Here is a 144,179-nt window from a genome sequence, read left to right on the forward strand (position 1 = left end):
GTGTAGAAACATCAAAGTATGTTTCCCATCCTATTCTCCACTATCTTTTTCTCTCTTCTTGCTATGGAGCCAGGAAGTGCTCATCTCACTCCAGTACTTGGGGACTGTATGAATTTGCCTACTAGAAGACTATGTAGACTAATCTAGAAAATTTAGATAATGGAGGTGATGTAAAGCTGGAATCCATGGAAAAAACCTGCTATTTTCTCCTCCATTAACTCAAACTAATTCAGCATTTAGTGGGTTTTGTATAAATTAAATTTTTTAAAGTGATTAATTTTAAATGTATGCGATAAAATATTATCAGCAGATAATTTCTGTAAATAAACAGTGTCATACTTTGGTATCAAACTTCCTGACCTTGCATTTCAAGGCATGAATTCAGTAAAAATTCAGTAGTCTTTGAATATTTATGGTGCATAAGAGCTAAAGGTGTCTATAAAAAGTTGCTTATAGAGGGCGAAGGTCTCTGGACTCTTTAGTGCACAAGCTGTGCATTACTGAGGTGTTTTGCTTTTGTTACTAAGAGAATTCCCAGGTGATGGGGAATGCCATTTTGGTTAGGACTTTCCTAACTTTTGGTCAGGACTTTCTGCCAAGGCCCAGCATTACAGCAATAACCAATTTTTCATATTGACTTTCCTGCCTTTAAAAGTCATCTTCTGCATAGCAATGCAGTGACAGGAGTATTGCCATAGGCTGTTTGAATGATTCTCAGCTGACTTGGTTTTGTAGGCATCATAAATATACGTCCCAAGAAGGATGGGAGAGAACAAGGAAAACAAGGGTTTACATCATTATGACATCACAATGTCACTGAAGTGCTCACCAGCCTCAGCTCAAAATACATATGGGGAAAGGGGGAAGGGAGAGGGAAGACATCTAAGATAAAAAAGGAACTGTAATCTGTATTATAACAGCTCACAGAGTAGCCAAAAACAAAAAATAGTTATATTTACTGTCTCAGAAATATTGGATTCAATAGTTGTTCTCTATATAAACCTTCTGTTCATAAGTAAATAAGTTTTTATGGATATAGTAATGATCAAGTTGAAGCACTTGGTCTAAACACACTTCAGGTGCCATTTCATGGCAAACAGGCAAAACTATTTCTGTTGTGTTGCATTAAACCTACGACACTCAAGGAATGGCAGCAGCAAGGTATCAGTTCCAGGAATATATAAAGTCTTATCCACCCAAGTAATTCTGTGTTTTTAGTACATACTAGTATGTCTGTGATGTTTTTCAGAATGTAAACTTTTGTTTTAATGTAAGTAATTTATACTCCTTATGCTTAATAATGATATAGACCAGTCTTCTCTAGGAACTGAGTTTGCAAGAGATATCATTTAGAATTGGATGGAGAGACAGCAAGGAAACAGAAGAGCTAATAATTATTTATAGAAAAGACTTTTTACATTACTTTGGTGATATAAGGGTCTTTAAGAAGCTCTAATGTTGATGAAAGGCAGTTTGGAAGCTAGAATAAGTTATGGTGCAAAAAATTCTTCCTGTTAATGACAACTAAAGCACCATGTGTTTTCAAGTGCATAAATGCCAGGACTCCCATGAGATATGACACTACCACATTGTGTAAGAAGAGTATAGTTTGAAATGAAAGAACAAATGAAAACTTCAGAGACAAGGGGACATGTTAAAGAGCAAGAAGTGGAGGGGTCAGTCAGTGCATGGAGAACAAAGAGAGAGAGTTCTCATGTGTGGGAGAAAAAGAGAGGGACGCTGGCCTTCTCATCTGTGCATTTATACTGTAACACTGACTTTCCCATGTTTGATCCTTTCTCCCTGTGCAAATTTGAATCTGTGGCAAGGTTATTAACAAACATGTCTTTTATTCAGTCATTCATAACTTTTCTGTTATGTACCACTACAGTGACCCAAATTCAGCATAAAAAGGAGGAATCAAAGAAAAGGATGACCAATTCCATTACAAAATTCCTTGACTATATGAAGAACAGGATGCAGCTCAAACACCCACAATTCATTCTAGCCTGGAGGTCACTTGAGCAGCAAACAAGATTTTTAGTTTCTACCCAAACTGAGGTTGTTTTCCTATGGGTACAAAAGGAGGCCCAAGAATCTGAAATTTTCTGGAAGTGAAAAGCTCTTATTGAATGAGAAACAGCACGCTATCCAAAGGGATAATCTCCAAAAATTCTGTATGTAGGTGGGTGAACGTTTCCACCCATCTCTCCAAAGCATATGAACAAATGTCTGAGATTTAAGAGTTTGAATTTCAAACAGATATTTGAAACTCCTATTGTTGTTTGAGACTCCAGTGATGTTTAAGACTCCCATTTCATAATTTGCTCTGTGTTAGGACAAGTAGGCTTTCACTAGCGTCATGATGAAATAACAATTTAGCATTTTATCCAGTGTGTCACTGGGTGCAGATTTCTAACACTTAAACTCAGGCCTTGCAAAGTCTTAGAGCTGGTGTATTGGTCTTTCGGTCTATATTTCCTCTCTGACTGCTTACCATAAATTTTGTGAAGAGTGGAAAGGTTGTATCCAGGCCTATGATATCATCATGTGTTCTTTGCCGGGTACACTGTGATATGTGCAGCTTGCTGACCTGGGATAGGGCTTATTTGGCAGAATGATTGCTCTTGCAGTCTGATGAATCTCTGATGTGTTTTCAGTTTTTTGCAGTGCTAGATTACTTTGGAGGATATTGTTGCTCAGAATTGAGCAGCTAATCTTGCAAAGCAGAGGTACACCTCCAAGGAGATGATGAGACAAAATGTATTTTTTGTGGCAGTCAAAGGCACATTTTTCATTTTCACAAAGTATTTTTGTAGTCAAATTACTATAGTAATAACATACTAGTTATTCCAGTTCTCTTAATTTCCTGATTTTTTTTATTACTACAGACCTCCTGAGACAGGAGAAGGCTTGATATAAAGCAGTTTGTAGCTATTTTGTCTTGGGGAATCTCAGTATTTTCCACAGGGCAGAGCAAAGTCTTTTTTAGGGAACATATATACCTGTTGGGAATAGCATGGGTATAATTTCACCTTAATCACAGATTTTTCTTCAGAGTCTAACTAAATCCCACTTTTCTCTAGCTCTATTTCCTACTGTTTGGGTGGTTTTGGGTTTTCTGGGTTTTTTTTGTTTGGTTGGTTGGGTTTGGTTTTTCTGTTTTGGTTTTTGGTTTTGGGGTTTTTTTTTGGTTGGTTGGTTGGGGTTTTTGTTGTTTTTTGGGGGGGGTTGTTTGTTTTTGTTGTTTTTTTTGTCGTGGGTTTTATTTGTTTGCTTTTGGTTTTGTTTTGGTTTGGTTTTTGTAGTCACATACAGAAGTTGTTTCCATTGGAAAGTTAATTTTCTTGCCAGGTGGGAAAGGGAGCTGAACTGACTTTCCTTACAGCTCCCCAGTTGCTTGTCTGCTCTGGCACCTGAAAGGCAGCAGAGCTCACAGAGGGGACAGTCAGGAAGCTCATTGCAGTAATTGCTTTGGAATTGTATTGGTTTGGTGTAATATGAGATGTTCCCACAGCTGGCCTTTCCAAATTCTTTAGAAGTAGATCCTTGCTCCTCAGGGATCTGTAAACCACAGAGGAAAACCACTGTTTAACTAATCGGATTATCAACTAGCTCACTTGCATGTAATACATATCTAAACACTGCTTAATTTGGGATATTAATTACAGCCTGCACTGACTGAATATGCATAAGTCTTTAATTACATGGAAAGATCTTCAAATTGGTGGCTGGAACTCTCATTTAAAGTGTTTAAGAAGCTGATAATTACTTGTGATAACCATTTTACTCTGTAAATAGGTTTTGGCAATATATTGGCAAAGTACTGACTGATCTGAGTTATGCTGCCAAACGCCACCCAGATGGAACCCAAAACAGCCTGCAACTTTGTAAATACAGTATTTCCTCATAAAGCTTCAACATTGTCCCATTTGCTGTCACATATCTGACTGACCATGAGTGAGCTCAGGCTAACAGGTTTTTTTCATTCTTAACTGTCGTTATCGTAACTGCTTGTTGTGCAGTGTAAAATGTGAATCCCTTTATGCTCTGGGCTGAACCAATGAGGGGCTGTGCACACCAGTGTTTAGTGCATAGAAAGCAAATACTGTACATCCCACGACTGACTTCTTATTAAAACAGCACTGATGTATTTACAGCACTGATGTATTTACTGATCCTCTTTGTAACCCCATTATGTGTGAAAGGATGACAATCACATTCTTAGACATGGAAGAGCATTATCTTCAGAACAAATACTGGTGGTTTCTGCCATAAGGTAGAAAATGGTTCTTTTAATGCTTCTTGAGCTAAATTGACATGTGGAGAACTTTCACATTTAGCAAGGATAAGGATAGGGATTGAGAGATACTTTTTGAAATTCAGTTTTCTGTGCAGGATTGATACCACTTTAATAATCCACAGATATCCTTAGAAATTCTTTGAAGAATACCATTTGGAGGGTAAGAAACAATGAAAATTTTTCTTGACATAAAATAGTTCAAACAAGATTAAATCTTGTATCTTGACCTTTCAGAAGACTTCTTTGGCAGTTTGTTATATTAATTTGGGGGAAAAAAATTAAATACCCTTAAATTACTTGACACAAAATTCGGATAAAGATCCAATAGGGAGCACATAAATACACAGAGCAGAGAGACAATCACAAGCCTTGCTGAAACCCATAGCAGGATGCATATTCTAAAATGAATAAGGTGAAGCTCATGGTGGAGGGAGAGGGCCTACATAATTGCATTTTTCACATAACTTTTCACAAAGGCTTTGCAGGAGGGACTTTTGTAGCAGGTTTCTTCACAAAAGAAGGTAATTCTGAACTATATCTGATGCACTGGTGATAGCTTTCCTGTGGAGATGATTCAATTCTGCAAGTTTGTTCATGGAATTAGTAGAGTATCTGTAATATATACAATGAAATTTACCTCTCAGTTGCTAGCTAAAAAATACCAAACTGTATTGCTTGCAGACTTGTGAATGTTCTCATTTCAGTAGTATATTGGATGAATTCAGTGCTAATTAATGAAATTAATAAAAAATTAATTATGGATCTGGTAATCAGTAATAGATTCAAACCTCCTGTCATAGTCTATGAGTGTAAGAAAAATTGCAATGTTCACAGATCAGCAACCTAGCTATTTTGTCTCCCTGCAGTTGTCCAGCCTTCACCAAATTAATACAGTCATCAAATGAGTCCATCTATTTATAAGTATTTCATTGTTTACTGTTGTACTTCCCTGTACTGCTCCAGGATGCAACAAACTTCTCTCAGCTGAGGAAAATCTGACAGTAAATATCACACAAATGACATTAAGATTTCTGTCTGATACCTAATACCTAGACAATGTGAAAGTCATAGTGAAAATAAATAAATTATAACCAATTTAAGATACATACATAATTTTCTGACATAAAAACCTTCCTAAATACAAAAATATAATTGAGAAAATCTAATTAGTGCAAATACATTTCTTGACTTATCAGCCCAGCAATTATACACAGAAACTCTTCTCTCAGTTCTGCTCTGGCCCAGCCCTGCCCCTCTGTTTTGAATTCAGTAATAAACTAACAAATCTGCTGTGTCTATTCTTGCTATAGGTGGAATTTTCAGGGCTATTTACTTTTACCTTCCAATGAAGGTAATGGCAATATTTATCTTCTAATCAATTTAAATAAACCAGGCCAGCATGGATTATCCTCAGAAATCTGACTGTGCTTGTTATTTGAAGAAACCACACTTAAACAATGAGAACTAGAAAGAACCCTATATAGACTAATTTGTTATTGCTTCCCTCTCTAATTTTTACTTTGACACTTGGCAGTAAAGAAATGCAAGCACTGCTGGAGCTGTAAAATAACTGGCTGTTTGACACCTGGCAGTGATAAACTCATAGAGAAATCTCTCTAATGGCTTCTTCAAAGCAGTGAGCTCCTCCTGTGATTCTCAGGTAGCCTTGCTTGAGGCCAGGGGTGGCAAACTCAGCAGAGGAGGTGGAATGAAATGAGCTTCTAACAATGATCATAGACATTTTTCAGCTAATTCAAAATCTACAAAGAACTGATGTTGTCTCTGAGGCAAGAAACAACTGGTTTCAGTCTTGTCATAAATACAGCACCTTTTCAAAAAGCAGGAGAGCTTAAATTGACTAGCCTACAAGTTCTACATTTACTTCTAAGCCTTTTATCAGTAATGCCTGGTCATTTTAAAGTAGTTGACTTCACATTGTAAACCGCTCTGTACTGGTATAGTTTGTACTTGCTGCCAGAAGGGAAAAAAAGAGGTCCCAGCTGAACTACAGCTTTGAGAAAGAAGCAATTCAAATTAGCCTGTGTTACAGTCCCACAATTAAATGGTTCCTGGTATCTGGTGTGGCTTCTGAGCACTTAATGTGAAGGCATCTGTTCTACGCTGTCTGCATAACATGGATACTCCCACAACCTCTGGAAATTCTTGTTGAGATTCTTCTGGGAAGCTCTCCTCCTGTAGGGACTATATGAACAGGAGTATTTCTAAAAAATCAGGAAAGCTGAAAATGACCTCTGGAACATCTGGAGGTCCATAACCCAGCCTCCTGCCTGAAGCATCTCCCATGAAAACAGGATATTCAGTGCCTTGTCCTGTCAGCTTTTGAAAGTCTTCAAACATGGAGGTTCTGCCACTTCTGTGCAACCCAAATCCTCATAAAAAACACCTTTTTCTCTATATTGAGTCAGAATTTCTCATGCTACATGTTGTATCCATTTCTTTTGCTTCTGCTGTGCACATCTGAGAATAATCTGGCTCTGTCTTTTCTGCAGTCTTCCATAGGTAGCTGAAGACAGTACTAATTATCCTTTGTAGCTGTACCACATGAAATAGAAAGGGAACCTCTTCAGAACTTCTGCCCAGTTCTGGCACAGTGTAGAAAAGACTGAAGACTTCAGAAATCCTGAGAAAAGGAAGAAAAAGTGGAGAACCTGGCTCTGGGATTCCTTTCCATTACAAATTTTGCATAGAAAAATCATTGACTAAAAATGTATCAGTGGTACTGTGAGCAGAGGCTTGGAAGCTGTAGAATCTTTAAGATGTGCAGTCAGACTTCTTCCTTTTGCTCTCTCTCTTTTCCTTTTGCTCTGCCATGAATCTTTCCATCACTGCATCTCTCTGCAATGGCCCGGCCAGGGAGAGAGGTAGCTAACCACCATCAGGACTAGTGGGTTGAAGTGTTTGCAAAAGTGCTTTGAAAAAAAGGAAGTCTAGTTAATGGTTCACAGACTGCTGTGTAACAGAAGTGTGTTATTAAGCATGTTTGTCATTAGAATGATGAAATGGTAAACTTGAAGGATTCTTCTACTCTGGGCATACAAACTGAGAATGGCAGACAGCCCTGCTCAGCCTCATGGGCTTAGAAAACCAAAGGCAGCTAGATGTCTGCTAGACATAATAAAAAATAATTTCTTCCTAGAAATGTCTTTTTCTCCCTACTGACAGGGAATATCAGATGCTACCTGAAATGAAGCCCATGCCATGAGCAAGGGAGTCAGTACTAAAGGGTGCAGATCACAATGAATTTGCAGCAAAAAACCACCCATGTTACCTTACTTAGGGGAAATAAAACAACTAGAGAGGTAAGTGAAGAAGGAATAATATGGAGGGGGCCAGTACAGAGTGAGCAGCTCTAGGAGACGTAATGAGGGGGAGGCTGTGATGGTGTGAAGAGAGAGAGGAAGAAAGGGACTCACTGGTCTATGAAGATGTACAGAGCTCTCTGGCTGTTCAGACATTTCTCTTTGGGATCTTTGACAGCTGTCCCTCCTGTCTGAAGACAAATCTTCCCAGCAGGCTGTGACCATGTCTGGAAGGGATAACTCCAGCTTCCGGTGTCCCGCAGTGGGCCCCTCTTCCTGCATACTTCTTGGCCATGTGGTGGCACCTTTGTCTGTGTCCATTTCTTTTTCTTTCTGTCTCCACAAGCTGTTACATTATGCACCTGTTGAGCACTTGTGACTCCATCAGATATCTGGTATCAGGTTTTTTCCATCCACTGTGTTTTGATAACAGCCTGCCTTCTGCGTGAAAAGGAGGTGGAGGCGTCTCTAGTTTTAGATGTTGCTCCTCACATTTGGGTGCTGTAGTGCTGGCAGCAGGGGGAATTTCTCTCCTTACAACTATTGTATCTCCAGCCAGGTAGACTTCAGACAGGGATATCTGGTTCACCCAGAGATATCATTAAATGACTCCTTGTTTAACGCACACATGACTTAAGGTGATAGGATGTCTTACTTCAATATACAAAAATAACAATTGCTTTGAGCTGCCTGGAGCCACACACCTTTCCCAAACTACCATTTAAATCTTACCCAAGGAGGGAATTTAAAAACACCTGTCAGTATACTGCATTTTAAATTAATGCCTGTGAAACAAACTTGGAACACAGAGCTCAGTACTTAACTCCTGATACAGACTCAATGACTCAATAAACCAGAAAACTGTTCTGAAGACACAAGGAAAGAAGCTGACAGGCAAGATTTAGGGTAGTAAAAGCCAGGTGTAAAGGGGCAGCACTGACCAATCTTCCATCCCTGCAGAAGATGAAGAACTGGGCTTCACCAGAGCTTCAGTAGCCCCTAGTTAACCCTGGAGAGCATCGTGGTTGCTTTAGAGCTGGTCCTGAGTACTTCAAATATCCCAGAGATAAATCTCATACAGCTGTGTGCCATGCAGAGTCCATATCATTTAGATTCCTAGAATCCCAAAGAAAGTTCTCAGCTGCCTATTCTGTACTGTCTAATGCCTAGGGGAACTCTCTAAGATCTCAAAAAAAATTGTAAGTGCATAAAGTCAGCCTGGAAAAATCAAACTTCATTAACTGTGTGTGTATATATATATATACATATATATATATATATATATACAGTTGATGAAAAAAACAAATTGAAAAAAACCAAAATTTCCTACAGGCAAATGTGCACTTAATATGTTGGTTGTGTTTAGAAAGTGCATAAAGTCAGCCTGGAAAAATCAAACTTCATTAACTGTGTGTGTATATATATATATACAGTTGATGAAAAAACCAAATTGAAAAAAAACAAATTTTCCTACAGACAAATGTGCACTTAATATGTTGGTTGTTTTTAGAGTAGCTGATTTGAGAATGCTGGATTTCATATTTTTTTCTTCTCCAAGCTTTTGACAGTTCATTGTAAGCTTTGATGTCTGCACTCCATAACCATAAGATGTCTCAATAAAAGCCAGGTAATTTCAGAAATAAAGATTCACTGATGGGACAAAGAAGAATCACTCAAGAGACAGAGTTAAGTTGCAAAGATAGTGGTCCTTCAGAGACCCTCACATCAGGACATTTAACTCTTTCTCCTTGACTTCTGCACTATGGGTTTGTGTTTTTCTCAGAGGGCCAGAATGCACTTGCTCTTTGCACTGGTGTACAGGGAGGTTTCCCTTCCACACCTATATAGTCCCACTTCTGGTCAAGTAAGCATCCTTTGGAGTAGCAGTCCCAATCTCTTGGTATGTTTTTCATCAAGCAGTTTGCATAACACATTTTACCATCACATTTTTTCTATTATGTCTCTTATTGTGGACTTACAGGACTACAAACCACCTCAGAGGATTAGCTGAATATAATGTGCTGTGAGGCTCACATGATTGTCTCTGGTTTCCCACTGCTGGATCCATACATTTGTAGCTCCACTGGAGCCTCTCTTACCCTCTGCTCTTGTATGCAGGATGCAGATGATCTGTGGTTCAGCAACCTGCTTCCTCTTTGGTAAGAGGCAGTGAGCAGCAGAGGAGCTGCTGAGCTCTGCCACACTTCGGGCTCTGCCCCTGAGCCAGGTGCCATGGTTAATGGGCTGCAACTTGAAGACAAGCCACAGGCTCCAGGCTGTTCCGTGAGCAGCCTCCCATGCTCCCACCTTTAGAGCTTTAGCAGGGAGCTAATACTGCTGTGTTCTGACTTTCTTAGGCCACAATTATTTTTTGCACTCGCTTGAGAAACATGGAAAGACAAACTGCATTGATGAGGCTCAGCAAGAGTAAGATACAAGTTTTACATTTTGTTTTCACTTGCAATTATAGTAATTATGTAGTCCATGTCACACTGCAGTCTTGGAAGGCAGTTCAGAAGACCTGAACTGCAGAGATGTCTGCATTTGAAATATTCCTGCATATATAATAGACTACCTCCTGAAACAAAATGCCAACCGTATTGCTACCCATGCCTGCTACAAAAAGGCAAGCTTTTTGCAGCATGCTAATCTCTCATCCTGCACAGCTTGTTCTGAGGAGGGCTAGGGCACAGGGGTGCAAAGCTCTCATTATTGTCTATTACCTAATGCTAAGCATGCAAGGGGGGAATCTGCTCCTCTGTAATCAAGACCAGATGAAAAGCTGTCTGACCTGTGGATGTCTGAACAGTTTGTTCTCATTCCACAACATACCTTGCAGGCAGTTGTAACGATTTGCCCAGAAGTCTGCTGCTGCACTGTGTATAATAAGGTAATTTCACTCAATTTGGAATTAGACGTCTAGAATATCATCCTCCCTGAGCAGAGGCAAGAATAGCTTTGCTACTTTTGATATCTGAGCCACTATGTCTAACCAAAATATCTTTAATTGATTACTCAATTTAAATCATCTTCAATTCAGAGCAAGAAAGCCAACTCTACATATGTTGGCTTTCTACAGCCCCTAGGACTTTGATGTTGTGTTTTTTCTGTGGCCAAATTCCCTCTGAAAATGTGGGATGTAATAAAAACCATTTTAAGGAGAGGAAGAAGAAGGTATATTTATGTTTCCTCATATATCTTCACATCTAACAGATGTTGCAGTTCCAGACTGAAGCAGTGTCTGAGAGCCACCATGGTTTTGGAGTGTCACAAATAGCTGTGGTGCATTATCATTAGGTGTCAATATTAAGTTGGATCATGATTTGCCAGTAGATGTGAGGAATGGAAGCATGGAAGTATGTTTGGCTCTTGGCTATTAGGAAGAGGACATGTGTGGTTTGTATCTATCCTGGCCCGGGAAGGGCTGTTCCTCATATGAATGTTTTCTGCCTGGTTTACTCAGCTGGGGCTCTTGGTCCCCTCTGGCAGCTCCCAGTTCACTTCTGGGACAGCTTGTTCTGCCTGACATGTTGCAGGTGTTCACCAAAATTTGTGGCTCCAGGGACTGAGAATAAGACAGACTGTATTACAGAGAGTGCCTTCACCCTTTCTCCAAAATTTCCTACATCAACGAGAGTAATAAGACTGTCAAATCTAAAACAATCCACAAAGAATTTGATAATTAAAATAACTCAGTGCTATGGAACTGGCTGGCTCAAGCCACAGCAGTCTGAGCAACAACCCATTTCATACCTTCACCTGGCTCTAGGGCAAAGGAAAAGACAAGAGAATGCCTTTCAGTCCTTCCCTTTAATCTTTTTCCAATTGTTGCTGGATTTTGCATGGGTTTCTTGGAGTGTTTGCTCAAGGTGAAACAAGATGAGTGTCACGTCCCTGGGGTGTAGGTTTGCAGTGTGCAATGGCCGGTTGCACTCAGCAGATGAGGTGGAAATGTGAGTAGAGGGTCACTGCAGAAAGATGTCCACAGGCCAATGACCATATCAGCATGTCCTCTCAGTGTCACTGAGCTTCGAAGGGGCCTTTCCATGCCTGGCTGCCACTCTGAGGCAGCAGGGGTGTATTTGAGTTGCCACTACTGGTATTATCTTTGCTTTCTAAGATAAAGAATTTGATTTTGTGGCACAGTTAACTCTGATACTTGTCACAAGTGCTTCATTCAATCATTACTTATTGTTGTTGATTATTATTTGTGAAAAGCTGACTTTGTGCACAGCATTTTGATGAATTCTGACTCCTGTCTTTATTGTTTCTATAAGAAATAAGACAAAATGGAAAGCAAATTTTTTGTTAGTGAGGATTAAAAGATGTTTTGAAGCAAAGATAAAAGGACTGTTGTCACTCACCATTTCCATTTATAACATGAACTGTTTGTATTTATAATGGGATACCAAAGAACTATGCCATTAGTAACTATTAGGCAGGAAGATGCTATAGTGACACATTTACTTCATCTCTATTAACTTCTTTTGGATGAGAAAATCATATGTAAATTGGCAATGAAGCAGTAAATAACTATCTACACTTATTTAACTAATGCTAAAGCTAATTTCTTCCTAGCTCCAGACCCTGAAGAAGGCTGCAAGCAACTGTGGATTTTGATTCTGATCTCCCAGGTGATTTCCAGCTCAAAGCCCTCTCCTGAGTCAGTCATGGTACTTTCAGCATGTCATCATCTAGATTCAAGTTTTTTACCTTTAATCTCTTACAGCATAATTAGGCAGGCCTGGATTTATCAGAAATGTCAGAGTTGTTAATCCTTACTCACCCTGCCCTCTGCCCTCTTCTGACTGCCATTCCAGTCAGGACTGAGGGCACAAGTGACACCCAGGCAGGAATGGGTGTGACCCAAGAGTTCATGAGGAAGCCCAAAGCCTTCCCTGTCCAAGGCAGTTTTGAACAGCTCTTCTACCTCCAGGACCATAGCAGAGAACCAGAGACCCAAAGACAAGTGAGGTGTTTCTCCTGACCCTATGGCCAGAGTGGCTCAGTTTGCTGTGGTTTGGAGTTCTGCTAAATTGCAAAGGAAAACTGGGATTCAGCTGATGGAGTCCTTGTTATGTCCGGGTCTTGAACGTGATTTGTCCCTTTCATAGCATCTACAGATTCAGGGCTGCATCTGACACTTCCTATTGACCTGGCTGCTTTTCCTTTGTCTTCAGTAGATTTTTAGGTTCTGCCTCATTACACATTAAAAGACCTATATCCTCCTTTCACTGACCCAGGCTCGACCTCATTTGTACAGGGCCTTCTCCCAGCATTTGGGGAAGGAAACCTGTGTTTGGGAATTGATGTCTCCCTGTGGCTGAGGGTGGCACTGGTGTTTGTGCCTGTCTGAGGCAAGCCTTGTTTTTCTTCCCTATTACTTTCTCTCCAGCTTAGTTGACTGTGTGCTCCTGAAGACTTTGAGGATGCTTTTTGCATAGAGGTGACTATATGCATGCATAAAGAAGAGAAAGGGCAAACACAGCTGTACTCTGAGCCCCAAGCACTCCCTGTCCCACTGTGCAAATGGTGCCGGCAGCACTGATGGAGGCAGGGGGAAGAAGTGTGACTTCTGCTCCCTGCAAGTGCTCCCCATCCGCCTGCAACACTGCAGAGGGAGCACACTAAGGAACACATGAAGCAAGTTAGGTAATAGGATAGAAACAAAGTTTCAGTGTGCTTTTCCTGTTATTCCCTAGGGAACTGCTGCTGAAGTTCAGTTTCCAGAAATGCAGCTGCAATTGCAAAAGTGTATTCCAATGTACATCACTGTGTTTCTGTCATTTGTTGGTGTACATAACCAGAACTGAAACACACATCTGTGCACTGATGTGAGATAATGGGAAAGAGTCTTATATGAAATTATGTACAAAAGTAAATTACTCCATGACTGTCCTTTCTTCAAGCTGTTGTATGCTTTGACCAACTACACTGCCCTGTGAGTAAGGGTAGGTGAGGAAAAAACACATTTCAAGAAAGGGTTACTCTGTGCCTGAAGAATAGTTTTCCTGGGTCTGAAAGGTAGGCATTGTCAGAAATCCTTCATCCCACAGAAAATCCTAAAGGTCCAGTACAACTCAGAGAACTGGAGTTTGTACAAACAGGAAGGATGTTAGATGGCAAACTCTTCATCTTTTTATTTTCGAGGTATAAGCAAATGCTATGTTTTCTGAAATCAGCAAATATTAGCAAGAAATTCAGGCTATTTTTGTCCAAAGTAATAAAATATTATTTTGAAATGGGCCATTTGGCCTAGTTCAAAAGAGGCAGAAGTATATTTATTTTAAAAACAAATTATTTTTATTGTAAGAATCCATGGAGTTTCAGAGGGTGATAATTTGAACTATCCTTTTTAAAGTATCAGAGGAATCTTAAGCATATTTAATGTTTGCTATATATAACAGGTCTGTGTGATTTTATCTGAGTCATCCTCCTCCTACTTGGATGGCTACTTGTTTACTTAAAACCAAAAGCAAGTCTCTGGGGAAGTCATTGCTGTAATCACACTTTGGGTGGTTTGATTAGTGCAGTCACTTCTCTGAGGCATCTGAACAGTGTAAATTCTTGTCCCCACTGGTAAACACCCTAGGGTGTGCCAAGAAAGCCAAAGTAAATGGCACTAAGTTGAGGGGTTTAAAAAATTTTATTTCATAAAAAGATGATGGTCTCCCTCTGACAGTAACATACTTCTCTATAAAACCACTATTTTCTGTGTAACTTCCTGTGACTTTATAAAAAGTACATGCAGAGCTCTTTGCCCTTCTACAAATAGAGAAAATCATGTTTGTAGGAGGCTGAAGTCTTGTGTCAAGTGACATTTGGCTGCTGGTTGTAGCACCAGTGGGATTATGATCCAACATCCACTGTATTTGACTCACTGACAGCTAAACTTGTGGCCCAGTGTGACCTACTGTAGGAGCCATGACTGCTACTTAGCAAAACAGGGTGCAAATGTCACTGGGGGCCCTGCAGCTCACAGAACTATTCCAGCAAAAGTCTGGAGTGAGCTTTGTGAAGGCTAGGTTGAGCCATGTTTTTGTGAGCAGGGATAAACAGGCAGTGTCAGCCACTCACAGAAGGGCAGAAGATAAAACCCTGATGGGATATGCTCCACAGATCACAGTGGCTTTGCTGACCTTAAGGAGTTACAGAGGGTGAATTTCCAGAGGACCAGAAGGACAGCAACAGTGTCTTCACACTGGTGAAGTTACCAAACTTTGCGGGGTCAAACCCTGTACTAAACTTTTATGATCTGTAAGTGGTTCTGCTTCACCTTCCTTAATAGACTAACATTTCCACAGCACTTGTCAACAAAGTAATTAAGTACCTCCACATAGGAGTAAATGTCTTCTAAATAGCACAGTCCATTTAATTTGATTTTGGACTTGCTGAATGCACTTACACACTGGGATGTCAGTACAGGTGCAAATGGTAAATACAACACCCACAGTGTGTCACCCATGTCAGAGTAAACACATTTCTGCTCTGAACAAGGAATCACTTTGTTCTCATTACCTGCTCCTGCCCTCAAGTGCCAGCAGATGAGTTGTGGTCTTAATCTGGGCTATCTGGTCACAGATATTGCCTTGCCTTGCCAAGCTCCAGGAGCAGAAAACTCAGGAAGCCAGCTTCTCACCTCCAACTAACAGCTGAGGCTGGAAAAGAAAACATGGCTCTAACTCCTTAATAGCCATCAGTGAACAAGAGTATGTTCAGAATAATATTGTCCTGGCAATAAAAAAAAAAAGAAAAAAAAAATCAAACAAACAAAAAACCCCCCACAAACAAACAAACAAAAAACAACAAAAAACCCCCAAAAAACAAAAACAAACAAAAAACAAAAAACCCCAAACCAAACAAAAAAAACCCCAAAACAAACAAACAAACAAAAAAACCCCAAACAAACAAACAAAAAACATCCCCCCCAAAAAAACCAACAACAAAAAACAAACAAAAAAAACCCCAAAACAAACAAACAAACAAAAAAAAACAAAAAAACCAACCAAACAAACAAACAAACAAAACCCAAAACAAACCAAAACAAAAAAAAAACCCCAAACCAAACAAAAAAAACCCCAAAAATTGGCATCCTGGCAGTGCAGTGGCTGGATTGGATGGTGGCTGTACCCTGCTGTTGTACTGAAGTTTTCCTGCAGTCCTGAGGTTCAAAGATGTCTTTGCTACTTCCAAACAACTCTTCTCCTTTGGTCCTAATAAGCTTCCAACCATCTGGGCTGCAGATTAGCTGTGCAAAAAGCTCTGTGTTTCTTGCCCTGGTGAACAGAAAAGAGTAAAGGTCAACAAATTCAGATTCAGATGTAGCAAGGAAGAGTGAATTCTAAGGACTCTCCACTCTGTGCCATAGCTTCAGCTGCCAGACATTTAAACCCACAGGGTGTGAGCAAGAGATGGCATGTAAAATATGACAGGTGGCCAAGTTTATTTAATATGTTGGCTTTTCCACTGCTCTTAGCACTGTTATCAGAACACTTAATTTAGTTACATGGAGCAACATGGAAAAACACTGGCAAACATAAAAGAAAAAGCTGCTTCCAGGTAGCTTCCAAATTAACTATTAGTCCCTTTGCATTGCTGGAAATCTAATAAGGCACTGATTACATATAGGAGTGATGAGTTTTAAAACATGCTCAGCTTCAGCTTTTACATACATATTGCTCAAAAAGCCTTGGGGCAGGAAATATGAAGTCATCTCGTCAGGATCTCAGCTCAGATACCACAAGGTCTTTTGAGCTTGCTCCTCAAAGGCTTTCTGTATATTCCCACATGGCAGCTGGGAGGGCCAACCCTCTGTGCTTGGGAGTCACTTTCCTCAGTCACTCTTTTGGGATGGGATCACTGTAGCAAGAATATGAGTTAATCAACCCTCCAGTATGAGATAGTCCAGCTAACTGGAAATCCCAAATAAGGCAGGTCATGTGGCAAGTCCTGGGAAGCGTGACAGTAGCCACCAGTTGAGGTCCACAGGAGCTGCAGGTTCTGTGAAGGTTTGCTGTCCTGACTGGTATTCCCAGGGGCCTGAGAAGCCAGGCTTATCCATGTGCTTTGCCAAAGAGTGAGATTTGCTTTGAAGAAGAGAAGAATTATTTAAGGGGACTTAAATGGACAAATTAGATATGCTTCTCACAGCTACACGCCACCCTTTCCTCCTGTGTTTGTTTGAACATTCAGTGCAGCATGACTGGAAAGTGCTGGAGTTCACACCAAAACTGCCTAGAGCATGGAAGTGGATGATGGTCAGCTCTTTGCTCTCATATTGTTTTGAAGCTGTATATAACCAGGATGGGAAAGCAGCAACTCTCTGAGAGCACCTCAGACTGCAGCATCTTCTGCAGACACAGGCACAGCACAATTTGCTACCTTCACTGGAACTCTGGCTTTTAGAACCTTCATGCCTTGCCCTGCCTTCTGGATCTTGATTAGGTTGATTTTGTGCAAGAGTGAAATCCAGCTTCTTCACCCATTCTTCCTCTCACTTCTTTTCACCATGTATCTCTGCTGCTTGCCTTGGTGCCAGCTCTGGCACTGCTCCAATGACTGAATAAAAATAAGCCAATTCAACTCAAAAGAATGGCAGAAAATTAAGTCAGAACAAGGAAATAGGGAGAGGGAGGAATGTAGAAATGGGTATGGAGGGAAAAGGAAATTGGTGAGGAGGATAGCAAAGGCCTTCTTTCCGTGGCAGCCAGATTTTAACTTCATTCAATGGTCAGAGGTTACTGGTGGAGTTGGTATCACAGCTTGGGCTACATGCAGATACATTACCTATTTAAAAAACAAAAAACCAGTATTGATTGATTGATTGATTGATTGATTGGTGCTGTATCACAAGAAGGCTGTTCTTGGGAAAGCATACAGTTTCCAACTCCTGCCTCTCTGAGCACTTCTCATCCAGAAGATTCATGGCTAGAAGAGGAAATCCAAAACTGTCAGTCAAGGCAGGATGCAGGTCTTTCAACTTGCTGTGTCAGCTGAGCAAGAGGTTTGAAAACTAATGTTGGGAGACCTTTGAAAGGATTTTCCTTTTTAGAAGGCAAACTACCTTTTCAGAATGTCATGCCTTCCTATAAGCAGATATTTAAAAAGTAATTTGAAATCACTCCCACAAGTGTTCAGCCCTGTTTGAAACATGACCAGCTACAGCAACCTGAACAGCACAGGGAGCAGGAGAGCCAGCAGGGAGGAGGCAGAATGTCACCCTATAAGTATTTGCTACAAAATATAATACAAAAAATAAGTGACATTCCCCAACTCCTTCTGAAGAAAAGCCAGGGATGACTGCACCAGCCTGCTATGGTATGCTGGCACTGAGGCTGGCATTTGACACTCCCTGAATTTCCTTCCTCCTCGGTGCAGTTGTGTTTCATTAGCAGGCAAGTGCCAGCGGGAGGGGGAAGATGATGTCAGCATCTGTACCTGGGCTGGAGTGGAGCTGGTGTAGGCTTGCAAGCAAAGCAGTCAAGAATCACCAAGGTAACTTGGTAAATCAGAAGGCACGAACTCAAATTAATGTAGCATGGCCCGATGGAAAGAGAGTAATTAATCTTCCACTGGTTTTCCTGATTTTTCTCCTACTGTCCTCTGGCAGTGTATCCAGGGACAAGTATTGCATCATCTGAATTGATGCCTTGGTGATTTGAAGCTCCCAGGTCCCTGAAGGGCAAAGGAGCTGCACAGCAGCTTTAAACAAATTAACACTTTCCTGGGACTTGCTCCCGTCTATGTCAAGAAAGAGCTTTTCCTTGAGAGGAGATGAAAGGTCTCCAGCATTGTGCAAACATCCATCTATCCTCACCACGGCTTGTAAAGTATGTGTTGGGACAGATCTCAGGCTCAGCTAGGAAATAGCAATAACAGCTATTGTTCAGGGGAGGCTGCAGCTGACCCATATTAAGATGTTGTTGTGCACTGAGCCCTTCTTCCCCTTTTTTCCCATCACAATGCACTCCAGGCCAAGCATGGTCCTGGTTCCTGACTACATGTTCTGAATGCTCCATCACTCCTGTGTGAGCTGGTTTATCTCACAGGCTACAAAAAAACAGGGAAAATAAAAGTGTTTTCTGTCAGTTAAGTGAGCTCACTTCATCCAATTTTCAGAGGAACAGTGGAGTTGGCATGAGGTGGGGGCAAAGACAACTGTCCAGGAGGGAGAGAGGAGACTGCCCTGTTTCAGTGGTAATAAGGCATTAACTAAGGCACGCACCTGGTGAAACCTTACCCTCTGATGCAGTGATATAATTGCTCATTTCGTCACCCCCTGGCACAGTTCTGTGAAAATGATCTGTACTAGCCACAGGGATTTTCACAGGAGATTTTTGTTTTCCAGATCATTTTGAGACTGAGGGGATACAAAAGGTGCCACTCTGTTGGCAGGTTTGAGGAGACAGTAATCTTCATGGAAGTGTGAGAGGGATAAAGAAATAACCTCTTAACCCTGTTAATCTGTGGCCTGGACAACATCTCTAGCTGTGTCCCAAGGGTACAGTCAGGCAGTATATCAGAACTAGGCTAGAAGATAACTGCTGGCAAAACGTGCCAGGCAGCCCGTCTTCCCTTTCCACTCGGGTGCACTCCTGCTGTTTCCCTTGGAGCATCACTGATCTTGTCTTGAATCTGTGGTGAGCTGGTAAAGCAATTAATACAGGGCAAAACAATCACACAGGAAGAAAATGAAGATTCTTCTACTCATTGAGTGGGATAGATCAAGTAATAGTAAAGTCAGACCAACTCCAGCTTCAGCATAAAGAGGATAGCTGTTTCATCACCAGCTACTGCTCTGAGTGGCACAGTGTCATCATCAAGAGCTGTAGGCAGCAAACACATAGCACTTGCACCCCCATTTGAATATAGGATGCCTACCTCATCAGTCATGGTCTATTTGCTGTAGCTGATATATCCACAAGTGTTTTATTTAGGGGCCACAATCAATAAAGATCAAAATTAAGATAATGCTTAGATACTTTCCAGAACACCATACTGAACAGTGGTATGTGCACAAAGTTTAGAAAGCTTGAGCAAGTGAAACAGACACAAAATTATCTTAATTCATTGCTGTGCTTTGGGTAAGGGGCATTCCTTCAAAAACCAGGAATTTCTTCTTTAGCTTTTTAAAGAGTGGACCACAAACCTTGTTTGTTTCCCGCATGCTTTTATTGTGGGGTTTGCCTTTTCAGTTTGCCTCAGTATTTTGTGGCTTTTTGTGAGCTGTGTCTTGCTGGACTGAGTAGGACCCCAAGGAAATGATTCTGTGAAACTCTGTTTATGATCGGAGCACCGGGGAGGTCAATCCTAAAATGGGAAAGAGTTCTCAGCCCTGCTCTGACAATCTGCTAATCCCTCCAGACACTGTTGAAAGGATATTTGAGACTTCCATTGCTGGACATAAATCAGTATCACATTCTATAGGAGAGTTCAAGAATGCCTATAGAAAGTTTATGATTTGCATTAAGGGCTTTGTGGGTTCCTGTGCTTTCCTTGTATTGTTTTGTTCCCTATGGCTAAGGCAGTACCCAAAACTCCCACCCCACCATGCATCCCCCAGCAAATAGGTCTTAGGCACACATTGCAATGTAAATAGATGCCGAATACGTGGCCAGAATAATTAAGCTTTAAAATTCTAGCTGAAAATCCATTGTCACACAAAACGGACCATACAGATAAGAAGGAGGTAATGAGAACAGCCTTTTACTGTCTGCACTTAGCCATAAATGCTGGCCAGAATTCAGGAAGGATTAGGTGTTTCTACAGGAACCAGAGCATTTGCAAACATAGCACTAAGCGGCTGCTAATGGCTCTGGGCCAGAGCCCATTTCTTGAGTTCATTCACTCCTCTGCTTTCCGAAACCCCGTTACTGAAGGCCCTAGGACTCTTCTGCCATCTCATCAGTGTAGAGGTTCGTCTTCAATAGCAGGTCTAGTAAGTGTGCTTGTGCAACTTTCTGTTATCTTATGAAATCCTGTGGATGATGTTGTCAAATTACTACAATTCTTAGTTATCTATGTAGCATTAAGACAATCTAATTATTATATAATTTTTAAGTAAACAGTGCAAGTAGGTTATTTTCACATTTTGGTTAAAAGTTTTCAGAAAAACAAAGGTAAACGGACTTAGCACAAACAATATTGAAAAATAATATAGAACATATGCGACTTCACATGCTACCCTTACCCCCAATTAATAGTTTATTTCACGGATTTGGGCTCAATTTATAAAAAGAAAAGTGACTTTAGTACTTACAATTTTGCTAACATTGGAATATTTGTTTGGTATGCGCAATGTTCATAAATAAATCAGTTTAACTTCTTGTATATTTTATCATTTTTTGCTAGATGATGAAATATTATTCGAAGTTGAGTTTTTGAGTTGGTAAAAACTCTGATTTTCTATACCCAGTGGTTTACAATCTGTAGGACAAGGAAAGAGTGTTATTCCATTTGACTGGGAGAGCTCAGGCACAAACAAGATTAGATGGAAATTTAATAATACAAATAACCTAGAGCAATTGGGGGCTGCTGTTCTGCTGCCCCACTGCACTGCCCACTCATCTGCCTGGACTGCATCCAGCAGTTACACATCTGTAGCCAGGTCAGCTTAACAAGCTGATGAAATGGAAAATGGTGGCTTTTGGGTGCATTGGTTTTCAACTGGATCAGCCCACTGAAGTGGCTGCCTCAGTTGCCCCAGCACAGTTGCAGTGCAAGGCAAACACAAACTGGGTCAAGGGATGCAAGGAAAAGATGAGGCTGACCCTCACTTTGAGCCTTGCAACTCACAGTCACCAGCTGCTCAGGTGTAGTGTTGAACTGAGCTCAACAGCAAGTCCAAAGAAGATCTGGCCTGATGCGTAGCTCCCTCACACCACCTTGGAGCCACCAGAGCTACAAACACTTCCAGTAGTTCCATGGGTTTCACTGAATCATCCATGGAGCCAGAGTACAGAACTAGTGGTCTACCCTTTTAGACCTGCTTTGAAATATATACAAAACTGTACCAAACCTTGTCTACTGAAAAATATTTTATCTTCATATGAATAGTGAAATATACAGCAGAGCCAGAGCTTTACAACAGAGCTTTACAAACTTCATAATACCTACCAGTTTCTTAAAACATATAAAACATTTAAAATAGCACCTATATAGTAGGTATGGTGTCAGGATATGAGCTGGTAATAATTTGAGAAACATGTCCTGATGCTGGGACTATATTTGAGAATCTATCCTTAAAAAGTGTAATGAAGCATCATCAAAGAGTGTGACTTCCAAAGCTGTGAATGCACATTTAAGCTTCTCCTTTCTTTATCTCTTGTCTTTTCTCATTTAAATTACAGCTCTGGAAATTATTCTCAGCTATAGCCCAGTAAAAAGATGTGGATTAAGAATTTACCTGATTTTTTTGTTTAATTTTGTTTATGTTTTGTTTGTTTTGTTTTGTTTTTGGAGGGGAGGGGGAAGAAGAGAATCAGCATAATGTGAAGAAAATGAAGCTGCCTGGGTGTTGAGGGGAAGGTTATGGTCAATTGTAATGAATTTCAAGGCTGGAGGAAAATGCTAGATCTCACTCTATGTGCTCTGCTGCTTCCGAGCTTAAGCACACATTTAACCCTGATCAGAGAGAGAGTTGTCTGTAGTAAATAATCCACAATTAGACCCTGAAAGATATTTGTAAATCAAGTAGCTTATAAGGCAACATTAAGTTAAAACCCTGAAACGTTGCTTGTAAGACTCTTTTCAACTCGAAATACCAAGGTTCGGGTTTTGTTATTTTACCCCCCACCCCCATCCTTTTGCAGCTGGGGTCAAAAAAGCCCTGCAGGGTAGCATGGTTTGCACAAGCCTGCCAGGCTGCTCCCATAGCCTAAATTACCAGTAAAAGGGCTAGAAATCTGCATGCAGGTCTGTGTAGGGTGGCAGCAGTTTGGATGAGGGGATGCATTAAAACCCATTAAACCCCACGTGATCCCTGCAGCACAATTCTCTTTTATCTTTCTTCTCTTCACTGCCCGGAGACTAAAGAACTCATCTCCATAGGGCTCATCTCCATAGAATTGGGAAAGCAAAGTCTTCCACAGGCTTTACTTGTTCCTGACCCTCTGCTCTTTCTCACAGTATCTGCTGTAGATTTACAAATTTAGTTGGGAACTTTAAAAATGTTTTAACCATCTTTGAGAAATCGGGTAAACATATGTGAATAAGTTAGAGGGAAAACACAAAACATTTTGTGACCTCCTGAAAAGTTCCTAAAATTTTACTTCGCTTAGGTATTAGAAATGGGTTGTTTATCTGAATATTTTTTTCCTCTTTTACTTGGTGTTACATTTCCTTCAAAGACTCGTGGAAGACCTTAATGTTATCTGCTGCAATGAAGCAACCCCTTGGTCTGGGTGGGAAATCTCGTGTATAAACGTCCAGTATCTTTATTTCTCCTTTGGACAAATAAAACCACACAAACCAGCCGGCTGCACGCTGGATAAATCTTTTACATAATGAATTGTTTTATGCAGAGGGCTTCTGAAGGGGGCAAAAACTTAAACGTGGTTACTATGTCAACAAACTCCGCGATTTAGGCATTTTTCTCAAGGACTTACGTCTGCAGAAGACTGGGGGAGAATTTATGGAGCGTGTTGTGCTGACACCCCCGAGCTCCGAGCTGTTCCTCCCCCAGAGCGGAGCAGGCAGGGGAGCGGCTCCGGGAGCGGCGGCGCCTCCGGGGACCCCCGGGCGCTTGGAGGGCTGGGAATCCTCACGGAGGGAAACCCGGCTGCCCGCAGGGGCCGTTCGGGGAGGACCAGAGCGCCCCTGCTTTTCTCCCTGCTGAGCGGAGATCCTTACGTGTTTTTTGGGAAAGCTTTGCGCATGCAAGCGTCTGCTGCGCTTTCTGAGGAGTCGGCAGAGCGGCAAGGCAGGTATTTTCTCTCACGAGTTTCCTTTCGTGCTCTTTCCCCGCTCCCTCGCCAAGTTAGGAGCGCCCACCAGCATCCCGCTCCTCCAGCGTGACCGCCGCTGCCTGAGGGGGCTCTGGGGACACCCAGGCGGGAGCGGGGGCTCTGCGGGCTGCCAGGCGCACCCCTCGGAGCTGCCGTGTCCCGCACGGCTCTGGGGACGGCTCTGGGGACACCCAGGGGACACCCAGGCGGGAGCGGGGCTCTGCCCGTCATGGGAGAGCCTCGGCCGCAGCCGCGGGGCTGGGCGGCTCTGCCTTCCCCTGGGGCTGCGGCCCGCGCAGGAGTCTGAAAGGGAATCCACGCTCGAGTGATGCTGTCCCCAGTTTGGGGTTACTCGGGGGTCGTGAGCGCTTGTGGTTTTTGTTATTGCATGTGTCGGGTCTTGTATGTGCATGTGGTCCTTCCTGTTCATGTCTTATCTGTCAATATTAGAAATTAGGATGCCTGAGGAATAGTATAAGTTGCTGAGGGGGATTCAAGTTTTGTCTGGGACATGAGGAGATGTGCTGGAAGCCGCACATGTGGAGCTGGAGTTGTTTCGTGTAGATGCTCCACCGTCCTTCTCCTGTAGAGCTATCCATGGCTCTTACCTCCTTCTCCAGCACAGATCTCTGGCAATCCCCCCACCTTATCCTTATCTATCACATCTAGTCTCCTTTGGATAGTTAGCTCACGGGATTTTGAAATTCATCACACAAGCACATTTTTTACTGTGAAAGTGAAGCCAGTGTGTAGCATTTTCTGCTTTCTTTACACCCACAAACTCAGAGTCTTAAAAAGCTTCTGCCTCCTCAACTCCCTGAAACAGAAAATGGGGCCTCATGTATCAGACCAAAGAATGACCATCACAGTGCTCCTGTAGGAAAAGAACAGCTGTGTGGAAAGATCAATAAACACCACCAGTTGCTTCAAAAGTCGTAAAATGGAAAGACTCCACAAAATAAAATGTGTGGCAGGAGACCCTGGCTCCAGACACTGCAGGAGAACTCATGGGAAATGCAGTAATTAGTGGGAAGTCTCAGACTTGTTTTCTTTTGGTGGTTCCATGCATAAAAATATTTGGTTTAGGAGATGAAATCACAGTGGCAGGAAGAAATACCTGTGTGAAATGAAAGCTTGTTTATGCTTAATGCATTGGAGAAATGGTTCACGAATGGTTTATGTCAGTGAAGAAAATAAAACACTCACAATGCTGCCGAGGCCACAGACCTCAGGTGAGCTGGGTAGGTGCTGGCTGGTCCTAAAAGTGTCTGGGGCTGCTTTGTTTTTTTTCACTCTTAAAAAAAAAAAAAGAAAAGAAAAGAAAAAAAAGTGATAACCTGTTCCAGTGAAATTTTCTTTTTTCTACCTGCCTTTTCACATTATTGTAGCTCTTTGTTACTGTAGTTCTTCACTCCTTTGCTTAATGTGCATATTTCCCTAAGTTTTCCTTCATTGCTAAGAGAGAAGAATCATTTGGGAAGGCCTAGCTCCTCCTCTTGCCTCTCCAGGTCACCACTTGGAGGCCTCTCTGTCATCTTCACAGATCTCTCCTCCCCACCCCTCGCTCTCCTCAGCTTCTTCGGATGTGATGGTCCTTCCTCATTGCTTTCACATGTCCTCCAACCCCGTCCACTCCTGCTCTTCTTCATGGATCTTCATGGATCCTGCTGCTGCTTTCACACTCCCATTGGCCAGCCTGTGACACCTCCTTCCAGCTCTGTCACCACTTTGGGGACTGTTGTTTTCCCCAAGCCTTACCTGAGAGCACCCTGTCACAACTAGTTTCCTTTGGAATGCCACAGGTTCCACAATGATCTTTGTCCTGTAAAGAAGAAAGAGCTGCCTGGGATTCTAGATTTGCTGCCAGGCATGGTGTGCAGAATTCTGAGTATATTTACTCCATGCAAGTGGCTGTAGAAGTACCCAGTGATTCCCCTGCTTGTACAGAGCTTAACAGCAGAAAGGCTGCTTTTTTTCCCTTTCACATTTCCTCTTGAAGATTTCTGACAGTTGTGTGCCCCTGAGCTTGGGCCTTGAGGTGTGATTGAGAGACAAATCAAAGTTTTCTAAATGGTTATAAAGCTAAATCCTAAAATTAGAATAATTGGTGTTGTGTAGGGGTTTGAATACATGTGAAAACTTAATAGTAGAATAATGGCAGTAACTTGAAGCTCTTCAACTCACGTTGTAGGGATTTGCAAGGGGATTGGAAGGAGTGGGTGAGACCCTATATTCCCCCCAGACGCAGTGCTTGCTCCATGCTGTGTGCCAGGGCAGTCAGAATGGCAGTCACTCCTGCCATTTCCTTCCCCAACTGTTTCCTGCCCCATAATCATCACATGGAAGCTTGCAATCCAGCAAAGATGTACAGCAGTGTGTTGTGTCACTACAACAGTATTAGTAGTAGAGTGAGCCTGGCTGACTTTACTGTAATGGCCAGTGGTCTGCTTTGAGTCTCACTTTGGCAACCTTTTGCTCCTACGGGATATCATTCAAAGCTCTCTGAATTCCCATTCACCTTGGCGCCCTTCCACTCTGCCTCACTGCAACTAATATCATAGATAAGAACTCCAGTTCTTTGATTCTGCCTGAAATTAGTATAAAGTTCTTCTAAGATAAACCCTGAGTATCCCTTGGCTATCCAGATAGCCAAGATATTAAAGATATTAAACAGGGCTGGCCCAAATAGCGAACCCTTGGAAACACCACTGTTGATACCTGCCAGATGGATGTACATTCACCACCACACTCTGGCCTCAGAGCTTTTACCCAGTAAACAGGGCACCATGAACAACCAGTTTCTCCAGGAGAACTATCTGGTAGACATAAAATTGTGATTGCACTGTGTGGTGTGGACACTTGTCACGCTCTGAAGTAAATTCGTTGTTGGAGATACAGGAATCCTGAGAAACTCTAGAAGAGCCACATGTTTCTCAGGAGAGCCTATGGACAGGGATTTTGTCTCATGGACATGATGGGCTATGCCCCACATCCCATGTGCAGGATGTGCACATGCATGGCAGCAGCATGCCTGAGGGTCTCATTGGCTCGCTGCAGCCTCTGGTAGGCTCAGTCAGGGGGTATGTAGAAATCCTTGGCAAGTGGTCTCATTCCTCCTTTTCTAATAGGACTACATTTCTGAATGCAAGAAGGTACTGTTTGAGCAGGTGAGGCTCATAAGGGAATGTAAAACCAAGTTAATTTTTCCTGCCCTTTTCTTTCATGCCCTTAGGTGAAGCAAATTGATGGGCAAAATTCCTAAAGACATGGAGCACCAAATATGCACTTCTCAGTGAAATGAGGATTTCCTTGTAGACATTAGAAATCCTTTCCAAAGGCTTTTTCCTTTTTGTTGATTAGCATCATCAGCAATCAAATCTCAAATGAATAACAACCAAATATGTCCAGGTTGTGAGTAGCTAATTGATACTTGTTGCCTTTCTTCCAGTTTGCAATGTCATTCCTGATAGTGGCATTATATGTCATCTGTTCTCAGAAGGGCTCTAAATCTTCCCAGAGAATCACATATTTAATTACAAATTTTTATTTTTTCTCTCACAAAACACCAACATGTTGTCCCATGAGGTTTGAAAATAACATTGTCTATTTACTGTATCTGTTTCAGCCCCTGTTTCTCCTGCAGTTTGTCTTCTAAATATAACTGTCCTTTGGATTCCAACACAAAAGGAACACAGTGACTTGCCAGTCCTTGATGCCCTCTCTCTGCATATTCTGTTTTCAGAGTCCTAGAAGTGCGTAAGCAGAACTCATTTCCAAGAATTTATGAACCAGCTTTGATAAACTAAGGCTGTTACTCAGAAAAAAGTTGGGGCCTCTTACTGTGTTGCATTATTGTTTTTTGTATGCAATACTTAAAGGGAAGGGGATAAAGAGAAATTATTTATGATAACTTGAACCATTTCATGTGACTGTATCAGAAGTATTTGTGGTTTGTGATGCTTCAAAAATTTTATGAGCAAATGAAGATGCACTATTTTTGTCTATTCCTTGCCCAATTAATAATTCCAAATATTGGAACTTTTTCCCTTTTTTAAAAAAAGAAAATGATAGCCATGTAAAAGTAGATCAGCAGATAGGTGATCCAGAAGTTTTACATTTCATGACATAATGTCACTGTAGTCTATTCAACACAATAGCAAGTGTGAAAGACATAAGTATTTATGGGGAAATCTAGGAGCTGACCACAATAATGCTTTTCCTGCCTGCTGTGATACAGCAGACTGCCATACCTGTATGTGTCCCAGCTGAGGGGAAAAGGTCAAGGGCTGTGAGAAGGACTTGAATAAGGCCATGGAGGGTTTTAATTAGAGGATTTTAACAAGCTTCCCAACCAGATGAGAACTACATCTGTGGCTGAGCTCCTGTGGCAGTACTGAGCAGCAGCAGCAATCCTCATATGCTTCATGAAGCGTGGACAGCTTTTGAATGGCAGTTGTGTAATGAATTGATTTAGTAGGGGGCAGGCTCAAGACCCTTTTCTGCACCTGTCAAAAGCAAACTCGTCTTCAAGGAAATCAGTGGCTATATTGTACTGCTGGGGCAGCAGACAGATCATTTGCTTACAGAGAGACCTTAGTTTTAGGAGCCAATATTCAAAGACTAGCAATAAAAAATCCCCACCATGTAAAACTAACAACTCAGATTGCACAGCCTAACCATTGAAATGTTATTTTAAGGCTTTCTGGTCTGTTTTAGACTTAAGCAAATTATCTGGCACAACTGACCAATTAGTAAAGTGAAGCAAAAAGAAAAATCACACAAATTTGAATCTGGTGATGAAGAGTTTTTATTTCTAGTTGTGACAGGTTTACCACTCTATTTAGAGGTTTAGTGGCTGGCAGTACTTATTAAAAGAAAATAATTTTTTTTCCTGTATGAAGTTGTTCTTCCCTAGCATATTGTAGAATTGTGAAATGCTGAGACAAGCATGTAGTCAGGGAGTGAACCTGGCTCATGTCATGGCCTTACAGTGTATTAACCTAAGAATGCTCTGATGGATTACTGTATTCACACAAGTGCAAACACACACATAGGATCTCCATGACAAAACACCAGTACCAGATGTGGTAGGTAGGTAATGAGAACATGAAAGGTATTATGTTATATTGGTTTTAAGTCTTCCCTTTGACCTTCCTGGAAGAGTTTAAATAGCTCCTACGTGTTAAACCCTATGTGCCTGAGGAGAGCTATGACTTTGGATCTCAGGGCTTTAAGACTGCCCATTTGAAGGGCTCTGTGCTGGGTGAGGCAGAGACTGGAAGAGCTGTGCAGATGTATTTGTATGCTTTGCCTATGAATTTTGGGGAAAAAAGCAAGCCAAATAGATTCTTTGGGCCATCAACTGAGCCATACTGACCTTCTGAAAAAAAGCCATGAGAAAAAAACCCAAATACGTTTTGCTCTCTTCCTAAAAACAAAAAATTACGCAGAATTCATTATCTGCACAAGGTTTATCTCTATAAAAACATGTTACTCTGCAACAGCTGTGTTTTCTGTCACTGATTCCTGGTCTGTAGCTCCATAGAGAACAGACCTGATAAACTTCAGGACAGGGAGAAGCGGTCATTGTTGATCAGGGAACTACAGCCCTGCATCCCTGTAGAGGCAAAGGCCTTAATTACACGCTCAGTGAGTGGTCTCTTTGGGCCTCGGTGTTTGCCCTGATTGCCACATTCATAGGGATCATCACATCACTTTTTCCTCTTCCTGGTTCTCTGATTGATCCCTGAAATTGCCTAACCTTCTTCTTTTCACTGTGCACAGATACCACTCCTCTCTACTGTTTTCAATTTCTTTATGGTACATGATTCCTCTTCCCTTGGAACAGAGCTCCCCACATCTCAGCCAATCCTACCTTCAGATTTGACTGTAAAATCTTATGAAGTTCAGATTCAGACTAAAGAGTCAGTTAATTTCCCAGGCAAACCTCCTCCTTTACAAATACAAGCATAACATTTTCTGTTCTGTAGTCACATGGTTATCACTCTGTATTTAACTGTCCTTGCTAATGCACATGAAATGTCTTATTTTGGTTAGTGTTCTGTTCTGGGAGAGACAGTCCTATGTATTATTTGGTCTTTTGAGAATTTGATTTTGATGTTATTCTTGAAGTATTAACATTGTATGTAGGTATGCAGTTCCAGAGAAGTTGTTTCATTTGTATTAACTGGATTATTTTAAACAGAAGGAAAATTGTTTATTTGGTCTGAACCCCCAATTCATATTAGTCAAATACAATGGTGATTCAATAGGAACAGAAAACACGGCTTACTTTTGCCACTCGAAGTGTCATTACTTGAAGCCATGACAACAGATTATAATAAACATTATTGTGATAAGAAGAGTTACTTGTCACACAGTTTTAATTGAGTTCCAAGTGCAGTACAAATTTCAGCAGCCATCTGTTGAACAGACAGGGCCTCCTAAACCTCTATGTACTTAACACTGTTGGCACAGGGTGCCCAGTTAACAAAGAAAGCATCTATATCATTAAGATGAATTATATGTCTGAGGTATTACATCATTTAATATTCCTCTGTCTCTTTCCCTTCTTTGTCTTCCTGGAGGCAAAATGGAAGAGAAGAAGAATGTTATGCCTCTTGTTAATGAAAAGCATCAGAATTTTTTTCAAAATCCATCTTTGTTCTAAGATCTCTGTTCGGGACACTTAATCCTTGAAACAGTCAATTTTCTCAGTACTGCTCTCACCACATGTTCCATAGCAACTTTTGATTTTGAACTTGACGAAATTTTGTGCATGTTTTATGAGAATATTTTGAGTCTTAAGTAGGCTGACCATAAATGGATACAACAGTAATGAAGAGCTTGGTTTGATTAGTTCTTTGATCTAACAGTTCCATTGAGCCTGAGGTTCAGCAGGAGAGCTGAGGGGTCCTGAGCACACAAGAACTGCAGAGAATGGCTGGTATCTACAGTGTCAGCAGCTCATTTATCCTGGGTCCAACCAGGAGCAAATTCAATCCCTGCTAATACACACAACTTCCTTCAAGCTGTGTGTTGGCTTGGAGCAGGGGGAGGTTAACACTTGGACAGTATCACTTACGTCTGAGATGTTTGTCTCTGTGTCACATCTGTCCTCTCTACCTGACTCAGCTGGACAGTGCCTGACCTGCAGTTACAGTGCAGTCTGTGGGACCATTGCTTGGCTTCAAGGCAAGGCTCATTGATCTCACCTGGTGTTTTTGTTACACAGGCAGAATGCCATATTAGGCATTTCTGTATTTTTTTCATATTTTTATTTTGTGTTATGGAAACGCTTTGTGGTCTCTGAAAAACACACTGGATTTGGTTAATTTCATTAAACAAATTCAAGAGCAGTTTAACTGCACTGTAACCTGGCTTTCCAACAGCGGGCTTACCTTACATACACTCCTGGCTACCAGCATTGCTATTGGGAGGCCAACTTCCCACTGCACATAGAGTAAGTAAGAGTTAATTGGTGTGGAAGAACCACCTCTTATTTAAAGCCAACTCATGTCTTTCATTCACCCAAACCATCCTATTGGACTCACCCACTGAACTCCAGCTAAAAGTGACTTTGACTTATCTACTAGGCCCTATCAGCTGCACCCTGTTAGCTTTAATAAGTAATTGATCATTTATATTGGTCACATTTATAATTTGTTTTCTGATTAAATTAAGGAGTAGAGATTTGCACAAATTAATCATCCCAATGATTTCTGTTTCATTTGTATTCTATGGCTCTAGATTAAACTTACCAGCACTGCTTACGTATTCTGAAGGTGTTGTCTTTCATATGGCTTCCGTTTCCTGGGATGAGAAAATAAAGGAGGCTTTCATGCACGTGTGGCAGTAGAAAGTAAGAGTCTGTTGTAATGTTCAAAGTTCAGATGTTCAGCAACTCACCCAGGTACCCTCTTGAGGCAGCAGTGCAGAAGCTGCTCAGCTTAGCCCACATTTTGTCAGGTGTTTTCTTCTTTCTAAGGAAGGAAACTTCTCTACAAAAGCTTCTGGATTCATTTTTACCATGCTTAACATTGCTATGATGAAGAGTGTACTTCCTTATTCTCTTGTATTTTCAACTAGGTCCTAATTATGGTAATTTCATGTTTTACTTCCATGTGGAAGAAATGCAGCTAAGAGCTTCAAATAAAGGATCTGTCCTTGCATTAATACAATTGCAGAGGCTGAATTACAACCAGAATGTTTTTTCTAAGAAACAGATAATGCTGCCTCTGGGCAGAATGTGTGAGTAAAATGCTTCAGTCAGTTAACAGACTAAATAAACTGGATTTAAATAATAATGACAATGATAATAATAAGGAGGAGGAGAAAGAGGGAAAGTTATGCTAGGTTGCACCAAGTAAAAATAATAAATACAAGATTTAAAAAGGAAAGTCCTGTAAAGAAACCTTGTTTAAAAATAAGTTTCTGAATTATACCATCAGTTTGAGATTTAGACTACTAATGGGAACAGTTTGGCTGTTAATGGTACTACAAAATTAGTGTTTGAAAGCTGGCTTTTATAGATTACTGGGTTTCTGCAAAGTTCTGTTGTGGAACTTGGAATTCACTCAGAGCCAAAACAGTTTTCTTTTGTTTTTGTCACTTGTCCTTGCTTATGACAAGGGTCAGCATTTTTAAGTACAATGATTAGGAACTGTTTGAAGTAAGCTATTGCCTTGTTCCAGTGTGTTAATCAGGACCTTGTAATTAAAAGTAACCTCCCAACAATGAACTTGGCACACTGCAAGGTTTGTTGCTGTGTTGTTTAAACATTTTTATGTTGCTGATGGAACAGCTTAGCTATCCAGGAAGAAAATACCCAAGTTTGCTAAATACCTCACTGTCACACACTTGCAGAACACACTGGAGAAAAGGTTAACATGGAATTTATACTTCCTGGTGCACTGGCTGCTGAGAGAGAACAAGTGCATTTTGGGGAACTGGTGGTATTCATCAGTAGGGCTTTGACTTTTCAACTTGTAAGAAAAGAGTTAAATATGTTACTTTAAAGCCTGAATGATGGCATAAAATACAAGAAGCACGTAGTGAAGCTAGAAAATAAAAGATTGAGAACATCATGCTTCTAAGGAATTCATTATTTATTTATCATTTATGAATTACAGTCACTGAGATTTTAAAAACCAGGAATCCCCTCCTAATGGTACAAGAAGCAAGTACAACCATCATTTAAATATTTAGGCAATAGTCCAGAAACCTAACTTGCATGTCTGCCTATATGTTTTCTTACCAGCTGTGCTTCCTTTTCTCATTTTCTCCTGGCAATCCATCCTTCCTGTTTGTTCAACACCCATATTAGGGAGGCTGGAGGCACCCAGCTCTCAGTACTCTGATGCAGCTAGGTTTTCAAATAGACATGGCATCATCTGGGCAGGAGATTAAAATCAAACCAAAGGAATATATTTCACTTGGGGTACCAGTTAACTATGGGAAATAATTATGGGAAATTCAGTGAAATATGAGGATATAGAATCCAAAGAATTAATGCAAACAGAGAGGAAGCAGAAAAATTTGTGGAAAACTGCCCCAAGAGGATTAGAAAAAAGTATATTCTGAATGTTGCCTGTGATTTAGGAAGACTCTAAATTGTAGACTTCCAGAAAATGGGAGAATAAAATAAAGAGAAATTTTTCTGTGTTCATCTTGTTCCTCCTTAAGCCATTCAGCTAGTTAGATGGCCTTTTGTCCATTTTATTTGGACAGCAGGTCCTTCCTAATAATTTCCTCTCGAGAACAAGATTCAGAAATATGGTTAAAGATTTTTTGAATGATGGCATAAAATACAAGAAGCACGTAGTGAAGCTAGAAAATAAAAGATTGAGAACATCATGCTTCTAAGGAATTCATTATTTATTTATCATTTATGAATTACAGTCACTGAGATTTTAAAAACCAGGAATCCCCTCCTAATGGTACAAGAAGCAAGTACAACCATCATTTAAATATTTAGGCAATAGTCCAGAAACCTAACTTGCATGTCTGCCTATATGTTTTCTTACCGGCTGTGCTCCCTTTTCTCATTTTCTCCTGGCAATCCATCATTCCTGTTTGTTCAACACCCATATTAGGGAGGCTGGAGGCACCCAGCTCTCAGTACTCTGATGCAGCTAGGTTTTCAAATAGACATGGCATCATCTGGGCAGGAGATTAAAATCAAACCAAAGGAATATATTTCACTTGGGGTACCAGTTAACTATGGGAAATAATTATGGGAAATTCAGTGAAATATGAGGATATAGAATCCAAAGAATTAATGCAAACAGAGAGGAAGCAGAAAAATTTGTGGAAAACTGCCCCAACAGGATTAGAAAAAAGTATATTCTGAATGCAGCCTGTGATTTTGGAAGACTCTAAATTGTAGGCTCCCAGAAAATGGGAGAATAAAATACAGGGGATTTTTTTCTGTGTTCATCTTGTTTCTTGTTCCCCCTTAAGCCACTTGGATAGTTAGATGGCCTTTTGTCCAATTTAATTGGACAGCAGGTCCTTCCTAACAATTTCCTCTTGAGAACAAGATTCAGAAATATGGCTAAAGATTTTGTACTGGATATTTCACTATTTATTTCCAGTGTGCCTTTTTATTGACATCTTATCTGCTGTGTTTCACAATAGATATATTTATTGTATTTTATTCTATCAGCTGCATTTTATCTTCAGTGTAAGAAACTGTCTCATTTATCCCGTTAATACTGTATTTGTATATAATGTACTAGTTGAAGGTTTTACAATCTTCCCTATGAAACAGGGTCCCATGATTGAAGAACACACATTAGCAGGTGTTGCTTTTATGGATGTAATCTACTGTGTCTTTTCCTCATGAGGGCATGAAAAAGAGAATAAGGAAGAGAGAAAATTGTAGGAACCTTTTCATCTTGTTGCAAAGAAATAAAACTTTTAGGGTGGAGGAAAGTGGTGTTTTTTGTGCACTGACATTAGCAGCATCAAAACAGTCACTCCCAAGTCTTAAAAAGAAAATTCTTGTGCTGAGAACTCAATTAGTACATCATTTTACCTTGGCAGGAGCAAGGGAATGCTGAGGCTTGGGCTGAGGAATTAATCTTCTCAGAGGCTTTAAAATATTGTTAAAAATAAACCAGGATCACTTAAAACATCTTGGTGGTTGTTAATCTGCTCCCCTCTGCCTCTAGTGTCCAGGCCTAATTGCCTTGTATGACCTGGTGATGAATTGTTCTTATGAATAGTGTTGTGCCTGGATTACTTTGCAGTTGCTAACCTAAATATTTGCAGGGGGAATTGCCCTTCTTTCAGAGCCTGCTTTGTATTATGTTGTGTGGGGTTGTTAAGACTGAGAAGCCTAAAGGTAATTGATACAGCAACATGCAGACATGCTGACTTTTATATTTTTTTTCAATTTATTTTATTGCTGTTTTGCTGTGTTCTGACCATAGTAGAAGATTTGCCATGAACTGTTGGCAGGTGGACAGTGTATACCATGTTTCCACAGTTTTCAACTGAGCTTTGAGATAGCAAAAGGTAGTGGATGAAAGGTCTGAAAGACAACTCTTATACTTGTGGAGCATATACAGCATGGGGAAGATATGTTGGCTTGTTAACATATCCAAACTCAGGTCACCAGTATGGAAATATTACTGTGTGTTTAGTGTCCAAGCCTTCTTAAGGCTTGGCTTTGGTTGAGACTGCTGGCAGTGGTTGCAAAATGTGGAGTTGATGGAGAGGGGATAGTCCTCTGAAAATGTAACAGATTTCCAACCAGGAGCAATCAAAGACAGAAATTCTGCAGCTACATTAATATTACCAGATGTTAAACCACCTCATGATGGAAATCCTGGTTGTCAAGGGCAACTTAAACCATTCCCATATTCACCAGAAAGACAACACTGCAGGGCACAAGCAATCCGGGAGGTTTCAGGGGTGTATTGAGGATAACTTCCTAACCCTGGCAACTGAGGGGCCAATGAGAAACAGCACTCTGCTGGACTTCCCTGGGCTTACAAACAAGAATACATGGCTGAGCATGTGAAGGCTGGGAGCAGCTTTGGCTGCAGTGACCCATAGTGATGGAGTACAAGATTTTTACAGGAGGAAACAGGACAAATAGCAGGATCACAGCCATGGGCTTCAAGACAGTAGGCTTTGGCCTCTTCAGGAATGTCCTTGGAAGATTTCTGTGGTATAATTTCTTAGAGTGAAGATAGGTAGTTAACTGGCAAGAATCACCTCTTGAATGCTCCAGCCCTACAAGCAAGGATGGCAGGGAGCCTGTGTGGGTGAACAAGGAGCACATCACATCTTAAACATCAAATGGAAGAATACAAGAGTGTAGTGGGTTTACATGGCAGGGTTTGGTCTGTGGGGGTTACAAGGTGGTCTTTGTGAATAGGAATGAAGAGCTGGGAAAGTATAGGTTAATCAGCTTCAGCTCAGTCCCCAGGAAGGTGGAGGATCAAATCTTCATGGAAGGCATTTCCAAATGTATGAAGGACAAGAAAGTGGTTTGGAGTAGTCAGTGTGGATTTGCAAAAGGGAAATCATGCCTAGGCAAGCTGATAGCCTCCCAACAACAAAATGACCAGCTCCAAGGACAAGGAGAGAACAGTGGGTCTTAGCAAAACTTTTGACACTGTTTCTGATAACATGTTTCCAGGCAAACTGAAGAAGCCTGGACACGGCAAGTGGATAGTCAGGGGATGTAAAAGCGTGCGAACCTCTGCGTTCTAAGACATATGATCAATGGCATGAAGTCCATCTGGAAGTCAGGCACTAGTGCTGTACCTCAGACACCAACGCTGAGGCCAGTACTGGTTAACATTCTTGATGGGACAGTGCACCCTCAGCACATTTGCAGGGGATATAAAACTAGGAGTATCTGTTACACCAGCTACAGCATCTGACATGATGAGAGGCTGAAACAGCTGGGATCATTAATCCTGGAGAAAAGGATGCTGAGGGGATCTTATTAATGTGCATAAATACCTGATGGGACCGAATCAGTAAAGAGGATAATGAGAACAGAGCAGACTCTCAGTGGTGTCTAGTAAATGGGCAAGAGACAATCTGAACAAACTGAAATACAGGACATTACTGAAATTGCTGAAATACTGGAACAGACTGCCCACACATGTTCTGGAATTTCCATCCTTGTGCACTTCAAAATATTATTAAAAACTTGACAGGACACAGCTCTGCTTGCCTGCTGTAGCTGACTCTGCTTTGAGCTGGGGAGCTAAACCAGGTGACCTCCACAGATTCTTCCAACCTCCACCCTTCGGTGATGGGGGCTGGACTGGATGGTATCCAGATGTGTCTTCCAACCTCAACTTAACCTGCTACTCTGTGAGTTGCAGATTGACTGGAGATCAATTTGTGCATTGTAGTATTATTTGCATTTCAGTTTCTCCTAAAATTTCAAACAACAAAGATATATTTAGTATTTTCTTCATTTTCCCCCCTCCCAGCACCATAATCAAAATCAGTATTTACATGGCAACACTCTAGATGCGCACCTTGGTGAGTGACCTGAGACCAAGAAAATTGTTCAGACTTAGCTTTTTTTATAATCTTTACTTACATATTTATAGAAGCAGGGGAAAGTCCCCTCAACTTTTGTGGACCTTGTGTCTGACTCAGAAACGTTAATGTTGTAAAAGCCCAGTCTTGCATGAGAAGAGCATGGCTCTGAGGAGTTTGCTTCCTCCTTTTTAGTGAGGGTCTTGAGCATAAGTCAGACATTGTGGAGTTGTAGTTCTGTCTTTATCCTCTCATACATTTAACTTTCTTGGTACTGGGATCCCAGCAGACCATTCAGCTGAAATGAATTTAACTAGAAATAGGGAATTCCATAATGTATGAGTTTCAAATTATTGCAAGAGACATAATATGAAGCCTTGTACTTCATTATAAATTATTAATTAGGTTTTGAAAATTATCTTGGATATGTAAACCTATTATTAAGGAAATCTGCTGGCATTTCCACTTTTAAGAAATTAATATAGTATTGCCATTAAAGATTCTCATTTTGATTATTTGTGGAATAACTATGAGACCTGCAAGACAGAAATTAATTTCTCTTTGAATTAATGTTCTCTTGCATTCACAATTGCAGTTATTCTTCACATCTTTCTAACTCGAAAAAAAATGCAAGTGAAAGTCGAATATATCTTCTGTGGAGAAAAAGAGAAGATTCAATCCCATTCCAGCAGAACTTCTGTAATATAGAACTGTGTCTTCTATAGAGGGATGTACAGAAGAGAGCTATACAGGTCCTTCTGACTGGAGAGCATAAAGCCAGGGGCACTCCATATTTCTGTATGTGATGCCCAGCTCTCGGGATTCATATGGGTTTCTGGGAGAGTGTAGCTGGATCCACACTGAACACCAGGCAGGAAAAGCAGGGAGGTTCATGTCCCTGGCACATTTCTGGCAGGCGTCTATCTGGTGTTCCACACTGTTCTGCCACTGGGATAACTCCACTCCCCACCAGCAGTGTCTGCTGCACACCCCGCTGCCTTCCTGTGCCACTCCACAGCTCTCAAAGACATAATTGTACTTTTGAGTTCTGCCTCTTCCATCTGCTTCGGTATCACCAGGTATGATTTTGGCATTTGGTTCTGCTGCTGACACCTGTCAGTACTAGAGCTGGGTGATAAAGTTTTGATGTTCCTTGTTATTTTCACTTTCACGGATGTGTATTCAGTGTGTACCATTCTGGGTCATCCATTTTGTCCTCGCTGTCAGGTGCAGCTTGCTCAGGGTAGATTCCAGCTGATAATAACCAGATCACAGTCTGCACCGTATTTAACTAGAAGGCTTTGGTTGCAACTTTAGATTTTCTGCCTTGGCTACTTAATTTTACTTTCACCAGCACACTCCCAAACCTTACCTTTCGATTGGAAACTATTTAGGAATGCTGCATACAAGACTCTTCAAGACAAAGATTTTAATGAAATAGTCCTGTAAATATTCTTCCTTCTGTGTTACAGTTATTCCAAGTGTATGTTTAACTTGCTGATTTCACACACTGCTGTGCAGCCGTTTGTTATACATTAACTTAAGGCTCAATTCCACAAGGCACTGACTGTGGATCATGCTGAGTCCCTTTTCCTCCCAGAGGTGTTTAAGGGCTTACAGGGGACTAAACAGAACTGAGCCCAGAACCCAAGCAACAACAGGCTCTTTCAAAAAGCCAAGCAGGTTTTCTGGAACAAGGTTTGTACTGTAACTGGACAATATTTTGTGCAATGGATTTTCATACATGCAGATTAAATATTATCCAGAAGAGCCGACATTGTAGTTAGTGGCTGCTGGAAGGCATAAACATTTAGGTATATATGGTGGTAATTAATTTAATTTTATAATTACGGTTTTATTAGTTTTTCCAGTTAAGTGCAAAAGCATGACTGAGACTAATATCAAAATATCTAAAGTTTTGTGTGTTGGCTGCAGTGTGGTTTGTCCCTCTGTTAATGTGTATTTGGTTTTCAGAGTTGCAGATAATCTGTGCAGTTCATCGAGCAAAGCCATTTGGGCATTATTCTGTGGAGCTCACACACTATGCAACTGACTGCTTGTACTCTGTGACTTCAAGGGGATCCCAATGGCAGTGGCATTGGGGGCAAATTCCCTGGCATTACCCCAGCTTCCTGGACCCACCTTCCTTGGGCAGAAGCCCATCCAGCCATAGAGCTGAGCCACTGGTGGTTGTGTGTACTGGTATGTCATCATTGATGGCACTGGGTGGAGCGCTGTCCTCCACTGTCACTCAGAAATTTTGAAAGGCAGACTTTGCCAAAGGCTATTAAGCTGGTCTGTTGCTTACATTTTGGGAAGCCAGGAGAAATATGGAGTGACCAAATGTATCTTGATGTGATCATGCTATGGTGTAGCCTGTGCAAACTACAATATTATTTATTGCTCTTTCTATGAAACGTTTTTCAGGAGAGGACGGTACCATTGGTCTGTGTTGTAATGCATTTGACATTGAAAAAGTGTTGCAACATACTGTTTCTAAAAAGCTGTTCTCACTGTTTTGTATGCAGATGAAAACAATAATCTCCCATTGTTTGCAAGGAAAGAGACCGAACCTGAAAACTTTAAGTAATGTGGTTTAATTCCATCCACAAACAAGGAAAATTACTTCCAAAATGCAGCTCCTGCCTTTCCTGCTAGGCAGGGAAGGAGATACTCTTTGATTTCACCTGCAAACAGTAGTAATTCAGAAATACAAATGAAACCTGAATTTTGTTTTCAGGCTTATACTTAAGGCTGGCCAAAGGCAAAGGCACAGTTCTTCCCTAAGAACTGTTGGAGCAGTCTCACTTTAATTCAAATACACCTGTGTGTTAATAAACGTATCTTTTTTAAAATAAACAATCACACTGTTGGCCTTTGCCCTTACTCCCCCAGTTTAACTATTAGGTGTACACACATTTATTGTAGATTATCTCTTGAGATCAGTGCGATTTTAAGCATGCAACAGCAGAGAATCACCTACTTAAACCATTCGCAAGGTCACAGCTCTAGCAATGTACTCTAACTGAACTTGTGGTATGAAATCAGCAAGTAAACTGAGGATTGAGCAATTTGCTGATGGCCAGTTTTCTTGGAGTAATGGCTGTCAAGTTGGCTGTTGTGCTTTTCTAGGGAATAAGCAAAAAACCCAAACAAAACTGAGCTTTTAGGAGTCTTTGGTAAATTAGAGAGGTTTCTCTGTAACTTTAAGCATAATTAGCTAAGCTAACAACTTAAAAGTTACAAGTTGTTTACCCATTAAGGGAAATCAGGAAATAGGTAGAAGTTTATGGGAACAAAAGTGGGTTGATGCCAGTGAAGTATTTTCCAAAACTCTCAGCATAGGATGAAAGCATCACATGATTCCATGTAAGAATACTGCAGCAGAAAGTAGTCACAAGTACTCAATAGCCTCCCTGGGAAAACAGCTCCTGGTTTAAGTGAAATGAGCCTGGACTTGGTCATATGCTAATTGCTTTTCATTACTATGTGTTAGCAAAGCTGTTTAATACTCACTATAAAGCCTGGATTTCACTCTCTCTCATTTAATACCAGGTTAAATCTGAACTAATAAGCTCTCAAAAGCTTAGACGTTCCAGTAAAATGAGATTTGGCTAAAAATTGCTTGTTGGTTTCTACTAGTAACAGTGCTGTAGCTTTGGGGCTCTAGGCAATGAGAGGAGCAAGACTTGGAAGAGAGAAAAGAGGATATACTTCATTGGGATGCTGAATTATTTAGCAGAAGTCTTACTGTAAACCGTAGGAAGGGTTTCCTAGCCTTTGGAACAATGAAAGATGTAAAATTTTGAATAATTTCCAAGTTTTTATTTGCATGATGTATTTTGATTAAGTGTTGGAAAATCAAGCCATAGAATATTGTGCATGGAGCAGCATGATTGTTATTTCAGTATTTCTCAGGCAACAGTATCTGCAACTCTGAGGGCTGAGCACTGAACAGGAGCTGCTTATGAGCTGAATAATAGCAGGATTTCTCCCAAATGAAGCCTCTTCTCTTTGCCTGGTACAGTGAAGTATAAAGATGATCCTGCAGCCTGCTGAAATTGGCTGGTTACAAAGGTGCACCTCCGGCTCTTTGGTTAAAACAATTATTCTGGAATGTACTATCTGTGGCTCTTCAGGACTTTCAGAGTTAAAACTTTCATGTAAGTCTTGTCGCTGCTAGGAAAATTACCAGATGCTGACAGGGGGTGTCAGCAGTGCCTCAGCTGAACATATGCTGCATATGGTTTGGCTGCAGGCACAGACAGGGAGGCCCTGTTCCCTGCTGCTGCAGAGACTGCTGAAAACAGGCTTTAAACCAACTGATTCCAGCACAATACTAAATGTTAGCTTCTATGCAGTGTTCATCCTACCAATGAGACTGAATAAACTACTCAAGTATAGATTGGCCTGCCAAGATTTTTGCTGCATCAAGAAAGGAGACAGCATCTTTACCGAGCTGTTTTACAAATGGTTGTTTTGAGGTACACAGCAATCCTGATTGCTGTGCATTGTGATTATATTTGTACTCTTCTGTGGTGAGGCTGGAATTGAAACTGAATCAGAGATTGAACACAAAGCAGTTTAAAATCTCTATTTACTGTAATGATTGATCATAATCTCTGAGTCTGACACAACAATACATCATAAAAAATGATATTAACTGTTTTCTGAAGAAAGTATTTCCCTGTTTTTCCAGATAACACAGTGAAAAATACTTCCTGTTTGTGATGTTACCCCGGAATTCGGAGATTATTTGTGTCTCTTGTATGAACCTGCTACAGGCACCCACCCAGCACCACCACTCACACACCCACCTCCCACCCACACATTCTGGCACCCTGTGGCAGAAACACAGCACGTGGGGAATTGCTGAGGTCAACTGCATGTTTCCCCAGCCTTTTCCAATTCACAGCACTCTTGAGCAGCTCCTGAGAAAAATTTCAAGTCTGGACCCATTTCAGGAGTCCTGTTGGTTGTGGAAAGCATTTTCACTCTCATTCCCGCCCCACCCCCCTGCCCTTGGATGCTTACTTCCACCTCCTGCCCAGCAACAGCTCGGGTGCAGCCAGGGGAGCTGCTTCAGGTCACAGCCTGGTGGGAAAAAGCAGAAGGCATGTATAGCATCTCTCCCTTTAGGTGGTAGCATGCTCTTAGATTGGCAGGAGCCACCAATTCTACTTTCATCCTTAGAGACCAAGTAGTTCAATGGAGTTGATGTGAACAGGATCAAGTGATCTGTGGGGAGCAACAGCATCTCTGGGTCAGTGTGTAGTAACCAGACAAAAAGGCAGCCACTCCTGTCCTGGCATAGAAATTATGTTTGCTGAATTATGTAATGAAAGGCAAGAGGTGGGAAGAGATCTGGCTCGGGTATTCAGTATTGCTTAGATAAAAGACAGACCCTGGAACAGAATTTGTGCAAACTGCCTCCCTTTTGTACTGGAACTGGGAACATGGCTCATATCTCCAGCTTAGTAGTTTAATTATGTACCCCAGCATGTTGAGGGAATGGCTGGTAAGGTTTTCCTCAACTGATTTTCTGAATCTGAAGTGTAAGGTCTTTTTAAAAATGACAGTGTCACTAACTGAACCAAAAGAAAGACAACTCACCAACATAAATTAAATTATTTAAAAAAAGAAAGGTACAGAGCTATCCTGTGCTGTTACAAGATGTAAATTATTAGCCAAATCTGCAAACTCCAGTTTAGAAGATTAATGGACCATCATCAAAATAGTCATTTGAATCTTGAAACAGGCACTTGAATCTGAACATGACGACTCCTTTTAAAAAATGGAATTTAGGGTTTGTCCTCTGCACGGGTAGATAATGGATTATTTTCCCTATGTGTACACTTTTTATAGCTATCATCATTGTAAGCATCAAAGTGCCAGAGGAGCATTGATGGATTGGTCCTTGCAGACCCATAGGTTATAAGGCACTACTCCTATCATCACATATTTTACACAGATGGCACTTAAGCTGAGAAAAGTATGCTGAACTGCCAAGGTCAGAGAGAAACAAAATCCAGAATCTGTCTTCTCCAGCCTTAGGGAAGATGTCATAAAAACATCTCTCCTGCCTGAAATGGTTGTTTCCTTTTTTTCAGATAATTTACCATTACTTTTCGTGGTAGAAGAATACGGAGTTGTTTTTCTACTAGTTATAGGAATATGTGTCTGAATCAATGGCCATAAAACGTGGTGCACTGGTTCCAGTTCCCCCACTTCAGGCAGTTATATAATTTGGTACCATAGATACACATAACTAACTCCATCTCAGGCAACTAAAGCTAGAATTTCTTCCTTGCTGTTCTAATAGGAAGGCAGTTGCTTGACTACAGTGTTCTGATCTTAAAAATAATCTGATTTCCTATCAAAATGTGACAAACTTGAGCAGCTGCCAGAGGTAGTCAATATGTGTTATTTGTATTGATTCCTAGAAACAATTGAAATATTACAAAAACATAAGACTGCAAGATATTTCTTTTGGTATACTGCAGATAAAAGCTCTAATTTAATATGTATGGGTCTCTTTAAAACAGGATAAGTAAACTAGTCAAAAATTTTTGTCTGGTTCTCTGTCCAGACAAATTTTCGAATGGCATTGTGTGTTTTCTGCATCTTTAAAATTAGGTAATTCTTTTGTGGACAAAATGAATAGACAGTCTGCTTAATGTGATCATCCATGCCTTAAAAAATATTTTTGAGTTTAGTACTAATAATGAAGAAAATTAGTTACTACAACAGCAGAAAAACTGAATGATGAACATTAGATGGAGGTTTATAATTGCTTTGAAGTTTTCTGGCAGGCTAAATTCAAAGAAGAAATGTCATTGAAAAGACCTAGCACATAAATGTTGTTGTAGCCCTTGTCACCTGCTTTGCTCAGATTATTATTTTCTAACTTTTCTGATCCAAGGCATTCTTGATAGAGTAAATTCAACCAAAAGTAGAAATTGACAAACTAAAGGTAGAATTAGCAAGATGATCTTTTTGGCTGAAAGAGAAACATGGTGGAGATGGTAATTCAATCATCTGGCATAAGAAATACAGCCAGGAATGTTAGTTTACTTCAGACTGTAACAAAGATAGCAAGTTTGTCATTGTAGAGAGAGACTAAAGAAAGAAAAGTATTGGTACTAATTGAGAAATAAACCCTGAGGAACTGTGTGGTTCTTGAAGGCCATGAATCAATACCACCTAGGAACCCCCTAACAACAGGATGCCCTAATCCTTCCCACCAAGTGCAACCTGTTTTCTTTCTTTCTTAATCTTACTGGAATATTCACTGTTCTTCTCTCATGAGCATATCAAAAGCTGTAATTGGTCAGGGTTTTTTGCTCTGGCCAGCACAAGGTCTGCAGCCACACTGTAACCAGGTGGGAATTTCTGTAGTGTCACTCTGGCTAATTATTCTGTTGACCTGTTATTTTGTTATAATAAGCATCAGAAGCAAGATGATCTTATGTATTTTGGCATAATTTCCATTGATGAGTCATCATTCCTAACACTGTCCACTACCTGCTTCACTTTTCTATTATCTGATGGACACTATGCCTCTGCAGCACTGCTGTATCTGTCTTCCCTTCAGCACAGCTCAATATTTATGTGAGCACAGACTGCTGCTTGTGATTCCTCCCTGAGCAGAAGCACAAATCACCAGCACCGCTCCAAAATCAAATAAACCCACGCACGGCTCCTTGCAACGGCTCACACACAAAAATGCTCCTCACTTTCACTCCAGCTCCTGGTCTGAGTCATTCATTCACCCACTGCAGGTGGTCCTCTGCCCTCAAACTCCTCAAGACTCTTTCTCTATGTATTTATTTTTCCATGCTTTTTTCCCCCCTTCTTGTTGCATAACAAAGTGCCTTCATATCCTCAGGTAATTTTGGAAGAACAGTTTTGAATAGGGAAGAGGGGATGGCAGGGTAATTAAGCGGGTGGGGAAGAAGGTTGATAAAGAGCTGCTAATAGTCACTTTTACATGCTGTTATTTCGAGCAAGGAAAATAAATACAGAATGGCTGCAGTGACAGCAGACTGCAGTGAGTGTGACATAGGAAAGGATGGCAGCTTGAGCAGAACAGGAAGAGAAAGCAAAAGGCTGCAGAGTAGGACAACTCCAAGTCTGAAATCTTGCCCGTTTTTCCCAACTAGTCCACATCACTTTAATGTACATCCATCTAACAGAAAAGCTAACATTTTTCAAGATAAGAAGAAAATAAAAAATATATAGTGAAGGGAAAAATTAAAAAAAAAAGAAAATAAAAGAAAGAAATTCTTGACTAATCTCTTTTCCTTCCTATTTCTGTCAACTTTTCATCTCCACAGTCCTTTTTCTTCCTACTTCTTATACTTTGTGAGACACAAAATAAAGGTGGAATTCAGCCTTCCTAATTGGTAACTGGAAGTCTTCTTTATGTTAAAAAACAATGATCTGTTTATTGGAAACTGCTCTTCTGTAGTACCAGCCATCTCTCCATGTCATGCTGTCTGAATAATGCCTCTTGAGGATGGGGAAGAAGAATAGCATTGCAGTCAGACCCCGTGGGGTTATAAATAGCATTCTAGCAGCCTGAAAGGCTGAAGCCATCATTAAGTTGCATGCAGCTGTAGTGGTGTAGGTGGGTGAGTAAGAGCAACTCAGAGATGGGATAATGGTAACCTGGTACACAAGGGTCATTTTTCATTGGTGGCGTCACTCCGTTGGGTTATTGTGCTCTCCCTAAATTAGGTCCCTGTGTTTAAGAGAGCTGAGCAAGCTCAGCCTTGCAAAGCACATTTAAAAGAAGATTAGAAGGGAAAACAGTTTGTTGTGTATTGTGATTTATACCAAACTGTGATAAACTTTTCTCACTTGGGTCAGTAATTGCTTTTATCAGCTTGCTTCCAAATGCAAATGGAAGGACCTTTAGGAAGCTGCACACCAGCCTCCTGCATGTGGGCAGTGGGGACTTTCACTGGCCAAATCAGGAAGCTGATGCAGCAATCTAGCTCAGGCTGTCCTTTCAATGTTTTTCTTAGCAATGTGATTCATTTTGTCATCTTGGATGTTTTCAGTGCCAAGATGACAAAGGTCTTGGTTTTGGAAAATCCGTTTCCATTTATTACTATTAATTTGCTTGCAGACATACAAAAAATGGAAAAATCCTACCCTAATTTCACATTGTTTATATTAAAAAAAAAAAGAAAATTAGCTAAGTTACTTTGAGCTTGCATACACAAACATAATATTCTTCACTCATTTCTAAACAAAGAAAATTGAGGTCTTGTTCCTACTCCCAGTGAAGTTGGTGGGGGAGTTGCCTTTAACTTCAATAGGTATGTGACTCAGCTTAATTCCCCCTGTGGGACCTGCCAGTATGTAAAGATTCCTTGGGGGTTAATTGCTTGCAGAAGAGACTTTGCCTGGGATCTAAAAGGAAGGTGCAAATTGCACAACTGGAGCCTTAGTTATGTACTGAAGCCTGGAAAAGACACTGTCATTTAAAGCAAAGGGATCTCTTTTTTCAGCAATTCTACATCTTAATAATTAAATTTGGTCATTCATTAATTTAGAGTGTATCTTAGAGAGTCACTTCCTTTGCCACCTTGCCCAGTAGCTGTGGAAGTAGGACAAATGCTTTTATGTTTTACTGAAATTATTATTTTTGGCTTTTTTTTGTTTGTACTCTCAAGAGTCATTTTAAACAAAAATTCTACTTTGAAGCAGACTTTTACAAAGTATTTATAAAAGAAACATCAAAAAATAACTGTTGTGGGAGTGGAAGAGAGGATTTCTAAACTAAGTAGATAGAAGCATTCTTATTCAGACTTTTCAGATTTATGTGTAATTTCATTATATAAATGTGCCCTTTGCTATTCTGAAAAATCTAAGAGATGTATCACTACTAGTTAAAAGCTGGGGGAAGGTTGTTCCTTCATCGTTAAAACTCTATATTCATTCTCCCATGTCACATTTTTTGTAATCCTTTCCCACCTGTATTACACTTGGAATAATCCTTCTCACTCCTTGTCACATGTGCATTAAACCTCTTTTAAAGAACAGATTTAGAGCTTCTAAAACAAGCATTTCATTTTTGTTGTGCTAAGTGTGATGTCAAATCACTATTAGAAATCTCACGCATATACCAATCTGGAATTTCTTCTGGAAGTTCCTTCTTTCATAAATTGCTGTACTTAGTCAACCATAACATGTACTGCTGGCACTGGCCCTCCGTTCACTGCAGCTTTTGTTGTTCATCTGGAGGCAAAACATTAGCCTGTAAATAACAGAGTATATAGCTCAGTCTTCCAGAAATACCCATGCAAGTGTTATGGATTTGTTTGCATTAGCAAGGATTGTCAATGGCAGATGGTAATAGTACTCGCATTTTGCTTTTTTAGGATTGTTGAAAAACCTTAATACAGGAAGGACTAATCTGAAACTTTTGTTTGAGGAAACACTATGGCTTGTATGAAACTGAAAAGCTTTAAGTTTATAGCTGGAAAAGGGGTTTGCCTTTTTTTTCATGGCAGTTCAGTTGATAAATTCTGTTCTGTTCTAGTTTACTAGACCTTGGTGTGATGGCACCTGAACACTATATACAACTTATCAGCCGTAAAAGAAAAAAAAAAGAATTCAGATTAAGAAAAGATTTTGTTAATTATTGGTTCTCCAATACAGGAAGTTAATCCTGTTCTCAGACACACTCTTTGGTGTACTGCATCCAAGCTTCTCTGAATAGTATGCACATGTGGAATGGCTGACTGAATCAGTAAACCTGCAAGATTTAGAAGAGGGTTTTACCACTGTATCAGCAGAAAAGCTATGATGAACATGTCTGGAAGATTAAAACTATTTACTTTTAGAAACTTGACAAACGTCTAATTGACTAGATACAGTTATATCTGTAACTGCAATTTTCTTGGTATTTTCTTCCTTAAATGTAGTGACATTTAAAAATCACAACATGTAATATAAATTCTTATTATCAAAATGAGTTTTAGTGTGGCTTTCTAAGGAAATTAAGCTTTTGTGAGCACTTTGTTAATCTGTCAATACCTTTGATAATTTCTAGCTCTTCAAGCCTGTTTAATCTGTTGATGAACTTCAAACACATTTAAAGGATGGTTTCAGATCTCAGTTATCAGGATTTCTTAAGTTTCCAAAACACTGTTTGCTGGATAAAGGAAAGAACCAAATTAGTGTCTCAATTCAACTTTTCTCTGCTTTGTCTTTCTGTCCAGCTGGTCAATAGAGGACACCTAAGGAACTGAAAGTTCCTTTCTCTGAGTGGGCAGAGGTTGCGGATTAAAAAGTATATTCAGAAGGAGGGTGATGCATATACCTGGGATATCTCTGGAAAGAAACTTAAAGGAACATAGGAACACAAACCCATTGAAACTCAGGGCTGAATAACGCTGTTAGAAGTTTCTAAGTGACCAGCACAAATCCTTACAGATACCAGGGAGGCTGTGAGACAAGTTTTTAAGAACTGTTGAAAGGGGCTTTTAACTTCTGACACACTTCTTGTCTCATATAAATGAAATTTTCCTCATAATGTTGCCACTGAGGTCCTTCTCTTGCTTGTTTAACCAACTTCACTGAGTTTGCCTTCAGAAATGTCTCTTTTCCAAGGTCTGAAGCAGATACTTACTCTCTGCACTGACCCTAGAACTTCCCCAGGCTGTCCCAAGCTAACACAGATCACCAGCCAAGGTCCATATGGACCCTCTCCATACAATGTCACCATTTTCAGTCTTAATCTGCATTTATTTCTCCTTTGCTTCCCATGCCCAGCACTGTAAAGCAACCACCTTGCCCTCTCATTTGAGTCATTATTCCAAACTCGCTCCTTCCATGGGATGCACCAGAAAAATGTGGCTGCAAGCGCAGGACTGGTGGCAGGCTGTGCCTGCTGCTGCTGACTGCTGGAGACTTCTGTGTTCACTCCCAGTTATTTGCTACCTCATTTGACCTGCATCCCTTAAGCCCATTTGTTTGCCTCATTCCCTAAGTACACCTTGCCTTTGAGAATGTGTCTGTACTGCTCTCCAGAGAATTAATTACACTGCATGTGCAGTCACACCAGTCTCGGAGGAGAGGCAGTGGGGCTGGTGCCCTTCGTTAGTTCTTTAGGGCATCTGCTCTGCCATGCAGTCTGTCTTGCCTCAATTTCCCTTGGTATCTTACCTGAGCTTCAATAAAATTGTTGAAATTATATCTACAGTTCCAGTCCAAGTGTAGAAATATTTTTTGAACAATAAACTTTCTGAGCAAGGGCTACCAGTTTGTACAGATCTTTTGCCAGGAGTCATGACACAGGGCTTTAAGTCACTGTCTCACAAAATTTTCCTTGTAGTATATGAACTCTGTTCAGATTGTGCATAAAATGTTGTTTCTGCTGTTAAGTTTGAGGAATAGCAGCAAGCCAAAAAGTTGTCCAGGTTTTGGACAGAAATGGAGCCTGGGAACCAAGCGTGAGTTTGGTCAATGAGCCGTGCAAGCTGCACTCGTGAGCAGGGCATACAGACCTAGGGACGGAGAGGCGGGGCGGGGCACCATCGAGGAAATGTTTAAGCTCCTAAACGTGACCATCGCTGCGCGGCCGTTTGCTCCTCCGCCGGCGGGAAGGAAGGCAGGCTCCTTCCAGCGAGGGGCAGCGCCGGAGCCCCGGCGGGAGGCAGCGGGGCGGGCGGAGCGGACCCGACCCTGCCGGGCGCGGGGCGGCCGGGGGTGCGCGCCCCGCCCCGCTCCGCCCCGCCGGGCGCCGCTGCCATAGCGATGCGGGAGCGGGCAGCGGCCGGGACGCGCGGCGGCGGCGGCGGGGAGCCCCGGCTCTCCCCAGGTAAGGGCGCTGCTGTTTCAGGCTCCACGCTACGAGCTGGCTTTTTCATCTTATCTCGTTGTGTTTGTTCTCCCGCCTCTCCCCCCCTCCCACCCCGCGCCCCTTCTGCCCGCTCAGGTGCAGTTTCTCCCAGAGCCGCTTTCTCTGGGAACTTTCTGCCGAGAGCAGCGTCTTGTGCTGGTTTATCGTTCGATGTTTTCTTTCCGCGTGGAAGGTTGCGAGCGGTGCCAGGGCTCAAGGGCCGGCCCAGGGTTGGGTGGCCGGCGGGCTTTTGTCCGGCCGGGGAGCCGCGGCGGCGGGGCTCGGCCCGGCGCTGCCCTGCCTTGCTGCCCGGCCGGCTGCGCCGCGACCCCGTCAGTAGCGCCGATTAAAAACTGCGGCGGGGGATGTTCCGGGCGTCTTGCTCTGAACCGTGAGCAAATCCTTTTATCCGCGGAGGAGCCGAGGCTCGCAAAACTTTCAAAGTGCGCTCCGGAGGGAGCAGCCCGCAAGGCAGCGGGCACGGGCTCCGCAGCTGCCGCGTTTCACGTGGCCGTGGGGCTGGCTGTGCGGGTCCCGCCGGGCGCCCCGCGGTGTCCCCGCGATGGAACCCCCGGCGGGCTCCTGCACCTCCTGCCGCCTCGCCCAAACTCCCCGTCCCCGCTGCTCTCCGACCCCCCGAGGCCCTTGCGATGGGAAAGAGACAAAGAAGGGTCCCGGGCTGCTGCCTTCCCCAAAGCACAGCTGTACACGTTCTCTCCTTGTTTCGGGTGAGGGGGAAATGCCCCCCGCCGCCCCCATGATCCCGCCGACAGTGACAAGTTTTCGAAGATCCCACTGCTCCTTGTTGAGAGAGCCGTGCTGTGAGCTTTGTTTTTAAGGTGGAGCCAGCTTCAGACTGGGCATCCCAGTGGTTTTCGGGGCATTTCCCATGGTGGGGAAAACGCCTGCCTGGCTAAGACCCCTGTCTGGAGCAGGAGGCGCATGGCCGGTGGTCCCCCCACAGCTTTCCCAGGCACTGGAGTGTGACCTGGTCTGCTGGATCTCCCATGCTCAGCTGAGGAGGAGATCCTTTACAGCATGTCCCAAACTCTCTAGTCACTTTCAGATTTAACTTTTCATTTTGTTGTCACCATAGGTAGCTTAGGGTGGCTTCTGGATGTATGCTTTTAATTCTTGTTTTCTTTTGTAGGGAAAAAGACTTTGCTGTGCACTTAATGTAATTTCTTAGAATTTTATGTACCAGGGGACAGACAAGTCAGTCAAGTGTCACACAGCCTTCCAACAGAAGCAAGTCTAGGAAAAATTATGCCTGTTTTCCTCTTCCTCGCCTCCTGTTTGAGAGTTAGGTGTCCCTTGATGAACGTGTTTTAGATAAAGACCTCCTATGTGTCTTGGCACTCAGTGCTGAGCACATGAGGAGCAAGACTGGATTGGTATTACTGGGAATTTCTTTCTCTTATGTGCATATGAGGATTGTATTTACTATTGTACTATTGTAAGGTAGGTGTGTTAGTCATACTGAATTTATTAGCTGATTAGCATTGGAGAAACAAGTACATATTGAAACTATTCTGGTCTCTTATATTGCTGACAAATGCAATTATACTTTGAGAGAGTGACAGATGCCTTCTCTGCACCCCTGCAACACACCTTTGTTCACCACAGAAGAACTCCTTCATTTTGCGTGTGTCTTTATTTCCTAAAATGTAGCTGAAACTTCTTTCGGTAGGGGACTTTGTAAGAAAATTTTTTAATGTTGGCTTTTGTTTTCTTGATGCAGGCAGCGCCACCTGAGGAGCTCAGCTCACCCAGTCGATGTGAGGGCAAGGCAAACCAAGGTGCAGCAGATGAAGGGGAGGCAGCAAGGTCAGCTGGTGGAGACAGCAGTGTTGGTTTGAGCTGCCCCAGCCTCCATCTCCATGCCTACAGCATCGAGAGCATGACAACATTTCCAAATGGCTGTGGAAATGGCACCACCGTTACTTGTATAGTTATGGATAATAAAGAGCTCCAAAACCAGACTACCTGTGCCAGTCATAATGGGGGACACAGCACCAGCAACAGTCTTGAGGAGGAATTTCAAGAGGACAAGCTCAGCCCTTCCAAAATCATGCGCTTTTTCACCACCCCTCGGAAACGAGCTAATTCCAGCTCTGACAGGCCTCGTTCTCTGGTTTTGATGGGCAGCTCATCCTCCTGGAATGCCTTTTCTTCTATCAGAAAGATGGGATCTTTCAAGAAGTTGAAATCTTCAGTTCAGCAAGGAACTCAAACAAGAGAATGCTCAGATATTGTAAACGACAACAGCATAGGCAAACATGGTTCAAATGGAGCAGTGGTGCAAGTTCAGACTAACAGGTATTCCTACTCGGGGCCTCTACATGATTTCCAGAATGCAGTGGATGGTTTGGCTTCTGACTGCTCTGATGTGGAGGAGAGTGATGAGTCCTTCCTGAGGAACACTCATCGCTCACGCAGCATCAGGCGGGCTTATGGTGCTGGCCGCATAAACTTGTTAGACACAGATAAAGTTCAGAGTCGCCACAACTGTGTTAGGCCAACATCACCTGTCATTGCAGAGCCAAAGATCTGTGAAATTTTGGTGAAAGACTCCGAAAACAACAGGATCATTTATTGGAGAAGCAAAAGTTCAGATAATTTGAACTTTCTGAAGAAAAGCTCATTCAAACGGAAGTCCACCTCAAACCTTGCTGATCTGAAGGTTGCAAATGAAAAACAGATACCAGCAAGGACTGTGAGTGTTCCTTCTGCTGACTCTGACAAAAGTGGTGGAAACCCTGAGAGGCGATCCAAGCGATGGAGGAGCCCTATCAGAGCAAAGGATTTTGACCGAGTTTTGAAACTTGTCAGTAACGTTACAGATGTTGCAAGGAAGAAGGATGGCCCCAAGAACATGGCTCCTTCTTCCAGTGAGCTGTCCCAGAGAACAAGGTCAAACAGCAGGCTACACGATGACTACTCCCGCAGGGTTTCCAGCAGCACGGATCATGGCAGGAAGAGATGCACTTCCTCAGTATCCAGTCCAGACTCTTCCTTGCCAGGAACACCTTACCTGCAAAGCCCTGTGATTGCTCAGGATAAAAGGGCTGAAATGAATGTAGCAGTCACTGAGGATAAAAGCCCCCGGACATCATCAGGTATCCCAGACTCTGATAGCTTTTCACCTACTCTGGACGACCTTAGTCCATTTCCCAATGAAGTCTTTTATTCGGACTCAGATGAACCAAAACCTACTCAGCAGTGTACAGATGAAGCTGAAAATATTCACATTCCGGTCAGGCCAACTACTCCAAAGCCTCAAAGTCCCACTGCAGGGAAGGTCAAGTGCAGTATGAATTTCCAGTGTCCAAACCATCACAGCACGTTGTCACTGAGCTCATCAGAGAGCGAGGAGAGAGCTGAGGTGCCAGGGCTGAAGCTGGGCAGGAATCCTGTTTGCTTCCAGGACTCAGTGCAAACTGTGTATTATGATGATGGAAATGAAGACAGTGGCATAAGCAGCCACTCTCAGCTAAGCCTCAATTTAGCCTCTGGTACTGAAGAGAAAAAGGAAGAGGTAAGAAAGAAAGCAAAATTCTTCAGAAGCGATGTGTATTCCCTATTGGGTTTTGTCTTTATTAATGCAAAACAATGCAAAGTAATGGCTGCTGCAGCTTGTTATTGCTAAAATATGCTGACAGCAATTATTTCCTTTAAATATTCTCTTTGGATGCTAATGTACAATTATTTTTTCTTTGCACATTAATATCAAAGTAAGTTTTGGCAGCAAAGGTATTGTGTATGTTTTCAAGGGCAGTTCATTGCACTGAAGATACACCACCTTGTCATGTGTCCTTGTCAGACATTACCAGCCTGAGTAGGGTCTGGCTGTGTTTCCTTCACAACTGAAAGGTCTTTTTAACTTTAAAGAGTCCGTGTATTCTGAAGTAGTGTTGACTTACTGTAAAACACTTTGCTTGTGGAAACTTTGCAGAACATGGTAATATTTGTAGAGCAGTGTGGCGTGAAAGACACAGTACAGAGGTTTAAGCATTCAGTTATATCCAATGTTTTCCCTGTGCAGTGATGACCATACTGAGGGTAAACTGCTTGCTTATTCTTTTGCTTGGCAACTGCAGACAGCAGTACTTTAGACACTGGGCTGAGTGTTTGCTACTGTTGTTTTGGTGAAGACACAGTTGTTCTCACTGCACCTGATGAGTGATTTCATACTCTGAGTGAATGGGTAGATTGATATATTGCAGCACCTCTGAGGTAAATTCACATGATAGCACTGTGCCCCCACCTAAAATACGGTGTGAGTTGGCACCAGAAAAGTTGCAATGATTTGGCGATCTTGGTAAAGAGCTGTCAGACATACCCTGCACCTGTCTCAGCCCCAGCTCACTGTGGCAAATACCCATCTGGATCTGTATAAATATGCAAGTCATTCACAGAATAAAGCTGACATATCTTTTAAGCCACCTCAGTTTGACTAAAGTGTCTTAGGTATGAGATAGGCAAGGCAATGCCGCAGCTGCACAAGCTTCAGCTTTTCATGCTGTGATGTTTTAAAATGTTTGTGAAGCTGTCCTAATTTTAAAGGCTTGGCACAGTTTTTGCAAACTAACTGTAAATTGTTACAGAGCTTATTGTCCTTCTGCTGGAGAAAAGCAATTTTGTTTACTGTTGTGTTTGCAGCAATGGTAAGATTGAAAAAATAAACTCAGTGTGTATAAATGTCTGGGCTCAGAAGGTTATTCCTCTTCTGGAGCCATAGAATTGCTCCAGCCATCCATATTTTCCAAAACTCTCACTCACATGCAAGGAGAAGCTTTCACACTGCCAGAAGAGGCGAGAGCCCTAGTGTGGATAGATGCCAATTGTATTTCTCAGGAGTAAAATGGGAGGTGGAATTAATGCTACTCATCTACCATCTAGTGGTGAGCTGCCATCATGACCCAGAAGAAATTAATCTGGTCCTTCCCCTTAGTTCCCAACAAACCAGTACAGTTTTTACATGAATATGTGTACATTGGGTGGATAAAAGTTACTGCAGTTTTTAGTTTTAACACCACATTCTGTTATTATCTAACATGCAATTTAAGCTTTCTCTTTATATTATAACATTTTTAGGGTAATTGTGAGTGTCCTTTAGTGCTTGCTTCAGTTGTCTAAAATACAGAGTGTGCACTGATGGCTGCTCTGGGTTTGTGTAATGGGCAGGCAGACAATATGGGATGGATCCCAGGAAAAGATGGAGGAAGTGGTGGCCAGGGAACAGGCCCCTCGGTTGTAAGCCCTCGCTCTGCTGTGAGCAGTGCCTGGTGCCCCTGTGCTTTGTAAAAGCAGCTGTGGCATAGCTGCATCCAGGCAGATCTCTCTTCTGATGTCAAAACCCAAAATTTTTGAAGGTGTAGCTGTGGGTTAGAAACAGGAGCTATGCAGGACAGGATCTGCTTTTATTTAACTATGCAAGGGATATAAAGTCTGTTGTTTATTTTTCCATGCCTGCTTCTCCTCTCATATACAACCCTAAAACTGTGGCACTCAGAGTGACTGCAAAATAGGTAGAGTGGTATGGTTTCTTCCCACTGTTTCTTTGGGGGATTTAATTTCCTGCTTTACAGCATGCTTCCCTCAGCATGGAGCTAGCTTGGCACCAAAGATACTTATGCCACGTTATTTTTTAATTGGAGTTTATTCAGCCTGTAGGCACTTTTATGAATGCCACATACTCACACAATGAGGTCACTGGGGTTTGAACTTTTGACTACAATTCATTTTTACCTTACACCTCCGCATTACAGAACTGTACCTGCCCAGCAAGTTGTTCTGTGATGGCTGAGTGCTTAGTTTGGTCTCAACAATCATTTGAGATGTAGTGTGGAGCCATGGACATCACACATTTTCAAAATTTTGTCTGAACCTTAAATACACTGTGTTGATGGACAACTCTGCACTGTTTCCATGTTTCATGGATCTGCCTTTCTGTCCACATTTCATGTATAACCCAGTACGTATTCCTGTACAGCCACTAAACCTTGAAGACCTATTTCAGTACAAAGCTTAGAAGGTCCTAACCAGTCAGGCTCAAATAGGTTCTCTTTTCAGGACTGGCTGCTGTAGCTGGAAGCAAGTATAGTTTATTTCCTTACTCACTCATCTAGTAGATTAGTCAGCAAATGAAATCTGTGGAATTTGGGCCATCTCTATATTTTCCCAAATATGGAAACTAAATATTTCTACCTTGTGTTTCTGCCCCCCTGTAAAGCTGATTTTGCAGTATTCTTGCAAGATCATCTTATTTGTTCATCAGAATTGATGATTTGGTTTTTTGTTTGTTTGTTTTGTTTTTTGGGGTTTTTTTGTGTTTTTCCTTTATGTGATCGAGTCCTGAGATGCTGTCACTTCACTCTTTTGGTCTCACCAAAATGCAAGATTTGGACTGGAGCAGGGGAGATGTCTTGGGTTTTGGTCCTGATAGAGGTTGTTTCCCAGGGAAGAGCTAATTGAGTGGATCTGTGCCTCAGCACTTCTGAAGCTACAGAGGTGTGAGTCACCAAAGCTCACCTGTGACATCCCGTGCTTTGCCACTGTCTCCTTCATGCTACTGTCATTTATATTCAATATGTTGATTTTAAATAGCGTGAAGAGATTTAGTACAAGCTTGTACTTGTTTGGAGAGTTTCACATGGTCTTTGCTTTCATGAAGGGAAGAGCCCCATGTCACTGGAATAATGAAAATTCAGTCTGTTTTGGACTGGCATGTGCCAGCAACTAAGGCTGACTGAACAAAACACTGTTCTGCATTTGTTACAAAAAAGTAAAAGTAAAGTTACTTGACATTTCACCTAGTCCTTCACAGACTCTTAGATCATGTGGTATTTAGGTTGCCTTGCTGGCATCTGGCTTCACAGTACACCAGACTTTTTATTACTTGAGTACTTTATCTGCATGACCATAAGTACATGATAAATTACAGTGAAGAGGTAACTCTGCTGTAATTATGATTGAGTCACAGTTTATTTGCAGACAATATTTTAAATGTTCTAAGACCTGTCTGTCAACTCATTTATGTTCATGCCATATAAAAGTCACTGGTCCCAGCTAGTCCATATCATAAAGCGCTCAGTTGTTGGCAGAGTTGAGCTGGTTTGTCCTGGACAGATCTCTGGGCTCTGAATATTGAGCACACAAGGCTTAACTTGAAGGACAGCTTGTAAAGATGAAGAGGACGAGGACCTTTACGGATGGGATACAGAGGACTCAGATATGTCCTCTCTGTTTGTCCTCACTATTTTTAGCTTCAAAAAGTGGCCTCATAGTGAAGGACCAAAAGGTGGTAGCTGGATGTGGTCATGTTCAATGCCTGCAAGGAGCAAGCAGCAGCCAGGATCTGGGGGTGATCATCTCTAGTACATGCCTCAAATTCCTGAGTGCTGTGTGGCTGGGCATGAGCACACCTTCTGGGAGCTAGCTGCTTTCAGCTCTCTGAACTCTTCCTTTTGGATTTATTCACCTCTGGTTCATCCACATGCAATTTAGAGTGTAGCTTAATCAACCTAACATGTATAACTGTAAATATTATAAACTGTGAAGGAAAATTAGGTGAAGTAGTGGGATGAATTTCTTAAACTGGGTTTACTCCTAAGGGACTTGTAATTTGGAGTGTGATTGGTCTTGCTGATAACAGGGCCTGGGGACAGAGCAGCAGAACCACGACACAGGCTCTGAGCAGCATCTTTCAGAAAACTGAGGTTTCAGTTAGACCAAACAACATTGGATTTGCACTAAACTCTGGGCTGCTCTGCACAAGTCAGGATGCATTCACACAATGTCCCCATAGTCACTCAGTGAGTGACTTCCAGATGCGTTTGCCCAGAGCTAGACTGAAAACCACTGCTCATTGCTACAAACCTAGATTGCAGAATCCATTGCTGCAAGAAGGCAGCAGGGAGCCCTCAAATGACAGGAATAGCTTCCTATTGCAGCAAAAATACTTTCAACTCTCAGCAGCAGAGCTGTCATCCATTTGGTGCAGCCCATAATCATTTGTTGCTGTATCTGCTAGAAAGAAGAAGAAGAAGAAGCAGAAGAAGGAGGCAGTCGTGACAGTAATCTGAATTCTGGATTGGGTTGAATTTTAGACCAAGTAACTCTGCACTTATTAATAAAATTGCCCATTCCTGAAAACTGTAGGATAATATAGGAGTTACTGTCATCCCCTCAGAAATGTTTTGGATGGTGACAGGGAGTGCTCAGATGGACTTCACTGCAGTTAGCCTGGGGCAAGCTGCACCCTTTTTTCATTGCATTTGTGCACCTCTGCCTTTCCAGAGCGTCTCATATTTGACTCCGCTGTAGGTGTCCAGTGGCACCTCGGTAATACCCAGGTGTTGCTCACCCTGGGATCAGGAGTGCCCCAGAAAGTGGAACAGCACTGTGCCCATGTGATTTGGTTTCTTACATCAAGTGCAGTGTTGAGTTTGTGGCACTGAGAATCCATCTCAATGCTGGGTGGCAGAGATTTCCAAAGTGAGCAGAGGCAGCTGCAGAGTTTCCCCTGAGGCACCTGCATTTTCCCTGTTCGACATCTGGAGGCTGCCCTGTTGCTTGTGGTGCCAGGATGCTGTGGCAGGCTGGGAGACCAGCGAGTGCTGGGGGAAAGCAAGTGAAGCAGCCTTGCCCCCACCCCATTCTCTGGGAAGTAGCAGTTGGCAGAGTTGCCCAAGGCAGCTCCACCCCTCAGTGGCTGGGGTTTGTGCCTGCTGCTGGGACTTGGGCAGGGATATGAGGCTTTGTTCTGGAAGGGTGGAGAGAGTGAGGAAGCAGAGGACCTCATTTTGGACAGACCCTGAAGAGAGGCAGAGGCTTATGGCTTTTTATGTTTTGCTTAACATGAAGTTCCACTTCCAGCCTGTGGTTATCATCTGGCATTTGAAACCTGCCAGTGGGTATTACAAAGATAGCCTGAAAAAAAGAAAAAAAGTCCCTCATAAAGGGATTTTTTTTTTTAGACCTGTTACTTGTTCTGGGGTGTTCTGAGTCAATTCAGAAAATACTTAGGGATTTATTTAGGGTTGATTAATATCTATACAACTAAAAGAAACAGAGAATATGAATACTCCTTCACTATGCACTGCATGTTTGCAGTTCCAGTTCAGATTCTGAAGGAAAGAAGGGACAGTATAAGACCATCATCCAGCCATCCCCAAGTATCAAGTCACCAAAAAACTAGAGGAAACCATTTTCTGGTTTTAGCACATTTGCATTTTTATATGAGTGATAAGATTATTTCTGCAAAGGAAGTACATTTCCCTGCAAACTCCTCCCCTCTGTCATTCGGATATATGTTAGTTGTTTTGGATTTGGAAATGAATTGGAGAAGAGGAAGAAGGAAATCCTTGAGGCTGAGGAACAGATTTGAGAATCATGAGATCCGCTTGTCATTTCCAGTGCTGCCCTATGCTTCTACATTACTTAAGTGCTTTGTGTCTGTTCCTTATCTGTGAAGCATGGATATTACCAAGGTGAACTCGCTAATCTTGGTGAGGCGTATTGCTGAGAGGGAAAGCTTTATGCTTTATCATTGATTGCGGTAAGCTGGCTTTCAAGGATCAGGTTAAATGAAGCAAACCTGCATTAAAAGGCCTTAGAAAATAGATGGCTAAATTTTCTTTGTATCTATATAGCCTGATCTCTTAATGTGGTTTTATAGGTGTATTTGTTAGTTAGAACACCACAATTGCTTTGGTTTCCACAGATCCCAAGCAGAAAATTATATAAAATTTTTACCAATTTTTAAAACTTCTAAAATTAGTGTTTCACCACAGCACTTTGTGTTGCTAATGGGGTTTTCTTTTGCTATGTCACAGGGCACAGTAATATAATTTTTCTTTACTAAAATGCATAATATTTCCTGCATCTATTCTGTGAGCTTATACTGGTGTGGTGCAGTGCTATTCCTTTAGGGAGTCCCCTCAGAAGCAGCACTTTGCACATTTTTCAACTGTGGCTCCACACAATTTTTTTTTTTTTTTTTGCAGGGGGAGGAAGGGGAAAAGAAAAGAGAGGTTATCCTCCAAGCAGCTGAAACTTCTGTAAATGTTGGCCATGGTTGTATTGCATTGATTGCTTCTGCTTTGCTTGTGTATCTAAGTGTAATTTAAGCAGGTTTTTTTGCAGTTGTTTCATAGATGGTATTTTACTGTCTTGCAGACCACTGGTATAATTGCCCTTGGTATTCTAGGGATAGATAATCAGTGCATTCATGTAGGGTCTTCTCAAAGGATAATTAAAAAGGAAAGATGTTGGTGGCAGAGGAGGCAGAGGGATGTAAAGAAAAAGAATGCTGTGCAATTTGCATTTAATTACAAAGGAATAGATGGATATTTTCTTGAATTGGACAGGTTTAATAATTCTTGTTTGTTTGTGGTTGAAGATGCAATTACTGAAAGTGTGCTTTCTTTTGCAGTAAAAGCAGTCATTTCCACAGTAGCTATTGCTGTGGTGTCACTGTTGGAAATTGTTACTGTTGGATCAATAGGGAATCTCTGGGCTGTCTTAACACTTTAGAATCTTTTTATAAAATCTAGAAAGAAAGAAAGAAATTTGCTCTGGAACGCTTTATTTATCCAGAGTTTCATAATCTCTGTATCTGTTGCAACAGTTTGCAAAAAACCCAAAGTATTGACCATGTCCATGAAACATAAAACAAGCTTTGAACCTCATTTAGTGTTGGTGATAAATGAACTGCAATTAATGCTCTTCCAATGGCTCTTTATCAACAAGAAAAAGTGCAGCAGTTACTTTTTATCGTGTACCTAGGTGGAGACATGTCCAGACTTTTACTCTGTTAGGTCAAGGTGGTAAAATAATTTATAGCTGCTAGGTCACAATCCCATGACCCTTTTTATGTTTGGTGGCTTGTATAAACTGAAAAGCCACTTCTAATGTTACTGCTGAGTTCCTAAGATTTGGCAGTTACTGTCTTATACAGAAGTAATAGCTGTTTAATAGTCACCAATTATAATATGTTATATAGCTGTCATTTGTAGTGCAAGAAATTTGTACATTATTATATAGACCCCTAAATATATGCAGAAATGTATTTTCTTGATCAAAATACAAAGATACATCACCTAGCACAAGTATTTTGATAGTTTCAAGCCTTGTCGTTTGCAGAAGAGCATGACTGATTATCTATCAAAACTTTTCACTGAGAAGATGTGGTAATTGTGTTCTGAAACTTCTCAGCCTGTTCAGGTTTTCTTCTTAACTTATTCTCAGTAACAATTATCATCTGTTTAATTTATCACACCTTTTAATAAATTGCATTTGGAAATTAATGTGCATTTTTGTAAAGACATTATTAGATTATGATTATCTGTTTTCTCTGTGTTAGTAAAAGTAGTTAGCAAAATTACATTTCACCAGGCAGCTCAAATATACAGAGATAACAGAACAGAAGTATTGTAACTTATTGTGTAGCTAAGGAAAACAAACAACCTCCTGCCCCCTCCCAAAAAAAAAAACCAAAAAAAAAAAACTAAGGAAAACAAACACCCTCCCGCCCCCCTCCCCAAAAAAAAAACAAAAAAACCCCAGAAGCATAGTCAGGATGCTCTTTTCCATGGGGAAGAGGAATGCTGGGCGTCCTTGTCCAAGAGGCACCTACTTATGGCTTCCCTGTGGCTTCCCAAAAGATTACCAGGTAGGGAAAACTTTTCAGTACGGAAGTGTCCCCTTATACCTTTGTAGTTGTCTCTATGTGCATGTTATGGAACATCATTGCATTTGGAACTTAAAGGTTAAATTTTGAAAATCCAAATAGGTAACAGTAGGGGTTGAAATGCAGATTAATGGTCAGGGAGCCTTAGCAATGTACACAGTCATCGAGACCTTTATAAACTGGGGATTTTAATTAGGGGGTTTATTGGCTAAACACATTGACAAAAAAAAAAAATCATTCAGAACTTGTTTTTCCTTTGCTATCATGGTGTCAGCCCTCAAAAGTGTCCCAACAGCAGGAAGCTGACCAGCAGAAGTTTCTGTTGGGTGAGACTTGTAGTTTGGGCTTTCTCTGTAGCAGAGAATGGGGTCAGGTATAGGGGATGAAGGATTATTCGTGGTTGATGTAACTGCACCAGTCCTGCCATGCAATTTCAGGTACTGGCAATTTCTTTGCCATATCACTGGTAAAAATTGCATCCACATAAGCAACATTTTATCAGTACTGTACAATTCAGATCTTGTGCTCATGGGGCAGCACTTCCTCTGAGATCAGTTCTGAGTGCTGAATTTATCAAAAGTACACAATGGTCTGTCTGAGTAATAGTTGGGGAACCAGGCTCTAAAGACTAAGGTAAGATTTCAGTGATTAAACACCTGATGCTGATGTTGCTTACCTTGGTTATTAATGAGTACAGGGAATGCCAATAGCAGTCATGTGCCATTAAATGGAACAGGGTTGTACCAGTGCCAAGTTGAGATCATGATTGAGTCCTTGTAGTTGCTGTAGCTGGATTGGGAAATCAGTCTGGGCGCAGGCACGGGAGGGGTTCAGTCTGGCTGGGCACAGACTCTGTGGTGTCATTGTTCCCTGGGAGCAGCCTGGGAGAGCTCGCTCTGTAGCCTGTTGGGGGTGGCCAGGGGGTCCTGGGAAACACGGCATGAACAGCACACCTGGAGTGAGCCCAACTAAAAATAGCTCTCAAGTGAAGTGAGGGGCAGCTATCAAGGACAGCTGCACACAGCTGGAAAACGCCTTGCGAAGGCTGCACATTTCTGGAGCAGGAGATAGGGACCAGGCAGGGTTGTCCACAGCTCTGGGGAACATGACTGTAGCTCCACCTAAACTACCTGCAGTCCAGCTTGACACCGGGTTCCTGTCTGTAGGGCTGCCTGGCTGGTCACTCAGTGGGCTTGGCTGATGCTCTTGTTTAGGGGCTCAACTTGATTCCTGAAACATAAAAGACCCTGCACTGCGGGAGATGTCCTGACAGGCTTCCCTTTGTCCCCAGGGGCTGCTTCTGGATGGCCCAAGCCTCCCATAGGTCCTGTGCCATACTTGCCTAATGCATGGCACGTGGAGATATCTTCGAGTTCTTTGGACATTTGGAATGGCCCTGGGTGCTTATGTTTAGGCCACAAAATTTCATCCTAGATTTCTCCTGGCTCTGATGACAGCTTTATTATCTAGTTAAGGTACAGACAGCTCCATTGCAGAACTGAAATTTAAATGCAGGAATCGGCAGCTAAGAGTGACATATTGAAAGGGAACAATAGCAAATACAAGTGTAACCTGGATTGAAGTAAATGTTCATTTAAAATGGTTGTGTTTGTAGATATAGTGCTGTCAGGAATAAGGAAAGCAGTTGAAATACAATGATTTTACTAGTTTGCTGTTGTAGAAATTTCATTATCCACATAAAATTAATTAATTTGCATCAGCACAAATAAGCAGAGTTGTTTGCATTTGGGGTCTCAGAAGAAACCTAACTGAGGATACAGCCTAGAAGGCAAGATTAATAACCGTAATTGCTAGTATTGGTGAGCCTGTGCTGTTGCTAGACTAGCAGATATGAATTTCAGAAAATCCAATGTGGATTAACCTTAGACCTTAACTTCTCAGAAATCTCAAAATGCCTTGAAATTTTTGACCCACACTTAAAATGCATGAGCCAGTGCATAAGATTTTGATTTTCATCCTATGTAAAGTGCCATGTGTATCTCTAGACATCTGTAGATGTTCCCAGTAATAATTGCACAACTTCAACCTGCTTTCACTTGTAAAAGATTTATTAGGAGAAGGTAATTTGAGGTCAGCAGTGGTGCACCAGTATAAAGCCAGTCACAGGTGGAGTACAATTGTTTCCTCAGAATTTTTTCCTTGATGTCAAGAATCACACTTATGCTTAAGTGACTGCAGTACTGGAGCCCATGAGTTGTGTACTGGATATTTTTATTCCTGCTAGTAAGTGGTCACTTGATCACGTCCTGCTTGAGCAGGCCACTTAGAGGAATGTGAGTTTATCAGCCCGGTTTCCCCTGGTTTTTGCAGAGACAGGATAATGTTTTCTCTTTTGGTATTATTCAGTGCAGTTTATAGATGTAAGACTAAAAGCACATGTCCTTCAGCATTATTTGTTGTACAGCAGAGATTAATCTGGCTGTCATTTGGATCACTACTGAAGGTGGAGTCCTGCAGAATGCAAGCAGTCCTCTGCAAATGTTATTGCTCAAGATAAGGGTGTAAGCAGCAGATTATGAGATGACGTGTGACGTGTCCTTCCCTCAGTCTAAAAGTACAGGATCATGGTATGAACTTTGCCTGACTGGTTATGCAGAGAGTGTGCTCACATTTGTAGCTCTTATGGACGAGACTTTGCGAAACAAAAGCATAAAATGACTCTCATGAGCTCCTTTCTCAGTCACTGCATATGTGGAGACCCTTTACCTGTGTCTGATTCTGAGGTAAGAACCTTATTTAACCTGTGACTTTGCTGCAGACTTGGAGGGGCTGTGCTTAAGGGACAGCTTTGCTGAAGCTGTGTTAATGCACCAGCCGGGCAGTGACTCTCTGCTTCATTAAATGTACTCTTAAAACTGATCCTGAACAAATCTGTAGAGAACCTGAACTTCTTGCTTGAGTGACAGATGTCATGCTATAGAAACCAAAAATTTTTAAAGTACTTTTTTTAGAATAAATTTCATACTATAAGTGAAATAATTGAATGTAGAGCAATGTGTGATGTTGATTTTTTTCCATAATTGCAGTAATCATGTTAAAATATTGACTGTTTAGTAAGTCTGCATACTGGCTGAAGTGCTTTCATACCATAGAATTAAACTGTCTTTCAAACAAAAAGCAACATCTGCCCACTGTATCATGAGGCTTAAAAAAGACTCATTGGATTTGTAGGGGCTGGCTGAAAATGACAGGTGGACAAGAAGGTGACAGAAGAAGATAAATCCTCTGGCACAGACATCATTGCAAAAGGCTGCTTCTGGGCTGCATGTTTGCTTTGGTTATGCAATATCTGGAATGCCTTCATCTGGTCTGGAACAGATGAAGAAAATATAGTTAGAGAGAGACAAAATTATGCTCTTCTTTTTTGGAATACTTACTAGCTTTCTCTCTCTTTTTTTTTTTTTTTTTTTTTTATGAAGGAGCGGGGAATTTTGGAATACTTACTAGCTTTCTCTCTTTTTTTTTTTTTTATTTTTATGAAGGAGCTGGGAAAAGCCAAGAAACACCAAGAACTCAGAAATTTGAGGGAAAAGTGAACATAAATTTTTGTGTGCAGATTTTTTTCCTGAAAAATTACAAGGGTTTTGCTAGAAAAAAATTACAACAGTGTTACTTCAAATGCATTGAAGTGCTTAAAAATGTTCCCTCTACCAAGTATTTCAGCTGAGATTATTTTATTTCTAAACTTGCAATACCACTGCAGTTGTGATACTTAAAGGCATTCACCTCTGTGAGCCAGGTGTGCTGTTATATAGGAAAAATATGCTCATTTTCCAAGCTTCCTATCTAAGCCCATCATTTTTTCCTCTGTTTGTGCTATAATATATCTCCAAAATAATCTGCATGACTTGAACCTCCCAGAGCATATGGGAATTGAGCTTCTCCCTTCCAAACTGGACTAGCTTGCTCACCTAATTCACTCCTGGCTGCAGAATCTCTAGATCTGACCAATGGGCATTGTGGGAGTGAGTGGTAGGAGGGAATGTGACTGCCCAGTCTGGTATCATCTTACAGTTACATGGATCTGTAAGTGATCAAAATGCACCCTTGCTGTTTGTTTTCATCACTAAACAGAGGTGAAACAGAAATATCATAGAATGGGTTGGCTTGGAAGGGACTTTAAAGATCATCCACTTCGAGCTCAGCAGCTGTGGACAGGGACACCTTTCACTAGACCAGGTTGCCCAGAGCCCCATCCAGCCTGGCCTTGGACAATACCAGGGTTGAAGCATGCACAGCTTCTCTGGGCAACCTGTTCTGGTGCCTCACCACCTCAAGGTCAAGAAAATCTTCATAATATGCAATCTAAACCCACCTTCTTTCAGTTTAAAATTGCTTCCCCATGTCCTATTGCTACAAGCCTTGGTAAAAAGTCCAAAAACACAGTTGAGTTATTTTTACTGGTGTTACCTGTAATATCCAACTTGTGCATAGAAAAAAGTCCTCTGAGCACAGAGTATCTTTCTGAGATACTATTCCATAGTTCACTGTTTGTGATAGGACCTACCTGTACTGCTGGGGTAATAGGTGAATTTTTAGTGTTATTAGTCTGGTTTGCCAAAGAGATACTGATTGTTGGGTGTTTACCTTACTCACCACAAGCACCATGATGTCTCTGCTTTGCAAAGTTATCTCTTCCTGAATTGTCAATTGCATTTGTTGTATTTATGGTAACTCCTTCTGTTTAGACATGATAAGTTGATCTGCCATATGACAAACTCACAAATTATTAGCTGTCAGAAAATTCTGTGGCTTATTTGACTTGTTCACATTTAAAAAGGTTGTTTCTGATGACCACTGGAAGAAGTCCACATCCCAGGATGAAGAAAAGGCAGACTCACAAAAGGTCACACCCAGGAAGTGGGGCTCTGGAAAAAGATCCCGGCCCAGACCACTCTCAGACTATGGCCAAATGTCGATCCGAAGTTTCTCTATACCAGAAGATGCAGTTGCAGTGGACTCTCAGAACACAGACTGCACAGATGGAGAAAATCAGCCGGGACTGGCATCCGTTGGGTCTGTGATCCAAAGCCATACTGTAGGCTACCACAGAGGGAGAAAAAGAAGACCCATCTCCGTAATAGGTGGGGTCAATTTCTATGGAGACGATCAAGTAGAAGAGAGAGAAAATCTGCTGACACAAGTAAGATAAACAGATGTGCTCTGCAAACTGCAAAAGACCCTTTCGCTTCCTTGTCTCTATCTTCAGCCTAGAAAATAGAATGGATGCTTCCTTCTCTTCCTTCCCTTTTGTCAAGCTGACATCATGTACTTAGAATACTGCTTTCCTGGTCACTAATTACTTTGTCTTCTTGCTAAAAATACGGCGTGGAACAAAACTGATACTGACTTTGGGATAATCTTTTCTGTATTGTAAATTAATCTGATTTCTTTCTTGGCATGATCATTATGTCTTATTTTGGTCTATAAGGCTTATTTGTGTGTAAGACAGATGTGTGTTTAGTCTCCTTATGGAGGGCCTGAGGAACAGAATAGTACAATCAAACAGAATGATAACACATTATTTATTGGTCATTTCAAATCATCCAAAAGCAAGCCTGTTCAAAAGCTGTGGCTTTAAAAGTGGTGTTCAAAATCTTAATTACTTTTAAGTATCTTTGACATAGCAAAGATACTTAAAAGTAATTAAGAGAGTGCTTGAGAAAACTGGTAATAAATTGAGAAATTAATGAAAGGAAGAATTTAAGAAAACTGAATATGAATACAATGTCTGTCCATGTACTACTAAGTTGATCAGATGAAACAAAGGTAGAAAAGCTACAAGCAAGCCGTGTGTACTTGAGTAGTACCTATATTTGCCATCTCACTTGGCTTAAATAAAAGAGCGAGAAAGGTAATTTATTGATCAGATGAAACAAAGGTAGAAAATCTTGAGTAGTACCTATATTTGCCATCTCTCTTGGCTTAAATAAAAGAGCGAGAAAGGTAATTTTTACGTTTCTGAAAGGTGAAAATTGCTTCTTTCTCCCTGGAGATAGTGCTGAGCAAGTAGAGTGTGTAGAGGAACTTCCTGTTGTGTTGGTGGTCATGGCCCATCTTGCATTTGGTTGCAGAGCTTCATCTTTTGTAAGACTGCACTCATCAGGTATTTCCTACTTTCTCTGAAAGCTGGAGGACTTCTGCCTAAAGCAATTATCAGGCTGATAAAGCAAAAGAAAAAAGAATTAGTATTTGCATCCTCAAAAATTTTTATTTTGGTGGTTATTAATGAAATTTGAGTCCTGTTAGTGTTTCTCAAGCCACTTCATCTCCAGCTGGGAAGTTTACTGATAGTAAAGTGCTGAAACAATGGCAGAATTTACAGTTTCCTGTGAAAAACATTTGGTAACATGAACACTGTTATTGTGTATTACATATTTTTCTTTACAAGTCCCTGATGAAAAAATGCATCTTAATGCAAAACTCCAGCTGAAGCAAATGAACCTTTTACCCAGGCAAACACCTTTGTTTCAAATCATATGTAATTAGGATATTTTAAAATTAATTTTATCCCTTACCTTGGAAGGGGAAAAAAAGAGGAAGATTATTGTTGTAAATTCCAGGCCATTTCACTCAAGAATAATAGATGGATTTCAAGAGACAGTAAGTATGGAGAACTTGCTGTACTATGTAAGGGATTAAACACTCTCCAGGCCCTTCATTTAGTGCTGAAATCAGATTGCTCTCTTTTCTAACCTTGTTCACATCAGTTTAATAGTGAAGGAACATGCATCAAGGCAGTTGTTTGAGTAGACTCTTCCCATGCTCCACTGCTGCCATAAGAGCTTGTTGGAGTTAAGTTAACCACATTGCTGGATCACTGTGGTCAAGACCAAAACAATGAAGCATTCCTAACCTTATTAAACCAAATTATGGCCTTCCCAGGCCAATTTCCCAGGAGTGCCACACATCCATGTCTGTCTGGGGAAAGGATTTGGACTGAAGCCTTATAAGAAAATTTCAGTTGCCCAGAAATAAGTAGCTTTTTTTGCTTACTCAGCCAGTTACTTGCATGCACGAATTGCCATCACTTTTATTAGCTATTTGATACAACAAATCAGACTTTTTGTGGTGAAGGATCCTGGTTTAGCGATAAGGCACTTAGGAAATGAGGTTTAAAGTTGTAGATGAATCATATTCTGTACACATTGAGGTTTTTGGCAGTCATAATAAAAAGTAAACTTTTAGCTGGAATGTGAAAAAGGACTCATCAAGCAGGCATATATGCGCTAGAAGTATTTTATGTGGGGCTGTCAAAGACTGCTCTTCACGCTGGTAATTTTTTTTTAAAGCTTTGAAAACCCTTGGGAATATTTGGAAAGTACAAAGCTAATTCCTTTTCACTGTATTTTGTTTTGGTCTGACAGCTTAGGTGTGAGAAAACATTTTCAAACAATACTGTCATGGGTTTCGTAACAGAGTGTCAAGAGATAGTTCATTAAAAACCATCCCTGATGTTTCAGATTACTTGATAGAAGAACAGTAATAACTGAACAATAAGAGAAGGTCTAAAGATGAGTTTCTCTGAAGTTCATGTGCTGAAGTTCATGAAGCCTGGCTGTTTGATTTTGAATGCTTATGCAAGATCATTCAGCCTGGCTAATGTGGCATTGTTCAGGAACAATGTAAAATCAGACTCAATTTGCAAATAAAACAGGAGTAGGTTTTCCAATCTTAATTTTAGAAATGAATGATATATCCAAAGAAAATGGCTTTGAGATAACATTAATAATAAACTTAGTATTAGCTCTTTCTTACGAGACCCCTGGGAACTCAAAACAGAGCATCATTTAGACAATTATTATTGGCTTATTTTACTGACAAACAATACATTTAACTGATGAAAGCAGAAATCCACCGCCTCTGCAGAAAGCCTGTTCTAGTGTTTTACCATCCTCACCCTAGAAAGCCTTTTAATGAATCTAAATTGACCTTCCTTCAGTTGAAACCTATTCTCCCTTGTCCTCTCACTACATGCCATTGTAAAAAGTCCCCTTCCAGCTTTCCTGTAGACCCCCTTGAGTACTGAAAGGCCACAGTGAGGTCTCCCTGGAGCCTTGTCTTCTCCAGGCTGAAAAATCCCAGCTCTCTCAGCCCAGTCTTCATAGGAGAGGTGCTCCCACCTTCTGATTGTCTTCAAAAAAGCGTATTACAAGATGAAAATTACAGAGCATGTCTGACCACAACAGAAGGCTAGGGAGTTTTCAAAGCAACAAAGAACTGTAATGTAATAAAACTTGTTCTGTGATGCTGGTGGACATGGTATGCAGTGTTTAAGCAATGCCACTCAACATAGGAGATTTTACTGCCCATGTAATTACCTGGACTATCTGGAGAAACCTTACTTCATACCTGAGCTTTGCTCAGTTGGACTTGCCTGCAGCTTTACTAATACTGGATTTTCCTGTTTCCTTGGTAGCCTGTGGCACGGCCACCCGTTCCAGCACACAAGGTGCCCCCGTACAAGGCTGTTTCAGCCAGGTTCCGGCCACTCACCTTCTCACAAAGTACCCCCATCGGTCTGGACCGGGTGGGACGGAGGCGGCAGATGAGAACATCTAATGGTAAGATGAGTATTTTTGACTTTGTAAATCAGAAAGCCACGCTCCAGGCTAAGCAAGAATTATAATATACTATGGAGGACAAAGGAGTGCAAAGTAACTCAGTGACAAAGTAATACCCAGCTCTAAGTTGCTTTGTTTCGTGAGTTTCTTACTAGTAGCTGCTGTTCTCATGTAAAACTGTTTTTTTCACATCAACTCTCTGACATTACTGTGGTTTAATTGTTCTGTACCACTTACATGCCTGTATTCTCCACTCTCTTAGTCATATACTTGCCTAAAGTCAATAGATTATGAAGGAAGTAAGTTCTGATACGCATGAGTTCATACCTGAACCCTAGCCACACCACACGTGTATTTTTAATTTTTTGTTTGCCATGCATTCAGCTTTACTTAGATAGGCAAGCCTTAAATAAGTAAGTGGCTTGCTGGTGAGTGTAGTCCAACCAGAATTCTGTACATGAGGGACAAGTTCTTGGTAAAAATTGCCTTTTTTTGGAAGCGCTGTGCTTTAACAGGCTTGCTGATGTGTCCTGTGCCAGGTTAACACCATTTGTGTTCCTTCAGACAGTGGCAAGATTTGGAAATAAAAGCAAAATTCTCACTTTGTATCTTTCACTGTTCATAGTGAACAAAGCACTGTTGGGAACCTTCACCCTGAGCCTTCTTGATCAAGGCTTCCCATGACTGAAGCAGGAAACTTAACAAATAGCATTTTCAATGTTTATTAAAATTACGTGTATTTACAAGTCAGTACTTGGCTTCTGTGGTTCTTAGCTAAGTTTTAGCTGCAGTGATGTCCAAATTCTACCAAAAATGCTTTAACTACAAATTAGTTTATGTAAGAATGTGTTAAAACTGAATTATCCTGTTTTGAATAGAACATGACAGTCTTTTTTCAGGAGGTGCTCTTCAAGAAGCAGACTTGAGAATTTCTTATGGCAATAAGAGGGACTTATCCACTGAGATGAGCTCAGTTGGTTGGAGCAGGTGTTGATAATGCCTAGGCTGTGGGTTTGATCCCCATATGGACCATTCACTTAAGGGTTGGACTTGATGATCTTAGCAGGTCCCTTAAGGAGTAGGGCAAGCAAACCCCTTGGAAGCGCGATCATCGCATTGTGCCACAGCGCCGCCTCAGATCCCGCTCCGCTTTGCTGGTTTGATTCTGCACAGCTGCCTCTGGCACTGATGCTGCTCCACCCAGCTTGGCTCAGTTCCACGCAGCTGCCTCCATCACTGGTGCTGCTCCAGTTGGGCTCTTCTGGAGCTTGGTCTTTGTGTAGCTCAGCTGGGCTCGGCTCTGTGCCGCTTCCTCTCTTGCTGCTGTTTGTTCCTTTGGAGTGGCGTCTCAGACTCATCGTCGCTGTTCTTCAGCACCGTGTCTTGGGACCCTGACCTGAAGGGATGGGGAAGGGACTGACAGTGGCAGAAAGGGCTTGGGTCCACTTGGCTGTTCCCAATACCTTCTCCCTGGAGAGATCCAGCAAGGTGGCAAACTCTGGTTTCCAGTGCCTGGCTTCTCCTGCCAAAACCATGCCCCCAGTGATAATGTGGGTGGTATGGAATAAACAGTGCTAAAAGCTCCACCCCCTCTTCTCTCTAACCAGAGCAATTATATATACTCCATTTGTATTTTCCTTGAATTTCTATTGTAGTAAAATATTGGGAACTACTTTAAAACCTATGTCTGGAGTGTGTTCTCCTGTATGCTTCTTAGTACACTTAATGATCCCGATCAGGTGCTGAGGTAAATTAGACACTGAATGCTGTGAGTCTTGCTGAGATTATGTGATGTCTCAGTCCCTGATTCCAGAAGGACCACTCACAGAATAACAGGTCTTCCATAATGTAGTTAGTGAAAAAAGAGGCTCTTTTATTATCACAGAGCAGGAATTATTTTTTTCTGTTTTTAGTTATCCAGTTATCATGATGTTTAAAAACCACATGAAATAGTATTAGTTATGTAGACAACTGCCTGAGAGCAATATCTCTCCAGGTATTTAGGTTTTGAATAAGTGGTCTTCTAAACTTAAGCATCAGGATGACAAATACACAAACCAAGATTCCGGCCACTTTTCAGAACAATGAAGCCAAAGCAACCTTGATTATGTTACATGTGACTTTTATGAGACCTTACAATAAACATAGAGGTGGAGCAGGAAAAGTTTCTGAAATCAAAACTCTGAAGGCAAGTGTGGAATAATATCATGGACTTCACAGTTTGAAAGCACTTGCAAAAATCTGTTTGGTAGCTCCAGGAGAAAATGCTAAAGTGACTAGTGTCACAAATTCTGATCTCTTTTCTTTTTTCTCTTAAATCACAAGGCACTTCCTTGTCTTTGAACATGTGAGAGTTTTTTGTTTGTTCATGCACAGTGAAATTTGATAGCACAAAAGCCCTTTATTATAGAAAGTAATTCTAAACTCAAGCACTGAAAACCGGTGGTATCTTATTTTAGTTACTTGCTAAAGCCTAATACATTACTTGCTTTCTTTTCATAGTAATGGCAGATAAAAGTGGAGATGTAAATTTTCAGAAAAATAGATGTTACAAGACAGTAAATCATCATGTGTAGGAAAGAGAGTAAGAATCAGACAACACGCAGGAAACTTCTCTTGAGACTTACATTGTTACTGTTGTGCTTGAAGGGTTACAGGTTTTAAATTACATTAAAAAGGTTGTCTATTTGTCACTGCAGAGTAATTTTTATAAGCATTTGAAAAACTAACCCCTTTTTTTTTTGCATATTTTTGGGTGGGACTAGAATTTGGCCTGTGTGGAGCACAGCTTGGGGATGACTCAGGAGAGTGGTTGGTATTCTTAAAGAGAGATCTCATGAGTGGAATCAGATGTTCAGTGTCTGCACGAATGATGTGGGAAGGGAAGTATAAAATGAAATGGTAATTCTTGCTGGTGTGCTGAATTATTCACAGTAGTAAAAGTGAGACATGAGGCACTGCACTGGCGTCAGGTGTTGGTAAAGACAAGGTAATGCATGTGGAGGAGGAAAAGAGCCTGATGTGCTTACAGAAGGATGGACTTTGAGCTGGATATTGCCATTCAGGAAAAGATCTTGCAATCTTAACAGACATTTACAGAGTCAGTGCAGTGCATAGTAACAGTCAAAACAGTAAATAAAAGGGCAGGAGTTTGTAGGAAATGAATAGAGAACAAAACAGAAGGCCCAATTGTGCCACTGGTGCGTATGGGGGCCATCTCCCCATTCCTTTCCATCCCAAAAGGCATTTTTACAGGGGACAATGTAGAGAAAAGCAGAGGGACAAGAAAATCAACTCAGTGTGTGTCTCTGGAAGGAGTGATTAATGTGGCTTGGGCTCTGGAACATGGAAAAAAGGACAATAGGAGAATAAAAGTCTGTTTGGCATAGGAAAAATGAAGAGATAATAGTTATTGTTTCCAATAATTTAAGAACCAAAGGGCACCAAATGAAATCACCAGGGAGCAAGCTCAAAATAAAAGATAGTTTTCACAGTCTATAAAATTAAACTATAAAACTAATTGCTACACATTGTATTTCACATCTCAACAGTTTAAAAAAAATCACGAAGTGGTTTGAAAAATACAGTTCATTGAACACAAAGATGTAATTTCTGCCCCAGGAGGGATCTGACTGATCTGGAAGATAACTGGAATTTAGAAAAGTACATAAGAAAAATGCCATCACACGCCTCATCTATTTTTATGTTCTTCCCTGGGCATCTGCTACTGGCTGCTGTCAGAGAAGTGGTTGGGGGTGACCTGTGGTCTGCCTCAGGATGGAGGGTTCTCTGACACCAGGGTGTTTCTAGAACTGAATTTTCTTGAGGTGGATAAACTGGCTTTCAGTATTTTAGTAAGTGCTACCCACAGCCTTTTCAGAGTGCCCTGCTCAGTGGCTAAACCAGCTCAGCATGCATTTGGACAAGGTCACTGTGGACTGCCACTACAAAGGACAGCCTGTGACTCCTCCTGTCGCTGGCTGATCTACAAGGAAATGAAGCCACCACCACCTCACCCCAAATGAGCACTTTTATGGTGGTTCAGTTTGCCAGATGTGCCCATGCAAAGGAGGGAGGGCAGGCCCCCGTCCCTCCGAGCAGCATCCCACGGTGGCATTAGGTTAGTCATTGGGCAGAAGCACACAGTCTGTTCCTTTTGGCAAAAATCAGACTGAAAGAGTTTCAAGTTGTTTTTCAGAGGTTATTTTTTCAAAGTGTCTTGTAAAAGAGCTGTGTGGGGTTTGATCTGGTTTTCTTTTGGCAGTTGAACTGTTTTTCCCTGATGGGCAGGTGTTTGACATGGCAAAGATCTTGTGATGTGGCTGATTAAAAGTGTGAAATTTTCATTTCCAAGTGCCAGGATCTTTAGCACTTCAGTGTCATCAGTGTCACTTTTGTTTGCTAGCTTGCTTTATTTTAATGGTTTATGCCAAGTAAAATGCTGTGTATGAAGATCTTATGTAGTAGCTTGTTTTTATTGTGCTATCCAATTAGAGTCCTTGCAGCAAGAAATAATAGGGATGTTTGAGAGATTCAGAAGATGATTTCTGTCAGTCTCCTGTGGAGCGCAGCACAAATAGGATTTTTGCAGGAAGACAGCATTAATATTTCAGGGTGATGTTTGGCCTTGTGTCTGAGGCAGCGCTGGGGAAAACCATGTGATTTTAGTGGGTGTTGAGAAGTTGCTGTGCGCAGAAATGCCTCCAGGGTTTTGTGAACACATCCCTGGAGGAGGCAGTCCCCAGTTACAGGACAGGCTCAGCTGAGCAACAGTTTTCAGGTAAAGATGAAGCCAATAAGTTTTTGGGGCTTTCCAGACTGTAGGCGTAGCAGTGTGTAAAGCAGCAGGCTTTGCACTCTCCTGATGGGAGCAGGTCCTCCCTTTGCTTCCAGTGTATGGCCTGATCCAACTTCACTGTGGGAGGACGCAGATGCAAGGTTGAATGCTGGCCCGTGGTGAATGAATGAGGTTGTGATCTGGCTGGGTCAGACCCAGAGAAAGATGGATGGTTTGAATGCTTTCCTGCTTCATTCCCTATTTCACAGCTGCATTAAGTTTGTAGTTTCAGTGAGAAAATGTTTCCCTCCTCCCTGTTTTCCTGGGAGCAGTCTGCTGCAACCTTAACACTTGTGCTGCTTGTGCCCTAAAAATGATACAGCATTTGCTTGTGAAGCAAGAGAAATTGTGCAAAAAATACCTTAATTATTTACTTCTTCTGGAATTTTAACTGGTATAGTATGACAAAGACAGACCGATACTCTGACCAGTGTTGTAATACAAGGAACTCCCAACTCCCATCCAAATAGTCTCTCCCTCTGGATTGCAGTCATTTGAATATAGATTGAAATCGCGTTTAGCTGCTTTAATGAAAAACAAATGCACTCCCTGGCTCGCTGTGTTCGCGATGTTCAGGCTCTGTGGGAGCGGTCTGGGCGGCTGCAGGCGCAGCGTGGCCAGGGCCAGGCAGCCAGGTTTTTGTTTCTTTTCTGGAACTTCCTCCCTAAGGGCACCCCATGATGTCAGAGAGCCGGGAGCTCGCGGCAGCCAGGCTGAGCGGCTGAGTGCGCTGCTGGCAGTTCCCAGCCGGGCTCGGCCTCCGAGGCACTGCCGGGAGCTGAAGGCAGCTGACAGCCTGTTCCTCTGAGCTGTGGGTAGCTCAGAGCCTCTTGTGATCCTGCACCAGCCCTGTAGGACTGAGCATCATCACCTGTTAGAGGTCTGACGGCAGCATGGTAGCCAGGGGGGCAATGGCACGCTTTTGGAGTCTGGAGAGCCTGCAGATGGGTACGTGTGAGTAGGACATGCTCGCTCTTGCTTTTTTCATTATGTTTTCTGATTGAACTGGTAAACAGTGGCAGTCAGGGGGCCTGATTCTAATGACACTTACTCTGTGTCATGCATGGGAACCTGCAGTACTGGTAAAAAACAGCTAGGAGATCGGCATCAATCCCAGGCTGTCTTAAGTTTTTTGCATCCCGTTGGTGCAATTGGGAAAACACACCCCTCCCTCTGGTGTTTCTGTATACAATAGAGGAAAAGATGCAGAATGCAAGATTTCACTTGATTCTACCCTACAGAGTCCATGTAAGCTTGTTGATTTGATAGAGTAACAAACAGCTTTCTCTCTCAAAGTTGTAGTTGTTTTTTGTCTGGAGTCAAATGAATTAGGTTATTTCGATGTGCCATTATTACTGGAACAACCTCACAGGCAGTATGGATAGTGCACGGGAAATGTATAAAGGATCACTGGGTTTAACTTTTTGGATGTTGTTTTTTTAAGATAAAAATTGTTTTAATGAAGTATTTATTTGCAGATTTGTTTAAATAAAGATTTTCAGTAAGTTTCACAAGATGTATTTTAAAAGTTTGTCAGTGCTCAGATTAATGAGTTTATAGGGGAAAAAAGTCTTGATTTTTTAAATAGGGGTTCTGCATCCTTCTTGCTTAAGCAGATTTTACTGTTAATGTGAATGTCTATTTAAAATGATAGGGAGTAGAACAGAATAGCCATGTTCTGTTGTATCAAGACTATGCCATATTTTTCCATTTTAATGGAAAGAAAAATTTTGCAAGTTTTTTATTGAATCTGAGTGATAGTCTGCTTTGATCTCTGTGGCAAATTAATGCTCAGATGAGTGAAGATGCCGGTGATGGTATGCATGCCCTGAGGAGGGGGTTGCAATATTTCTCCCTATAAGGTAAATAGCAGATGGCAGCAGAGTGCCTGGTGGTAGTAGGTGCATGGAGTAAAGCCAGGAGTTGTCTCCTCGTGACTCTTACCCATCCAGAGCCCAGAGCTCAGCAGACAGGCAGTGCCCAGGTCTGAAGCAGAGTAGTGAAGAGGCAGTCTCAGGATCCTTCTGCTCAGCCTTGCTGCTTGTTGGAATTGGCAGGTTCAATAATTCTGCTTAAATGTCCCTTTCCAGGCACTCAGGAGTAAGAGCTGCTCTGTTGACTGTGTGGCAACTTACCTGGGACACACTGACCTTTAGCAAAGAAGTTCAGTGCTAGCAACCTATTCTGAATTTGACTTTTTACTTTTTAATGCATTTTTGAGCATTGTATGATCTTCAGACTGTAGTTCACAGCTTGGACTTCCATAAGAATTAATCTTTAGGAATAAATTAAGGACCAGAGAGTGCACTCAAGCATGGGGCCACTGGTCATGAATGCTTCTTGATCCTGGGTGCTTTGAACATTACAGGCAGCTTTCAGAGGCAAACCTACTTGATAGGTTTTTGAATGGGTTTAATTTTCCTCTGGGCTTTAAACCATCACTGAGCAGCATGAGTGTCAGTCAGTCAGTCAGTCAGTCAGACTTGTTCCTGATCTCAGCCCCCAGTTCTCTTCCTCTGCCAGTGGTGATCACCAAAAGGATCTATCACCCAGTGGTGTACTCCAAAGGGATTTTATAGTTTTATACAGTAACTGTGTTTCTTCTGGCTTATGTGGCTGTGTAATAAGATGAAACCCATTTTAGTCCTGGCCTCTCTATGTACAAAGCTCCCTTTTTGGTCAGAAAACGTACAATTGTCAAACCAAGAAATTGTTGTGATTTGGGACAATTAGAACAGGTTTTTTGTAGGGCCATTCCACTGTGCTCAGTCTGGGCTCAATGTCCCCTTGAGCCTTGGGGTTGTAGAGCCTCCCCAGTGCATGGGAGAGGTGGCAGCAGTCAGTGCAGAGCTGGGGCTGCACATGGGCTGCCCACCCCGCTTATGGGTGGGTGGGCATGGAACCATTGGGTCCTTATGTCCTGCAGGGGATGTGACTGTTGAGGGAACCCGGTGTGGGGGTGACAGTGTCCCCACTGACTGCTGGGGACTGCTGGGGTTCTCACATCTGCTGCCTGGGAAATGGCATTGGGGCTTTCCTTCTTATACAGGTCATTTAAGTTTTCCTCTGGTAAAAAATAAGTAAGGAATCATTGTAGTTCTGGCTTTTTTGTGTACAAAAGTTTCTCAGTTTTATCAGCTGCTAAATAAGAAATTCTAAAAATGAGCAAAACGTATTTAATGATGGAAAGGTGGTTTTCCTGAGAGCTCTGCTACCCTCCATTCCTGCTGTTACTGTTTTATTCATGACAACAAAGGCAATTTCTCAGCAATTCCTCTTGCATTGTTGTCTTTCTTTGAATCATAAAAATGATGAAGCAAACAGCTGTTGCACTTTTGTTTTAGTTGCTGCAGATGGTGGAACTGAATCTTCAGCCTTAGTGGATGACAATGGCAGTGAGGAAGATTACAGCTACGAGGAGCTGTGCCAAGCTGCTCCCAGGTACCTGCAGCCCGGAGGGGAACAGCTAGCAATTAATGAGGTAATGTCCGGGGCTTTGCATTGCTGGAATGATGGCACAGGGAGGGCAGGGCCGGGGGTGGGGGATGCAGAGGGATGTTTTCCGTAGTCCAAGATTTCACAGTCATAAAAAATTCAATGGCAGTAGCTCGTTTCAGTGGGAGGGACTTTTGTTTGCTCAGTGGTGAATCCCTTTTTGTGGGTAAAGCTCTGTTTTGTACACTCTTGTAGCATTATTGCGGTTATTGCAGTTTTTCAGTAAATTGTGATTCCTTCTATAAGCTCTCCTAGTGTTTCCTCCTCTATAGGAAGGGAGTGGGAGAAAGGGGACAATTTGAATGGGTTTAATTTTCCTCTGGGCTTTAAACCATCACAGACTGTAACTGTTACCCTATGTAACTGCTCTGGAGCAGGATTCTAATTGTTTTCACTAACGAGAATGTGCAGAGATTTCTGAAAAACTGAAATTTTAGTTTTGTCCTGTAACAGGAGTGATAGTAGGCAATCTAGTGACCTATATTGATATCGTTGTAGTTTGTAAACACTTCATAGTTTATCTTCTGTCCTTTGCAATCTCATTTTCTTCTTATCTTAGCTGATAAGCGATGGCACCATCGTCTATGCAGAGGCTCTCTGGGACCATGTCACTATGGATGATCAAGAGCTGGGCTTCAAAGCTGGAGATGTCATTAGAGTTCTAGAAGCTTCCAACAAAGATTGGTGGTGGGGAAGAAATGAGGACAAGGAGGCCTGGTTTCCAGCTAGCTTTGTCAGGGTGAGTAACTCTTCTGCTTTTTGGTTTTGCACCATTGCAGGATTCCTAGCAGAGTGCAGAGTTTTGATGGCATTACATTTCATACCTGATCCTCAGCATGTTTATAGCTGAACCTCAGTGGTGTAACCCCTCATGAGTTCACAAGGAAAAAGCAGTAGAGAATCACACCCTAAGATCACTTAGCTCCTCTGACAGCTTTTACTCTGTCTTCTTCATTTGGTCCCTTTGTAACCAAAGGAGATTCTCAAACAGAGATTACAAGAGCAGGAAGCTCAACCAGAAAGTCATCAATGTATACAGAGAGGAGCAACAGTTCTCATAAGATCAGGGAAGAGCTATGCTGCAGGGATTTCTTGGTAAAATAGGGCTTAATTTATTATCAAGGACATTGTGTAGAAATCTGGTTCACAGTCTGAACTCCGCAGTCAGAACTCACCAGATTAATGACAGTGTAACAACTCAGATGGTAAAAAATTGAAGTATGTTTTAGAAAATAATTTGAACTGCCTTTTGAGAACCTATAGTGAAATCTGGGCTGCACTGCATGAAGTACTACATACACAAAGTGCAGCAGGGGGTTCCTCCCTTTCCCCTTCCTAGATCTCTAGGCAACTTGGGCAATCAGACAGAAGTCAGAAAAGGAGGTGCTGCTGTCTACATCATACAGATGAAGCACAGGGAAACTGTTTAAAAGCAGTTGAGTGTCTTCTTTTGTAATTTTTACCCCTATGCTAGCTTGGCCAAACACATTAACTATTAGTAAGTGTCAGAAATAAGCTTGACTCTGAAAAGTACATGGACAGCACAACATGGTCTCTCTCAAATACTGTGAGTAGAAGTCATGTGTTTAACCAGACAAATCTCAACACTTTATCTGAATATGCAGTGAGTACAATGAGATAAATCCTGTTGTGATGCCCCCTCTGTAAGATAAGAATGAGAATATGTCTGTATCCACTCTTCTCTTAGGTATAAGAAGTTTATAACAGTTTTACCACATATTGTAAAACTTTCTGCTTCGCTCTAATTGCTTTGTTTGTTCTGGCTGCAGCTGCGAGTTAATCAGGAAGAAGTGCCAGAAAATTGTAGTAATATCCAGGATGAAGAACAAGATTCAGATATTAGCAAGCATCGCCAGAAAATAGCTGAAAACAGGGATCAGATGAGAACCAACGTTATACAGGAAATTATGAAAACAGAACGAGTCTATATCAAGCATCTCAAGGACATCTGTGAGGTACGTGCTTTAACCTGAGGCTGTTCTGCTGACCTAATGAAAACAAATCATTCCATATAAGTTGAGAACCACAGTGGTTTCTTATATGAAAATACTCCCAATTGCACTTCTGATGCTGTCAGTCAGATTCTGCCTTTCCTCTTACGGCCTTCCTCTCTGATGACTGCTATGAGCCATTGCTTCCTTTCTTTTAAAAAACTTCCATTTTTGACAGCAAAAAAGTGCCTCTCTGACTGCTATTTCCATAATAAATGAATGGAGGAAGTCCAGTTCATTTAGAGATTTTTGCCACTGTATAGAAAACTTTGAGTAACTGTAGTAAAATAATTTACAGTTCAGTGACAAAACTTCTTGGAAGTAACTTGGAAAGAGTATTTGCTAAGTGGTTTTTTTCCCTGTTTTCTCAAGAGAGGAGAATTTACTGGATCTTTAGGAGCTATGAAGAAATCTAACAAGATCTGCCTTGCTTGTTTGAACCATAAAATGGGGGTGGTTTTCTGCTTTTTTTCTCAATATTAGTTGGAGGCTCACACTTGGGAAGAAGCTTCTTAATACTTTTCACTGAAGTTTGCCCCTTCTGACATGAGTTACGATGCATTTGACCTGTATTTGACTTGTCTTTGTGGTTTGTATCTGGAATGGTGCTAAGCAACCTACAGAAATATTCTTTGTAGCCTTAGTTTGCTAGGTCTGTCCTTGTATTTGTCATACTGTCATCCTTTAGTCCACCACTTACCATTAGATTCTTTCATACACAGCTACACATACTACATACAAAGTAAACAAGGCAGCAGTAGGTTTTTATTAGTTCTTTTTTTTTTTTTCTTTTTCCATTTTTAGATCAGGCCTTTTTCTTGAAGAGAGAAAAAAGGGAGAGAATGGACAAAAATTGGTTACTGACTGATTTAAAAACATCAAATGTACATTTTGTCATTTATATTCATTATTTATTTAAGCTAGTAAGACTGATTGTGTGCATGAAAGACCAGGGAAGAATTTGTATGTTCTGCTGTGCTGCTGCCATGGCTATCTGAGTTCTTGGACATGAGTCTCATATTTTACTGACTTGTTAAGACTTAGGCATATATTAATGAATTAATTTTCTCTAATATGTATATCCTATACCTGGTTTTTAATATCTGGCAAGCCTCTGAGTTTAGTACAAGAGAGCAAGACCACATTTTCCAAGAAGAGAAGCAATGGGCCATGCTCTAACATGTGGGGTAGAGATAGTCTACTGTCCTCAGAGTGAATCTCCAGGGTGGTGCAAGTAGGACACACACATTTTCCAAGAAGAGAAGCAGTGGGCCATGCTCTAACGTGGGGTAGAGATAGTCTGCTGTCCTCAGAGTGAATCTCCAGGGTGGTGCAAGTAGGACATAAGGCTGAAAATACACTCAAGTAAGACTAAGCCAGAAAAGCTACACAGATAGTAACCCAAATTTGCAAGCTCAGCCCTTGAATGAATCACTTAGGCTGGCTGTAGCCAGGATCATGAAGCTGGAGTATACCCATAAAACACGTTTTACATTCAAGAAGTGTCTGCAGCCCACATTACAGGAGCCACACAGGAATTAGCTTTCCTTGTTGGTGCAGTAGGAAATGCGGTTGCTGGCTTGCAGTGTAGCCGCTGCACGGCTCTCAGAGCAGATGGCTGTGGAGGAGACAGGAATATTCCTAAGAGTGCCAGCAACACTCAGTGTTACTTCCTGGTAAACCTCACCAGAGCAACTGCAAGGCTATTTCAGCTGTCTGCTCCCAGAGCTGCCTGCCAGCAGCCAAATGGAGGAGCCTGGTGGATAGCCCCTATCACACAGCTAACCTCTGCACACCCTGAGCCCTGCTGCTGTGAGCACAGCAGCTGTTTTGGAGGTTCAGTCCCTGCAGGGCATTCGTAACAAGGAGATGCAGGTGGGCTTTACACTCGGGATGGTCCCTGGTTCTTGTGGTCCCTGAGCCCTGCTGCTGTGAGACTGTGAGCACAGCAGCTGTTCTGGAGGTACAGTCCCTGCAGGGCATTCGTAACAGTGAGATGCAGGTGGGCTTTACACTCGGGATGGTCCCTGGTTCTTGTGGGGTACCCTGAGACAGGGGCTGGACCCCAAGGATCCCCATGTGAACATCTCAGATGCAAATCTGAACTTCTGCTTCTGTGTGTTTGTGTCTAGAAAACCTCTCCCTGGCCTGGAGATCACAGGGGTCTTGGCAGCTTCAGTGATTTTGTTCAGGGTAGGACCTGTCTCACATCCTCAGACTAAGGAGTGTTTTTTATTTCATTTCAGGGTTACATTCGGCAGTGTCGCAAACATACAGGAATGTTCACCACAGCTCAGTTAAGCACCATTTTTGGAAATATTGAAGATATTTACAAGTTCCAAAGGAAGTTTCTGAAGGATCTTGAGAAACAGTACAACAAAGAGGAACCTCATCTAAGTGAAATAGGGTCATGTTTTCTTCAACATGTAGGTTGAAAAAGTTGATTTTATTTATGAAATTAACAAAATGTGATAATAAAAAGCCAAAGTTACCATATTAGGAGGGGACTTTACTAACAAGTGCTACTTAAATAATAAACTGGCAGCATTTTAGAATGTAAAGGAGCTTGCAATTAATTAAATATTTATTTTAGATTTCTCCTCATCTTTAGCAATCATGTAATTTTGTAAACAGTTTTAAGTTTCTTTGGCGAAACTCTAATGATCACAGATGAGCTGGATTGTTTGCCGTGATCTCATATTCAGCATGCAAAAACTTCATACAGACATTAAGGAAGGTAGGCAGTGGAGATAGGCTGTGAGTTCATGATAGAGACTTGCTAAGCCTATAGCTGTCTTCCCTAAAGAAAAAGACTTCTTAAAGTGAGTTTGATTATCCTGACTCAAGAAGAGACCTTTATTTCTGTGTTCTGGCAAAGAAGGGTACGTGGTTTTGACAGCTACAAAGTAGATTTCTTTGCATACTTTCAAGGCTGATCAGCCTGGAAGCAATATAGAAAATAGATTACTTAATCTAATTATATATAACAGTTATTACAAAAAAAATAGCTTTTCTCCTTTATACACAAATACTTTAGTAAAGTTGTATTTTTTTTTTAATAGCAAGAAGGCTTTGCTATTTATTCAGAGTATTGTAACAACCATCCCAGTGCCTGCATTGAGCTCTCCAGACTGATGAAGCAGGGCAAATACCGCCACTTCTTCGAGGCCTGTCGCTTGCTTCAGCAGATGATTGACATTGCCATTGATGGTTTTCTTCTCACGCCTGTTCAGAAAATCTGCAAATACCCTCTGCAGCTTGCAGAATTGCTCAAATACACCACTCAGGAGCACAGGTGAGAGAACTAATATAACAAATTCTGTAATAGTAGTAATACCTAATTACTCAAGTTTTCTGGCTGACACAACACTGAAGGTTTTGTGATCAGGAACAAAACTTGCCAACGACAATGATAAACAGAGCTTCATGGAACCATCACAGTCAGTCACAAAAATGGTATATGAAAGTTCAGCAGAGGGGACTGAGGGGATGCAAGACACAATAAGGAATAAGTCAAAGAGGGAGAAGGAGGAGAAGGTGGTGTTTAAGCAGGATGCAGGGAGGGATATGTAATTCGTAAAAAAAAAAAAAGGCCAGTGTGTCAAAAGAAATAAAGGAAAAAGAAATCCAAAGAGGAAGAGGGGAAGACTCATAAAAGCTGTGGATGTAAGAAGTGAAGAGTGCCTTAGAAAATAACCGCAACCTGAATAAGTTTGGAGATAATTTGTTTTGGAAACTTAGTAGTAATAAACATTATCTTAGTTTGCAGTGAAGTCCAGATACTAGATTTTCAGCTGGCATAAATAAAAATTGAAGTTGCATATAGCCTTTCTGATAAACCCCTGCACTGATTCAGTCTTAGACTAAATTAAGATTTTATCTATAAATGTCTTTTTATCTTGTATAATTGCAAGAAAGTATTCCATTGTGACCCCTGTGCTCAAAGTCCAAATGAAGCCTGGGGCAATGCTTCCTTGGTCAAGGTCAGTACTTTAACCTTGACAAAACTCCCCTTGGAGACCACTGGATTTTTGCCAGGGGCAAAATACAAGGTGTGTGAAGCACTGACATTTAGATGTGAAATGCCTCTATTCAGTTCTGTGTCTACGTGGGAAGTGCTGCAATAAGAATTACTAGCTAGAGTTTCTTTTTCACTGCTACTAATTTTAGAAAGGTTATTCTGTGAGCTATTAAACCTGCAGGTAAAGTGACAGTGAGGTCTCACCACCTTCTTCCCGTAGTACCTGTTTTCCTCTTGTGTGGCACAGCATCCAGAGATGCCTTCAAGCACAGAGAGGCACCCACTGTGCAGAGATGCTCACAAACAGGCAGATCCACACCCACATGGAGCCTTGGGAAAGCTCCAGCCAGCTGGGGGTTTTGGGAGCATTTTGTTTTCATAAAAAATTTGAATTTCCAATATGCACAGCCTGCTGTGAAGGCCACAGGTTGTGTAGTGAGTGTAGAATAAATACCAACAGAGAAAAAAGGAACTGAGATAAGGAAGGGCAGTGTAGCAGTATGGATATCATGTGGTCACCCTGTGGGACATCTCCCTGACGTTAGTAGGATCCTGTTATTGTTAATCTCACTTTCTCTATTCAGTGTGGCAGAATAGAGTTCCCACAGATGTAAATAAAGAGAGGAGAGAATGCACACATTCAAAAGGGAAGCACATCCATGAGCAGCAGCCAATGAAAATTGGAACTGAGACAGAAGCAGATAAAAAGCACAGCAAGGGTAACACCTTGGCAGGATTTTTTTCTGGTTCGTGCTGTTTTCTGCCTCTGGCTCCCTTTTCTTCAAGAGGCATTCTGATAAAAGAGGAAAAGCAGCTGCTCTGCTGGGACTCCTTAAGCAAGAAATATGTCTCTTCCCTTCTCCTTTCTGAGACACTCCATTTGACAAAGGTGAAGGAGAGATGGTTTCTATTCAAAGGATGAAAGAAGCCTGCCTGCAAGCTTGGGGAGATTCGTAGGCATGTTAGGAGCTCAGGAAAGAAGGAGGGGAGCAGAGCACTGCAAGAAGGACAGGAGGATTGGCTGGAGTTAATTGCATTAGTCCTGAAGCAGGAAGAGGCAGATGACCATCATGGCTCTCACACATTTGTCCTGTAGAAATGGATGCTTTCTTCATATTGTCTCCTTTAATTCCTCTCTCTGGTGCCCCTGTTATTGGGTTCCTCTCACCCTATATGGATTGATTTTGGGTTTTTTTTCTGTCCAGCTAGCATTCCCCATTTGTGTTCATTGACCCAGTCATTAGGAACAAGAAGGAGAAAATACAGTTGTTAAACATGATTAAAAGAATGCTCTTCCCAAAAAAATCCCACTAAAATCTTGCTAAAAAGCACAGTCCTTTAGTGAAATACAGCCATCACTGAGGCCAGTGGGAGTTCTACCATTGTTTTCAGTAGAGACAGTGTTGCAGGTCATTCATCAATCTCTTCTGCCTCCTTCCACCAATCTAATAATTTTCTCCTAGACAAGCCCAGCAGTACAGCAGCACTGAATTGTACAGGCTATTGTGTGGTGTTTGGGATAGTGGGAATCAGGTTCCTTTTTTTAAAGTACCTGAGTAGAGGGATAAGTGGATAATGTGGGCTTATACTGCAGGCACTGTGGTGCATCATTTCCATGGTTTGTGATTGCATCATGTTTATTGTATAAGTGATCCTTGAAATGTGCTTACATTTCCCAGTGATTATAGCAACATAAAAGCTGCATATGAGGCCATGAAGAACGTGGCATGCCTGATCAACGAGCGAAAACGGAGACTAGAAAGCATAGACAAGATTGCCCGTTGGCAAGTCTCTATCGTAGACTGGGAGGTGAGTGTCAGCCTGTGCCTTTCCTGGGCAAAGGTACTGTGTACAATATTTGATGTCCCCTGCAGGAGTCTTTCTGCGTAGGTGGTTGTTTATGGTGTCTACTTTTCAAGTGGTCATTGCTCAGTTAAAAGTCCAGTTGCTTAATTTACAATGTTTCTGTTACTGATTAACCTTGTTTATAGTTCAGGAAGAGCAGTATGTATTAACATGGACACTTGCCTTTGAGATGAGATGACAAAATGGAGCTTTTAAAAATGCTGAATCTCATTTGGAAGTTTGGTAGTTCTGTCAGAATGGGAATCTGTTTCACTGACTTAAACATTTCCCTCTGTTCATGCAGCAGTAAAGTACAGCAGAACCACATTGATTGAATTTGCCTGTATGATATTATTTACATTGGGTGACATTTTCAAATCTAATAATAAAAATACAAGAAAAGTGAGTGAACTTAAGACTTGATTATATAGTAAGACTGGTTAAACACACAGTAAGATCTTAAAATATTATTTACTTACAACATATCTATATCTCTATATACCTGTCTTCCTAGGGGCCAGATGTGTTAGCCAGAAGCTCAGAACTGATCCACTCAGGAGAACTGACCAAAATATCAAAACAAGGGAAAAGCCAGCAGAGGACTTTCTTCCTTTTTGACCATCAGCTTGTGTTCTGTAAGAAGGACTTGCTGAGAAGGGACATTTTATATTACAAGGATCGTATTGACATGGATGAGACAGAAATTGTGGACACCGAAGATGGCAAAGACAAAGATTTTAACATCAATGTCAAGAATGCTTTTAAGATAATAAACAGAACAACAGAAGAGGTTCATTTGTTCTGTGCAAAAAAACAGGAGGATAAAAAGAGATGGATGGAGGCGTGTGAAAATGAAAGGAGAAGAGTTCAAGAAGACAAGGAAATGGGTGAGTGAAACAATTTCTAAACAGTGGTTAAAACAAACTTGCTTTTGCAGTTCTTTGTTTTGTACAGATGTGCACTCTGTCTTCTTGAGCTGGTGTGTGTTTCTCACCTGACATGATGTTTAGCTGTGTAAGTGAAGCCTATTCAGGTATGTTAGCCCTGTCACTGTGGGCCAGATGTCCAGGGCAGGTAGCATCATCCATATGATTCTGGTGCTTGATGGAGCAGAATGAGAGATGAAATATGACAAAATGCAAGTCACAAAAAACAATCAACAATAACAAAAATCCATCTAGTATCCTAGCACTTTTGTATGAACGATTTGTCAGAAATATCTGTCCATAAAGGATGCTTTTTTACAAAGCCAAGTGGCAATAATTGCAGATTTATACTTTGTCATATAGTGGCACCTCCTGCGTCCAGGAGGCCTATGCTGTTGTATGGAGTCATTAACCACAGACACAACAATAGCACCGCTGGGCAGTGAGTGGCACTGGCACAGAGAAATGAAGCCAAACCTTGAGTGAGCAGGAAAAAAAGGTAGTAAATCCTAGGACCAGTTTTAGACCTGCAGCCTGTGGACACTCCAAGGACAGTGTGTCTTCTGTGTCAATGTATAGTTAGGATTGCTTTTTTGGTTTTGCATCTTTTCATGCATCCTTTAAGATCAGTGACAAAAGCTCCAGCAAAATTTAATTGGCAAAACGTATACAAAGAAAGCAGCAACACTAATTTAAAAAAAAAGAAAACTCTATTTAGTGTTTCTAAAAAGTCATGTTAGTGCATCTGTGAATGTCGGCTGCATGAGAACTCCTTTTCAATAACATTCTTGAGGCTAATACTTTGGATTGACATCAGGTTAACACTGGAAGTGGAGTGAAGTGGATGATACAATTCAGAAATTATTAAACTTAAACAAGATGCCAAACCTTATATTCCAGGATCACATAAAACGTGTGGTCAGAATAATAGGAAGACAGGAATAACCCTTACATTACAAATGTAACCCTTTTGATCTTAGTTGCTTTCTCATGTTTGATACTGTTGTAAGTATCACAAAAATAAGGCTTCTTCCATATGTATTTTAGATAGTCCATAAGCAGAAGAAAATACTTAAAAGTTTGCCTATTCATTATCAATTTAAAATCAGTTTTAACCCTTCCACATTGCACCAACTGTTGCAATTAATCCCAGTCATCTTGAGTCTAGAGTAAACATTGAAGGAGCCACAGCTAAACTTCCCTCAGACTTTGCAAACCTGACCCATTTCCAGTGCTGAACGTCACAGTGTGACATTACAGTCAGCGTTGGTGTGCACAATGCTGACAGCTTTCGTGCCTTGCTCTGTGTGGAGCTTGCTCTGTCACCTTGTGCTCACAGGGATGGGAGGTAGCTGCCTTCCCTTAATTCACCTAAACAGCACTCTAAAACAGTGTTTTTTATCCACTAAAACAGTGGATATTGCAACAGAGTGGAGGTGATCAGAGGGTAATAGAACATTGCTGAGGATCTGATCATAATTGTCCACACAGTCCCTCTTACAACAAAGTTACAGAAAACTCCACTCCAGTATACAGTGACATGGAAGGTTCTACTGAGTAAAACACAGCTCCTGCACTTCTGTTAGCAAGACTGAGCTAAAGAAGATAAAAAGTGAACAAATGAATGCTTCCATTTCCATCCTTTCTAAAAAGAAGCATTCTTGAGCTTGGCACTGCTTCCTGGGTGGTTATTTTATAGAGCACTGGGAGAGTATGCTGAGCAAGTTAGATGCTGTCTGTCAGGAAGCTCCTGAGGCTCTGCTCTGGGCAGTCACAGGTCTGTCTTGGTGTTACCCTTCCTGCTAAGTGACACTGCTGCAGAAATCCCCAGGTATGAGGAAACTGCAAAGGTGTAGCAGCTACAGCCCTAAACTATTTATTCTGCTGGGACCTCATGAAAATCAACATATGCTATTCAGAAGAGTAATCATCCAACAGTGGTGGTGGCACTGGCAGTGAGGTTTGTCATAAAAGCACTAAGCCTTGTTTTAGGGCTTGGTCACAAATGCCCATGGTTGCTGAGTGCAAGAACTGCACAAGGAGGGTCCATTGTGCTTGATGTTCTTCAGGCACAGTGCAATATAGTGAGGGGAAAAAAAAACAACCCAGTTACAAGAGAAACTGTATGTTTGATAATGGCACATAGGCACATGCAGTCTTCTCTACCCAGGTAACATCCAGCTTTCTGTAAAGTTGCTTTTCAAGTGTTGCAACTCACTGTTCTGATGTTCCTGTTTTCAGACAGGTATGATGAACCAGAGGAAAGATAGTTGAGTTGTAATAGCTAATGTCCATCTGGTCTTGTGAGCCACAGTGGCTTGGATGTTTTCTCCATTAACCAGAAGAATATTTCTTTTCTAAAATTTCTTTTTTTGGCATAATTAAACATTTCCTTCAGCCAAAACCGATGGAAAAATGCCACTATTCTCAACCTCAGGTTTAAATTTGTCTTGTTGATTTTGTAAGCTATCTTGCTGGACTAAACACAAAGCCTCTAATCTGACCACTCAGAGAAAAAATAATACTCTTTCAATTCAGAACTGCAAATGGCATTTTACTTCTATTTTCAAAGATACTTTAGTGTGAGTCATTGTCTCCCAAACCATATCTAGCTTTTCTTAGCTTTTATGAATATATGAGAGAAAAGACCACAGCCAGAAAATCCTTCTCCAAACCACTAATAGCAACCCTAAGAAAATGGTCTGATCTCTCTTGATGAAATTGCTTTCATTTTTAAAAGTCTGTTTCCTTGTTTCTGCAAAGGAGAAAAAAAACCCTGCAGAATAAAATAAACTGCTGCTACCCAAAAATTATGGATGTTTGAAGTTAATAAGCTGATTTGTAATAACTTCTTCATAAGTTCAGAATAAAAAAAGGAGTTTTATAAGTATAGAGAAGTGAGGAAGATGCAAAATAGAACCAAAGCAGACACTTCATTCTGGCTTTGAACCACAGCTTCTGTGCTCTTTCTGTGCATATGTAGAGTGCAGCCTTATGCACAGCATGAAATGAAACAGCGTGTGCACCCTGTTGTCACCTTGTGCAAATGTGACATTTGCACGTATCTCAGCTGTGTTGTGCACAGGGAGAGGAAACTGGAGTGCCTCTACCTGGGCTCCACACAGCACCAGTCTCTGATGCCACCTTCTAGCAGATGTCTGTCATCGCTGTACCCCAGCTCAGCCAGACACCTGTCACTTGATAGTAAATAGCATAGGGTTACCATGTGCTTCATGTGAGTTACACAAGTATGTATGAGAGACCTAAGTGAGGGATCCAGCCCCAGAATGATGCAGCCAAAACCACATCACAGCCTGCTTCAGCATCTGCCAGATTTTGTGATACTCTCCTCTGAATGAAGGGAAAGATAGACAGATTTGTACTAGCAGTGACACCAATCTGTTACCCAGGTTAGCTCAGAGTGAGTGAAAAATAAAAGGATTCTGCATTTGTTATCTACTACTTAGTGACTTGTCAATTTCAGAAATTTTAATTTACACCTTTTTTTTAAATCTCTTGTTACCTGCACTTATCTGTCATTATACTAGTGGAAAACTCTCTTTAAGTTCATATGACAATATAAAACATATTTCTAAAAACTTCAGGTGTATTGCTACTAAGATTTACTAAAAATTGCTTAAGATATAGTTTGGTAAAGATACTGTTTACTGCTTAAGATACAGTTTACTTATTTGTTCTAAATGCAATCAAGTATTAGATACAGTAATTATGTACTAGTGCCCTAATTTACACTTTGATGTGTAGGTATGGAAATCTCAGAAAATCAGAAGAAACAAGCCATGCAGAATGCCCGTAAGTCAAGGCAAGGAAAAATTAAAGGTGGGTGTTGAAAATTGCATTGCCTTCTTACTGTGTTCCATTGATCTTTTCATTAGGAAATAGCACAGTCTGGCTGTGGCTGAGGTCTTCAATCTTTTAAAAACATTTTTTTGTGGCTTACATGGATCAAATAATTGCCATTAACCTGTATTTTAATATTAAATTCCAGTATCTCTCTAAACTGTCTACTGAATCAGCTCCTTAAGCTTCTTCAAACAGACAAGTCAGTATTCTGTATATTAGAGAAGAAACTCAAGAGGTAAGGCAGGGTGTTTATTTTTTTAAGGTGGTGATAAATTGGACACACAGGTTAAATTATAAATTAGCATTACAATTCCTTCCTTTGCTTTTACTCAAAGAGCTTGTTCTTCTTTACCAATTTGTCTTCTTTAAAATGTCCTAAAGTTCTTTTTGCAAGCCACATTGTTACGTTATTTACAATAACAGTCAAAATGGCTTTTTTATTCATTTCCTCTCTCAGAAAATAATCACAACAGAAACAAATCACAAAGGATTTTGTCCTTTTCCATCTTAAAGTCAAACTCAGCTAAATCTCTAGTGTGCTGAAAGAAAAGTGGAATAAGATTTAAATCTGAGTTTAGGAGTGAAGGAGTTGATGTTGTCTTCTGTTCACTGAGATTAATGTTCTTAAAGCATTTTCTCTTAATCAATCAATAGATACCCCTGGAACCTGTGAGGGTTTTCAGGGCAGTGGCTAATGTTTGTGATTAGGAGATTCTGTTCAGAATGCACAAAGCTCAAAGTCTTAAGAACATTAACCCAGAGAAATATATTTCAAATGGAAGAAACAACATTCTTGTTGGTAGCAGTATTTTGCCCAGCCTTACTCTGAGAGTGGACTGAAGCACTAGTATCTGCTGTTTGAAGTCATTCCTTTGAAATGCCAAGATGTACTTATGCAAACAATATAGTCCAGCTGTGTGAAACTGCTGCTTGTTTTTTGTAATTCTGTTATATTAATTTTACTGATACTGTTGTCTTCTTAATCTAAATCAATGCAGCAATTAAAAAGTGAAACATCAGAAAACGTGACCCTTAGTGGTTGTGCCATTCAAGATCATGGCAAAATTCATCTTGTCTCCTGGCTGTGCTTAAATTTCCCTGGCTGACTCAGGTGCTTTCTCCAACTGTTCTTCTGCAGGTGTGAGCTATAATGGGTGTCCCGTGCCTCCTCCACACCAAACCCTTCATCCCCTTCACCAGCGACACATCACCGTGCCTACCAGTGTCCCACAGCAGCAAGTCTTTGCCCTGGCAGAACCCAAGCGGAAGCCATCCCTCTTCTGGCATACCTTCAACAAACTCACTCCTTTTAAAAAGTGAGGGGCCAAGGACCTGGAAAGACATCAGCACAGAGGGAGACTCACTCCAGAGGAGGACCTTGGAGACACGGTCAAGCTTATTTGAGCTCAGTGAATCTCCCATTTCAGAGGCAGAACCTTGGGTTCCCCTGAGCCAGGAGTGCAGCCTTTGTCCTGGATAAGAAAGAAGTTTGTCAGGGCTGCTCTGAAGTCCATGTTGCCAAGTGTCAGCATTGCTGATGAAGAGCAGTCTCTCTTCTGACAAAGACAACTTGCTGTTACTCAGAAACAGCAGTATTTGATCTCTGTTTCTTAGTTATGTTGAAGTAGTGAGGGAATCGTGCAGGTCGTTGTAACATTTCATTTTTCTTAACCTTATATTGATGGCCAAATTTTGGATAGGGAGGAATTTTTGTATAGGGATGTACAGCAGGGAGTCTTAGGAGAAATTTTCTCCTTCCTTTTGGAGAACTGGGCACAGATCACCTATTAAAATCAGGTGGAGATATCCCATATGATTAACCAGGTATTGCAGAATTTAGTGGACGCTAATCCTTCCTATCCTTTTTCTATTACATTGCCAAATGGCAGGAGAACATCCCGCAAGGCCTTACCATATTCCAGATTGGAACAGGGAAATTTTATTCTGTCCTATAGAAACATGAACAGAGTGTGAAATGGACTGTAAAGATATGTACATTTATTGTCCATATATATGGACTGTAAGATATGTGCACACAGGTGGAAACAAGAGGAGCCCAGGGCATCTCAGATTGATTAATTTCAGTCAGAGCAGATGCATGCATGTATGCTCTTCAGTGTAGAGCTTTCACATTGCTTTTTCACTCATTTCTTCACCTGGGAGACTCTTCTTTGTATTTCCAAAATGTTTATTTCTCTGTGTAAAAAATACGTTTTTATTTTCTCACGGAGATAATGTGAATGTACAAAATCAGAGTTGAGACAATACATGGTGACTGCTGGCTATGTTACATAGATGTCATGCTTTTTATTCATATAGCTGGACTTAGAAAATTAATAAATTGTAATGTAAATATATTGAAGCGGTCTGGATCCATGCTTCTTGTACACATTCAATTGACAATGGGTTTTGACCAATAACTTCTTCAAAAAGAAAGATAAATCCTTACTGGAAGGGACAGAGAAATTGTGTGGACCAGAGGTGGATTTTTGTCTTGGTGTCATCAGTCCCCACTGGAAGAGGAAGAACCTGACTTGATTAAGGTCAGTTCTGGCCAGCATATTCAGTCCATGCATTGCTTCAATTCCTCTGTGGCATGAAGTTGATCTGGGAGAATAACTTTTAAACAGCCACCAAGAAGAAAGAAGATCCTGATATTTGTAGCACTGATAGTTTCTGCTTGCTTGCTGTCATCAAGGATGACAAGACTGCTGGGAATATGGAAGGAAGTAAAGACTCAGTATGTTTCAGAACTGATTTGCTATGAATGTCTTTACAATACTTTATCCTATGCTGCTGATTAGGGGCATTACCTGATGATTAGGATAGGTCCAAGGGTATTTTTGACGATGGGCACAATCAGCTCTGTCATGGATTTGTAATATATGAAAAACAAACAAGGGGCTAAATGCCAGGCATTTTAACAACAATGTAAAAAAAGCCTTATCATTTTAAAGAGGTATTTGTTCCTACTAGTATTGTTACCTCCATATTTTTATTTATCATCAGTTTATGAAACCCAGTACTAAATAGGTTTTGTGATTTCATAACTTTGTGGCCACTTCTGCAAAGCCCAGGTTTGTGGTTTTGATTTTAAATTAGACCTTTTTGACAACTGTACATTTCAAATGCCTTGTGTATATAGCTCAGCAATAAGGCAGAGTCTGGTATGCTCAGCCAAATTGTGCCCTGCATAGTAAATTTCATTGCTTGTGCTTTCCCATAGCAATGGGAGATGACCTAAACTAGTTAAGATGTGGAAGTGCACACTGACATTTGTAGTGATCCAGCTGAAAGAAGATGCACAGGGAAGTCAGTGAAAAAAGCTGCTTGTATATTTCTCTTGATGTTTAAGCCAGCCGTTGCTGCTCAGATTTTTAAAAATAGATAATTCTAAATGCTCAGTTTAAACACAAGGAGCAGACTTCCAAATGCAGGCATGGATGCACACCCTTCCCCTCAAATGAGTAAGCCTTTTGTGTTTTTACATGCCCATTTTTGTGGGTACCTGCCACGTTCAGGCCTGTAAACCAATGAGATGCATGTACGGTGCGAGTGAAGATGATGTTTTTCATAATGACGTTTTGAGAAACTTGTTATAAGTGCAAAAAAAAGGCTGAAGTTGGATTGCAGTGCTCACCCAGAAACTTTGCTAGCTGGACCTGAAGACATTATGAGATCCACATTTACATATGTGTCTTCGCTGAAACAGTGGACAGTTCTGTGGGGTGGTGAAAAAAAAGGTTTGGGGATTTTTCTTCTGTCATGTCAGTGCCCATGAAGGCTCTTCACATGTATTAATGCTGGTGCCTTAGCCCTAAAAATGAACAGAAATGTTTGCGTATCGTTTTGGATGCGACAGGTTTTTTTCTCAAGAAGAGAATTTCAAAGAGATAAAATGAAAATATTTCATGGTGAGGATTACTCAGGACAGTTTTACATATAGTACCCTTCATGTAGACATGGTTGTTTTGTAATTCTCTCTCTGTCTTTCTTTGCAATATGACCTTGCAAGAGATTTAAGATCAAATATAGTAAGACAGGCCAAATTTATACTATGCCATAGTCTTTTAAACAAATTATAGTGAAATGAAAACACACAATTATATTATTCAACAATTAAGACAAATATTTACTTGGGAATTAGCCTCACTTCAGAGTCTGTGGGAAGGAGTTGCAACTAAGATGCAGAAGTTTGAATTCTAGCAACTCTTGCCCTGATTTTCCTTCTGTTGGCAAAACTTAGATAGATATCATCAGAAAGCTGTGATGGCAACATCTGTTCTTTTCTACTTGCATGCTTTAAGTTACTATAAAAAATTCTAAGGCAACTGCTAAGAACATTGGTGCCTCATTTTGATAAAGCCCAGCCAGAGCCTTCCTGATGGCCTGCTGAGCAGATAACCTCAGACTCTTTGCATGAGATGCAGTAAAATATAATTGTCCTCAAATGGGTTCCCACTGAGGTAGGAAATGCCAAACCATAATTGCATCCAACTCAGAGCATTTGATGTATAAAATAATAAGATTGTTTTACAAGTGGTTCTTGCCATGCTAAATTTCACATTGAATTTTAGTGGTCAGCATAAGAACTGAGTTCAAAGACAGACTTCTCAAATGTTCCACATTTTAGCTGTCTTTTGGAAATAATTATATCACAATTTTGGAGCCAAAGGTCTTTAGCCATAACTAACACAGTACCTTTCTCTGACTGCCTTTCTGCTTTTTTTTCTATATGTGTGGCATTTGGACGTAGCAGACGCCGTCTAAATGATCTCTAATTTAAAACTCTTTTGTTGTAAATACTAGGGATAACTTGCATATATATTTTATTTTGGTAAGTGTTTTGTAACATACCTTCCGTACATTGCTTTGTGCATCTCACCCCGTGTGTGTGCTGTTACACGTGTTGTAAATGAAGTGTCCTGGCTGCAGAGCAGAGGAATTGGCTGTTGACAGCTGAAGTACAATGTATAGGACAGCAGTAGCTTGATGTGCATTTCTTCTGGAGTAACTGCATTGCAAGGTTTATTTACTCTTTGAATGTTGTTTGTCAAATGAATCTATTTTCTGGAAATAAGTACAAACTTACATTCCTATTATTTTTCCCTTACTGTACATGGTTGAATTAAATAATATACAAAGCTGAAGTCCCTCATCTCTGTCTTATAAAACTTTATCTGCAGTTTTAAAATTGTTGTGGGGTTTTTTATTGTCTACGAAATTTCCTTCATGATGCAAAACTGTATCAACTGTCATATTTCTTCTAGTATTTTAAAGAAAAAAGTCACACCATTCTCTTTTTGTTTTCCCAGTAACAGCTTCAGTACTTCCCAGCACAAATTCATTTTGACAATGCCTAAGCCTGGTTCTGGTATTGATTTTTTCATTGTTCAGGCAAAACCCATACTTGCTGCTGTCTCAGCCTGTGATTACTGTGCTTTACCTTGTTGTGGCAGAGGGTTTACACAGTGCCCCTTGAAATACATGTCAGGTGCAGCTTCTGTGCTAATGAAGCTCCTGCTAACAGAGGATGGTGACTTAGGTACTGCAGTGCAGGTAAGGAGGATTTAATTTATTTTTTTTTTTATATAAAAGCAAAACCATTTAAATGGGTTCGCCCAAAAGGCCTGTTCTGCACATATGTGTGAACAGGCGTACCTGCCTGCTTGATAAAGCAATGGGCAATGCAGCTGGGGATTCAACTTCTCTGATTCAGGGAAGTTTTTTGTGTCTCATTATTTTGACAGGGCAGAGGTGTGCCTGTGTCCTTCCTGCTCCAGGCTGTGTCAAAAATTGTGTTTTGCTGAGACACATCAGCTTTAACAAAGCAACATACTTTGCTGAAATATTTTCATCAGAAATGTTTTGACAAGTTCAAATGTTGGCACAATAGTTGGTTTGCTAATTCTTTACTCCTCTTTCCAATATCTGGGCTCTTCAATTTCTTTGTTCATCTCACAGCTGAAAGTTTCTGCCTCCCAAGGCAGCTGCTGCAGTGGGTTGTGTGCTGAGTGCTCCTACATTGAAGTGAAAGGCACAGTTTGAGCACTTAGCGAGATAGATTAGATGACATAAAAACATACCCATAGCAAATACTGGAGTAGGATGTTGCAGTCAATAGGCTTTCTAAGGACCCTGTGGTTCATCTGGCCAGGGTGAGCTCATTTGTGCCTTTTATTTCATGCTTGGGCAGTCAGGCTAAATCCTGTAAATAATTCTGTACTTTTAGCTTTTAAGTTCCTTGAGAGCTGATCTATCAGACAGAGCTTTTAGTTTGCACAGAAATAGCACTGCTTGTCTTAGATTTTTTTTTATGCTTTAGGTTTTTTCCAAAGGCTGCATAATGACCTGTGCTTAGTAACAGAGACAAGGACTCAGGCCTTTTCATGTTCCAGAATCAAAGGAGAAATTAAAAACTCAGTGAAAAACAGCACAGCACGTAGTTTTTAAGGAAAGCACATAAATACTCCTTATACAAATAAATGTGTTTCTAAATGCTTTACAAAAATCTAGCTACTCTATTTAGAGGATATGTAATTGTGAGAATATGATAAAACTGTATAAACTCTTAGCACACTTTTTTTGTTAATTTTAAGTCTCTGTTTAGTTCACTGCAATCAGAACTTGTCCAGTGCTTGGAGCTGAGAACTCAGTTACTGCCACTGTTAGGTATTTAGGCTCTGATTTCAAAAAACACCTACTGCCATAGGTAGTATACCATACTATAGGTATTTAGGCTCTGATTTCAAAAAACAGAGGTGTGTGTGTACGTGTTTTACACCTGCAGCTCCTTTGTAGACTCCATGTGGCATCCCCAAATGTCTCAGCTGGCACCTGCAGCAGGTTGCACCAGACAAGTGACCTACAACCATCACACCTTCCCTCTGTTTACATTACACATTGTCTGTTTCCAACACATCATTACATCCTACATTTCTATTGTGCATCTTGGGGGAGAGTGGGGGGGTATGTATGTGTGATTGACACCTGGACAACATTTATTTGAGTAATTTTAATGTTCTAAGAGTCGGACACTGCATTGGCAGCCAAACCACTCTGTGGACAAGCAGAGGTTGTAAGGTGTCCATCTGCATCACTGGAGTCATCAGTGAAGTTCAGAAGAGCAGATCTAAGAGGAAGGAGTACCACTGCTCTTCAAGGGCTGAGTTTCTCTCCAAACACAAAGGTGATGTAGGATTTTTCCAGGGATTTTTTTCAGGAAAGCTGAAACTGCTCAAGAAGAAAAGAGGAGCCTCAGGTGCACCATGGCCTCTTCCTATAAGCACACCCCAGACTTTAGCGATACTGACTTATTGAAAAAGTGTGTAGAAACTGCTCTGCTAATAAGGTGAGGTATATCTAATTAACCATCATGGTCATTGCTGTCATATTCATCTCCTAACAAAGGTAATTAGCACAGCAGTCAATCTAAAAACCTCTGCATCTCTTGCTTTTCAAATGCAATGTTTTTTAAGAGCAAAGATTAACTCTTTGCTCCCATGTAATTATTCAAATCATTATTCTGTGATGAGACAAGGCACTAAAAAGCAGCTGAAGGAAACATTTGTTTTTAAGGCTATTTCTACAGCACTTTTCTTGGTTGTCTGTTAAAAATGCATCAAACCAGACTAACTGCAGAGTCCATCAAGGTATAGGTAACTAATGAATGATGTTATTCCTAACTGGCAGGATAGGCTTTTTTTAATGACTCAAACTTTTAAGTGGGAAAGGAGGCTGAGGCTAAGCAGGCTTAGAAAATTTCAGATGGTGTTTAATGGGTAAAGAGAAAAGGATTGTTCATTGTGGCTCTCATTTATTCTTGTCAGCATAGCAGCAAGGTTAATTTGGCTACAGAAGTTCATTCAAGTAGAGCAGCGAATTGCTGCCCGTGGTCACTCTTTTTCCCCAGGGCGTGGTGGACACCATGTCCCAGGTTGAAGCCAGAGCAACTCAACTCTTGCAATATTTTGGTGTAGCCACAGGGTGGTGGTGAAGATCTTAGAGAAAACTTCGTTTCTCTGCTGCGCTGAGGGAGCGTTCTTTGATGTGTGCAGAGCACACGTGCCACATCTTTGCAGTGTGGTGACACCCTCAGACACTGTTTGCAGTCACTTGAACCAACAAGGGTGAATTAAGGCCACTTCCTCTAACACATTAACTCACGTTGCTTTTGGTTTTATCCTTCACTGTTGATGATCAGCATTTAGGGAGTTGATGATAAGCCCAGTTGACTTCCACTAGTAAGGACTGTTGTCTAAGGAGACAACAGCCATTCCAGTTTCAAAAAGACACAATTAAGAATTGATTTATGGCATTTTTCAAATGGCATTTTTCAAATACATAGTTTAGTAGCCCAATAGCATTGACTGTTGCTTGAATAGCTAGATAGGGAGCCTGCTTATTAGACATGAAAAACTTTGTAGTTCTATTTATTTACTCTATTTTTAATCTAACCATGTTACTTCTTTTCCATAATCACCTAATAATTGTAATGCCACATTCTCAGCATTTTTTGTTTTAATTTCTACAGTCTTTGTCCCTAAATCCATTGTAAATTACCTGATTCAGAAATTACCTTCAGTACATATTTTTGCAGCACAGTAATGGTGTGAGACATGCCTTCTATCTCACAAATCATCCAAGGTGTCAGAGGCTAACATTTGTGTGATATATTTGTACAAAGAAACAGGAAATCAAAGCCTTATTAATCCATTTTAACAATTTCCTTTTATGTAACAGTGGTAAAAGCCAAAGTACAGAGCACTTCAGCTTAACATTGGAATAAATAGAAAGATTCCACTTTAAACCTCTGTTTTAATTATTGAACAGCTCTCAAAATTAAATCACTGACCTTTGAGAATTTAGTCACCAAACAAGAGTTTGTCCTTAAGGCACATATTGGAGTGTTCATTCCTTTACATGAAGTTTCTACACTGAGTTTAAAGATGCCCAAGAACACTGCAAGTACCAAGTGAACAAGGTAAGAACAAAGGTCCCATATATATGATAATGATGATGTTGATGTCAGGTTGTGGAGATGAGTGCATGTATGGGGACGACACTGTCTGTTCTTGAGGCAGGAAACTCTTCCCTAGACAACTGGGAATGGGATTCTCTGTAAGGAGACAAGGACTGTCAGACTTCTCCATGGGATGCATCATAGCCTAACAGTGTCATACAGAGCACTTTGTCCTTTTGCACTCTTATGGAGTCCCTTGACTAAGGCAGCAAATATTTATATACCTCAGAAGGAGCAAATGTCTTATCTGTTTTCACCTTTTTTAGTGCCAACCAGAAGCAGCAGACAAAGTGGGATTTTTCTGGATGGTGATCAAACATCTCTGAGTAAATCCACTGGCAAAGACACCATAAATAATTTCTAATAATGGTTCTAAAATGGGGAACTTTTCTAAACACAGAATAAAAAGATTAAGGAGCATGTCCCAAAGTTAAAGCCTTACTCTGTAAATTAGATTAAGGTTGTAATTATTCTTACTGTGGACATACTGGTGTCTCTCTACATGGCACTTGTGTGCATGGTTTCATGAGAGTAAGAAATTGTGGTGAAGGGATTAAAGATAAGACATACTTTTTTAGTCAATGCTAGTTAATATTGCAAAAGAAATACTGATCTTACTCCTCATTAATAAAAGAACCAATTCCAAAGCCAATTGTGTAACATTTACTCATACTAACAATCAGTTTTACCCATTTAAGTACTTAACCTATATAGCTGAAGCTTCTGTGCATTTCTGGATATTAATTCCAAATAAAACAGGTATTAATTTTGTTGCTATTTGCTTTTTACTCCTCAGTCTACTCGTCTCTTCCCAACATTTGTTCTTACACTCAATTAAACCAACTGTGTCCAGGATTAAGTCTTAATGATTTCAATGGGCCTATATTAAAAGACATTATATAGGAAGGACTCTCTAGTGAAAAGATAAATATCAGATGGACTTTTAGTAGCAAAGTTACATGAATTGGGAGCACCCAGATAAAGACTTGTTTTTGCCAAAAAACTCTCTTGATCCCTCACACCTTTGCCCTCATCTCACTCTGCTCCAGCTCTTACCCCTCCTCAGAGGTCATTCAACTTACTAACCCAGTAGGGGACTAATTTGAGTGAATAATAATAATAAAGTAAATTTAAAAAGAATTAAAAGTGATTGCTTTGTGCTGAAGGAGGGGGTTGAATTGACACTCTCTCCTGGGAGTTGAAAGGTACAACTGTGCAGTCACAAGTAGATGCAGGGAGAAATGTGGATGAAGAATTGTGTAAAGCTAATATTTCAAATGTAGAATGATGCCAGGACTGATATGTCCATTAAATAATTATTTAAAATAGCACTTAGTAGTCTCCAGGACTGTAATTAATGCTATAGAGAGATTTTAAATAAAACAAAAGAGTAGACATGGCGAAACTCCATTTCCTTATTTTCCTCCCTGCACTACCCAGCATTCCTTTCCAAGGCAGGCATAGACAGATGTACTTTTTCTTCTTAAATATTTCAGCCAAAGTCATATAACCTATGTAAAGAATGAAAAGCTGGATTGTACTGCTGGCTATTGTAGTCAGCACAGCAGAAACACAGAAGCAGGACGTCTGCACCCAAGGGTATCCTGGCATCCCTGGCAATCCTGGGCACAATGGCATACCTGGTCGGGACGGACGTGACGGGTCAAAAGGAGACAAGGGAGATACAGGTACTATGTTCAGAATGAATGATTTAATATATCAAATGCAAGGCCATTCACTCCCAAATTTGTCTGTAGTTGCTCTGCATGAATAGGATTATTCTGCCTATTCTTCAGAAAACATTTCAGACATTTGTCATTTACCTATTTGAAGAAGGAAATATAAAAAAGGCTTAATGAAAGCAAGACAGCAAATGCTATGGAGATGTCAGGTTCATGGGATAAAAACAAAAGAAAAAGAGGCTTTACCTTCTATCATGGGCATATTTTCAAGTCTATTTGAAAATTTTAAAGCAAACCTACTCCTACTCCTCTAAGATAGAAACTATATTTCTGCAAAGAGCTTCAAGCCCACTAAACAAAAAAGCAATAACTGATACCTTGTTTGTTGCAGTAAGAAATATGCAGTGGTAAGAAGATTTCTCTTTCTTATCTAAATTATACATTGGTAGACTTGATTCTGAGTGTGCCTACTTGCTGTAACTCAAGAATCACTAGAGTAAGTTCAGAAATTGAGACTATTGAACAACAACGTAGGATTTATTTCTGCTCTAGCAGGCTATAATAGAGATTTGTCTGAGATATCAAAGCCAGAGATAATCTCAGCATCCTAAAGCTAATCACCCCCATAATACCTTAAGCCTTAGGTTGATGATGGCCCTTGTGCCCATGCTGGAATATCAAGGCCAGGGTTGCAGAAGGTGATAAATCTGCAGGCATGTGGACATGTAACACTTCATCACCTTTTAAAATATCAAAAGAAACAAAGATTTCCATTACCATCTTAATAGGCACATACATTTGACTGCCCTCTTTTTCTGTATGCAGGGTTCCAGAAATGTGAGAAAGATAGAAAACCTAAAGCTTTCATATTTTCATTTATTTTCTAAAGGCCTTTCCTGCACTCCAGTGAGTTATCATACCATTACATTCTGATAAACTCTCCAAACTCTCCAATGTTTTTCCTAAATTAATCTGTTATGATGACTGTACTGACTGTTCTTTGTTCAAACAAAGTGGGGTGAATGCACCATTCTTTACACTCTATGTAGATACATCTTTGTGGTTTAATACATGAGAATTAATTTTGTTCCTTACCAAGTCCATGAAATTTCAGCAGATGCTGGGATGTACCCAATGTGCAGGAAACTGCTAAAGAACTGTTCTCTGGTCTAAATGACTGGAGAGCTACTCTTGGAACCAAACTGCCAACTCTGTTTTTCTTCTGTTGCTGCACTTGGGATGTATCCAGTTATTTGATCACAGACCTCTTGGGCATTTGTACTACTTCTGTACAACAAAAATCACTTCTATAATTGCTCTCTGTAGAGCAGTGGAAAGTCCATGTCATGCTAGGTATAGGGATCAAGAGTGTGAATGCCTTCCTCAGCTTTATACGCAATATTATTTCACTGTAATGATACATTGCCTTTGGTCAAACTCCTGCACATTTGTCTTCTTGATTTGGGAGTTCACCATTCTTAGAATGACAGAATCATTACAGCTGGAAAAGGCCTCTAAGATGACCTAGTCCAACCACTAAACCAGCACTACCAGGCCCACCACTAAACCATGTCTTTGTTAAACTGCTAGGCTTCCTGCCCCAGCAATGCTTCTTGCTGAATTTCCATGGATGGAGGCAACAAGAGAAGTTTTCACACTGGTGATCCTTGCCAGGTTATAACAACTGTACATGTCTCAACAACTCGCCTCTTTTTGCCAAGGATTCCTTCTGCACCCAAAAAGCACCATCCTCAAGCAGAGTTTCTGTGCTCTTTGTCAATCTGTCTGTAAGATAAAACTACCAGCAGTGGCAGACACTAGAAGTCAGGAATAAGGGTATGCTTTACATTACTGTTTGGCCAGGCTTGAGGAGAAAGGATTAAAGAAAGACTCTTCCCAAATTTTATGGTAATTTGTTTAATGAATATCTGTGTTTTTATTTCTGTACTAGGTGAACCGGGAATTCCTGGCAGTCCAGGAAAAGATGGTGTCAATGGAGAGAAAGGTGAACGAGGTCAGAGAAGTGCTTCAATTTAATATTTGTCTATGAACTGTTTCCCTTATGTTTGTGAACTCATCATACAATCTCATCTATTTTAAATGCTCTCATTTCTAAATTGAGAACAACAAACTGTACAAGCAGCATTATTCCTAACATGAGAAGCCAAAGGCTGTTGAGCTGAATTGATCAGCTTTTCTTGATGGATTGAGTGTATGTTCTTTATAGTGTCCTTTTTCTATCAACTGCTAAAGTGCCTTTCACATCATGAGAGCTTCACCTTCAAAACCTTGCAGGAACCAAAGCCGTTTTGAAGGCTTTGATCTTCTGATCAATGATGGATGAAGGATAAAAAAAGCATAGGGTAGCAAGTAACCCAGACAAACACCTTTAGTTGTGCTGCAGTAGCTACCTATGTAACCCAAGAGAAATAGAAATTATACGTAGAAATGTTAGAAACATGTGACAGTTCAAGTCAAAGTCAGGGTGTTGTAAAAAAAAGCCCCTTCCTCTTCCTCTGATTAACTTGTGAACCCTCTCACCAATTTTGTATACCAAAGGCTGCAAAAAAGTGTGGACAGATGCTTTTGTATGAGATGATGTGAGCCGTCAGTGTTATCATCAGCCCATAGACAACCTTCCTTCCTTTGAGCTTATTCTTGCTGCTGCCAGCCAGAGCACCTGTTTTCTGACAAAACAACAGGCTCTTCAGACATTATGCTTATCCTGCTCTTAAATATATGAGAAACTGTGTGTACAGTGAGCACAGTGGAGTATGCACAGTGGAGATGCACACCTGCACTTGTATCTGCTCATGATGAACCTCAATTTGTGCCTTCCAATGGAGGATCACAAGAAAATTTGGAGTTGTTTTATTTTGGTTTTATTATTATTTGGTTTTGGTTTTGTTTTTTTTCCCCTTCAGGAACCAATGGGACTGTTGAAGAGAAGGGGAACAAAGGAGACAAAGGAGAAAGAGGACCACCTGGGAAACTGGGACCAAAAGGATTTATGGGATCAGTGGGTTACAAAGGTCAGAAGGGAGAGCTGGGACTGCAAGGACAAAAGGGGTTAAAAGGAGACATTGGACCCATAGGTCCAAAAGGAACAAAGGGGGAAATTGGCCATCCTGGAAGAGTTGGTTTCCCAGGGCCAATTGGCCCGATTGGTAATCCAGGTCCTAAAGGTAATATTGGAGGTATAGGGCCACAGGGTAATCCAGGAATTCAGGGGGAAAGAGGCTTGAAAGGAGACAGAGGAGACAAGGGGGACGTAGGTGCCCCAGGAGTGCTGCCAAGGAGTGCTTTCAGTGTTGGCCTCACAGCCAACACCAAGTTTCCCCCTCCGAATCGCCCGATCAAGTTTGACAAGGTGCTGTATAACAGCCTGAACGACTTCAACTCTGCTACTGGCAAGTTCACCTGCAAACACCCCGGTGTTTACTATTTCACCTACCACATCACTGTCTACTCAAGGAACGTGCGCGTAGCTCTCGTGAAGAACGGCATCAAGATGCTGCACACGGTGGACAGGTACCAGAGCGGAGAGGACCAGGCCTCGGGAGCCGCCATCCTCGAGCTGCAGGGAGGAGACGAGGTGTGGCTGCAGGCCCACCAAGGAGAGGCTTTCAACGGGCTCTTTGCAGACGGCGATGACGATACCACCTTCTCTGGGTTCCTCCTGTTCGGCACCGCTGACCCACTGCAGCCACTGCTGCTGCCCACCCCGTAGCTCCACGTTATCCCTGAATGCTGCGTGCCTGTGCCCCTCAGCCCTCCCTAAGAGAGGGGCTGGGCAGTTTCTGCTGGATTCAACGGAAAAGACTTGGTTCTAGGAAAAGCTTCTGCACAAGAGAGGTCCCTAAGAGAGCTGTTACCTGCTGGGCAGTTTCTGCTGGATTCAACGGAAAAGACTTGGTTCTAGGAAAAGCTTCTGCACAAGAGAGGACAAGTCTTCAGAATCGACAGTGCTGGGCTTAACACATTGGTGGTTTGATGACTTACTTGAGGCGTTCACAGGGGTGTGTACCCCCGTTCTGAAGAACAAATTTTAAAGCAAAGTGGGATGAAATAAAAGACAAAAGTTCTGGAATTATGTTGTGTGGGATATCTTGTATAAACAAGAAGCAACAGTTAGTTCCAAGCCAGTTTATATCTTCCAATGTGGCATGTGTAGATGGACTTGAAACTTGGTCAGTTTCCATCCAACCACTTTATCATAATTCTTAAACATGAAATTAGTGTAGTTTGATACCTCTGTAGAAGCTGCTTGCTCTGTGGTGCAAGCAAATTTCATTGTTTCATTTACAGCTTTCAAATATGGTTATTTTCTCTCTATGTAGTCACAGGTCTGAAACTGAGCAAAATGGAGTGATAGAAGGAAGTGCCATGTGGATGCTCAGGTGTGGGCAGATATTCAAGACCAGTGCAAAAATATAGCATAAAGCTGCTGAACTTCAGAATTAGCTGGTGCAAAACAAATTCTCCCAGATTAAAGATAATATTTAATCAACACTGAAGCAGCCCTGCCAGAGAACTGATCAAGAGTTACTTCCCGCGCCATAAAACAGGAAATAAAATATACATATTCTTTTTTTTATTCCTTGAATTTTCTTTTTCTTCTTCTTCCCCCCTCCCCCCCTCCTTTTCTTCTAAAACTCAAAAATATTAAATACAAATATTAGGAAGTCTCATTCACTTGTCTTAGAAGAGAATAATGCAGAGATGCCAATGGAGATGGGTCAGCATCATGAAATAAATGCAAATTCAGTGTTAGGAGCTTAAGGCCTGGCTTCCCATCAGCACCTCAGGGTACCAGGGGAATGTGGGCATGTTCCCACAGTAGCTGAGCCCGAGTGTGGATCACAGAGCCCAAACGCAAAGGGCACGGTGGGTTAATTCACGAGGAACAGCTGCACTTCTCAAATGGCAGCGAGGGAGACGCAAGGGCACTCAGGCGGAGGAAAGGGCTTTGTGAAGTTTGCAGCAAGACGAAGTTTCTTCCCATAAGCCACATGCCGCAAGCTTGTATCACAGAAACATGTAGACAAAAAAAACATTTTAAAAGGGCTTTAGGTTTCACTGGAGAACGCGTAGGACAGGTATCAACCCGGCAGAGGCCCCGGTGAGGCTGGGTCGGGGGCTGGTGACCCGGTGAGAGCCCAGAGCTCGGAGCAGAGGCGCCCGGCGGGAAGCGGGGCAGGCCGAAGGAGCGCTCAGAGCTCGGAGCAGAGGTGCCCGGCGGGCTGAGGGCCCGGCAGACCCCGGAGCTCCGCCTCGCTCCGCCTCCTGCTGCCGCTCCTCCCCTCGGCGCGGACGCGCGGAGGTCGCGGCCGAGTGCGGCGTGCGGAGGCCGCGGCCGTGCCGTGCCGTGCCGTGCCGGCCGGGCGCTGCGGGGCCGGGCGGCGGGGCAGGGCGGCCGGGCCGTCAGCACCAGCTGGTGCCCCGTGGGCACCGCCTTCGATGCGAGGCAGCAGCAGCAGCAGCCGCTGCGCGGCGGTGCGGCGGGCAGGGACACGGTGAGCGGCGGGACGGGAGGGCCGGGCCTGCTGCGGCGGGAGCCCTGGCCGCTGGCAGCCTCGTGCTTTGCTCCGCTTGTCGGAACTGTTTTAAGGGAACTTTCTGGGGGTGATTTTTCTCATGTGTGTAGTTTTTTTTTTTAATAAGAGTTTATATTGGTTCTGGCAAACGTTGTGGCTTTTGGCCACAGAAGTGTTTGACAGTGAGGGCCTTGTGCGTGGCAGCGCTTTGAGCCTCAGTGGTGCCCATACGTGCATAAAGTGAGATTGGCCCTTCCATTCCCCCTTCCGTGCCAGCGCTGCCCCGGCCGTGCCGCTGCACTCGGACCATGCTGCTCACATCCTCTTGCCTGGGCGTCGTTCTTGATGCCTTTTCTGGGGCAAAAGAAGGATTTCTTTGCTGATTTGGTGACAGTTAGGTTTTCTGATGCCTGTCTTTTTAGGGTGAGTCAGGAGCGTTTGTTCAGCAGGCTCCTGCAGAGGGTAAGGTGGCACACTGCATTCAGAATAGGTGCAGCTCTAAAATCCAGGTGTTTGCCTGCTGACTCAGCTGTTCCTGCCATGGTGCCCAGCCTGGCGAAGCTGTTGAACTTTGGGTTTTAGAAAGGATAAATCTGACCTCTGTTTATAATCTGGAACTTGCTTGGGAAACCTTTTTTTAGGTTCTCATGCCTCTGCGAGCACACTGGTGGAAGTCTTGCTTCAGGAAATAATCCAGTTAAATATTGTCCATTTGGCTGGTCTAGGGAATGTGTTCCAGATGATTCACTTGGCCCACAATTCTTTTGGAATAGAGGTGCGTATTTCAGGCTCACAAAGAGGCAGTGCCAGGTAGGATGTCAATGCTGAGACCAAGTGAAGACAAAAATGTTTCAGCCATGCAGCCAGTGACATTAAAGAACAGAGAGAACTACACCAAGCTTCATTTTTTTTGTAATTTAAATTTTTTTAATATTAAACTTGATATCATATGTAAGAAGAGTTCTGCATCTAATTTATCTCTAAGAGGAGATACATCCTGGTCACAAAGCACTACACGTGCAGGAAGAGCTCACTTGGGAAGGTGGGTGATGATGTAGGGCAGCAGGAAGACCTGGAGCTCCCACGGATATTACAGGACACTGCATCCATCCTCTGGCTGAGGATCTGTGTGAAATGGCAGCCTCGTTGTCTTACACAGCAACATTATTTAAGAGTGCTGTGATACAAGTGTACTTACGTTTGTGTGCACATGTGTAAATATATAAAAATACCTTTTTCAGTGTTCACTTCAGTCCAGTTCTTGTTCTCAAATAATAAAACATGGGAAGTGTGAGGATAAGTTCCCTTTCATTAGCAAATAAAGAAGGTGTTTTTAGCAACAGTGACAGAAAGAAAGAAAATAGGACAAAGCAACCCAGAGTTTCCAGATGTGTACTTGAAGGCTTCCTTTTGCTTCAGAATATATACTTGTGCAGATGAGCTGTCAATTTGTAGAATGTTGTTTTATTTGGCTAAATATTAGCAAGCTGCAAACCTGCAGCTGACTGCAGTAATACAAAGAGTTGCAGAAAGTGGATTATAAACTGACTGGACTTCAGATTTGAAAATCCAGATTGTGGTTTTTGGATACTGAGGTTGAATTTGGGAGGGATGGGTTTTGTGTGAAATCACATACCTTTCACTGTTCGATGCTGTAGTCAGCGGGTGAGGAGATGCTCATGTTGTAGTTGGGCAGTTGCAAAGGGAGTGTGTTGCTTGAAGAGGTGTTGCTTTAATTTAAATGAAATTAAGGAATTGCTAAGATAAGGTTCTTCACCCAGGGGGTGGCTGGGCACTGGCACAGGCTCCCCAGGGAAGTGGTCACAGCACCAGCCTGACAGAGCTCAGGAAGTATTTGGACAGTGCTCTCAGGCACATGGTGTGACTCTGGGGACAGTGCTGTGCAGGGCCAGGAGCTGGAATTCAGTGATCCTTGTGGGTTCTTTCTTCATGTGGAAAAAAACCTCAAAGCTTTTTCAAACAGTGTTAAAATGATAATATAAAAGCAAATCTTTAATTTAAAGCTTTCAAGGTGCACAACATGCTGATATGTACACGTGATACTGTAGTTCTACATTTTTAAAAGGTTCATTGATTAGTATACCTAAAAAACTTTGTCCAATTAGAAGAGCAGCTGTGCTAGTTATTTTCTTCTCTGGGTTTAGCCCTATTGGAGCTCCCCCCCAAGTCTTTCTGATCTTCTAACTCTGCATTTTATTATGTCTATGATACATGGTGCAAAATAAAGTGTCCTTGCTAAATTAACAGGCAAGACTAAACAGAATTTCAAGAATGCATCAGTAGGAGTTTGTTAACTGTGAGAAAGAGAGCTGGGAAAGGACTGGAAGTTACAACTATGTATTAACAGTCTATACAGTTACAAATACATGAAGAATACATAAACCCCAAAAATCTTTAGGCATCACTTCCAGCTCAGGGGATTCTTTGATTCTTTCAAATCTTTTTTCTGTTGTAGGTCTGCACTGTGGAACTTCTCGATCTGCTAGCATTAGTATCTCTTCCACAATGCAGAACATAAGTGCCATCTGCATTTACCCTGCACAAATAAGTGTGTTTACCTGTGGGACAGGGCCAGGCTTGATAGGAACTTCAGGAACAAAACTGTTCATTCCACAAATATTTTCACTTGTTGATTATTCCTTTGAGGTCTGCTTCCAGTATTGTGGGCTCATTTAGTGAGCCTGAGACACCTGTCCTGTTGCTTGCAATTTCTTGATATCTGGTGCTGCTGTCCAGTGAAGTGTTACAGTGTGCTAGCTGGGGTCATTTGGGTAAAATTCTGTAGTGATAATTCAGTCTTGAAACAAAGGTGCAGAAGTCAAGCAGGGCAATAGTGATGTGTATTCACTGTGTTTTGCACTGCAGGGTCTGTTTGGTGTTCCAGAACTGAGCTGTCCAGAAGGATTTCGAGAAGCACAGGACAAAGCATTGCAAGAATCAGAGCAGCTTGTCCAGAAGGCATGTTCAACACCACCTGGGCCAGAGACTGTAATGATCTTTGATCAGCTGTCAGATAGCTTGTGCAGAGTAGCAGACTTGGTACGTTACTTTTTTTTGGTTATACATAAATTCTTTTAAACTGGCTGAGCTTACACTGTGTTCCATTTTATGATTTTCTACACTGCAGTAATAGCAGTGTAGAAATAGCAGATCAGCTCCATGAAGTTTTGTGTTAAGACAGAAAATTAAATTGATTGAAAGTGAATTGCAAAGGCTTTTACCAAATGATAGGGAAGTGCAAATCCTGTAAAACTGTCCAGTTATTTTAAAGACAGATGCAAAAATAGTATGGAAGCCACAACAAGAAAAACAACAGTGAAATCATACTTGTGTTTCTGCTGCAATATTAATACATAAGCTCTCCAGCTTGTCACTTATATTGTGGAAAAGAGGGTTTTGATTTCAGAGTTAAATTTGGAGTGGCAATGCACATGTTTTAGGTTATGATCATTTATAGGTGAAGGTCCATAAAGAACTTGCAGAGTAAAGGCAGCAGATGAAACTCAACAGTATAATTTTTTTATTAACACAAGAAGAAGGCAGCAATTTCTTAGATTGTAATTTTTGTGGTCCACAGATTTAGAGTTCTTGGTCTGATATTTTGCATCACAAAACTTTAAGTTTAGTAGAGCATTTCATATTGCTCCCTGGAAATTTGCCCAAAGTTTATAATTTATCAAAGCATCATTCTTTGGTTGGAGGAAGCAGAACCAACCTCCATACTGAAATCAGTTCTTAGTGAATAGGTCAGTGAGTTTTCCGAGGTCACTTGGGTTTTCACATTTGAATGTCTCTGTGTGTTTTCAGTTCTCCAATCTTGCGTCTTATTCTTTTGTAGATCTAAGACATCTTTTGTGCCATCTTTTTACTTCTGAAAATACTTAAAAGCTCTGTCAAGTCATTAGTTCTTATGTTTTGTATAGACTATGCCTAATTCTGCTTAATCAATCAATACCTAATTAAAACATTAATGTCAGAATTCAATTACTATAGTTTTGTATAAGTTTGCTGAGCTAAAATTATCTCCTTTGTACTATATTCAGTTTTTTATGTTCACAGATGCACAGCTTGCAGAACTGTCTGGAAGTTATTTGGTGATTGTTATCTGTTGTTAGGAATTTTGATATCTGTCATTCAGAGGATTTTAAAGAGGAATTCTAAGAAATAAAAATTAAGTGTGTAACATTTCTAAGGCTGCTTTTTCAATTAAACTGCAATAGTATTTTATACTGTCAGCTTGTTGCATGTACTTTCTGTAAAATCGTGCTTAATATCTTCAGTATAGTCCAAGACTTGAAATATATTCCTAATATTTTAAGTCTATCATTTCAATGCTAAAACTGCCCTGACTTCACGTCAGCAGTTGTGGAAGCCCCTAGCTCCCCAGCCCCTTTTAGCATCCTTCTAGCCTTATGACCCCCCTGAAGGATTTGGAGATTTACAAAAAATCAGTATTTCTTCCTATTAGGAAGAAATGCACATTTAGTGGTGTGCTTTCTTCTTAACTAGAACATCTAGTTTTAAAAATCTTTCTTAATAACATTCAAATATGTTGGAGTAGCTCTGTGTTGCAAGATACACACTACTTAAAATGTTTTAAGAAGTGAAATAATGATGTTTATTTGAAAAACACAGGCACTGTGTGGTTTAATAATTGTCAGCAAAGTCTTCCAATCAGCTTTATGTTTTAGACAAAAAAAGGCAAATTCTACAAAATGATTGCATAGAACTGTAGAAATAAGTGTTAATATAAATGGAACTGCTTGAATGCAATTTTTTTATGAGCCAGAAGGTTTTTTTGTCTTTTTTCCTCACTGTTTTCTTCTTCTATTGCGTTAGGCTGATTTTGTAAAAGTTGCCCACCCTGACTTTGCATTCAGAGAGGCTGCTGAAGAAGCTTGCAGGAACATTGGTACTGTGGTAGAGAAGTATGTTTTCTTCTTTTTTTCTCTTTTTTTTTCTGTTTCCATATGCAGCTTTAAAAATTACTGTATGATCATCTATGAAAACAGCCATCAACAAAAAATCTTTGTGCATGGGAACAAAGTGTCAGTCTTCTGTTACAGATATTTAAGGGTTTCGTTTTGTTACAGTATCTCATGAAAGGTTTTTATATTTTAGTTGCAGTTTCGGACTCCATGTCCCTGAAGCCCATCAAAGGCTCAAGTGACATTTTTCTAGGACTTGTGACAATTCTCTGGTGGTTGTAAAGTTTATGTACAAAATGCTTGAAAGTAGATTTCTCAGGACTTTGGTTTAGCATACCAATGACATACCATATAACAGTATGACTGCAATATCTGAATTCCACTTCGGATATAAAATTTATAGAAAGAAGAAATTACTCATATGTTATCTTGAGCGGCTCATAAAGCATTGTGTGCATGTGTTTCATTGCCCACCATATCCCACCTGGAAGTGCAGGATAAAATGCCAACAAATCTGATGGACACAGTGTTATCTGCGTGGGGACAGTGCTTGATGTGTGGAACAGTTCTGAGGACAGTAAGCTCTTAGTCTAGCCCACTGGCAGTCAGCAGCACATTTATCTGGTGGCAGACTTGAGCACAGGTTTTCCTTTAATGGAGTCTTCTCAAAGAAAGGGTTAGAAAACCATTCTGCCACCTTTATGCTTTCACCATTATTATCTTTGTTCATAAAAAATAAGCAGTCAGTGTTAGACTTGCTCATATTGCCACAAAATACCATCCAAAACTATTTTTCTGTCAGATGCACAACACCTGTTTCCATGCTGGTTTGTCCACGTGCTCTGTATAGAAATTTTCTACTTTTTAACTGTGATTGTGAACCTGAAAGCATTTTGAAAATACAGTCCTTGGCTTTTAATGTTGTTTCACTAAATACTGCATTTGAATAAGTAATACCAGGAAACTGAAATATTAGTCTGTTGTTAATGCATGATTCTTTTACTCTGTATCTTTTCAGATTAAATACAGATGTTGAACTGTGTCAGAGTCTGAGATGTCTGCTAGCTGATGAAACTGTAATGAGTTCCTTAGATCCAGAAACCAGGTACTTATTAATGCTTATAGATCTTTACAGATTATAAATAGAATCTTGCAGATTTAGTTTCTTAGATGGTATATATTGTTCCTTATTACACTTAAATTTTGTGTTTTCTTAAATTAATAAATGCAACTTTTGGAAAACAAACCATATCTCCATTATTCACTTATTAGTCTGTACCAAACTACCTGCACAGGGGTCAGGAAGTTTGTAGTTGTGTAATCTTGGAGAATGTGACTGTAGAGCACAAGATGTATTTATGCTGAATAACTGAGATCTTGCAAGAACAAAAAAACTGAAAACTTAAGATTTTCTTCAATAATATTCTTTTGATTAAAATTACATACTGTGCTGTGATGTGCATATCAATGTTTTTAGGAATAAAATAAGGAAGAGACTATATAATTTGATTTCACTCTATAGAATTTCATTTATACTTTTCAAAATCAGATTAGCAGTACATTTATTGAAAGCTTACTTTACGATTGCTGTAATAGATTTTATTAGCTGTGTATGCAGTTACGGTTTTGAATTATTTATTCACTGACATGGTTAGACAAGTTTAATGTATAAGTTATTTCCTTCTTCCTTCTTTTACCACGATCAAGGATGTTAGATTTGGAAAGGTATTTTTCTGATGTTATAATAAATGAAATGTGAAAAGAAATTAAAATGGTAATCTGCACAAATTGCTTGAACATCTAGATTAAGGTACTGGAATTATTTTGAAGGATGTTTTCAAAGCAGATGACTAAACTAAAAACAAAGGACAAATTGTTTCTCACTGAGTGAATTGTTAAGTACCTAAAACATAGGAAATCTTTGTCCCTAATAAAAACATTCATATAACTGTGGTGTTAATCTCTGTGAAAGACATGAAACATAAATAACTACTAAAGGCAAGATCTGTTAAGAAATGCTGCTTACTATCAAATGAGGCTGTTTTAACAGGGATTTACTGTATTTTTAGGCGAGTTGCAGAACTTTTTATGTTTGATTTTGAGATCAGTGGCATTCATTTGGATGAAGAAAAGGTAATTTCTGGCTACAATGTATGAACAGAAGTTTGTCTGTCTACAAAAGACCAGATAATGAAACATGTGGGATGTGAAAGCACGTGCATCTGGGTCAGTTTGTCCTATGTGGAATTTTGTCACCCTAGAAGTGATTAATTTTGTCTTATTTTAAATCACTTCTAAAGGTAGTTTTTAGATAGTTGGTTGTTCTTTCTAGTTTGGTCCTCATCATTCCTTTCTGTTCTGAGGAATTATAAGCAATTATTATGGGATCCTATTTTCTTTCTTTGGTGTCTGTATCAGATATTTAAAATAGCTGCTCAGCTGTCAGAACATATTTACAGAAAGGGAAAAGCAGCACTCTGTGCACCTTGAAGACCTTGAGGTTAATGAAGTGCCGTGTGTTAGAAGGGTTCAGGTGTGTGTCCAGGTGCTCCTGGGGTGCTTTACACAACCAGAAGTTGTAAATCTTGTTCAACATTGAGTATCTGGGCATAGTCTGATTACCTGACTTGGAACTTTTATATACTTTTGCAGTAGTTAGTGATGGATTTTTCAAACTCAGCAGCTTACTCCATGCTTTGTGGTATGGATGATCTCTGTGTTCATAGTTCATGTCACTGTATGAAGCTAATTCCTTGTTTATCTGAGTCATCCCCCCCTAAAAGATCTTCTATCAGACTGATGCTATAGAGTTATTCTGAAGATCATGGTTTTGATGGTGTTTTGTGACCTAGAAAACGGTTCTAGAATGTATTTTTACAATTACTTTGTCCAAAGAACAGCCCTGAAACTTCAGCTCTGGGGTTTATGTCTGATTTGACTATTGGTTCTATGGTGCTTCATCTCCTTTCATTTACACTTTCACTTATTTTTACATGTTTTCCTCTTCCTCCCTTGCCTATCTCACTTTCCTTGTTTGCTGCTCAGTGTTTCTTTTAAATTCTCATTTAAGACTAGAAATCCTTCCCTTTTGTAAGTTGGAGTTTATTTCTGCTACAAAGACTTCCTGCTTTTTAAAATAAAACTCAAAGATATATTTTCAAGAGAAAGGGTGGGAATGGGAAGACAGAGATCACAGTATGTCATTCTCTGGACTTTACAAGTTATGTTGTATTTTTACCCTCAGCCTTTTTTTTTTTTTGAGCTATGAACCCACACACAATAGAGACCATACTCCAGTAATGTGAGCAAGTTCACTGAAGCACATCTTGCATGATCAAGTGCATGAAATACTGTGATGGTGATAAAACTCTAAATCACAAACTCCTAAGAGAAGGATTGAAATACTGTAAATAGTTTACAGTCTCCAGACAACAGCACAATGCAAATGGGAAAAAGAATTTTGTTCTGTATCTATTTTAGGGTACCTCTCTAAAAGATGCTTCTTTTTTTTTATTCAGTCTTTTACATAGCAATCAGTTACAAGTTAGCAAAGCTTATGTAAATTCTACTTGAACTCCAGTCTATATTTTCCTACTGCAGAAATGTGGGCATTTTCTTTGAAATTTCAATGCTTTATTAGCATCTAATCTTGTTTACTTGCCCTGCATTATGACTTTATTGATTCTGTAGGTATAATCTTAAGTGTTGTATTTTCTGCTTAGTTTTTGAAAGAGTCCTTTAAGGTTTAAAAACTTTGAGTTCTGCTTGTACTCTGTCTGAAGATATTATTTTGTGCTTTATTTTTCCTACAGCGCAAAAAGGCAGTCGACCTCAATGTCAGAATATTGGATTTATGTAACGAATTTCTGATAGGAACTCACATTCCCAACAAGATTGACAAACATGTTTTGCCAGAGCACATTCGGTATAATTTTACAGCTGAAGGCAATTACCTACGAATTGCTGGTCTACATGCTGATTGTCCTGATGATCTGGTTTGTATTCCCTGACTTTACTTTGGCATCCTTTATACCAGAAGTGCATATCAGTTATTTGACTTGTTAGTGAGGCAGATTTATGTGGTTTGTGATTATGCTGTAATTACTAACAAGGAAAAACATTGGTAGAATGTAATAATCAGTGGCATACTTGATAGTAGCAGGTATGAAATAATGGCTGTGCAGATTGTGAATGGCTGGAAGAAGAAGAGGGGTAGAATACAGACTGGATTTTAGGCAAGCACACTTCATTTTATTCAGAGGTGGGATCCCATGGATTGCAATTCTGAAGGGTAGAGGAGCTCAAGAAAGTAGGCAGTTCTCTAATGGCAGCATCCTCCAAGCATGTGAGAGTTTTGAGATACTCAGTGCATCCTGATTGTTAGAAAGTCAAGCAGATGTATCAGGAACCAGGCTTGACAAGCAGATGACTCTTAACAAAGCTTCATCTCCAAGAGATAGCATACATGGAGTGGAAGTTGTTGCTCTTGTGCTGAGAATGACACAGGAACAGACAAGAGGTAGGACTGTAGAAAAGTAAAGAAGATTTCATTCAAGAGAACTGCGCGGTTTTTATAGAGTAATATGATAGATCCTATTTGACTGGTTAACTAACAAAAACATCTTCCTCACACACTGTCTTTGAAAAGAAGAGGAAAACAAAATAGAAAAACACCACCTGCAAATTGTTTATACTTAACAAGTTATCACATCTTTCCAACTCCCTAAAATTTCTCACAAGCCACTGTGAGAAACACTTGCCGTTTCTCTCTCTCTGTCCCATGATATCCACAGGAAGGTACAAGATCCAGGGGAAGAATGTAGAAACATTGCCTGTATGTGTAGATATGATGTTGGGATAGTCAAAGCTCAACTGCAGTTATGACTTGGAAGGCATATCAAAAGCAATGAGAGGAGTTACTGTTGCCTTGTTACTAAAAGCCTGAGCAAGGAAAGCATAGGCTTAATGCTGAGTTAGGTGGGTGACAGTGGCAGCAGACAGATAAGGCTGAGACAGGCTCCTCACTTGCTTTTGCCTCAGTGTTCATCAGTGACTTTAGTCCAAGGCAGGAGATTACAGTCTGGATTGGTGGACAATCAGGTAAAAAAAATAATTTCATTATTAGACTCAGAGAGTGGTGGTAGAAATGCACCCTACAGGAAGACTGGTAATGGAAGAATTCTTGTGGGAGTCTGTCCCTGTTTAACACCTTTATCAGTGACATAGAGGAAGTGACAGAGGGCTTGCCTACCAGATGTGCAGGGGAGAGCCAATAGGGAAGAACAATCAATACATGAAGGTGAAGGCTGACATTCAGAGTAGCCTAAAAGCTGGGATAATGGTTCAGTGACAGTCTTATGTAATTCAGAAAGGACAAGAGCAAAATCATACACCTGGAAATGGAGAACTCCTGGTTATAGGACAGGCTGGGACTGCCTGGCTGGGTCTCATCTGTGGCAAAGGCCCACAGTGCTGGTGAGCAGCAAGCTGAGCATGAGCCAGCAGTGACCCTGGCAGCAAAGGGCCAGCAGCAGCTGGGCTTCCCTTAGAGACTGAGCGATGAGATTATGGCCCCACTCTTCAGGAGTGTCTTCAGCAGAGGCCACCAAGATGGGCAGTACCTGGAGTGCCTCCATTGTGAGGAAGGGCAGAGGGATTTGGGTGTGTTCACCCTGCAGCAAAGGTAGTTTGGGAGGACCCTGACACCACCCTGCCAGTACCTACAAGGATGACATGGAGAAAATAGAGCCAGGCTCTTCAGCGTGGTGCATGACAGGAGAACAACTGTCAGAAGCTGAGATGAGAAATGCCAGCTGGAGAAGTTTTTCCTGCTGATGATACCCAAACAGTGAAATAGTAAGGTCATGGTGTCTCTCCTATATGTGCAGGGTTTCAGGACCAGACTGGAAAAAGCTTTTTGTGACTTGGTCTTAGCTCATAGCTGTCTCTGCTTTGTGCAGGAGGTTGGATTAGAGACCTCATGAAGTCCCATCCAACCTGAATTATCCTGAAAAAAAAATTACTTTAGTTATTGTTAATGTTGCTTTTCTAAAAAAGAATTAATTTAGAGTTATAAATTTAAAATTAATTTAGACTCATTGAAATGTGGCAGTGGCCCCCTAGGATTTTAGATACAATTCAAGGATCAGGAGCATTTTGAAACACTCCAGGGTTCTTTCTTCACTTATGCTATATAGAGAGAGGCTTAGTTCAGATGAAGGCACATATAAGTTTCTGCTGCATTTCTTGAACTTATTCCATATGTAGAAATACAATTATTACAATTATACATTGGTTTGTGAAACATAAAAACATTTTATTAAATTCTATTCAGGTAGGTTTTTTTTTCCCAGAGTTATGAAAAGACCCAAGCTAACTAAAAATATGAGAAAAGGAGAAAGTTTTTGGGCAGATGGGCTGACTAATAGTTTTCTACTACAAAAGAAATAAGGCTTTTCTCTTCCTCTCTTTTCTCTCCCCTGATCCTGTCTCTTTTTCTTGTCAGATTCTACCATAAGCAAACTTAACTGCTATGCAGAGAACAACTTGGGTTTATTTTCAGAAGTTTTAATGAGTTAAGACAGCCCACAGAGTGGTCTGAAAAGCACAGATGTTGGCAGAAAGAGGGAGGTGATGAGAGACTGTTGACAGGAGTAGAGAACAGGACCCTTTCTGGCAGTCTTGATCTGTTAGGTTGTCTCATTGGATTTCCTCATTCCACTTTTAATGGGTAAGAGCTGTAATTGTCAGGCATTTGTAATTACTGTTGTTAAAAGGCTTTAGGCCTTTTCCCACCAATATCAATGAAATACAGCTGTTATGCCAGATCTTCAGTTGCATCACTTGTTTCTGTTAGAAATTACTCTGTAGCAATATGACTTTTTTTTTCCCCCTTGTATTAGGTGCGAGAAGCTGCTTACAAGATTTTTCTCCACTCCAACTCTCAGCAGCTGGCTCGACTGGAGGAGTTGCTTTCGAGCAGAAACAGCCTGGCACAGCTGGTTGGCTACGACACCTTCGCCCACAGGGCTCTTCAGGGAACAATGGCCAAAAATCCAGGTAGTAAGGCATGCGTGGAAGGACATGCTGAGAAGTCCATCATGTAACATATCAGATCAAAGGTTATTCATTTCTTTAGCTAAGTTTGCACATACTTCATCCAGTGAAGTGTTTTATTGCAGTTATATTTTGCTGTATGCCATACTCAGTGGTCACTGTAAATAACAGTGGGAGGATCTGTGTTTTGGTTCAGAATTGATGCTCACTCCTTAGATTATGAAGGTATCATTATCTCAGCACATAACAAAGTAAATGGAGTACTAAATTCTCTTGAAATAATGTCAATGGAGTAGTTTGTTAAAAAATCTAATGGAATTTTTGTTTGGAATAGTCTCATGTAAGTTTAACATCCTTTAGGGAAAAATAATTTTAATATTTTTTCCATTTTTTCCTTCATTCTAGAAACAGTAAGACAATTTCTGGAGAAGCTTTCTGAGCAGTTGTCTAAAAGGTATGTCTTTTTCACAAAGTTTTTTTAAAAAATACTCTTTTTTTTCAAGAATACAGGGACTTGTGTTAGTGCTGCTTATTATGTGCTCTGATGAAACAAAAACTAAGACTTCCCCAAAATTTTGAGAGAAAGGGAAAGCTGTGTGCTTAGAATAAGTTCTGTGTCTGTGATCAGAGAACACCTGGACTGAATGAAGAAGTGCAGTTAACAGGAAACAAGAAGACCAGGTTGAAGTGTAGAACATCTCTCCTGGTCTTCTTGCCATATGCACAACTCCATACGTTTTGCATCTATAAACAATTTTCCCTGTTTGTCCCTCTTGCCACCCTGAGCTCCACACAGCACAAAACCGTTTCATCACTGGGTATAAATGGGGTGTGTTGTAAGAATGAAAATGCTTTTGAGCTATACAACCACAGGAAGAGGGACTGAATTTGAAAGTACCTGAATTGCAGAAGCAGAGTGAAAAGGTTTTTCAGCTGTTGTATGTGGGCCTGCCATTTTATCTGGTCATTTGGTATAGTACTATAAATCTCTGATGATGGACATTTTATTAGGATGCAATATTATCATGCACTGTATTTCACTGCTCAAAAATCTTTCATTAACATTTTCATAATAAAAATACTTTTCAGAACTCAAAAAGACTTTGAAATGATGACAAAGATGAAAATGAAGCTCAATCCCCACAATTCAGTAAGTTGCATTTCCACATGTGATTGTCTTTGTTTCTTTTAAAAATTACAGTATAAGGTAATCATGTTCTACAATTACTTCTACTTTAGTGTACAAGATGTAGTAGAATTAGAAACATTCTCTCTTCTGGCTTCAAATGCTTTCTGACTGCTTAGTTGCTGTATTAAAACCAAATACTGAGTATGAGAGAGCTGTTGGTTTATACAAAGTGATACTGAGATAACCAAAACATAAAGCAGTGAAAGGGAGTATCACTTTGCTTTGAATTAATTGGCTCATTTGATGAAATAAGGCTCTTCTTTAGGTTAGATTCAAGCTCAGTTTGTATACTACATTGAATGTATCTTAATGCTGTACATATCTAGATTTATCTTTTTATTTGAACTGAGTGTATTTCTTGAAATCTGGTATGAGGTCCTATTATATAGTTGAATAAGAAGACCAATCTTCAAGAAATGTTAAAAGGTTATGATATATCATATCAGGTTATGATATATGATGCTATTTTTGGTTTGAGCCCTAACTGTTTCACATTTCTTTTCAAAATTCTCTGACTTACTGAAACTGCAAAAATACTCAAGTGAAACAAAACTTTTACTTTGGGTTCACTTGTTGTCTGTTATTGTAATTATAAGCTGGAATTCTCTTTCAGATGTTGATGCCATGGGATCACCCCTATTACAGTGGAGTCCTTCGTGCTGAGAGGTAAGCTCCTTATGTTCATGATTGTAATGTAAATGAGTGTCCTTGCAATAAAGACAAAGAAAGTCCTAACATAAACAGAATTTCTTTCTTTGAAAATGTACCTCAATATGAAAAGAATAAATATTATCTTATGGGAGAGTTGTTTGTAATATTTTCTAGTTACTGCTGGAATCCCTGTAGAAGCTTTTGGCTCCTGTGTTGTTTTGCAGGGAAGTATTGGCCCTCTTTGAAGATAAAAGAGGACAAAGCAGTTTGAGAAGAGATAGAAAATCCTTATTCTTGATTTGCTTTTAGTTTGGGTTGTAGTGATGTTTAAAAATAAATTTTAAACACTGAATGCAATTCAGCTTCATATTTTAACTTCATTATGCTTCTGACTGAATGTGCAACTTCATCCTCTTTTGCAGACTTGAAATAGGAACTTCGTCTTAAATCTTCACTGTTTATGGATAGAATTCATTCTTACCTCTTTAGCAAAGACTGGGAAATAAATCCTTTACACAGACTTAAATAGTGCACAGGGCCTTTGCACATAATGAGATGTCAGCTGTGAAAGATGTAAGCCCTGCGTGTTGCCTTTAGTAGATCAGCAGCAGTGACCTTTGAGGTTTCTCTTGCAAAAGATAGTTGAAAGACATGCTGCTCTCGCAAGGGAGTTTAGAAAAAAATTCTTCCTTCACTGCAGATTTACAGTTTTTTGGTTTTTAAAAAAACATACACTAGATGTGTCTGATTAAAATTGTAGTTCACTCTGGATCAGAAAACTGTGGTAGTATAGACATGGCATGAAAGAATTACCAGCAGCTGGCTTGGTTGTTTTCGGAACTGGTGTGTGCCATAAGGGTTAAAGCATTAGGTGTAGAAGGCACTGTGTTTGTTACTTCTCCTGGAAGAGTGTCTTCTGATGCTGGTTGTCCTTAGTCTTACTGTCCTTCTTAGATCTCCTCATAGAACTAACCATCTCATGATTGAGTTGCTGATGATCACAAGTAAATGATTCTGCTCTTTTTGGCATTAGAAAGAAAAATATTTCCTTTCCTTGGGGGGCTTTGTAAGAGACCCAATTAAGTTACCTTAAGAATTGCATGGTGTCTTTGTGAAGGGAGAGCTGCAGGTAAAACAGACCTAGACATTGGCAGTGTATCTTTGCTATTTTTTTTGTATTCAGGCACCAAGTCTGGAAGTTGGATCAGTGTGAAGAGTCTCCTGAATCTGTGTAAGGCCTCCCTGATTACAATCCAGGATTGGGGCCCAATGTTTTTCTCCCTCCAGCTTGGGTAGGACTGTTCGTTTCTGGCAGATATACAAGGATCTACAAGACGGGGAAAAAAGTAATTTTCCTTTCCATTGTGTGCAGAGCTGCTTTGTTTTAACACAGGAGCGTAGATCTTTCATGGTCCTGTTTTCTGGATAGTTGCCTGTCTATGGAAAAAGTGTTTGATCTAACTGCCTGAACAAGGCTTTACATTTATTCTGCTCGTATTGTGGATGGTTAACAGGGTACTGGACAGTGGATAATCAGCTCTGAAAAGTAAAACTCACTACTCCCCTGCATAGTCTAAAGGACTGTGCTCTATGAGTGAAACTAGGCAGGAGTCTGAGTGTTCATAAACAGCCAGAGGATGGGAATGTACCTTGTCATGTCTGTGCTCTAAATGCCCTGTTACCCAAATGGGAATCTCCTATCCTTTATCTTGTATTTGTGCTTACCTTGTTTGACCACATCCCTTCCTGAATGCCCTGTGGATGCTATGGTACGTTCAGTTCAGCACTTTTGTAACTGAAAGATGAGAACTGTATCTGTCACTCAAACCTTCCTACTTGGCTGGAGTTTGACTTTTGGCTATTTGTTGTTACTGTCTTCCTAACTGAGCCAATTATCTCATAGTATTAAATTATTCATCTGAGGAAAAGTGATGTTGTTTTCCTTGGTTTGTTGGTTGTTTTTTTCCATGGGAAAATGATGGAATGCTTTTTTAAAAAAAATTTTGTTTTTATTTTTTTTAATTTTTAAGCTCAATTATTTTAATAATTGAGCTTAAATAATTTAAGTTCAATTAAATTTATTTTTACTTTTGTCCTATTTTATTTTGCATTTTTTCACCTTGGAATCACAAAATATATTTTAAAACAAGATGCACTTAACTGTCATACATTTCTGCTGTTCTTTGTTTGGTCTATTACATTTTTTTTGGTTCTCTGAGGGTTTCTTTCTTTCAGAAGAGATGTACTTTTAGCTTCAGTCCTTTAACAGAAATGCTGTGGTTGTAGTAGTGCTGTGCACTTAGCCTGGCTTACGTGTTTGTCTCTCATGTTTTGGGACTCAGTAGTAGTTTGCATGGTAGGTTTTTGTATTAGGAATTTCTCTTTTCTTCTGCTTAATAAAACATTTTTGTTGAAAGGGAAGCAAATGTGTCCTTTTGGGTATTCCTTTTGGACTACTGTTGTCACTGTGGCTCCAGCTGAAGTACAGACTCATAATTTTCTAGGTATTGTCAGGTAGATAAGATGCAGGTTATCTTTACAAATGTAGGTATAAAGACAGAAACTATGGGGATTCAGTTCTTGATTAAGTAACTCAGCACTAGGGGGTGCAAGAAATATTAGATGAGACGGTGTGTCTGCTGGAAAATGGTTACTGTTTCTTAGTTTGGCCTATTCAGCCATTCCTCTTTAGTCCTCCAGATTTTGACCGGCTACATCTCAAATGACATTGAAACTCATGACATGTTTTTAATGTGACTATTTAATATTTGCAGCATGTTGTGTATTTTAAATTGATATATTTAGTCTTTACTGTAGCAGTATTAAGGAAACAAATCCTTCACCAGATTTCTAATAACTAGTTCTAAGAGGCAGATGTTTACTTCTGAAGGGTGCAGGATGCCCTCATGCGTTTGGGCTGTAGAGTTTTGATGCTATTTGCTGTCGCCTCGGGTTGGTTTTTGTCACTTCTTTCCTCGCGTTACCGACCGTCGCTGCTGTTCTGTCCCTGAACAGCAGGAGGCGCTCCAGACTCGAGCCGCAGCGTTGCGGTTGTTCTGCCTAAACCCGGCCACAACAATTTTGTTGCTGTCAGCTTTCACCAAGTCTTTTCCCTGGAAACTTGATCCTACTTCAAAAGTGTAAGCCTCCTGTTGATGGGAACAGGATATTTTCCTTTTTTTTTTCTTTTTTTTTTTCTCCAGACTATGTTAAGTAGCCTCTCTGGCTTTAAACCTACACTTAAGACAGTGTAATGCTTTTGTAGCGAAGTTTAAGAGGCAGGGAAAATACACGTTGGTATAAATGCACTTTTAAGAGAAACAGGAGACAGAAGTCTGAAATTCATGGTAGTAGCGTCTTAAAAGAAGATAGAGTAATTAGGAGAACCTCAAGAATTTTGGCAGGCTAAGGGTAATAAACCAGTGAATGCTAGAACATGCTTCAGCGTCTAACAAGTAAGAAGATGTCTAATATGTATATTATAAAAATAATAATGTTGCATTTTAGTGCAGACAAGTACCCAAGTATTAATTAAATTGCATTACTTCTCAGTAAGTGCAGCTATAATTCTCAAGGCCCTGATCTTGCAAAGATGTGGTAGTCCTGCTGACTTCTTCCAGGTCAGAGAAAAAAACACAACAAAAAATTACCACAAAATGCTGTGAGAGACTTTTTGAGGTCAGCCATTTGCCTTGAAGGTAGGATTGACTGTGTTTAGTCACTTCTGACAGAGGTGCAGAACTGTTCTTGAGAACCAGCAGCAGTGAGCTTTGTGTATTTGGTATTGACTTCTGTTTTCTTAACCTGTGGTTCTTGCCAGGCTGGGTTGACTTCACTGGCTATAATTCACTGTTAGGATTTTTGCCAAAATGTCCCAGATTTTATTCCACTTGAAGCTGTGATGTGCTTGCAGAGTACTGACTCTGTGCTAGTCCCTTTCTTTGGGACTGCAGAAAGGAAATAAGACCAGCCTTGAGGATGACAGATCAGTGCAAAAATAAGTTTGTTTCCTGATGTGTAGGAAAGAGAAGCCACCATGACAGCTGCAGGCGTTTTGGATCTTGGGGTGCCAGTTTAGCAGAAATTAGGAATAAATCACCTCCTTTCTTGATGGGACGGTACATGGTTTCTGGCTTTAGGGGAGGGTGGGCAGCACTTCTGGGTTTTTTCAGAGGGGTACCAAGGTATGAAAATGTGACTGGATGTTTCACAAGTTCCTAAAAGCTACAATTAATATTGAGGTTTGCAAGTTACTAGGAAAGAAACTTGTTCATGGCTGCTTTTTGTAAAATTATTTTTAGTTTTATGAAAGACTCTTCTCTCTTGGGAATGCCATGTGGAAGTATAGCCCAGACCCATTGCAGAACATGTGAGAAAACTGTCACTCTGTTCAATTTGAATGCTGAAGTAGAAATGTAATGCAAAATATAACTAGGAAATCTTTCAACCAGAGTGCTCAGAGAGGAGGAGAACTATGTGTAACAACCTATTTATAAGAAAGGGAGGGCATGCCTTCTCTTAAATCAACTGATGTAGGTATAGAAAGTCCACTTTAACTCACCAGTCACTAAAGCTGGTGGATTAAGCTTTTTGGAGAAAAACCTGGAAGTTATTGAAAAGCATTGCTGTAAAGCAGAATTCAACTTTCAATAATTATTTCTTTACTGAAAACATTGTGGAAGAACAAAGAAATTGCTAAGTTGCATGCAGTGTTGATACCAATATTCTAAAGTGCCCTTTGACCTCCTCCAAAATATTCTAGGAAGTACAATTAACAGAAAGAAAAAAGGAATGTGAAATACAGGTGCTATTTTATGGTTGATGAGAGTACAAAGGCATTCTATTCTTTTTATTATTGCTATTATTTTTAAGAAATACAGAGTCTTCTATAAATCATTGTTCAGAGCCTCCCTTTAGGTAAAGAATTAAGTTTCATAGTCTGGCATGTAATGAAAATTGGAAGGGGTTTTCCTTGTCTTGATCTCTTCAAGTTAACCTGAGGGGTTCATCTCACTTTTATCTTCACTAACAAGATCTTTTCAAGTTTCTTTGAAAGTTTTGATGGGATCTGTTTTATTAGAGATAGTTAACTTTGTCATCTGTATTTTTGTGGATGTCAACAGGATAATAATTTTTATCACAAAAACCCCCAAAGAGGTCAGGATATATCAGGGACTACATATAATAGCCACTGATAAGAATTTTTGCCTGGCAGCTAATTTGCAATTGTTAAGAGTCTTAATGCTTGTGTTCTGAAGAGCAGTGATCCTAATTCAAATATCCCTAATGTTCAATTTTATAAAAAGCATTCTTAATAGAGTAGATGAAAGTCATGTTGCACAAAACAGTCTTAGCCTTGTTCCATAGACACAGCTTAAATGAAAGTGATTTTAGGAGTCTGCATTTTATTTAGACTCAGTGAAGTCATAGAAGCTTAGAAATAATTATTTATAATCACATACTACATCTTTGTTTCTCACAGGGCCACAGCCTTTTTGTTTGAAGCCTGCTGTTCTTGAAGAATAACCAAACTCATTGTGTCAGTTAACTTCTTTTTATAATCATTTTTTTAATTGGTTTGGCTACTTTACTTCTCTTAAAAATACTGCTGGGCTGCAAACTGTGAAAGTGAAGTGTCTGGATGTCTTAAATGTAGCTTATCCTTTAATAAGAAGTAGGAATTTACATTAAAGAAACTACAGCTTTCTTTGATATGTCTACTTTTGTTAGGAGGCTACTGAGGTTTCTCTTGTAAAGTTACTTAGCTCACATTCTGACGGAGTATATGAGAAAATTTTCATTCTTTCTTGGGCTTTGTTATAAATACAAATGCTTTGGCATTTGAAATCAGATGTTCGGAGTGAATTAAGTTACTGGAACATGCAAAATGAATACAGAGCAAACCTATTATGTTCAAGTTTGTGTCTCAGTCTTTTACAGTTTTCAACATGTAAGCGTGAGAGTTATGCAATTTTACAGGAGAAACAATTAATTTGAGGTTCATTATTACAATAAAAGGGATGTCTCTGAGTCTTAATTTTTATCTTTCTTAAATCAAAGAAGCTCAACTGAAAGTTTGGCACAGAGGAAAATATTCTTTTCCATTGTAGAGGAGTTCATGTATGTATTTGTTGATGCTGTTACTAATTTTTGCAGGGTGAATGTGTGTTGGTGTCCTCTTTTTTTTTTTACATAAATGTTATATTTCCTACATCAAAACAAAAGCTGCCTTTTAAGAAAGATATTATTAATATCTAGGCATGTACAAAATCCTTGATTTCAGGAAGTCTTCTTTTAGATTAAACATTGTGTTTTCTGATGGGTGTGTCTATGTCTGTAACGGATAGAAGTTTTGATATTTCCTTTTCCTGTTCTTCCAGAATTGCATTCAGATCCTTTAAGTTTCATATAATGGCTTAAGAAAATTTATGTGCTTAAGTTCAAGGATAGTTGGGAAAATATTTTTGTAGCAGTGCAAATTGCAAATATCAAAAATCAATCCATACCTGTGGTTTTTTTTCTGGGGATACACTAGAGGAACTGTTATATGATAGGAAATCTTTCTGACTGGAATATACACTTCTCTGCAAAGTTAACACCATCTGAGATCCATCTCTTTTTCCTGCATTTTCAAAGGCATATTCCCATAGGAAATACTGTGCTCTTCATCCTTTTTGGGTTCAACTATACAACATGCAGTCCAGTCAGAGAAACCTAAGTTCCAGAAAGAAGCAAGAGCTCATAGCTGAGCCCTAGACATGTGCTAGTTCCCTCTAACTGGTACCTTATGAAGCTTGAAAGTGTCATAATATTTGTGTGTGCCCTTCTCTGATGCCATGGGCATCCTAAGGTCCAGAACTCACATTTTAAGCAAAAGGGTATCCAGGCTGGGTGTTTGATTCTTGCCCTGGCTTGCTTAGCTGCCCTGAATATTTTTTATTCCTTAGGAAATGCTGTAACCATGTTTCCATGTGCTTGCCAGCTTTGGAGACAGCAGTACAATATTTTTCTGGTGATCTTACTCTGCAACGTGCAGAAGAGTCTGTCTGCTCTTCTGGGGCTGCAAATTACAGCATACAAGAACCCGTCTTCCAGGTCTCCTTTGCAATAGTTATTGTCACTAGATTCTGTCTGTCTCTAGAACATTAACCTTTCTTCCTAGTAGCAGTAACCCTTAGCAGAAGTTTTACTGGTAGCAGAGTGCCTGTTACTGTAGTTCAGTGTGGGTCATGATAATTTCCTTTCTGATTTCTTTTCCCAAAAATACTTGAGTGCACTTCCTGTTGGAGATAAAATCGTAACTTGTCTGAATAAATGTGGAGGCCGCTTGCCAAAGAGTGTGCTCATAATAAAGCAGCTGCTTCTTGCAGTTTTATTTCAATTTTTTACTGTTTGTTTTAAATAGAAGGCACAGAGCTGTACAACTATTCAAGCTCACAATTGATAACAGCTTGAAAATTGTGCATAAAGTGATTCTTAGAATGGTTGCTGCTTTAACTTGTAGTATAATAAAATAATTGTGTGCACAGTAGGGTCATCAACATTTATTAACATGTAGATTATGAAGATAGCTTTGCTCTGGCTAGTGAGCATTTCAAGGGCAGGCTAAGCTAAAGCACTTTGGAAGTTCTGCTCCTTTTTATGTAGAGTCAGTCAGTATCAGCTAATTAATTGACTGAAGTTGTACTTTCATTCTGTCAATTGAAAAGTAATGTGCAGTGGAATCCCAGAATCACCAAATTGTTAGGGTTGAAAGAGACCTCTGGAGGTAATCTAGTCCAACCCCTTGCCAAGGCAGGAATGTCTTGGTTTTGGTAGGGTTTGGTTGGGAGGCTTTAGTCTGCATTTACAAATACACTTGGTTTCATGTATGAAAGAATAGGGATCAAAGAAGCACCATACACCTGGGATAGAAGATGGGGAACTTTGAGTTTTCCCTTTAGCTTCAGGAGAAATTAATTTTACAGTCTTGGATCAGCCCTCAAAAAGGCTCTGCATCCTACACAGACAAGTTCTGTCTTTGTTACTGGGCAATTTAAAATGCTAAAGGAGTGTATTGAGAGAAGTCTTCATCTTAAAAGTTTTATGTGGTCTTTTACAAAATCTGGACCAGGTCAGAGTGTGTTTTGAAGATAGAACTTGAGACCCTTGAACAGCATGAGAACCTTCTTTGAAAGGACTGAGGGAAGAGAAGTTTTGATTGCTGTCACAGTCCCAGTCCCCATTGCTGCGAAAGCTGAGCTACCATGTTTTCAGATTGGCGTGAATTTGAATGCCAAAATAGTGTGCCTGGGAAATGTGTTCTTGCAGTCCCACTAAGACAACGAGGCTGTCAGTAATGGAGATTGAGTAATCATTTGTTAGCTAACAGATGCTTTTTTTTCTTCTCATCTGGAAACAATGAAGTTGCTAATGACTGCTACCATTTGAGTGTCTGAAATCAACCAAGAATCTTCAACAAGGGAGCATCTACTTTGTGAACTCTTCCAAATACTTTTCTACCCACACTCATATGTCAGATTTAATTTTTAGAGATCTAGTAGAGATTGCAGCATTTCCTGTTCTGTTCATTGAGTATTTTTCTTTTTGGGGAAGGTTCAAATCTTTCCATTTCTTCGCTTTTCCCCGTTGTCCTCTAATCTTACCTAGTGTTACACCTTTTATTTTTCAGTGAGTAGCATTAAATCTTGAAGGTGGGGGCTCAGAAAAGAGTCAGTCATATGCTTGCTCTTGCCACTGAAAGGCAAGATCATCTATCAGTAATAATTCCAGGAGCTGAGGTTTTTTGGTTATAGAACATCAGTTTCAGATAGCTGAGGTTTCAGCTAATTGCTGTTCCTAAGTAAGTCCAAAGAGAAAGTTTTCCTGGAATCAGTGCAAGTTTTGGGTTAGGTTTTCTTCACTTAGAGTTGGTTGTACTTAATTTGTGAAAATAGAGTTCATGTATGAGGTAGGACCAAATTCAAAACTTGGGAATTGAATCTGTGTTTTGGTGTCTGGAATGATTACTGCTTAGTGGGTATAGACTGGTATTTAGACAAAGATTTTTGAAGATGTATTACACACTTTTTGGAGGAGTAGCTTTTTTTTTTTTCACTACCCAGTACTCATTTTGAAGTATTATTGGTTATTATAATCTGATTGTGATAATTGCACTTTATTATGGGTTTTAACCCCTTTCTGCATAACTCCTAGGACATTGCATTGGCTAGCAAACAGTGGATGCCAGATAACTCAAGGTATAATAATCTCTGCTGACTGATGCCAGAAGTAAGTTAAGTATTGAGTCTGTGGCCTAAAACACTAGTGGTATTTGAGGATTTTTCAATATCTTCAGCTTTGTTTTTTTTTTGCACACTGGTATAATAGGCAAAGCATAAATTGACAATTGAGATCAGAAGCAGAAACATTTTTGTTTTGGCATTCTGTATAAAAAATGTTGTTTTTCAAAACTTTTTTCAATTTTCCATTGGCAAGAAGAACATTAACACACATCTTTCATTAAATGTGGGAGAGGTTTGATCCTGGCAATGTACTACCAGAAGGGACTGACATTAACTTTGTGTAGTTTCTAGTAAAGTGGTTGTTTAGTCAGGACCTCATTGTACTCAAAATGTCAAGATTGTGACATCTTCAAACATTAGCCAAAGTAGGGGGCTAGTTCTTCTGGGGAGTCTGCCTTAAGGCATTATAGTCTGTTACTACTATTTTTCTGGGGGGGTGGATAAGTATTATGTTTTTTTCAAAGGACAAAACTATTACAGACTGACTTCCTGCCATGACCCCACCCCCTCTCCCCACTTTGGACAGTGACAGTATATTACAAAGTATTTATCAGAAAGCCTTCTTCCCATACTTTTCATCCTGGGGTGGGGTGATGGGGACATTGTGCATGTTCAAGGAGTGCTGGGAATGAGAAGTAGGCATTGATTTTTCCCTGCATATATTAGTATCAGCTGTTCTATCCATGAAGAAATAGCATGGCTTTCTCCCACTAGTACATATCTGTGTATTTGACTGAAATGAAATTAAACTTAGTTTCCACTGTTTTTTTTCCACCCCTCTAGTAAACATATTAATCCATTATTTCAACTGAATGTGGTAATCCTTTGCAATTAGTATGAAACATTGGCTTCCTCTGATAAAGCTGGAATCTATCTCATACTGCAGCTGTGTGCTCTTAGTCCTAGGTTCCATGTGACATCTTCACAAAGTAGTTGGAGTTGGAAATTTTCTCCGCAGGTCATCTGGTCCAGCCCCCTGCTAAAGCAGGGTCTCCTAGGGCTGAGTGTCCATGATCATGCCCAGGCAGCTTTTCAGTGTCTCCCAAGTTGCAAGACTTTGTAACCTTTAAGGATAACCTGTGCCACTGCTTGCTAATCCTCACTGGGGAAAAAAATGTTTGCTGATGTTAAGATGCAACATCTCATTTTCCATTCTGTGCCTGTTGCCTCCCCTCCTGTCACTGGGCAGCACTGAGAAGAGCCTGGCTTTGTCCTCTTTGCACCGTTCCTCCAAGCAGCCACTGTGGCACTGATCACCCTCTGGGCCCTGCCATTCAGGCAGCTTTTTGTCTGCTCATCCAGCCCATACATTGACAGCTTCTCTGTGAGGATCTTATGGGAGACAGTGTCAAAGGGCTCACTGAAGTCCAAGGAGGTGACGTGCACTGCTCTCCCCTTTTCTGCCACGCCAGTTATTTCATCATATAAGGTTGTCAAGCCATTTAAGCATGACTTGTCTTTGCTGAATCTATACCGACTGCTCTTGGTGACTTTCTTGTCTTTCATGTACTTGGATGGAAACTGTTTCCAGGGTTAGCTGGTCCATACAAAAAAAAAATCCTGCTCTTTAGAAAATTCTGAGCAGTCTTTACACATCTTTCGATTTTTCTGATTTCTTGTGTAAAAGTTATCTAATTTCATGAAATATTTTCAAGGGACTGTTCTTTAATTTCTTATTATTTTCATGTTCTCTTATCCTGCAGCTGAACTCACTTTTGGGAGTAACACATTTTAATTTCCTGCAGCTGCGAAAATCTGATGTTTTGTTATGAATGTGAGCTGTTGGTAGTGTTAAATTTTGATTTACTGAAGTGTGTTTGTAGTACTGTATCATGTGTTTCTTTCTTTAAATACCTTGTATGCTTGCCTCTCTTCTCCCACTAGGCAGGGAGGAAATAGCACAGGAATCCTGGATGATACTGGATGTCTGGGGGGGAGGAGAGTGTGCAGGCTTTGCAGATAAATGTAGATTTGGCAGATTGAAATGCACTCAGCAAAAAAGTCCTGCAAGGAGCCCTTGTGCAGTGAAGCCACTTCAGCTTGTCTGTGGTGTGTATTGAGACAGTACTTTAGTAGCCAGATATTAGTTAAAGAAGCAAATATTTGAATGAGAAATTGAAAACTCATCTTACTATTCATAGTGGCATGTAGGATGATAGCACAAGATTTTAAAGTAACATGACAAAAGCTGGTTGTAAACTGTTATGGAGGTTGTTATGATTTGCTGCCAAAGAACGGGGCGTTTTAACTGGTCTTGTAGTCTGTATGCAGGGAGAGCTTCAGAGCAGAGTCAGGAGGCCTGAAGCACTTAATGGTGTGTTTCAGTTTTCATGGTAACAGTCTGGCCAGAAGGCAATCACTGGGTGATTCTATAAAAGTGTGGAGACATCTGAGATATACCTGCTGAAGCTTTCCAAAAAGGGCTGCTGTTGAAAGCATTGCAATTCTTAGGAATTACCAAGTTAAAAATTCTTATTATATTCAATACATACCCTGTAATTCTGTATGTTAGGGTGGAAGGGGGTAGTTCTGTGTGTCAGTCAGTGTCCTTTGTACTCCAGATTTCTATGGCTTGTATGAAAAGTAACTCATCTCTTCTGCTTTCTTTTAGAGACTTGCTTTCAGTCTTTTTATCTAACTTGATCTAAAGTGATTTATATCATGCTTATTCCTTGGGTGTAATGACTTTCTGAGTAAGAAGGAAAACATGTACATGGAAGTGTACATTGTGTGAATTTAAGTGTGAAGTTCTTGAAAAAGTGTCAGTATGGTAGAGGCAAAATCTGCTTTATTTTCTATGTTCTACTATAGTATTTTCATAGAATGGAATACACTGACTTCAGTGTGTGTGGTGTGAAAATAAGCAAAATCTTGTACCTTACCGTATGGTGGCTTAGAGGAGTAACCCCACCCTGCTGCGCCTCACAGCTCAGTGATGCCCAGCAGTGAATCGGAGCTGCAGTTGTAAGCAGCACTTTGGCAAATGAAGTGTCCCCAGTGGGCTTCTTTTTCAGGTCTTCTCTGTGGGAGTGGGAAGGAAGGAAGGAAGAGTAGGTTTATGGGTAGGGTCTAGCTGTTTCTTTCACAGCTGGTCTGTAACTAAGCCTTTTGATCCCAGGCCTTAAAACAGCATGGTTCTCATCTTTGGTGTCCAGCTATTGTAATCTAGCTGATGCATGTTTAAATTTCAGTGACTGTGGTTATCTAGAGGTAAGCAGTCTTTACTCTCAGACCCTAGAAAATGGTATAAAATAGCACTCGGGCTTTGTGTGTGAAATGAGGCAAGAATATTTATTGCCATTTGAGGTGCACACACACCTATAAGCAGATTCTAGTTCTGATTTTGCTGTTGTCTCAAAAGAGTTTTGTGGTGCTGAACAGCTTCTGAAAGGTGTAACTTTGCAAAGGATTTATTTGCTTGACACACTTGTAGTGTGTTTACTTTTTAGGATCAGAGTCTCTCTCTCTATAAGGGAGTGTAAGCCCTTCTACAAACTGCATACATCTCTGAACTCCTTTTTGAATTTTTTATTCATTCTGTTTATGTGTGTGCATGCAGATGTATGATGTCTTCCTCTCTATGAGTGTCTTCTGTACTACAGCATCTTGAACATAGTTGTTTGAGGTTAGGCTCGGGAAGCTTTGTTGGCCATGTTTGAAATCCATGTTGCATACTGAAATTTCCAGGTGGCTTGCAGCTGTAAGATATTTTCTACATGGTTCAAGAGAGTCCCCAGAGCTTGAGGTGTGATTTTTGTGTGGGAGGTGATTGTGTCTCCTTGGTGTTTCTGTTGCTGCAGTGAAAGGCAAGACTGCAGAGTCAGCAGTGCTTACCAGTTGGTTTCCTGCCCTAGCTGGGGATTTGGCTTACACCACAGCCAAAGCCAGCTTGTTTTTCTGATCAGTCACACGATACAGCCTTGGCATGGCAAAGGCACTTGAGTGCCAGTGGCCTCTTGAGTATCAAAAGCCACTGCTTGGCCACCCATCATGTTGCCATGGTCTTTTGGGCTACATGTTCACCACATTTCTGAAAATTTCATTTCAACATCTGTTGAATTTGGTACCCAGATTTGAATTTAAGAAAAATTGAAGTACTGCAAAGCACTGTGCCTGTAACTTGGTTTCACTTGAAAAATAAAGCCAAACATGCTCGCTGAGGGTCTTTGGGCTGAGCTGGTGTATTTTGTGATATCCTGTGGCTTGAAGGTGAGTACTGTAGTTATGTAGCTCTGCTGACTGACTGGTTTGGGATTCTTGTATTCCCTTAGGTACAACATTGATCCTGGCTTGTACTGTCCATTTTTCTCTCTTGGGGCATGCATGGAAGGTTTGAACTCTTTGTTCAGTCAGCTCCTAGGGATCTCTCTCTATGCTGAACAGACAAAGAGAGGAGAGATTTGGTCTGAAGATGTTCGAAAGTTGGTAAGTATTCATGTTCCCAGCATCTGAAACCAAAGGGAAGAGAAACAAGATAGTGTGTTCCTGTGAGCTATGAATAAAAAAAAAAATACCTGGATGCCTATCAAAAACACAAACTACTTGTCTAATTTCAGTTGAAGTTAGACCTCAAGAGCTTTATCACCTCTTTAAGTGCCTTTTGGATGTTTGGTATTTTGTGGCCTTTTAATAGCCCTGTGTCAAGGATGCCTGAATCAGAAACAGTTTCTGATCGGAGATTATTGTTGCACCTTTCTGAATGGGCCCTGTTAGTTTTCGTTTCAATTTGTAGATGACCATAGATTCCTAGAATGCTGGAGGTGTGTGTCCTAGCTGTCATGTGTCTGCCTCATTTTTTAACTCCTTAAGTCATCTTAACTTTGAGATTGATTTTTACTTTTATTTTTCTGCCCTCTTTTTAGGGGAGGGTGGAAATCAAAACCTGGGCAGTAACTTACTAATCAGGTTCCTAAGTTCCTCTGTTGTTTTCCTACATTTATTAATTGCCAGATCGTCTCCACTGCTCTTCTATCCTCAGCCTCCAGCAATATCCTCCACCCTCCTTTATATACTGTGGGTCAATTTATAATTGCTCCTTACTCTTTCTGTTTTTATTTCTGTGGTAAATCAGCTTCTGTTTGCCATTTGTGAGTTTTTTGACACAGAAAGTACTTGTAATACTAATCTGTGACTGGCTAGTTTTGAATGAAATGCAGAAATGTCTGTAGTTTGAGATACAAGATGTCAATTTTGTCCATATATTTATTTTCAATTAAAATTAAGAACAGATTTTATATTAATTATTCCCAGTTTGTTTGTTATTTCTTCATTATAAGTCTTGGGATTTGAATATTAGGTCTTCAATTTGCATGTTATCAGTGCTTTCACTATGGAAATGATTTTTTTCTTCAGGCTGTTGTTCACGAAACTGAAGGTTTGCTAGGGTACATCTATTGTGACTTCTTCCAGCGACCTGATAAACCACACCAGGTAACATTTATGATCTGACTTCACTCGGGTTTTGTATAAGTAATGACTGTAGCATTAGTACTATTTGCGTTTAATATAAATTTGGTTCATTTAATATAAACTTGCTTCATTTTAAAATAAATTTAAACAGGGAATGTCTGTAACTTCATATGTGGGTTTTAGAGCAAGCTTTCATTTAAAAAAAAACACCCAATACGCTGAACTCAGACTCTTTGTGGTACAGAATAACGGGTGCTAGAAATGTTTAGAGAACTCTACAGAAATGGTAGATATTTAAACACTTGTTTTCTGGCCTACTGTTTACAAGTAGAAACAATCTGACATTTATACTTTCTAATCTGTACACTCAACTCATTTTTATTCTAAATTCACTTTAAAACTGTAGATGGTTCTAACTGTTGTGGCTCAGTCACTACCTAGTGCCAGTATATTTGTAATAGGATGCAGTAGAGTAGACACTTCACTCAGTAGAATCATCTGCAAATTACCACCTTTAGTGAGGTGATGAATGGACAAACTTTACATTAGTTTAATATATAATTCTTTTGCTAGTAATTCACAATATACTAGTGGTGCTGTGTGGTATATTTTGTAAAAAAGTTACTGCTGAAGGTTGAGGAGAGAATTTAATCTGTTTATTAAGGATTTGACACATCAGTAAATTTCTTGTCGCTAGTGATACCTGTTAGAAAGTTTGAATGGTTTTGATAATTCTAAAACATAAATATATAATTTTATTTTCTAAAAGCCACACAGCCTTTCCTTTATGGAATAAAGTAATTTCTTTATTAATTTGAAGTATATGGTAAGGATGGAGAAAGTGTTTTTCTATAGCAGCACTGAATTCTACTTGTGTAACTGAGTATATGTTCCAATTTGATGTAACAGTTTAATTTAATCATTGCTTTAATATCACTGATATAATGACATTGGCTGTCCATGTTTATTTTTACCTTGAAAAGGACTGTCACTTTACAGTTCGAGGAGGCAGGCTAAAGGAAAATGGAGAGTACCAGCTACCTGTAGTTGTTCTTATGCTGAGCCTTCCCAATTCAACAAGGGGTACACCAACACTACTAAGTCCTGGCATGATGGAGAATCTGTTCCATGAAATGGGACATGCTATGCATTCTATGCTAGGAAGAACTCGGTACCAACATGTCACTGGTAAGAAAATTATAGTAGTGATTTTTTTGTTCTAGTCAAATGTATAATTTCCAGAAGAAAGGTGTAGATTTAAAAAAAAAATAAAAATAGAACAAAACAAAATAATAAAAAGAGTATGAATCAAAAATAGTTGTCATGTTAATAGTTCTATACCTTGATGATTTGAGAACACAGTATCAGATCTGCAGATATTATGTAAAACTCAACCAAACAACACCTGAATATTCTTTTTCTAATAAGAATTTGGTGTTTGTATCTCTTCTTTATATACTGTTGATCTTTATTCTGTTGGTGGTATCCACTCTTTCAGGTTTGTCTTATGTGCAGTTCATAATCATTGGAATAGTTGGAGGTTGGGAAATAGGTTGTACCTACTGTAAAACCACTTGGAATTCTGGGTTGGAAATGACTTAGGAAAATGAATGAAGGAAAATTAGTGAATTAGGTCTCGCGAAGAGTAGTGAGGGTATTGGCTGGCAAGTCTCTGGCTTCTAGAACTTCCTGCAGTTGTGACAAACAGGTCAAACACCCATGCTGGCTAAGGCTGCTTGGCATGCTACTTTATTACCTGTGGACAGCTTGGTATATTCTTTTCCATAATGCTGTGCTGGAACTCTCAAGTGCAGTAGACATTTACTTATTAAAAACAAACAAACTATGAAACAGGTGAGAGTGTGAATCCCTTCTCTGAAGAATTAGTTTTTAAATATGTTTTACCATTTTTATGCTAATAATACAAAGGGGTGTTAATGTTAATGTTTTATCAATAGATACCTTTGCACCCAGTGGCAAAATACTCTTTCTTTAAGTTGTCCATTTAAAATTAAAGTTGACTGAACTATTTTATATATATATATTTTATATATATTTTATAAGTATGCCACTGCTAGACATTGTTAAAACAGATGAACAGTGTATAATTCCTTCAGTATAAGCTCCGTGTAGTCTTTGTGACAGCTAAGGGCTCTCCCCCACTCCTTCCACTCATATAGCCTTGCTCATCTTGAGCTACAGGAATGCTTATAGGCCCAAAATAGCCACTTTGGTGTGAGTTCTCCTCTTGTGCTGAATCATGTGTTTCTGCATGTCAAACTCTTGAAGGGGCAGGAAGTGGGTAATTGTGAGGCTCAGATTTTCCAGGAGTCCCTGTGCATGGTTTCTGTGTTGCCTTAGCTCCAGGCAGTCCTGCATCCCAGAGGATTTCACTCCAGATCTAGCATTGCAAAAGCAGCATTGGAGGTTGGAGGTCAGTGGTGTTGTTTCTGTAGAGAATCCTTTTTTAATGGATTTGGAATGTGTAAAAATCAAAGGGCTCGTCCCAGGGATGTCTGTTAGGGGCTGTCTGCTCTCATGGAACACAAGGGTGGTAAAGTATGGAAACAATATGAATACAGGCTATTGTGAGCACAAGAAAATTAGACATTCTAGTAGAGATGAGCTGAATTATTTGACATCTTTCCTGCTCTCTTGCCTTACTTTTCTTTAATTCAGAACTATACTGTGCAGATCAGGCATTTTCAGAATATAAGGAGAATTTTTGCTACCAAATGGATTTTTCAGCAGTGGTGCAGGAACAGAATCGCAGTTTTATGTGTCAATGCAGAAGTGCTTGTAGCTAATGTGTCTGTGAAAAGGTGCAGTGTGATTTGAAATCACATCAGAGCTGTATCTAACAGCTGTAAGTATTAGAATGGTAAAGGTACTGGTGAAACCTCATGTAGTGTTTGGGCATGTTCATTTTGTGTCTGGTCTGAAGGTGAATTCAAACTGCAGCAGGTACAGAGAACTAGAATGGATAGTTTCTTAGACTTTATCTTGCCTTTGGATAATGATGGCTTAGAGAAGATATAGTTTCTCTCAATTTAGTAGGTAAAAACCAGTGTGATAAATGCTATTTATGTTAAGAGCAGTATCAGTCTGAATCACTGAATGTAAACAGATAAGATTGAAAATTAGAGAAAGGTTTGTAGAGGTCAAAGGAATGATTTTGAAAACCAGTCTTCAAATAATAGTAAAAGCAGACTGGGATTTAAGACTGATTCTGAATGTTGACATTGTCTCTGGCAGACTGGTGTAGAGGTGATGACCCTGTGGGTCCACACAAAAGCAACAACTTTTCCATTGCTAACTTTAAGATAGAAATTAGAAATTCAGCTTTGATTTGGCAATGTTTTATGCTTTTTAGTAACTTTCATTGGGTAAGATGCTGATAAAGATTAGAGTAAATTAAAGTTTTTGGTAAAGTGCTTTTTGAAAATAGGAACAGCTGAGATATTACCTCATTGCACTTACATAGAACATGTCTTCAATCTGCAAGAGTGTTCCTTGAATGAATGACTCGGAATCATAAAGTGAGGTTAATATAAAGCATAAGAAAGCTCAGCAAACAGATGGAAGCTAAAACTTGTAACTGTGAATGGGATTAAGGCAGAGTTTTATTTACATTGTAGTTTAATTTAGGTTTAGGACACTTAAATAGATTTGGTGTTTCATGTAGGGCCAGTTTGGCTACAGTCTGGTTTAGTTTAAAAAGGGTGTGATCCAGAGCTTTATAAGGTGCCTCACCCAGCTGTTCAAATATTTTGTTTTACTTTGTGATTTATAGTTAAATGTGTAGGATTATAATGAAGCTTTTCTGGCAGTATGTACAATAATGGAAATAAAATATTGACTTAATAAATGAAAGAACATTAAAGTTCACCAAAAGTCCAAACTGAAAGTTGCAAAACCTTTTGGGAAGAGTTAACTATTTGTTAGTGAAAATAGCAGATGCTAATTTGTACAATTATTCTACCTCTAGGAACCAGATGTGCTACTGATTTTGCTGAAGTTCCCTCAATTCTGATGGAGTACTTCGCAAATGACTACCGAGTGGTTAACCAGTTTGCAAGGCATTATAAAACAGGACAGGTAGGGAAAAAATGTAAAATTTTGAAAATAGGAAAAAATGTATGTAGGAAAATAATCATCTTTACATGTGTTATTAATTAATAATGTTTAAAGTAGAAATAAAAATGGATAAAATTATTTTAGTATTACAATTTCAGTTATTCAGAAAAAATGTTCATATTGTCATTGCAAAAAAAATAAATGTAATCTGTGGAAGAATACTAGGGTCTTATATCCTAGGTTCCAATTACATATTTAAAACTTTCAGCCTTTTTTTTTTCCTACAAGGTATAGTAGGTGAACAACTGTTGTGTGAATCAAGTTGTTTGGAATGATTTAATATAATTACAGGTAAGTTATGACAAAAATAGCATTTGTCATTGAACTCTCTAAAGTCTGTCTTAAAACAAAGCTCAGGTAGCGAATCATGGATGCAAATGGACATGATCTACAGTGTTTCAAAATTTCCATTTTTAGCACAGTGGAGGGCAGTGAGTTAAATATTTTGTGATGAAAAATATACTGCTCTATTTAGGATTATATTAGCGTTAGTTAGATTCTGTCAGTCATGAATTTCTGCATTAAAACTCTGATGCCTTTCTTACATGAAATTATTCTTTATCAGTCTATTGCAAGGATCTGCTTTCTGTATTTGGAAAGCAGTGCTCTTTGGAACAAGGTGACTTCTGGTGGTCACTTTAAGATATGCTAATAGAAGATGATTTATATTTATACAGACATTTCAAAAATTCCTTCTAAGTTGTGTAGTGTTATACTTCATTGGAGCTTTTTATCCAATACTAAGCATTCAGTGAATTTCAGTATTATGGTATAGAATTAATGTTTGCCTCCATTGAAGAGTTAGGAAAATATGGTGTTTGGCTTCTGTTTTAATAGATACTGTCTGAAAATTTTGCTTTGTAATTTTTCTCTTTTTTTTCTTTTTTTTTTATTTGCAAGAGAGCAATCATTTCTGCTGAATTTATTGTACTAAGAAGGGTCTCTTTGAAACCTGGGAATTAAACTCAGTTCATTTGTCTACTTGTTGATCATTATCTACTTCCACACACAGAAATAGGCCTTTCTAATTTCTCTATAAAGTTCATGTAGTGTTTAAACAGCATGGAGTTAATCTGATTGCATATGAGTTCAGAGAATGAGCTTCACTAAAACATCTGAAAGAGATTTGTAGAACATTATTTATGACTTTGTATTTTCCAAATGACTTGACAAATCTAAAACATGTTTAGTTTCAGAGCAAAAGCTAAGAACCAGACACTATGTCCCATTTGGCATTTTCATAAACTACTTCTGTTTATTGGTGGTGAAATCTTCCCCTTTAAAAGAGCAATTGAAAGAGGTTTGATGTAAAAATCCAGTCTTGAAGGGGGCAAGAATGGATTATGCTGGAAGATGAGAAGAAGAGCCTGAAAGTTCTCTGTGGCTCTTCAGAGCATTACATTCCATCTTTTTAATTGTTTTTCTTTTAATGTTGGAATGCATTTTTAAGCCATTATCCAACATCTCTAAACTGCTTTTGCTAAGCTGACTTTAAGGATCTGATATCAGATTTCTATGTTTGTCATTTAAATACAAATAGATTGAAGCAATCTTTTCTGTCGTGTATATGTTATGAAGTAGTTTGACTTGAAAATCCTATATCTCTTACATTTTCAACTTCACAAAGATCTGTTTGGGACTTAATTTCTCTGCTTGTTCCCTGATTAATTCTTTTGTTGTGCAAATAGGAAATTGGATATTTTTTTTTGTTTCTCCAATTTTTGATTTATATGAAAAAAAATGAGTCCACTTTACCTCCTTTTCCAGGGGAAGTAAGGAAGGTGGACAAAAAGGGTAAAATGTGAAAAATGTGAAACCATTTTATCAGTATGTTGTTCTCTATGAGAACTTCAATTAATATTCTTCTTATGAATTAAGAGACTGAGCTTTTCTATGCTAGAAGGCTGCTAGAAAGCTCTTTCCTGCACCAGCTACTCTGCTGGATGTTGGCAGAAGGTGGACTTGCTACTGACCTAGTTTGTGTTGGTGGCAATGCAGATAATTTGACAAAGCATCTTTCTTTTTTCATTGCTACATCTACACTCTAGTTTTTGCATGTAAATTTCAGGTGGTGTGGTTTCTAATGTTCTACTAAACATAACTGCATCAGAAAAACTTGCCAGTGTAATGTCATCTTATATTAGCCATTGCTATAAAAGTCAGTTGTAGAAGGACTCATCTTTGAGGATCTGCACTTACAATCAGTGCTTATGCTTGTGGGAATAGGAGGGGAAAGAAGTGTTTTGATTATTAGAACATGTGAACTGTTGAAAATTGCATTTCAGGACAAGAAATTGGTGGGCAGACCTTCAAAGATGAGAGTTCATTTAGATGTAGATCATGAGATTCTGGTCCAAACTGTCTTGACTCTGCCTTCTGTCTCTTTTGAAAGGTTGTGCTGTTGAATGTTGAAGAGTGACAAAGCTTGCAAGCTCTTCTGTCAAAAGGAGCAGGTCTTTTGAAGTTAGTTGGAAAAGCTGGCCAATAGAAATCTATTTGTTTCAAGAAAATAGCAAGCCTTGTTTTCCTTTCATCGAAAAGATGACTCAAACCAAAAAATGCTTGAGATAAATGAATAAAGAGAGAGGACTATAATAATTAGTTACTAAAGTTGGATTAGTCAGGTAAGCTCATGAAGTCAAGCTATACCAAAATGAGGGCATTACAGTACTTAAGCAGACAGTCTGGTGCATGGGTGCCATTCTCTACCAGTGATTTTGTTTAATTCCATTTGTAAAGTGCAGAGGTACATGGTAGGTCTGAGCTAAATAATTTGAAGCTTGTGTGTCTCTGGAGGCTCTCTTGAACAAAGGCCAGTGTTTCAGCTGTTCAAATTTGAACTGAGTTCATTTTTCACAGAGATGGAATTACAAAGACAGTTTTGTATCAGCATGATCACAAGAATAAGCCCACAGATAGTACAGTTGTATTGTGTTGCGATTACTACACAATGGTAAGGAGTTAAGCATGCTTTGGATCACAGGGAATTCTTTTCTTTTAGCCACCATGAAAAACATGCTGAAAAATTCATTCCAAGATCTTAAAGTTACTTAATGGAGAAGGATAGAAGAGTGGACTCAAAGTAAAGTGTGTAGTGTTTAAATTTTAAAAATTGAATGGTTATTCAATGACATAGTTTTAGGCAAAGCTTTGTGAAGTCTTTCTTTTAGAAGGAAGATGACAGTCTTATTCTTGTTTTATCAGAGAGTTCATCTTTCAGGAGGAGTGAAGTAAGAAGGCTGATACCTTTTTAAAATTCATTCAGCAGCTTATTAAGCCACTGTGTGAGATTGTAATGGAGTAAGGAGGAATAGTTTCTACTGTCTGAAACATTTCAGGCTCCAGTTCAAGACCTCAGTGTATCTATGTGCATGACATTACAGAAACAGACTTTAGAGTGGAGTTGTGATCTTTGAAAAACTCTCTGGAGTCAAATTCTGTTTCCCTGAAATGTTAAGATCCAAAAAGTGTTTTAAAATAAGTGACTTCTTTATCAATTTAAATTCTTTCGATTTAATCTAATTTTGGCAGTGTTTTTCTGGTGCCAAACTCTGCTTGGCTTGTGAATTGTGATCACAACACAATCTTTAAGCCAGGTTAGTAACACTGATAGATTTAAGAAAGACATAAATGTTTTTTCCACCTTTGCCTTTTTGTCAACAGGTGGTCATAAGAGCGATCTGTACTTTCTTCTTGATTTTACTTTTATTTTCTTTTATTTTCTTCTTGATTCTTTTGATTTTCTGCCTTATTAAATTCTTTGGTTCTATACCCTGCTTGACCTAGCTAACTTTTGACTTGGAGAAGAGGTTGCAAGTCTTAGCAAGAACTGCATAAAGCAGCTGTGCAGGCAGAGAATTTTTCTTACCTGTTTCAACTTTGAGGTTCTAGAGTCAATTGATAAAATTTTCTTTACTTAGGTGTAACTTCTCTGAAGCTGGGTTTTTATTCTGTGGACATTGTTTGTCTGGAATTCATATAATTTGCAGAGAATCTAAACTTATGGCTCTGCCATATTTGTAGACTTTCTTGGATTATTTCTTGA

General features: G+C 40.3%; 3 protein-coding genes across 8 annotated transcripts in view; all 3 read left to right on the forward strand.

The window, feature by feature from the left end:
* Positions 1 to 23,335: 23,335 nt before the first annotated feature.
* Positions 23,336 to 96,368, forward strand: SPATA13 (spermatogenesis associated 13). 5 transcript variants are annotated; one of them, XM_039718563.1, is made up of 13 exons: positions 23,336 to 23,546; positions 51,680 to 53,476; positions 66,435 to 66,797; positions 70,074 to 70,218; positions 78,400 to 78,536; positions 79,110 to 79,289; positions 80,341 to 80,526; positions 82,809 to 82,988; positions 83,625 to 83,857; positions 86,263 to 86,392; positions 86,943 to 87,315; positions 91,120 to 91,194; positions 92,357 to 96,368. In XM_039718563.1, the coding sequence occupies exons 2-13, from the start codon at positions 51,839 to 51,841 to the stop codon at positions 92,536 to 92,538; spliced, it is 3,822 nt and encodes a 1,273-aa protein (XP_039574497.1). In that variant the 5' UTR covers positions 23,336 to 23,546; positions 51,680 to 51,838; the 3' UTR covers positions 92,539 to 96,368. The 5 variants fall into 5 exon arrangements, with proteins under 5 accessions (XP_039574497.1, XP_039574498.1, XP_039574496.1 ...); XM_039718564.1 differs by having other exon boundaries at positions 51,684 to 53,476; XM_039718562.1 differs by lacking the exon at positions 23,336 to 23,546 and adding an exon at positions 49,821 to 49,917.
* A 3,719-nt stretch (positions 96,369 to 100,087) lies between these two features.
* Positions 100,088 to 106,471, forward strand: LOC120506653 (complement C1q and tumor necrosis factor-related protein 9A-like). Of its 2 annotated transcripts, XM_039718469.1 has the most exons (6): positions 100,120 to 100,201; positions 100,298 to 100,429; positions 101,737 to 101,928; positions 103,874 to 103,936; positions 104,847 to 105,777; positions 105,867 to 106,471. In XM_039718469.1, the coding sequence occupies exons 3-5, from the start codon at positions 101,763 to 101,765 to the stop codon at positions 105,650 to 105,652; spliced, it is 1,035 nt and encodes a 344-aa protein (XP_039574403.1). In that variant the 5' UTR covers positions 100,120 to 100,201; positions 100,298 to 100,429; positions 101,737 to 101,762; the 3' UTR covers positions 105,653 to 105,777; positions 105,867 to 106,471. The 2 variants fall into 2 exon arrangements, with proteins under 2 accessions (XP_039574402.1, XP_039574403.1); XM_039718468.1 differs by lacking the exon at positions 100,298 to 100,429 and having other exon boundaries at positions 100,088 to 100,201.
* Positions 106,097 to 144,179, forward strand: part of LOC120506736 (mitochondrial intermediate peptidase) — a 66,694-nt gene continuing 28,611 nt past the window's right edge. Inside the window, exons 1-15 of the mRNA XM_039718698.1 lie at positions 106,097 to 106,112; positions 107,086 to 107,438; positions 110,346 to 110,519; positions 112,320 to 112,408; positions 113,427 to 113,513; positions 114,478 to 114,541; positions 116,221 to 116,403; positions 119,311 to 119,467; positions 119,870 to 119,918; positions 120,554 to 120,614; positions 121,267 to 121,319; positions 134,860 to 135,013; positions 135,941 to 136,018; positions 136,981 to 137,185; positions 139,986 to 140,095. Coding sequence (XP_039574632.1) covers positions 106,097 to 106,112; positions 107,086 to 107,438; positions 110,346 to 110,519; positions 112,320 to 112,408; positions 113,427 to 113,513; positions 114,478 to 114,541; positions 116,221 to 116,403; positions 119,311 to 119,467; positions 119,870 to 119,918; positions 120,554 to 120,614; positions 121,267 to 121,319; positions 134,860 to 135,013; positions 135,941 to 136,018; positions 136,981 to 137,185; positions 139,986 to 140,095 — 1,833 coding nt within the window. The remainder of the gene's footprint in view (positions 106,113 to 107,085; positions 107,439 to 110,345; positions 110,520 to 112,319; positions 112,409 to 113,426; positions 113,514 to 114,477; positions 114,542 to 116,220; positions 116,404 to 119,310; positions 119,468 to 119,869; positions 119,919 to 120,553; positions 120,615 to 121,266; positions 121,320 to 134,859; positions 135,014 to 135,940; positions 136,019 to 136,980; positions 137,186 to 139,985; positions 140,096 to 144,179) is intronic.

The sequence above is a fragment of the Passer montanus genome, unplaced genomic scaffold (assembly GCF_014805655.1).
Source record: "Passer montanus isolate IOZ18808 unplaced genomic scaffold, ASM1480565v1 scaffold4, whole genome shotgun sequence".
In the NCBI taxonomy this organism is placed as follows: Eukaryota; Metazoa; Chordata; class Aves; order Passeriformes; family Passeridae; genus Passer; species Passer montanus.

Bases quoted from the DNA above. Each gene is read 5' to 3' on its own strand.
- SPATA13 (XM_039718563.1), top strand. From the start codon at position 51,839: ATGACAACATTTCCAAATGGCTGTGGAAATGGCACCACCGTTACTTGT. The intron at 78,537-79,109 runs GTAATGTCCGGG...TTCTTATCTTAG, and splicing joins AACAGCTAGCAATTAATGAG to CTGATAAGCGATGGCACCAT. The intron at 79,290-80,340 runs GTGAGTAACTCT...TTCTGGCTGCAG, and splicing joins TTCCAGCTAGCTTTGTCAGG to CTGCGAGTTAATCAGGAAGA.
- LOC120506653 (XM_039718468.1), top strand. From the start codon at position 101,763: ATGAAAAGCTGGATTGTACTGCTGGCTATTGTAGTCAGCACAGCAGAA. The intron at 101,929-103,873 runs GTACTATGTTCA...TTTCTGTACTAG, and splicing joins AGGAGACAAGGGAGATACAG to GTGAACCGGGAATTCCTGGC. The intron at 103,937-104,846 runs GTCAGAGAAGTG...TTTCCCCTTCAG, and splicing joins TGGAGAGAAAGGTGAACGAG to GAACCAATGGGACTGTTGAA.